Source organism: Microtus oregoni, unplaced genomic scaffold (assembly GCF_018167655.1).
Source record: "Microtus oregoni isolate MIOR12 unplaced genomic scaffold, Mior012 000012F_ref0000307, whole genome shotgun sequence".
In the NCBI taxonomy this organism is placed as follows: domain Eukaryota; kingdom Metazoa; phylum Chordata; class Mammalia; order Rodentia; family Cricetidae; genus Microtus; species Microtus oregoni.
This window is the reverse complement of record NW_024543071.1, coordinates 21,879,063-22,023,241: the sequence shown is the minus strand read 5'-3', so window position 1 is coordinate 22,023,241 and position 144,179 is coordinate 21,879,063. Positions and strand designations below refer to the sequence as shown.

The following is a 144,179-nucleotide window of genomic DNA, read 5'->3' as shown; positions in this document are numbered from 1 at the left end:
AATATTGGTAGATCCACGTGTGCCTCTCTCTCTCTCTCCGTGCGGTGCTCGCTGGACCTATTGGATTTTGGACCTCCCACTCTTGTAACATGAGTTTTCCCTTTTCAACTATTAAAAAATTATAACTGTTGTTCTTGAGCTGGTCTGGTTATTTATCGTGCTGACCTAATTTTTCAGCAGAGATCAATTGTGTTCCAGAATAGGTTTTCCCTGGGGCAGCTGAGACTCTTGGCATGGGACCCTCCCTTTCAACCCTCCTCCAAGATCCTCATGCTCCCAATTTACTCAGGTGATCTTGTCTTTTTCCACCCCCCATATAGATTTTATCTATGTATGTCTCTCTTAGGGTCCTCATTGTTGTCTAGGTTCTCTGGGATTGTGATTTGTGGGGTGGTTTTCTTGGCTTAATGTTTAAAAACCATTTATGAGTGAGTACATGTGATAATTGTCTTGCTGTGTCTGGGTTGCCTCACTCAAAGTGATATTTTCTAGCTCCATCCATTTTCTTGCAAAAATCAAGAGGTCCTTATTTTTTTTTGCTGTGTAGTACTCCATTTTATAAATGTACCACGTTTTCCTTATCCATTCTTGCTCTATTTTAAATTACATTTTTATTTTCAGTTATCAAAAGTCTATGGTCCTGTGTTCACTCTGTACTTGGGCAGAAAGCCTGCTGTGGTATTGTATGGATATGAAGCTGTGAAAGAAGCCTTGATTGATAATGGTGAGGAGTTTGCTGGAAGAGGAAGCATTCCAGTGTTTGATAAGATTAATAAAGGTCTTGGTAAGTGTCCATGTGCCTACGTGTGTACATTGTCCGTGCCCCTATGTGTCCATGTTTATATGTTGGGCTGGGCCCATAGGGAATTTGAGGGTGAAACTTGTTCAGATCCAACTGGGCTTTCTGTGTGGCAGTCACCCATCAGACCTCCGTCCTTACTTGGGATCTCCCTCCTCACTTCTGCTCTTTCTTTTAGGCATTGTTTTCAGTAATGGGAGGAATTGGAAAGCGATGAGGCGCTTCTCACTCATGGCTCTAAGGAACTTTGGAATGGGGAAGAGGAGCATTGAGGATCGTGTTCAAGAGGAAGCTCGCTGTCTTGTGGAGGAATTAAGGAAAACCAATGGTGAGGTTTACTCATCATAGGCTTCTGTCTCATTGTTATGCCCTTGAGAAGTTTTGAGGGTGGCCAGAACTTTCATTCTGTGTTCTGGCTCTGTCTTCATATGGAAAGTATGGTTTGTAGTAGAAAAAAAGTAGGACAGCTTTTATATCTGTGATTTTTGTTTTATGGAAGGATTCTGTGTATTTAATCTAGATCTTTTCCAACTGTTTTGCTTTCAAAAACCAAAATAACTATATGAATTTAGGTTTTGAACTTATTTTCTGATGTTTTAAGGAACAATAATTTCCCTCAACATAAATATTAAGTCTACTAAAAAACATATGTGAATATGGTGACAATCAGTGCATCATATTTGTATAGAACCAAAAGGTATAATTGTCTTTATTTGGACTATTTTTTATAACTGAAATATCTCAGGTCCATGCAAAAAATTTTTGGTGGATGTTACTATGTAACACATTTCTTTACCTGACTATATCTTAATAAAGATTTACCAGTTCATTCTCTTCTAAAAGCATAGCATAATTTATAGAAAACAGAATAAATTACACCCCACCTCTTCGCAGATGCCCCGCCTTCCATTCCCATGAATGTTGTACCATGTTGTTCAGAGGCTTTACAAACACACTTGGGCCTAACCAGAAGTCCTGCATTACTGAATATTTAAAAAGTCCCTTTTCCCCCTTCCAAAACAGCAGACCTCTGCAGTGACAGGTCAGTCAATAAAGGGATGAGATGGAAAGTGAGTTTACTCAATTTCATGAATTGGATAGATTTCCAGATCAGTGAAATAATATTAAGTATGAAAATGATGTGCAGATGCAATGCATATTTTTATGCCTACCAGGCCATCTGTTGGTAAAACTTGCTCAAATTTTCTAAGTTCTTTTACCTGTTAAGACATACAGTGTTTTACACACATATATTTCAGTGACATTTTACAATTGTTCCCATCTCTTCAGGCTCACCCTGTGACCCCACCTTCATCCTGGGCTGTGCTCCCTGCAATGTCATCTGCTCCATTGTTTTCCAGAATCGTTTTGATTATAAAGACAAGGATTTTCTTAACTTAATGAACAACTTAAATAAAAATGTAGAGATTCTGAGTACTCCTTGGATTCAGGTGAGCTCATTTCTTTCTTTAAAAACAAAACAAAACAAAAAACCAATAATCCCTTCTTAGAGATATGTCCTCCCTGAAATTGCAAACATTCTCTAGGAAAATGAAGACTTAATTGTGGGCTGTTCGACTCTGTTCATTAAACCTCAAATCACTTTCTCCATAAACCATTAGTTCAATGCTAAGAAGATACTGATATAATTCACTGGACCATCTGTTTCATCTTTAAAATTTCTTAGCAGCAAGGCTTATTATCCTTTCAATGCTTTAGAGATTTTGTCATCAAAACACTTAGGAGAAATATCATAATTTGCAACAAGAGAATATTTTCTTCCAGTAGGGACAGTGTATGGAATCATTGAAACTGCCAGGGCTCCTGGAGTATGGCAGTGTTTATTAAATAGTAAGCAGCTGACATCCTAAGTACCAATATATCTGTCACAGGAGTGACAACGTGTTTGAGTGGTGTCTTGATCCCATCAAATTTTTCCCTGTGCTGAGCTGAGCTGAGCTGAGCTAGCTAATAGGTCTAAATGATCCTGAAGAAATCATCCAGCTGGTCTGCACAGGTTCATAGTTATACTTCAAGAATTCATAAGACTCCCACTGCTAAAATTCTTATTCTGTGTCTGAGGGTGACTGATGGAAATTAAGTAACAAAGATGATGTCCATGCTTTCAATCAGGATATCCCAAGTCCCTTCATCTCTGTTACAGTCTAGAAAACGTAAATCACATCAATTCATGCTATTTTGTATTGAAGGTTTAGTGAAGAGGTTGTGTGGAAAAAGAATGAGCTGATGTCACTCATTGTGTGAGAGTTTACACAGTGGTTATCACATGTGAGCTGGTTTATGTGCTCTTCTATCGGCATCTCTATAAGCAATGACAATTTCTATATACAACATAAAAATCACTCATCAAGATGGATAACCTATTTTATTTATTCTTATATTTCTTTTTTCAGACCAAGGTCCACTATAATGGACACATAGCTAAATCCTAGGTTTTAAACTTTTTTCATTTTCTTTTGTAGATTTGCAATAATTTTCCTGCTATAATTGACTATCTACCAGGAAGACACAGAGAGTTACTTGAAAATTTTACTTTTTTAAAACATTATTTTTTGGCAAAAATGATAGAGCACCAAGAATCACTGGACATTAACAATCCTCGGGACTTTATTGATTGTTTTCTGATCAAAATGGAGCAGGTAAAATGACAATAAAACTTCAATTCAGTTGTTTGATTGCCTGAGCATTGTTCCATGGATAGTCTCTGCTTTACAGGGATATTTGAATGGTTCAGACCAGTAATGTTTGACAAACACTTCATTAGCATATTATGTACATGAATTTGCAGTAAGTATACCAGTGTAAAGTTAAATAATTTGAATTTATTGACCTAATTTTTTAGATAAAAACGATCTAGCTGAATAGTCGTAAAATGCTATATGTCTAAGGAATGTAAACCTTTCCAAACTGTTGGCAAGAGACTGATTGTTTGTTCCTGGCTACCCAGATCAAGAAATAATCACTCAGAAACTATATTATTTGCAATTTTGTTTGAACAATAGCTTAAGAGTATTCCTGGCTTATTCTTATATCTTAAATTAACCCATTTCTATTAATCTGTGTATTGTCACATGGCTGTGGCTTACTGACAAGATTCTGCTGCATCTCTCCTTGGTGGCAGCTACATGACTTCTCACTGACTCTGCCTATTTCCTTCCAGCATTCAGTTTAGTTTTCCTGCCTAGCTCTATTCTGCTAAGTCACTGGCTGAAATTGATTTATTCATTAACCAATAGGAGTAACAAAAACATATACAGAAGGACTTCCCACACCATTCCTCCTTTTCTGTTTAAATAAAAAGGAAGGTTTTAACTATTTATTTATTTATTTATTTATTATGCATACAATATTCTGTCTCTGTGTATGTCTGCTGGCCAGAAGAGGGCACCAGACCTCATTACAGATGGTTGTGAGCCACCATGTGGTTGCCGGGAATTGAACTCAGGACCTCTGGAAGAGCAGGCAATGCTCTTAACCACTGAGCCATCTCTCCAGCCCCGGAAGGTTTTAACTTTAACATAGTAAAATTGCATATAACAATACAGGTATTGAGCAAGAATTACAGTTACAACATTTATATCTACTTTATCTTTTATCATAACTAAGGAAAAGTATAATTAAAACTATCTTTTCTTCAACTCCATCAATGACTCCAGAAGGATGCAATATTCCTAAGTTAACATGAAGTGCATTGTAAGCAACTTCCAAAACTCTAGAATTGATAGAGACATCTTGCTGCCTGGACAGTCACCTAAAGTTCTTCTGTGTCATTGGAGCATCCAGTCTTCAGCCTACAGGCCCATAGTATCTTGCAGACTTTTCCATGAAGCAGGACACTTCAAAGACAGTTCCATCTATGTTGGAAATTTGTCAGTCACTTTCTTCTGTGCCCTGAAGAATGTCTGGCAGACTCTTTCTTGAAGCAAGAACCCTGAAGGTCTGTATCACCTTCTTTAGGCAGCTTCAGCAGTCATTTTTTTGTGGCTCCTGCAAGTCTAGTCAAACAGTTCAGGCAAGAGCAGTTTCTTGCCCAAATGGTTAACAAACTCCATGAGGAACCTCTTTGATGCCCATCATCCTCTTGAAGTAGATTGATACTGCCAGGATCAGATGTGTCTCATTGTCACGAAAAAATCCTAAGTTCTTAAAACATCTTAAATACCATATTCTGAAGGTCTCTGAAAGATTTGGAGAATACCTTTCTAACTGGAATAGATTTCTATATATCTAGAAAACTTAACTAATATGACTACACACTTGAATATTATGGATGACTATATATTAACCTATATTTCTTAAATATACATTACACTTTTAAATGTGTGGCACAAACACAATACCTTAATCAAGAGCAAATATATATATATATATATATAACAAAATTGACCTTAAATTTGATTCAATAGACCAAAATTCATACTAATGCAAAGTAGTCATCTCTATAGCATATCCCCCTTTAAATGTAAACTAATATTTATAAACAATCATTTAGGGAATTTGGGCATAGTTCTCTCTAAACTGCTTCCTGATTTTTGCTGGGTGAAGTTATTTTTGGGGGTGTTCATGGTGACCTTTTAGCAGGTCTTGGTCCATCAAACCACATTAGTCTAGAAGAAGTCCATAGGTCCTCATCTTCTGTGGAAACCAAAGCAGAACCTCTTTTCCAAAGCAACAAAACCTTAGAACCAAATTCTGAAGTCAAGATACCTTTAAAGTATATATGTTGGTTTAGCTTAGCAGCCCATAAGATAAAATGTCTCCCTGTACTTAGCTCATTCACAGTCAAAAAATTGAAAGAAAGCCCAATAATATACATAATCCAGACTCCCTGTGCATATTACATTCTTACATGGCTTATTTTTTCTTTACCCCTTTAATCTATTACTGTCTGTACTCTGTCTTTAAAGACTTTGTTTTTTTATGTTAGAGGTCTTTTTAAAAAAATTTGAATCTGTTTTTATTGTGTATCTGTAGTCATTTTATAACCAGAGGTCCCCTCTCCCCCATATTTGAAGGCTAAATGTTCATGGCTAGGGCCAACATAGCCCTGCCTTTTTGCTCTGCCCAGTCCAACATAGCAGAAGCATGTTCACAGCTTCTGACAGCCTTGTACATTGTCTTATTTTTAGGCACACAGCCATTCTATTTTTACATTAAGCAAGTTGTAGCACTCTGCTCACAGACCCCATTTAAATGCTCCTATTTGGACCTCCTGAAAGAGTTAGAGCCATTTCTGCTGGTGAACCAGGAAGCCTCCTTAAAGGAGTTTTTGCAGTGTTTGCTGTTACTGCAGAGTCAGAAAGGCTTCTCTTAAAAGAATTATGCCTCTGCTTGCTTCTAGCAAACAAAGCCCACCCAAGAAAATACTGCTACCAAAAAGCTGTGCTTAACTCTGTTCTTTTGTGTGTAAAATTTCTTTTTAAGATTTTTCAGGTTTTACGTGAATATTGTTGACCATGTTGGTGTGCCAACTTTTTTGCCTGAGGCTGCTTGTTTGTTCCCAGCTGCCCAGACCATGAAATAATCACTCAGAAACTATTTTATTTGTGATACTGTTTGGCCAATAGCTTAAGCATCTTTCTGGCTAAATCATATCTTAAATTAATCCATTTCTATTAATTGTGCATTGCCACATGGCTGTGTCTTACCAGCAAGGTTCCAGTGCATCTGATCCCAGTGGTGGCTACGTGGTTTCTCACTGACTCTGCCTTCTTTTTCCCAGCATTCATTTTAGTTTTCCCACCTAGCTCTATTCTGCTAATTTACTAGCTGAAACAGATTTATTCATTAACCAATAAAAGCAACACATATACAGAAGAACTTCCCACACCACACAACTGCTAGAAAAAATGTTAATATGAAATAGAGATGAATATTGTCTTTGCAGACAATGCATGGAAACTCAGAAAAGGAGCTCAAGCTAGTTAGATTGTCTATAGTCTCTGCAGATTGAACTAAATCTTAAAATATTAGCAATGGACAGGTGAGGGAATTTTACATAAATTATAAAGTGTATGTTGTGCTTGAGAAGGGAATGATTAATGCCACGGATGAAAGTTAAATGAAAATTTAAGTTAACTGAGTGAAACTTCAAGTGGATTGATATGGACATGTAATTAAAGATTGATATCTATCAGGTACCTATATGAATGAATGCTAATTTTGTCATGGCTCCATTTGTTGTAAAGCCACTATTTCCAATGAATATTATTGGCACTCATCATAAACATAAGGTGTTTGTTTGGTTGCTTTGTGAGCTCTCTATTTTACTTCACTGAACTCTACCCTTATTCTTGCTGTGTCCTGGATTTACTCTCCTTATCTAAGCAGTAAACCTCCCTCATGAGAGTCAGGGATCATCCATCTTTCTTTGCCATGTTTACAATTGAGGCTTTCATCTTTGTGACTATCCCTAATATAACATACTATCTGTCTTTTCTCCTCCCTTTTTATGTGTGCTTTGAGTAAAACATTAAAAAAGAAAATGAGGCATCAATTCTTTTGTTTCTGTCTCTTTGGGAAGATGATACACTATATGGTTCACATGGCTGAGGAGTCTCATGAAAATAATTTTTCCAGATAAGACACTGGGTATAGGGGGTAAATATGGGTCAGGGGGTTTACATCTCTTTTGAACACATGTTAGTTTCTTCTCCCACTGCATTCCCCAGGCTCTGCCAGGTTAAGTTCAGCATATGTAAGGCATTTTTATTCCATCTAGTAAACACATCGACAAATTATTTGATGGCTAACACTGTAAAATCATTCCTAGGAAAAGAACAATCCAAAGACAGAGTTTACCTGTGAAAACTTGATCTTCTCAGCAGGTGACCTGTTTGCTGCTGGGACTGAGACAACAAGTACAACACTGAGGTACTCTCTGCTGCTCCTGCTCAAGTACCCAGAAGTCACAGGTGAGGACACAGGTGGGAAGCAAGGAATTCAGAAAGGAATTGGAAGAAAATCCTGGAGTCCTGGGAATTGTTTGTCTCAAGGAAGCCTCAGAATTTAACTGTGTGTGCCACTCCAATCTGCTACATTGATCAGGAGGACTGAAGTGAGGTTTCTCAGCTCATAGCAGAGCTCCTGCTTCATAGAAGTGAAGGTGGAAGGCAGGAAAAAAGATCAGTAAAGTATTTTTCCAGAGCCTAGATTTTATGGGAAGTGATTGTGTCCACACCAATTTTTTTTAAAATGCAAATTACTTTAAACTGGAAAAATCCATATTGAATAGAAGATATATTCTTGAGGATGTTTTTCCTTATTATGACAATTCTTTTGTTGGAATAGAAACTCTCCTTACAGAAGAATAAATATCAATTCTGGAATTTAATGAGACATCATCCTGGAAACTATTCTAAAGCTTAGGTCCATTTAGGCAGAATTTCTAAAGGTATTTAATTTATCATTCTATAAATAAGTTTCCATAAAATGCTATTTAAGTTATGGCAGACTATTGGGGTAGTGTCTTATAATTTTATCTTAAATTAAAAATATTCTATGTATATGAATGTTTTGCCTGCATTTATGTGTGTGTACCATGTGCAGGCCTGGTGCCCACAGATATCAGAAGAGGGCATCAAATACATAGAATCGAAATTTATACATGGTTATTATTTACTGTATGAATGCTGGTAGTTGAATACAAGTCCTCCAGACATAAAAAGTAATGGGCTATAGAAATCAAGAGACCACATGGGGAAGAATGAGATTGTTAGGGTGGTTGGTTAGCATCATACCTAGAAAACATCCAGTTCAGAATGGACCAATGGAATGAAGGTGTGAGGAGAGAACCAAGAACAAAAGGGAAATAAGAGGCTGATATCCTGAGACTTCTCCCTAGCTGAATATGTATTGGCAAGACTTTGAAACAACTACTTGAATATTTCAAAATAATCCCTAAAATGAATAAAAATGTAAGTAGGTAAAGAGAAATAGATTTAAGTTCAGGATAGCATCAACAATGACAATAGTCATTTCTTTCTTACCAGGGAACAAATTTTATGTAGTCACAAAGATTTCACCAATGGATACTGCAAAGCTCCCCTGTGAGGACTGAACTGAGAAAGGTGTTTATATTTAATAAATCTAGAGAATATGAAACTATTTTTCCACATGGATAAGAATTTCATTTATCCAGTGATGGATAAGAAAGAATAATAACAATATTTATTTGTTATTTATTAACAATTATTAACAATTTGTTAACAATAACAAATAACATATTTGTTAGAGGACATCGCTTGTTCATCCCAGCCAGCAAGAACCAAAAATCACACAGAAATTGTCTTAATTAAATCACTGCTTGGAACATTATCTCTAACTTCTTATTGGCTAACTTTTACATCTTAATTTAACCTATTTCTATTAATCCATGTATCGCCACATGAGAGTGACTTACCAGGTAAAATTCCCAGCATCTGTCTCTAGCGGCTCAATGGCACCTCTCTGACTCTGCCTTCTTCCTCCCAGAATTCAGTTCTGTCTTTCCCGCCTACCTAAGTTTTGCCCTATCAACAGGCCAAGGCAGTTTTTTTATTCATTAATGGTAATCACAGCACACCGAGGGGACTCCCACATCACATATAGATATAAACATAAATTTTAGGAGCGATTGTTAGTACATGGCCATATTTGGGAAGTAAGAAAATATTATATACCTTTGGAAACTACATACAAACATGCACACAATGCCAGTATAATTTATTCTTAAATATACTTCATTGTTTTGGTACTGATAATATTTGATCAATAGTTTTCTTCTAAGAGTTGATTTTCATGGCTTGCTGTTCTGTTTATTATTTGAAATGAATAGTGTTGATTTTAAGTATGATAATTATTACATAAGGCCTATGTATTGTGCCTTCTAAAATATTTGATAGTATTTCTATCATAGCAACCATCACTACATTAGCATATGTTATGCTTTCATGCTGTCACCAGGCATATTCATCTTGCTACAGGCAACCCTGACTTGTGTTCAATTTGCCACTTTCTTACTTGTTATTTTTAACTGTGTTGAACTAGCCAAAGTCCAGAAAGAGATTGACCATGTGATTGGTAGACACAGAAGCCCCAGCATGCAGGACAGGAGTCACATGCCTTACACTGATGCTGTGTTGCATGAGATTCAGAGATACATTGATCTCCTTCCTACCAGTCTGCCCCATGCAGTGACCTGTGACATTAAGTTCAGAAACTATCTCATTCCCAAGGTAAGTTTCCTTTGTCTACATTGTACCTTAATGGTCTTGCTCTTAAATGAGTGAGTGAAATTAAATCATAAACACAAGATATTGGAGCTTGAAATTTCAGATTATCAGTGTTGAAGAGGAAGTTAGGAAACCTTTCAGGGAGATTAAGCCAACCAAGCCACAAGTTGTATATTCACAAGCAACCTGTACTAGAATTCTTAAAAATTTATAGCATGATTGGTCCCAATTTGCTGCCCCCACCAGATAAGAGAAATACAAACACTTTAAATCTTGGAGCTGGATGAACTTTTTGCTATTTTCATTAAGAGCCAATAAAATTATGAAACAAGTCTTAGTTTGTAGAGCTGTAGGTCTTCCAAATTTACTCTCCATTTAAAGTTGCTCTTGACTGTTTACACTTTGAAATAAAACTTAAAGTTCAGATTTCCAGTCTTTGAAAAGACTCTCCTAGGGTTTTATCAGGATGTTAAGAAGTATATAGGCAAATTTAGAGAATTTATATATTGATCCATTAAATCTTTAAATTCATGTAATTAGGTTCTCAGTTTCAGGGTTAGTTTGCATGTCACGTTCTCTAGTAGTTTGTTTCCAGGTATAACTTTGGAAGAAAAAAATGGACAAAGAATATTCTCTAGGACTCACTCATATATTATAAGGCAGGTGGGCATGCGTTAACTATGTTGTTAGTGGATATGCCTGCTTCTTCTGCCTTAAGATGATATTCAGATCTTTACATTGTAGAAGTTCTGCTCTTTTTGTAATCAATAAAATTTATGGCATGACCTTATGAATATCCTGCTTTGTGAGTCATCTGATTAGTTTCTCAGTTTCAATATTTATCCTCAAGTAAACTGATGACCCTGGCTGAAATTCTTACAAAATCAGAAAATTTCTAATTTTATTATCCCTTCAATTTTTTTTCAAGCAGTCCTAAATATAATCAACATCTCACCCATATCTTAAATTTAAGACTAATAAACTTCATGTCATGGAATAATTGAATAATGTTTTTGGCAATGCTATTCCAGAAGACATTGTTAATTTTATCAGAAATGTACATACGACATTCCTATGAGCAGATACATCTGGTGTTACATGTAAAAATTTAAATTTTCAAGCCACATTCCACACAGGCATGACGCAGTAGCAACAGTGATAAAGTAGAGCAGTAGGTGGTGATAGACACCAGTGCTAATCTTGTTGATAAATGTATATTCCAGTACTTAGCCCTTCAAAATCTATTGGAGAACATTCCTTAAGATCACTGCCATTGGATCCCAATGCATCCCTGTTGTTGCATGATCTGTCTGTACAGATATGCCTCTGCTCTTGTTTAGACATGATTTCCTCTGAAGCGTTGACTATGCCATGCCTATTGTTACTTTTACCTCAGCAACATTTTTGTAACTTGACTTGTCTATGGCTCTTGTTTACAGGGAACCACTGTTATCGCATCAGTGACATCTGTGCTACATGATGACAAAGAATTCCCCAACCCAGAGAGATTTGATCCTGATCACTTTTTAGATGAGAATGGCAAGTTTAAGAAAAGTGACTACTTCGTTCCTTTCTCAACAGGTAATCAAATTATTTCCTAGTCTTTTGGATCTTACAGTCCACTCCTTTCTTCCTCAATGTTCCCTGAGCCTTAGCTGCAACGGTTGTGCTGTAGATGTATCTACTGGAGCTAGGCACCCAATGATAGATTGTTCTCTACATTTTGATCAGTTGTGATTTTCTATAATGTTCTCTCTTTTATGCAAACAGTTTCTTTGATGAACACGAGAGCTATACTTGTCTGTGGATATAAAGATAAGTAGTATTTAAATACATGGTCAATGGATGAAATATTACACTCAGTACACATCAAAGATTCTTTTCTAAGCAACTGTCTCTGGTGGCCATAGCCTATCCAGTTATAGCTGTGGACTGCCTATGGGGACTCTCTGATGATGTCAGGTTTTCCAACCCCAAGAGTAGCTTATTGTCTACAATTTAGAATGATTGTCAAGATGTCTGCTGGCTTTAGTACTCTTAGTATTTGCTGAGAGATATATAAAGGTTTTATTTAAAGCTTCGCAGCTGAGAAGGAACCTGATTATCTGCTTATTTAAGCTATTTCTTTTTCTATAGGATAGAGCTTTCTGCCTGTGCTGTGACACTTTTTCTTTTTCCCCTATAAATGGGAGTATTTTCCATTATCCTGATGTTTGGTTCCAAAGCAGTGTTATTCTGTCTCTTGTGATGTATTCTCCATATCCTCCGGAGTACACCAGCTCTACTTTTGTGTTCCATTAAATCCCAGAGTTCACCATCGCCACTCACCTCTATGTGTAGTTAAATGAGCGTTTCTTTGTTTTAATCCTGTGAATGGGAAGTCTAGTATTCTTTACTGCTTTTCCACCCTCTGAAGCTTTGCATCCAAGTATTTTAATACTTTGTTTCCTAATATCAGACATGGATAAAAAATATGTTCATCTTTTCTCCATTTATCTATTTATCTATCTATCCATCCATGCATCCATCTACCCAGTCTATTAAAGAGTGACACAAATTCTCTTTCATTATAATTGCATTATAAGTGCATGTCTCAACAAAACACAAGTAGTTAATTATATTCTGTTTTTTATTTTATTTATTTTTTTATTTTTAGGAAAACGGATTTGTGTGGGAGAAGGTCTGGCCCGAATGGAGTTATTTTTATTCCTGACCACCATTTTACAGAACTTTAATCTGAAATCTCCAGTTGACCTGAAAGACCTTGATACCAATCCAGTCAACAATGGATTTGTTTCTGTGCCATCCGAGTTTCAGATCTGCTTCACTCCCATCTGAATGTATTTTCCCCTAGAGGTCCTTCTTCCTGGGCACAGTTGACCACTTCCGTCAGTCATAGCTCTCTGAACTCCCACCTCACACTTCCTCAGCTCTTCAAGGTCCAGGGAATGTCCATCTACTTGTGGCAATTTTCAGGGTTGTGGACAAACACATTAACAATTTCCTATGCTGTGTAATGATTTATTGAATTCAGAAATGCTAATTATTATCTAGTGCTGAATTAGTAAATATCATTACTGTAAAACTGAGAAATGTGACAGTTGAACATCACCTAGCCCTGTGTGTTTTAAATAAAAGCATTATAATTCTGGTCTATTTTCAAAGTTTCCTTTCTTTTTTCTTTTTGATATGTTATCATGTATTCCAGGCTATCTCTAAACTCATTGTACAGTTGAACATAACTTAAAATCTTCCCGTCCCACCACCTGAGTTCTGGGATTCCATGCATACACCTGCAGAACCTGATGCATTGTTAGTTTTGTGTTCCTATGGCAAGTAGTCATAAATTAACATCCCAAGATGTTTTTGTTTCTTCACCATATGCAAAGAAAGTAAGAGTGAATGATAGAAAGGCTCTTTAGCTAAGCCTCACTAATAACAACCTCAAGTTTGGATCTGAATGAGAAAAAAGTGATGCTGTAAAAGGAAATATGAAAGGATTAGATGTAGCAGGCTTCCATGTTATGTGTTAGGACTTCTATTCCTGAGTTGGTGTTACTGTGAACACAAACACTTGCCATTCTAGATTATGATTCTTACCTAGAACCAAATATGAATCCCTGCTTTCACGCTGGAAATTCTGCTCTCTATGTATTATCCTTTTCTCCCAAACAAGATCACAGTTCTTGGAAAGTCTCGTCAATTTGCTTTCTACATCATTATCATAGGACCAAACTAGGGCCTCTGAATGTGGGTGACAGTTATATGGCTGGGGTAGACAGTGGAGCCACTGTCAGTGAGACCAGGATTTATCTCTACTGCTTGTTCTGGTTTTTTGGATCTCACTCTCCCTGGAAGAATACCTTCTTCTTCTTCTACCCCTATTATTCTTATGTTTGGTCTTTTCATGGTTTCCCAGATTTCCTAGATGTTTTGTGCAAAGAATTTGTTGGATTAATGTTTTCTTTGGCCGATGAATCTATTTTCTCTATAGTACCTTCAACAACTCAGATTCTCTCTTCTATTTCTTGTATTTTGTTGGTTACGCTTACCTCTGCTGCTCCTGCTCATTTACCGAGATTTTCCATATCCAGAATTCCTTCAGTTTGTGTTTTCTTTCTTGCCTCTATTTCAGTCTCCAGGTCTTGAACTGTGTGCTTTACCTGTTTGATTTTTTTCTTGGTTTTCTTGTTTTTCTTTGAGAAATTTATTGATCACTTCCAATTTTTTTTGTTGGTCTTTTCTTATTTCTTTATGTGAAATTTTCATTTCCTCTTTAAAGGTTTCCACTATTTTCATAAAGTTATGCTTAAAATCGTTTCCTTCTTCTTCTGGATTGGGATGATCAAGTCTTCCTGATATATAACTGCTACTGGGGTCTGGAATTACCGTGTTGCTTTTTAGGTTGTTGAATGAATTCTTGCATTGGCGCCTACCCATCTCTTCCTCCAATTGGTGCCGGCAGTGTCTTTGCCCATTGGTCCAATCCTTGCAGTGGATGTTTGTCTCTTTGGGAACTGCTCTTGCTCTGCTCTGTACTGTCACTGTCTCTGTCTCAGGGAATCACTGACTTCTCTGTTCGTCTGCTCTCTTGGTTCACTCTCTTGGTCTACTCAGTGTAGTCATAGCGTATGATTCAGGGTTCTTCACTTGGTCCTCTCTATGTACTTGCAACCTATGCTTCAGGGTTCCTCTCCTGATCTGCTTTCTTGGTCCTCTATCTGTAGTTGGATCTTGTGCTTCAGACCTCCTCTGAGGTAGAAGAGGGATGGAAACGTTTGGGGTCAGAGTGAGACATGTACCTTGCAGGCTCCAGTTGATGGGGTGGGGATGTTGAAACAGCCTACTTGTAGGAAGTTTGCCTGCTGATTGGCTAGAGAAGCTGAGGCAGGTAGGGGATGGGCCCAGGATTTTACCCCAGTATGGAGGGCCTACAGAGTGGAATGTACCTTGGGTGGGTGGTCACTAATTTCTTGGTTCTTTCTGTAAATTTGAAGCCCATGTTTCAGAGTTCCTCTGAGATTGCGGAGATAGGAAGGTTTGGAGACAGAGTAGGGTTTGTAGCTTACAAGGTCCAATCGATGATATGGGGGTGTTGTATCAGCCTACCTGCAGGAAGATTGCCTGTTTGTTGGCTGGAGAAGCTGAGGCAGATGGGATTAGGGGCCAGTGGCTTTCCCCTGATAAGGAGGCCCTAGAAAGTAGTGTGTCCCGCTGGGTGGGTGGTTACTCACCTCTTGGTCCTCTCTGAATTTGAAGCCTGTGTTTCAGAGCTTCTGAGGTTGCAGGGGATAGGAGGACTTGGGGGCAGAGTGGGACTTTTAGTTTACAGGGTCCAGTCAATGGGATGGGAGTTTTGGTTCAGCCTACCTGTAGGAAGCTTGCCTGCTGACTGGCAAGAGAAGCTGAGGCAGATGGGAGAAGGGCCGGAAGTTTTGCCCTGGTATAGAGGGCCTAGAGAGTGTGGTGTCCTGTCAGGTGGGTGGTCACTCACCTCTTGTTCTTCTCTGTGAGCATTCAGCCTGTATTTCACAGTTCCTCTAAGGTTGCAGGGGATGGGGAGTGGGAGGATGTGGGGGCAGAGTAGTGCTTGTAGCTTACAAGGTCCAATTGATGGGTTGGGGGTGTTGGATCAACTTACTTGCAGGAAACTTGCCTGCTGCGTGGCTAGAGAAGTTGAGGCAGGTGGGGGAGGGCCCTGGGGATTTTGTTCCTGTATGGAGGGCCGAGAAGGTGGGGTGTCCTGCTTGGTGGGTGTTCACTCACCTCTTGGTCCTCCTCTTTAAAACTTATTTTATTGTAGTATTGAGTAAGAAGATTCAGTGTTTTATTTAGTATAACATTTCTATTTATTTGCAGGTCATATAAATATTAATTTTTTGTAATATTATAAGCTCTCAAGGGGTCATTAACCTTAGAATCCATAATTTTGTATAACTTTCCAACTTTTTTATTATGAAATAGCTTCATTTTTTATTTTCTAATAAAAATGCAGTTACATATAGGAAAAGCTTTTCACCCAAATTCTTGGAACCCAACCCATGACAATTAAGCCATAATCTAGAGTAGCTTATTCAGTATAAATGACAACAATGGAGTCAATATTTTACTTTAATCACTATGTTGGAACACGGTCCACTTGGAGGAGAGATTAAGTCTTGTCCTTGGTTGGTCTGTTTTGTATCAGAGACTCAAGGGTGGAATAGCAGGATTTATTATATAAGCTTTCTGTTGTCAGTAAACAGAGAAGGCAGTGATGACTCTAGGTGTGCTTCTGGGGCTTGTTGGGATCCAACAAGCAGCTTCTTACTACAAATTGGCACGCGTGGTAGCTAAATCCACTTAAAACCTTAGAAAGGATTTCTAGACACTAAGAAACAAACTTTAGCCACATTTATTTTCCTGAATGGGCTTTGCTTGCTGGCAGCATGCCGTGGCTCCTTTAATAGATGTTTTCCTGATTCAGCAGTTTTGGCGTGCTGCCAGCGGGAACTCAAACTCTTTCTTGGGAGGTCAGGCTATGGAACATGTAAATGGGGTTTCTGAATAGAGTGCTACAACTTGCTTAATAGCGATATAGACTGGCCGTGTGCTGAAAAATGGGGCTGTGAGCATGTCTCTCAGAGGCAGCAAACAGCTCTATTATGCTGAACTAGGCAGGGCAAGCAGGCAGTGCCATATTTTCCTTAGCAATGGTGTCACTTAAGTTCATAAGGGTTTAGCATTTTAAGAAGCACTTCTGGTCATAAAATGATTACAGATATGCAATAAAGACAAATTCAGATGAAAAAGACCTCTAAATGAGACACAGTGTGTTTAAAACATGTATGTAGGCTTGGGAGAGAGAAAAAAAGAGTATAGAGAGTTATAAAAAGAAGTAAATGGTTTATAAAAAATATAAAACCAAGTCTTTAAAGAGACAGTGTACAGACAGTCTTATATTAAAGGAGTTAAAAAGTAATAGACTAATAAAAATAAGCCATGTAAAGATGGTCTGTACACAGAGAATCTGGATTATGTATATTATTGAGTTTTCTTTCATTTTTTTGACTGTGAAGAAACTAAGTGCAGAGAGACATTTCATTGTATGGGCTCCTAAGCTAAACGAGCATATATATATTTTAAAGGTATCTTGATATCAAAATTTGGGTCTAAGGATATGTTGCTTTGGAAAAGAGGTTCTTCTTTTGTTTCCACAGAAGATGAGAACCTGTGGATTGCTTATAGACTAATATGGTTTGATGGACCAAAACCCTCTGAAAGGTTGCTGTGAATATCCCTCAAAAAATTACTTCACCCAATGAACAGCAGGAAAAAGTTTAGAGAGAACTACTCCCATATTCCCAAATATTGTTTATAAATGTTTGTTTACATTTAAAGGGGGATATGCTATAGAGATTTGCTTGGGTATGGATTTTGGTTTATTGATACAATTGATAATAAATTTAAGGTCAATTTTGTTATCCTGTATATATATCCTGTATATATATATATATATATATATATATATATATATATATATATTTCTGCTCTTGATTAAGGTATTGTGTTTGTGTAGCTCATTTAAAAATGTAATGTATAGTTAAAATTTAGGTTAATAGATACTTATCTATAATAGTCAAGCTTATAGTCATGTTAGCTAGGTTTTCTAGATAAATAGAAATATATTTTAGTTAGATAGGAATTATTCAAATTTTGCAGAGACCTTCATAATCTCACATTTAAAACTTAGGACATTTTATGACAAGACACATCTGGTCCTGGCAGCACCAATCTACTTCCAGAGAAAAACTGGATGTCCCAATGGAACAGAAGAACTTTGGGAGACAGTCCAGGTGGCAAGATGTTGCTGTCATTTCTAGAGATTTGGAAGTTTCTTACAATGCAGTCACTGTTTAATTAGGAAACATTATATTCTTCTGGAGTCTTTGATGGAGTTGAAGAGTAGTTTTCTCGGTTATGATAAAAGATAAAATAGATATAAATATTGTAACTATAATTCTTGCTTGATAACTGTTTTGTTATATGCAATTTTACTATGCTAAAGTTAAAACTTTCCTTTTTATTTAAAAAAAAAAGGGGAGGTAATGTGGTATTTCTCCTTGTGTGCTGTGATTACCATTAATGAATAAAGAAAACTGACTTGGCCTGATAGGGTATAACAAAGCTAGGTGGGGAAAACTAAACTGAATTTTGAGAGAAAGAAAGGCAGAGCCAGTGAGAAGCCATGTAGCCCTGTAGGAGTCAGTCAGAACTTTGGCCGGTAGGCCATAGCCATGTGACAATACATAGATTACTAGAAATGTGTTAAATTAGGATATAAGAGTTAGCCAATAAGGAGCTAGAGCTAATGGACCAAGTAGTGTTTTTTTTTTTTTTATTGAGAAAAGGAGAAAGAAAAAAAAACAAGTTTCCACCTCCTCCCAGCCTCCCATATCCCTCCCCTTACTCCCACCCTTCTCCCCCTCCCCCCACTCCTCTCCCCCTCCCTCTCCAGTCCAAAGAGCAGTCAGGGTTCCCTGCCATGTGGTAAGTCCTAGGTCCTCCCCCCTCCGTCCATATCTAGGAAGGTGAACATCCAAACTGGCTAGGCTCCCACAAAGCCAGCACATTAAGTAGGATCAAAACCCCGTGCCATTGTCCTTGGCGTCTTGTCAGCCCTCATTGTTCACCATGTTCAGAGAGTCCAGTTTTAAATAATATCATTTCTGTGTGATTATTTTGTGTCTGAGCTGCCAGGTGACCTGGAAACAAACATGCTGCCTCCTTACAACATGTTCTCTCCTGTCTGTTTCTCCTTTCACTATGAAGGCAGAGCTCTCAGAGAAGACAGCTTCCTCCTGGCCCCACTCCTCTCCTAATAATTGGAAATATTCTTCAGGTTGATCTTAAGAACATCAGCAAAACACTGAAGAATGTAAGTACATGTTTTGTTTTCTGAGTAGCATTCAAAGGGAAGTAAATGGACCATTGTTTAAGTGAAATATATGACTGTGCATGTTCTATGTGATACACAATTGTAAATCTGTCACCTAAGCTTGATGTCCCAGCTGCATTTTCATCACATCATTGTCAGAATCATAGAATGAGATAATGTCATCTGGTCAGATAAACATTAGAGTTTGTTTCCTAGAATAAAAATCACAGTGTGGCAAAAACTATAAATGTTTTATCCTGCCTTAAAAGTTTGGGCTGCTGGCTGAAGGTAAAACAAAGGAAGTAAATAGAAAGAGATTTTCTTCATGTATCTTAGCTATGCATTGTATATAGAGCTGGAAAGCAAATAGAACTTCTGTGAAAAATGTAACCTCTTTTTAGTGTCCAGGAAAGTTAAGGGAAATAAAAAATGATAGGAATAAGTAGCCATCCAGGGTCCAATAGTTGCTATTAGAATTTTTTTAAGTCTAAAAACAATCCAATTTCTGAAGATAAAAATGTGGCATGATACCAGAACTTGATTCTGGAAAATAATACATCTTCTAGAGAGTTTTTTTTGTAATGCTTATAGACAGCAAAGCAGACTGTGTGATGAACCCATTTTAACATTGCGTGAAAATACAGAATATTTTAGCTAATGCTGAAGGTCCTGATTTATAACCTCTAGGAAGAGAAATCATGGGTTATTCTGAAGTAGTCATGGGCATTAGGTTTAAAGCGAGCATCAGTATATTAGAAATTAATTTTTTGAACAAATACTTTTGTAGTATGATAGAGCATCTCTTGGGTATATTCTCAAGAATGGTATTGCTGGATCCTGGGGTAGGTTGATCCTGAATTTCCCAAGAAACTGCCACACTGATTTCCAGAGTGGTTACACAAATTTGTATTCCCACCAGCAATGGATGAGTGTTCCCCTTACTCCACATCCTCTCCAGCAAAGGCTATCATTGGTGTTTTTGATTTTAGCCATTCTGACAGGTGTAAGATGGTATCTCAAAGTTGTTTTGATTTGCATTTCCCTGATCACTAAGGAGGTTGAGCATGACCTTAAGTGTCTTTTGGCCATTTGAAGTTCTTCTGTTGAGAATTCTCTGTTCAGTTCAGTGCCCCATTTTTTAATTGGGTTAATTAGCATTTTAAAGTCCAGTTTCTTGAGTTCTTTATATATTTTGGAGATCAGACCTTTGTCTGATGCAGGGTTGGTGAAGATCATCTCCCATTCAGTAGGATGCCTTTTTGTCTTAATGACAGTGTTCTTTGCATTACAGAAGCTTCTCAGTTTTAGGTGGTCCCATTTATTCATTATTGTTCCATCCAAAACTCTCAAAAACCTCCTACCCCATCCCTCTCATACCCAAGAGGGTCTTCTAACTACTTCTACCTACCTTTTTTATACTGATGATAGCTCCTTTCTGTCAGATGGTCACACCAGACTGTCTCCTCCATTATCAGTAAAGACAATAATTGTGCTGACGTGCCTCTCAATCCACCCTTTCACCCTACTTTCATGACTCAACCTACTTTTATCATTCATTCCACTTCTGTCCAGGCAAGCCTACTGTGTAACCAAGATAGCAACATATCTAAGCTTTTATCAGCACAGGACAGTCTTCTAACCCCCGCTCTGCATATTCATCTTCACCTTCTGCTGCTTCTTTCCTCACAAACTTCCACCCCCACAAATGTCATCCTTTTTTTTCTGCCCAAATGATTGCCAAACATCCACCACCAATTCATTCCCCTAAATCTTATATTCTCAATTACAAGACACAGCTACTTCCAAACCATCTCCTCTCCAACATACATATACTCTCGTATCCAAGCCCTCACTTGGGTCAAGGTCATCCACAAACTCTCTCCTAAACCTTATTGATATCTCTTTCAATGACTCCTACTACTTTCTTTGTCCTCTCTTTAGAACTCTCTATTAGCCACAGTCCCCTTTAAGGCTGATACCCTAGTTGCCATTTCCCACCCTTACAACTGAGTGTCCACTTGTCAATTCAAGTTCTCCTTTGAGATCTAAAGCCAAATTCTCTCAACCTTTCCACACCAACCCCCAAAACCTATTACAGATCATCCTTCTCATCATTTTCTAAGGACATCACAAAAAATCCATGTTACTAGAATATTTCAGTTTCAGAACCTATGTGAATGCCTCAAGAAAGATTATTTTGATATAACAAAAGTCTGTCAAATTATTTTCTCCCAACACAACCAGACCCTGCTTATAGAAACAACAATTATTCACCAATTAGCCTTATATAGCCAGTCTAATTTTACTTGGTTCTTCTCAAGAACTCTCCACAGACTCCAGATAAGAACTCCCGTCAAGCAATAGCCTAAGTTTTCCTGCCTTTGATTGTTCCTATGAGTGGGATCTCTTCCCAATTCCCCAGTCTTTGGACTCTTTTTCCCAACTACCGGAACATAAGCCTAACCTTTCCCTCATCTTGGGACTCCTCTTTTTGACTCCCAGGACTACAAACTAAAAGTTTCAAGTATACCTCTAAAAGAAAAAAAAATCTTTTCTGAACTGCTTAATTTTACTTCTGTCTCTAGATAATCTTTTCCAAAATGATTTCAAATCAGCTACAGATTATGTCAACTCCATCAACTCCAGTGCCAGCCCAGCTGTTTCCTCAGAATCTACATCTTGTTCCAAACTCACAGACTATAATTCAGAGTAAGAAGCTGATATTCTTTAAAAGTTTAGAGCTCAGTGGGTAAGTCCTGGAGACCATCTACTCTACCTATGGTGGAATTTTGCAGGTCTTATGCTGAGTTCATTAGTGTGCTAACCATACCATGTCCAGAAGACTACCATCCACACCCCTCCTCTTCATTCTCTAGAACTTACATTCAAACTTTCATGATGCTCCTTCAGCCTTGGGGAAGGCATTGACATCGATGTTTTTTTAAGGCTAAGTACTCTTTTCTACATTGACTGATGCTGCCTGCAAAATGAAGCTGCTTGGACCAAGGCTGAGAATCTCCTCTTCCTGAGGATGCAGCCATTGGTTGGATCCCAAGTTCTAGAGGAAGGCCTCAAAACCATGAACATATGGACAGCATTAATTGGATTTAGTGGATCATTGTAGTAATAGGAGCAGTGGGGCTGCATCCCCAGCACCCTGGCCGCCTGGCTAGCTTATGCCCCGAAATAACAACACACAAACTGTATTCTTTTAAACACTGCCTGGCCCATTAGTTTCAGCCTCTTAACCCATTTCTATTAATCTATGTAGCACCATGAGGTGCGCTTACTGGGAAGATTCTAGCCTACGTCCATCCTGGGTCGGAGCTTCATCACGTGTGCCTCAGAGAGCAGAGCTATCGCGTCTGCCAGGGAGAGGGGAGCATGGCGTCTCTGTCTGAGGTGTCTTACCTCACTTCCTCTTCCTCCCAGCATTCTGTACTGTTTACTCCACCCACTATGTTCTAAGCTATGAGGCCAAGCAGTTTGTTTATTACTTAACCAATGAAATCAACAGATTGATATATGACACTCCCACATCAGATTATGTACATTAAAAAAGTCCTTAAAAAAAATCCTTGCACTTATATGGATGATTTCTAATGGGGTTCAGTTAAAGATGCCAGGTTAAACTAAAGAAGGACCGAAAATCTGAGGGTAAAGAAGTCTACTCACAACGGGAGTCATCTGTCCATGTTTCTTTATTCTTTTGTCAATCCTTATTCTTTCTGTTCTCTCTTATTCTACATTGTTCTTAGTTCTATCCATTAAAAACATTCCCGGTCATATATATGCTTAAAACCAGTAATTCCTGAGCCCTAGCATGTTCCAAAGCTAGAATTCTTTTGTCCCATACAAAATCAGGTAAAGATTTCCACACAACTCACAGTTCGTACAAGTCTGGTGAACTCTTTAATGGAGAAAGTTAGTTAAGAAAGGAATTAAATCATCAGGTAATTCTGGAGGAGAAGGTTATAATATATATGCTATACTACATTTTTAGGTGGTTAGTAAAGGGCTAAAATGTTTATTTTCAGTACAATTATGAATAGGGCATGGATTGTATTTTAAATCAGCAAGCAGATTCTTTTCCCCCAGCATGCATAGAGGCTACAAGGTAACTAAGCAACATTCAGTGAGAAGCTGATGGCTTTGATATGATTAGCACATACACCAGATGCTGCAGTTGATTTAGGTCTGGATTAGGTTTTCTGCTCTAGGAGAAGAAGAGACCCAAGTCTCTAAATTTTCAGTTTTGGGTTATGCTGTTATCAACTGTTCTGATCATGTTTGTTGTGGGTCTTTCTCTCAGTTGAATTTAATTATTTCTTCTGCTGTCTTTGAGAGTCCTGAACTGAAATCATCAGTAAACTGAGGAGAACATAAGGAGTTATGAATCTTTTAAGAGAAGTTAAACCAGAGCATCAGCTTGGGCAGGTAGTAATTCTATGTCCTTATATATCTGTGAATGTCTTAAGTGGGATACTCTATGCCTGGACACTAATTACTGACATAATTCTTGTTGATAATGATATTTGCAGGAAAGCAGATCTCTGTGCTTACCTAAGAGAGAGGAATGGAGGCCTGGCAGTGGAAAACTGTTTTCATGAAACAGTTCCCAAATATGTAACAGAAAACGAGTTCAGCTACAGTAAAACAAAACCTACAGCAAAGGACAATTACTTTATTCACAAAGCAATAGTCCCAAAAGCCTCGCTTTTTGCTTTCATATTTATCAAATCCCTTGGTTCTGATAAGTCAATTGTGAAAAGATGACTGAAGATTACATTATAATGTATAATGTTGCAGCTTGTAAGAGATTTACTCAGGAGGATATGATGGCATTGGGGATGAGGAAAGAAGGCTAATACTATGGTATTTCATTGTATATATATATATATATATATATATATATATATATATATATTCAAATAAAAGTTCAAGGAAGAATTTCTTGCTATGCAAGTCATAGGGCAAATCTTTGTTTTTCTCTGTTGTGCATAAAACTTTAATTAAAATACAGATGCAATCAAATTCTTAATGACATTCATGTTTATCAATACATGCTATAAATATTACCTAATTAATATTTATATTCAAAGACAGTGTGATAAAATATATTTTTTTCATAATCAATAAATATTACCGAATCACATAAAAGTGATTAACTTGCCAGAAGGAAGATTGGAAGACTGAAATGATCCCATTTTTGACTCAGATCTACCATGAGAAGTCTATGTGCCATCAATCAGAAGACCGGATCTTTGAGGTTTTATTCATTAACCCTAAAAAGGACACAGTTGAAGACAGACACTAAAAAGAAATCCCATACTAGCTGAGAATTGAGTATAATAAAGGGTTATTTATTTAGGCCTAGACTCACAGATCACAGTCTTCTGCTTGAGTGGGAAACTGCAACCAAATCCAGCAGCTGGAAGAGATACCAGACACGTGCTTTACATTGTCATTTATAGTATAAGAGGCCATGCCCATGTAGGCAGGTAACTTAAAGACTACTGGCTATAGGAATTCCTACAGCACCTCCGCCTTTTGTTTAAATAAGAAAGTCTAAGCCTAATACAAAATTACATACAATAAGAACAAATATCAGGCTCTTGGCGCCAGGAGAGACAGCATTGGGGTGAGTTTCTGGCCCCGCGGCGACAGCCTTGGAAGGGGAGCTCAGAGGTTCCTTGGCCCCCTATCCTTCTTGGGCTCTCTGCAGGGCCTCCACTCCCTGCATACCTCCTCTTTCTTCCTAGCCCACCCAGCTCCCATCCAGAACCCTCCCCACCTCGGCCCCACTGTCCTCTTGCTGCAAATAACATCACCCAGCCCAGCCTGTTTGGACACTGGGTCCGAATCCTCGGGGCACTCAAGAGGGCGGGACTCCCTTTGTTTCTATCAACTGCCTGCACCAAGTAGGGTAGGCGCTTTGTTTGCGACCTGCCCACCAGCATGGAGGCCTGATCTCTCGGCGCCAGGAGAGACAGCATTGGGGTGAGTTTCTGGCCCCGCGGCGACAGTCTCGGAAGAGGAGCTCAGAGGTTCCTTGGCCCCCTATCCTTCTTGGGCTCTCTGCAGGGCCTCCACACTCTGCATACCTCCTCTTTCTTCCTAGCCCACCCAGCTCCCATCCAGAACCCTCCCCACTTCGGCCCCACTGTCCTCTTTCTGCAAATAACATCACCCAGTGCAGCCTGTCTGGGCACTGGGTCCGAATCCTCGGGGCACTCAAGTGGGCGGGACTCCCTTTGTTTTTATTGCCTGCCTGCACCAAGCAGGGTAGGCGCTTTGTTTGCGACCTGCCCACCAGCATGGAGGCCTGATCTCTCTGAGCCAGGAGAGACAGCGTTGGGGGTAGGCACTTTGTTTGCAAGCTGCCCAACCAGCAAGGAGACCTGATCTCTTGGCGCCAGGAGAGCCAACGTTGGGGAGAGCCAGCGTTGGGTAGGCAAGGAGACCTGATCTGATAAAAGAAGATTCATAAGGGAGCATTTGGAAGAAGAGATGGGCAGACACCAAGGCAAGAATTTGCCGAACAAGCTGAAAAGCAACATGAAGCCACCAGAAACCAGCGACCTCACAACGAGAGGACATGAACACCTTAATCAAGAAGAAGTAGAAAAGATTGACTTCATGAAAGTGATTGATGCCCTTAAACAGCATGTAAAAAACGCCCTTATAGAAATGGATGAGAAATATAACAGAAAGTTTGAAGAATTGAATAAATCAGTGAATGATACCCTAGAAACCCAAGGAAAAACAATCAAACAGATAATGGAAACAGTTCAAGACTTGAAAACTGAACTGGAGGCAAAGAAGAAAACACAAACAGAGGGCCGGCTGGACATGGAAAATTTAAGTAAACAAACAGAGTCTACAGAAACAAGCATAACCAACAGAATACAAGAGTTAGAAGAAAGAATCTCAGATTCTGAAGATACCATAGAGAAAATAAATACACTGATCAAAGAAAACAGCAAGTCCAACAAACTCTCATCACAAAATATTCAGGAAATATGGGACACAAAAAAAAAGACCAAACCTAAGAATAATAGGAGTAGAAGAAGGAGAAGAAGTGCAGCTCAATGGTCCAGAAAATATATTTAATAAAATTATAGAAGAAAACTTTCCCAACCTAAAGAAAGATATGCCTATGAAGGTGCAAGAAGCATACAGAACACCGAATAGGCTGGATCAAAAAAAAACATCTCCTCACCATATAATTATCAAAACACAAAGCATACAGAATAAGGAAAGAATATTAAGAGCTGCAAAGGAAAAAGGCCAAATTACTGATAAAGGTAAACCTATCAGACTTACACCTGACTTCTCCATGGAAACCATGAAAGCCAGAAGGTCCTGGATAGACGTACTGCAGAAACTAAGACACCATGGATGCAGGCCAGATTACTATACCCAGCCAAGCTTTCATTCAGTATAAATGGAGAAAATAAAATTTTCCACGATAAAAACAAATTTAAACAATACGCAGCCACAAATCCAGCCTTACAGAAAGTAATAGAAGGAAAATCACTAACCAAGGAGTCTAACAATGACCACAATAACTCAGACGTCTAGAGACCCTTCCCAAACACAAATCAAAGAAGGGAAACACATAAACTCTACTACTAAAAAAATGACCGGCATTAACAACCACTGGTCATTAATATCACTTAATGTCAATGGACTTAACTCACCTATTAAAAGGCACAGGCTAAGAGATTGGATAAGAAAACAGGATTCAACATTCTGCTGTTTACAAGAAACACACCTCAACCACAAAGACAGGCACCTACTCAGAGTAAAGGGCTGGGAAAAGGCTTATCAAGCAAATGGACCTAAGAAACAAGCAGGTGTGGCCATACTAATCTCTAACAAAGTAGACTTCAAACTTAAATCAATCAGAAGAGATGGAGAGGGGCATTTTATACTCATAACAGGAACAGTTCATTAGGATGAAGTCTCAATCCTGAACATCTATGCCCCTAATATAAAAGCACCCACGTACATAAAAGAAACATTGCTAAAACTCAAGCCAGCCATCAAACCTCTCACACTAATAGGAGGAGACTTCAACACTCCTCTCTCACCAATGAACAGGTCAATCAGACAGAAACCTAACAGAGAAATAAGAGAATTAATGGAGGTAATGAATAAAATGGACTTAACAGACATCTATAGAACTTTCCACCCAAATAGGAAAGAATATACCTTCTTCTCTGCTGCTCATAAAACCTTCTCAAAAATCGACCACATAGTCGGTAACAAAGCAAACATCCACAGTTACAAAAAAATATTAGTAACCACCTGTGTCTTATCAGATCACCATGGATTAAAGTTAGAATTCAACAACAATGCTACCCCCAGAAAGCCTACAAACTCATGGAAACTGAACAGTCAACTACTGAACCATACCTGGATTAAGGAAGAAATAAAGAAAGAAATTAAAGTCTTCCTGGAATTCAATGAAAATAAAGAAACAACATACTTAAACTTACGGGACACTATGAAAGCAATCCGAAGAGGAAAGTTCATAGCACTAAGTGCCCACTTAAAGAAAACAGAGAAAGCTCACATTGGAGACTTAACAGCCCACCTGAAAGCTCTAGAAAAAAAAGAAGCAGACTCACCTAGGAGGAGTCGAAGACTGGAAATAATCAAACTGAGGGCTGAAATCAACAAAATAGAAACACAGAAAACAATCCAAAGAATCAATGAAACAAAAAGCTGGTTCCTGGAGAAAATCAACAAAATTGGTTAACATCTATCCAAAGTAATCAAACGACAGAGAGAGAATATGCAAATTAATAAGATCAGAAATGAAAAGGGGAACATAACCACAGACACAGAGGAAATTCAGAGAATCATTAGATCTTACTACAAAAGCCTATATGCCACAAAACTGGAATATGTAAAGGAAATGGACACTTTTTTAGATAAATACCATATACCAAAGTTAAACCAGGACCAGGTGAACAATCTAAACAGACCGGTTAGTCGCGAATAATTAGAAGAGGTTATCAGGATCTTTCGGCGCCAGGAGACCCAGCATTGGGGTGAGTTTCTGGCCCACGGCGCCAGCCTGGGACGGGGAGCTCGGGGGTTTCTTGGCCCCCTGTCCTGCTTGGGCTCTCTGCAGGGCCTCTACTCCCCGGGTGCTGCCTCTTTCTTCCTGGCCCACCCAGCTTCCGTCCAGAGCCCTCCCCACTTCGCCCCCACTACCCTCTTTTGGCGCGTGGCATCGCCCAGCGCAGCCTATCTGGGCGCTGGGTCCGAGTACCCGGGGCTCCCGGGCGGGCAGCAGTTCCTTTGTTTCTGTGGCCTGCCTGCACCAAGCGGGGTAGGCGCTTTGTCTGCGAGCTGCCCAACCAGCACGGAGGCCTGATCTTTCGGCGCCAGGAGACCCAGCATTGGGGTGAGTTTCTGGCCCACGGCGCCAGCCTGGGACGGGGAGCTCGGGGGTTTCTTGGCCCCCTGTCCTGCTTGGGCTCTCTGCAGGGCCTCTACTCCCCGGGTGCTGCCTCTTTCTTCCTGGCCCACCCAGCTTCCGTCCAGAGCCCTCCCCACTTCACCCCCACTACCCTCTTTTGGCGCGTGGCATCGCCCAGCGCAGCCTATCTGGGCGCTGGGTCCGAGTACCCGGGGCTCCCGGGCGGGCAGCAGTTCCTTTGTTTCTGTGGCCTGCCTGCACCAAGCGGGGTAGGCGCTTTGTCTGCGAGCTGCCCAACCAGCACGGAGGCCTGATCTTTCGGCGCCAGGAGACCCAGCATTGGGGTGAGTTTCTGGCCCACGGCGCCAGCCTGGGACGGGGAGCTCGGGGGTTTCTTGGCCCCCTGTCCTGCTTGGGCTCTCTGCAGGGCCTCTACTCCCCGGGTGCTGCCTCTTTCTTCCTGGCCCACCCAGCTTCCGTCCAGAGCCCTCCCCACTTCGCCCCCACTACCCTCTTTTGGCGCGTGGCATCGCCCAGCGCAGCCTATCTGGGCGCTGGGTCCGAGTACCCGGGGCTCCCGGGCGGGCAGCAGTTCCTTTGTTTCTGTGGCCTGCCTGCACCAAGCGGGGTAGGCGCTTTGTCTGCGAGCTGCCCAACCAGCACGGAGGCCTGATCTTTCGGCGCCAGGAGACCCAGCATTGGGGTGAGTTTCTGGCCCACGGCGCCAGCCTGGGACGGGGAGCTCGGGGGTTTCTTGGCCCCCTGTCCTGCTTGGGCTCTCTGCAGGGCCTCTACTCCCCGGGTGCTGCCTCTTTCTTCCTGGCCCACCCAGCTTCCGTCCAGAGCCCTCCCCACTTCACCCCCACTACCCTCTTTTGGCGCGTGGCATCGCCCAGCGCAGCCTATCTGGGCGCTGGGTCCGAGTACCCGGGGCTCCCGGGCGGGCAGCAGTTCCTTTGTTTCTGTGGCCTGCCTGCACCAAGCGGGGTAGGCGCTTTGTCTGCGAGCTGCCCAACCAGCACGGAGGCCTGATCTTTCGGCGCCAGGAGACCCAGCATTGGGGAGACGCAGCATTGGGAGAGCCAACATTGGGGAGAGACAGCGTTTGGTAGGCAAGGAGACCTAATCCGGTAAAAGAAGATCCATAGGGAGCATTTGGAAGAAGAGATGGGCCGACGTCAAGGCAAGAATTCGCCCAACAAGCTGAAAAGCAACATGAAGCTACCAGAAACAAGCGACCCCACAACGGGAGGACAAGAACCCCTTAATCAAGAGGAAGGAGAAAAGATTGACTTCATGAAAGTGATTGACACCCTTAAACAGCATGTAAAAAACGCCCTTATAGAAATGGATGAGAAATATAACAGAAAGTTTGAAGAATTGAATAAATCAGTGAATGATACCCTAGAAAACCAAGGAAAAACAATCAAACAGATAATGGAAACAGTTCAAGACCTGAAAACTGAAATGGAGGCAAAGAAGAAAACACAAACAGAGGGCCGTCTGGACATGGAAAATCTAGGTAAACGAATAGAGACTACAGAAACAAGCATAACCAGCAGAATACAAGAGATAGAAGAAAGACTCTCGGATTCTGAAGATACCATAGAGAAAATAAACACACTGATCAAAGAAAACAGCAAGTCCAACAAACTCTCATCACAAAACATTCAGGAAATATGGGACACAATAAAAAGACCAAACCTAAGAATAATAGGAGTAGAAGAAGGAGAAGAAGGGCAGCTCAATGGTCCAGAAAATCTATTTAATAAAATTATAGAAGAAAACTTTCCCAATCTAAGGAAAGATTTTCCTATGAAGGTGCAAGAAGCATACAGAACACCGAATAGGCTGGATCAAAAAAAAACATCCCCTCGCCATATAATTATCAAAACACAAAGCATACAGAATAAGGAAAGAATATTAAGAGCTGCAAAGGAAAAAGGCCAAATTACTTATAAAGGTAAACCTATCAGACTTACACCTGACTTCTCCATGGAAACCATGAAAGCCAGAAGGTCCTGGATAGATGTAATGCAGAAACTGAGAGACCATGGGTGCAAGCCCAGATTACTATACCCAGCCAAGCTTTCATTCACTATAAATGGAGAAAATAAAATTTTCCAGGATAAAAACAAATTTAAACAATACGCAGCCACAAATCCAGCCTTACAGAAAGTAATTGAAGGAAAATCACTAACCAAGGAGTCCAACAATGACCACAATAACTCAGACATCTAGAGACCCTTCACCAACACTTAACAAAGAAGGGAAACACACAAACTCTACGACTAAAAAAAAATGACCGGAGTTAACAACCACTGGTCATTAATATCACTTAATGTCAATGGACTCAACTCACCTATAAAAAGGCACAGGCTAAGAGATTGGATAAGAAAACAGGATCCAACATTCTGCTGTTTACAAGAAACACACCTCAACCACAAAGACAGGCACCTACTCAGAGTAAAGGGCTGGGAAAAGGCCTATCAAGCAAATGGACCTAAGAAACAGGCAGGTGTGGCCATACTAATCTCTAACAAAGTTGACTTTAAACTTAAATCAATCAGAAGAGATGGAGAGGGGCATTTTATACTCATAACAGGAACAGTTCATCAGGATGAAGTCTCAATCCTGAACATCTATGCCCCTAATATAAAAGCACCCACGTACATAAAAGAAACATTGCTAAAATTCAAGGCAGCCATCAAACCGCACACACTAATAGTAGGAGACTTCAACACTCCTCTCTCACCAATGGACAGGTCAATCAGACAGGAACCTAACAGAGAAATAAGAGAATTAGTGGAGGTAATGAATCAAATGGACTTAACAGACATCTATAGAACATTCCATCCAAATAGGAAAGAATATACCTTCTTCTCTGCAGCTCATGGAACCTTCTCGAAAATCGACCACATAGTCGGTAACAAAGCAAACATCCACAGTTACAAAAAAATATTAGTAACCACCTGTGTCTTATCAGATCACCATGGATTAAAGTTAGAATTCAACAATAATGCTACCCCCAGAAAGCCTACAAAGTCATGGAAACTGAACAGTCAACTATTGAACCATAGCTGGATTAAGGAAGAAATAAAGAAAGAAATTAAAGTCTTCCTGGAATTCAATGAAAATAAAGAAACAACATACTCAAACTTATGGGACACTATGAAAGCAGTCCTAAGAGGAAAGTTCATAGCACTAAGTGCCCACTTAAAGAAAACAGAGAAAGCTCACATTGGAGACTTAACAGCCCACCTGAAAGCTCTAGAAAAAAAAGAAGCAGACTCACCTAGGAGGAGTAGAAGACTGGAAATAATCAAAATGAGGGCTGAAATCAACAAAATAGAAACACAGAAAATAATACAAAAAAATCAATGAAACAAAAAGCTGGTTCCTGGAGAAAATCAACAAGATTGACAAACCACTATCCAAGCTAATCAAACGGCAGAGAGAGAATTTGCAAATTAATATGATCAGAAATGAAAAGGGGGACATAACCACAGACACAGAGGAAATTCAGAGAATCATTAGATCTTACTACAAAAGCCTATATGCCACAAAATTGGAAAATGTAAAGGAAATGGATACTTTTTTAGATAAATATCATATACCAAAGTTAAATCAGGACCTGGTGAACAATCTAAATAGACCTGTTAGTCGCGAAGAATTAGAAGAGGTTATCAAAAACCTCCCTACCAAAAAAAGCCCAGGACCAGATGGTTTCAATGCGGAATTCTACCAGATCTTCCAAGAAGATCTAATACCTATACTCCTTAATGTATTCCACAAGATAGAAACAGAAGGGTCATTACCAAACTCCTTTTATGAAGCCACAATTACTCTGATACCAAAACCACTCAAAGACTCAACCAGGAAAGAGAACTACAGGCCAATCTCACTCATGAATATCGACGCAAAAATCCTCAACAAAATACTGGCAAATCGAATCCAAGAACACATCCGAAAAATTATCCATTATGATCAAGTAGGCTTCATTCCTGAGATGCAGGGCTGGTTCAACATACGAAAATCTATCAATGTAATCCAGCATATAAATAAAATGAAAGAAAAAAACCATATGATCATTTCATTAGATGCTGAAAAAGCATTTGACAAAATTCAACATCCATTTATGTTAAAAGTCTTGGAGAGATTAGGGATATAAGGGTCATACCTAAATATAATAAAAGCTATATACAGCAAGCCGACAGCTAACATCAAATTAAACGGAGAGAAACTCAAAGCCATCCCACTTAACTCAGGAACACGACAAGGCTGTCCACTCTCCCCATACCTCTTCAATATAGTGCTTGAAGTTCTAGCAATAGCAATAAGACAACATAATGGAATCAAGGGGATTCGAATTGGAAAGGAAGAAGTTAAACTTTCGTTATTTGCAGATGATATGATAGTGTACATAAGCGACCCCAAAAACTCCACCAAAGAACTCCTACAGCTGATAAACAGCTTTAGTAATGTGGCAGGATACAAGATCAACTCCAAAAAATCAGTCGCCCTCTTATACACAAAGGATATGGAAGCAGAGAGGGAAATCAGAGAAGCTTCACCATTCACAATAGCCAAAAACAGCATAAAATATCTTGGGGTACATCTAACCAAGGAAGTGAAAGATCTATTTGACAAGAACTTTAAGGCATTGAAGAAAGAAATTGAAGAGGATACCAAAAAATGGATGGACCTCCCTTGCTCTTGGATTGGTAGGATCAACATAGTAAAAATGGCAATTCTACCAAAGGCTATTTATAGATTCAATGCAATCCCCATCAAGATCCCATCAAAATTCTTCACAGATCTGGAGAGGACAATAATCAACTTTATATGGAAAAACAAAAAACCCAGGATAGCCAAAACAATCCTATACAATAAAGGATCTTCTGGAGGCATTACCATCCCTGACTTCAAACTCTATTACAGAGCTACAGTAATGAAAACAGTGTGGTACTGGCATAAAAACAGAGAAGTCGACCAATGGAATCGTATAGAAGACCCGGATTTTATCCCACAAACCTATGAACACCTGATTTTCGATAAAGGAGCTAAAAGTATAAAATGGAAGAAAGAAAGCATCTTCAACAAATGGTGCTGGCACAACTGGATGTCATCTTGTAGAAGAATGAAAATAGACCCTTATCTATCACCGTGCACAAAACTCAAGTCCAAATGGATTAAAGACCTCAATATCAGCCCGAACACACTGAACCTGATAGAAGAGAAAGTGGGAAGTACCCTACAGGAGCTGGGCACAGGAGATCGCTTCCTATGTATAACCCCAGAAGCACAGACATTAAGGGCAACATTGAATAATTGGGACCTACTTAAACTGAGAAGCTTCTGTAAAGCAAAGGACATAGTCAATAAGACACAAAGGCAACCTACTGATTGGGAGAAGATCTTCACCAACCCCACAACAGACAAAGGTCTGATCTCCAAAATATATAAGGAACTCAAGAAACTAGACTTTAAAATGCTAATTAACCCAATTAAAAAATGGGGCACTGAACTGAACAGAGAATTCTCAGCAGAGGAAGTTCAAATGGCCAAAAGACACTTAAAGTCGTGCTCAACTTCCTTAGCAATCAGGGAAATGCAAATCAAAACAACTTTGAGATATCATCTTACACCTGTCAGAATGGCTAAAGTCAAAAACACCAAGGATAACCTTTGCTGGAGAGGCTGTGGAGGAACGGGTTCCCTCATCCATTGCTGGTGGGAATGCCATCTTGTGCAACCACTGTGGAAGTCAGTGTTTCGGTTTCTCAGGAAATTCGGGATCAACTTACCCCTGGACCCAGCAATACCACTCCTGGGAATATACCCAAGAGATGCTCTATCATATGACAAAAGCATTTGTTCAACTATGTTCATAGCTGTATTATTTGTAATAGCCAGAACCTGGAAACAACCTAGATGCCCTTCAATGGAAGAATGGATGAAGAAAGTATGGAATATATACACGCTAGAGTACTACGCTGCGGTAAAAAACAATGACTTCTCGAATTTTGCAGGCAAATGGATGGAAATAGAAAACACTATCCTGAGTGAGGTGTCCCAGACCCAAAAAGATGAACATGGGATGTACTCGCTCATAATTGGTTTCTAGCCATAAATTAGCGCCACGGAGTCTACAATAGGTGAACCTAAAGAAGCTAAGTAAGAAGGTGAACCCAAGGAAAAACATATAGTTATCCTCTTGGCTAAGGGAAGTAGACCCAATTGCCGGGGAGAAAATTAGGATCTTGGGGGTGGGGTGGGATGGGGGTAAGGGGAGATGGGGAGAGAAAAGGTAGAAGGGAAGGAGGGGGGATTTGGGGAATCAGGAGAATTGGGATAAAGGAAAGGTGGATAGGGGAGCACGGAACCACAATTCTTAGTTAAGGGAACCACTTTAGGGTGAGCAAGAGATTTGACCCTAGAGGGGCTCCCAAGTGCCCAACATGAGGTTCCCAGTTAGTTCCTTGGGTAGCTGAGGATTGGGAACCTGAAATGACCCTATCCGAGAGCAATACTGACGAATATCTTGCATATCATCATAGAACCTTCATCTGGTGATGGATGGAGACAGAGACAGACCCACACTGGAGCACTGGACTGAGCTCCCAAGGTCCCAATGAGGAGCAGAAGGAGGGAGAACATGAGCAAAGAAGTCGGGACCACGAGGCGTGCACCCACCCACTGAGACAGTGGAGCTGATCTACTGGGAGCTCACCAAGGCCAGCTGGACTGTGACCGAAAAAGCATGGGATAAAACCGGACTCTCTGAACATGGCGAACAATGAGGGCTGATGAGACGCCAAGGACAATGGCACGGGGTTTTGATCCTACTTAATGTGCTGGCTTTGTGGAAGCCTAGCCAGTTTGGATGTTCACCTTCCTAGATATGGACGGAGGGTGGAGGACCTAGGACTTACCACAGGGCAGGGAACCCGGACTGCTCTGTGGACTGGAGAGGGAGGGGGAGAGGAGTGGGGGGAGGGGTAGAAGGGTGGGAGGAGGGGGAGAAGGGTGGGAGGAGGGGGAGGGAAATGGGAGGCTGGGAGGAGGTGGAAACTTGTTTTTTGTTTATGTTTTTTTTTCTTCTTTTCTTAATAAAAAAAATTATTTAAAAAAAAATAAATAAAAATGCTTTCATGAAAAAAAAAAACAAAAACAAAAAAAAAAAAAAAAAAAGAAGAGGTTATCAAAAACCTCCCTACCAAAAAAAGCCCAGGACCAGATGGTTTCAATGCAGAATTCTACCAGAACTTCCAAGAAGACCTAATACCGATACTCCTTAATGTATTTCACAATATAGAAACAGAAGAGTCATTGCCAAGTTCCTTTTATGAAGCTACAGTCACTCTGATACCAAAACCACACAAAGACTCAACCAAGAAAGAGAATTACAGGCCAATCTCACTCATGAACATCGACGCAAAAATCCTCAACAAAATACTGGCAAACTGTATCCAAGAACACATTAGAAAAATTATCCATTATGATCAAGTAGGCTTCATCCCAGGGATGCAGGGCTGGTTCAACATACGAAAATCTATCAATGTAATCCAGCATATAAATAAAATGAAAGAAAAAAAACATATGATCATTTCATTAGATGCTGAAAAAGCATTTGACAAAATTCAACATCCCTTTATGATAAAAGTCTTGGAGAGATTAGGGATACAAGGGTCATACCTAAATATAATAAAAGCTATATACAGCAAGCCGACAGCTAACATCAAATTAAATGGAGAGAAACTTAAAGTCATCCCACTAAACTCAGGAACACGACAAGGCTGTACACTCTCGCCATACCTCTTCAATATAGTGCTTGAAGTTCTAGCAATAGCAATAAGACAACATAAGGGGATCAACGGGATGCGAATTGGAAAGGAAGAAGTTAAACTTTAGTTATTTGCAGATGATATGATAGTGTACATAAGCGACCCCCAAAACTCCACCAAAGAACTTTTACAGCTGATAAACACCTTTAGTAATGTGGCAACATACAAGATCAACTCCAAAAAATCAGTTGCCCTCTTATACACAAAAGATATGGAAGCAGAGAGGGAAATCAGAGAAGCATCACCTTTCATGATAGCCACAAACAGCATAAAATATCTTGGGGTAACTCTAACCAAGGAAGTGAAAGATCTATTTGACAAGAACTTTAAGGCATTGAAGAAAGAAACTGAGGAGTATACCAGAAAATGGAAGGACCTCCCTTGCTCTTGGATTGGGCAGATCAACATAGTAAAAATGGCAATTCTACCAAAGGCAATTTATAGATTCAATGCAATCCCCATCAGGGTCCCATCAAAATTCTTCACAGATCTTGAGAGGACAATAATCAACTTTATATGGAAAAACAAAAAACCCAGAATAGCCAAAACATTCCTATACAATAAAGGATAGTCTGGAGGCATTACCATCCCTGACTTCAAACTCTATTACAGAGGTACAGTGATGAAAACAGTGTGGTACTGGCATAAAAACAGAGAAGTCGACCAATCGAATCGTGTAGAAGATCCGAATTTTAACCTACAAACCTATGAACACCTCATTTTTGAAAAAGGAGCCAAAAGTATACAATGAAAGAAAGAAAGCATCTTTAACAAATGGTGCTGGCATAACTGGATGTCAACCTGTAGAAGAATGAAAATAGACCCATATCTATCACCATGCACAAAACTCAAGTCCAAATGGATTAAAGACCTCACTATCAGTCAGAACACATTGAACCTGATAGAAGAGAAAGTGGGAAGTACCCTACAGGAGATGGGCACAGGAGATCGCTTCCTATGTGTAACCCCAACAGCACAGATATTAAGGGCAACATTGAATAAATGGGACCTACTAAAACTGAGAAGCTTCTGTAAAGCAACGGACACTGTCACCAAGACAAAAGGGGAACCTACTGACTGGGAGAAGGTCTTCACCAACCCCGCAACAGACAAAGGTCTGATCTCCAAAATATATAGAGAACTCAGGAAACTAGACTTTAAAATGCTAATTAACCCAATTAAAAATTGGGGCACTGAACTGAACAGAGAATTCTCAGCAGAGGAAGTTCAAATGGCCAAAAGACACCTAAGGTCATGCTCAACCTCCTTAGCGATCAGGGAAATGCAAATCAAAACAACTTTGAGATATCATCTTACACCTGTCAGAATGGCTAAAATCAAAACCTCCAATGATAGCCTTTGCTGGAGAGGCTGTGGAGGAACGGGTACCCTCATCCATTGCTGGTGGGAATGCAATCTTGTGCAACCACTTTGGAAATCAGTGTTTCGGTTTCTCAGGAAATTCGGGATCAACCTACCCCTGGACCCAGCAATACCACTCTTGGGAATATACCCAAGAGATGCCCGATCATAGGACAAGAGCCTTTGTTCAACTATGTTCATAGCAGTATTATTTGTAATAGCCAGAATCTGGAAACAACCTAGATGCCCTTCAAAGGAAGAATGGATGAAGAAAGTATGGAATATATACACACTAGAGTACTACGCTGCGGTAAAAAACAGTGACTTCTCAAAATTTGCTTGAAAATGGATGGAAATAGAAAACACTATCCTGAGTGAGGTAACCCAGACCCAAAAAGATGAATATGGGATGTACTCACTCATAATTGGTTTCTAGCCATAAACAAGGGTCACGGAGTCTACAATTGGTGATCCCAAAGAAGCTAAGTAAGAAGGTGAACCAAAGGAAAAACATATAGTTGTCCTCTTGGCTATGGGAAGTAGACAAAATGGCCGGGGAGAAAATTGAGATCTTGGGGGTGGGGTGGGATGGTGGTAAGGGGAGATGGGGAGAGTTAAGGGAGAAGGGGAGAATGGGGGGAACTTGGGGAAAAAGGAGGATTGGGATAAAGGAAGGTTGGATAGGGGAGCACGGAAGCACAATTCTTAGTTGAGGGAGCCACCTTAGGGTTGGAAAGAGACTTGAACATAGAGTGGCTCCCAGGTGCCCAAGCCAAGGTCCCCAGTTAGTTCCTTGGGCAGCTGAGGATAGGGAACCTGAAATGACCCTATCCTAGAGCAATACTGACGAATGTCTTGCATATAATCATAGAACCTTCATCTGGTGATGGATGGAGATAGAGACAGAGACCCACACTGGAGCACAGGACTGAACTCCCAAGGTCCCAATGAGGAGCAGAAGGAGGGAGAACATGAGCAAAGAAGTCGGGACCACCAGGTTGCACCCGCCCACTGAGACAGTGGAGCTGATCTATTGGGAGCTCACCAAGGCCAGCTGGACTGTGACTGAAAAAGCATGGGATAAAACTGGACTCTCTGAGCATGGCGAACAATGAGGGCTGATGAGAAGCCAAGGACAATGGCACGGGGTTTTGAACCTACGTAATGTGCTGGCTTTGTGGTAGCCTAGCCAGTTTGGATGTTCACCTTCCTAGAAATGAATGGAGAGGGGAGGACCTAGGACTTACCACAGGGCAGGGAACCCTGACTGCTCTTTGGACTGGAGAGGGATGGGGAGAGGAGTGGGGGGAGGGGGAGAAGGGTGGGAGGAGGGGGAGAAGGGTGGGAGGAAGGGGAGGGAAATGGGAGGCTGGGAGGAGGTGGAAACTTGTTTTTTTTTCTCCTTTTCTCAATAAAAAATGGAAAAATAACAAATATCAGGTATAAAAGTTAGATTTACAACCAGCATAAACAATATCAAGCAAGAAACATGTGATAAATGTTTCAATAATTATCCTATCCTAAGGAGTTAAGTCTTGTATTATAAATAACTTGACCAAGTCATGAGAAGAAAGTAACTGCAACTATCTAGTCTTCAACCATATTGAATACCCGATAAGGGAAATAAAATTACTTGAGTAAGCAGAAAGTGAGTCAAGCAACTTCCAAAATGTACAACAAATGACAGAGACAACTGGTTACCTAGACAATTCAATTACCCAAAGTCTCATTTACAATGTTGGAGTAAGCAACTTTGGCTAAGGCCTAGAGTAACTGACAGACCATTTTCAGAGGCAGGAAATTTTTCAAAAATCTCTTACCCTGTCTTTTGTCTTGTATCCTGCTTATCCTGTCCAGACATTGTGTATACTGATACATTATTGAAGGTGTTTATACATTGTAGAAGTTCCTTGGTAGAATTTTTGGGGTCACTTATGTAAACTATCATATCATTAGCTAATAGTGAGAGTTTGACTTCTTTTTTAATTTGTATCCCCTTGATCACTTTTTGTTGTTTTATTGCTCTAGGTATACCCTCAAGTATTTTCTTGAATAGATATGGAGAGAGTGGACAACTTTGTCTTGTTCCTGATTTCGGTGGAGTCGCTTTGAGTTTCTCTCCATTTAGTTTGATGTTGACTTTTGTCTTGTTGTATATTATTTTTATTGTGTTTAGGTATGTTCTTGTATCCCTGCTCTCTCCAAGATGGAAGATATTGAAGGGATGGTGTATTTTGTCAAAGGCTTTTTCAGTGTCTAATAAGATATCATGTGTCTAATAAGTGTCTAATAAGATAAGATTTTCAGTTTGTTTATATGGTGGATTACACTGACAGATTTTCATATGTTGAACCATCCCTGCATCTCTGGGATAAAGCCAACTTGATCATGGTGAATTATTTTTCTGATGTGTTCTTAGATTCGGTTTGCCCATATTTTATTGAAATCTTTTGCATCAATGTTTATGAGTGAGACTGGACTGTAATTCTCTTTTTTAATAATGTCTTCATGTGGTTTTGGTATCAGGGTAATTGTAGACTCGTAAAAAGAGTTTGACAATATTCCTTCTGTTTATCTTGTGTAGAACAACTTAAAAAGTATTTATTTTCTTCTTTGCAAATATTGAAGAATACTGCACGAAACTATCTGGTCTTGTACTTTTTTTTGATTGGGAGACTTTTGATGACTGTTTCTATTTCTTTAGCAGTATAGGTCTATTTAATTTGCTCATTTGGTATTGATTTAATTTTGGTAAGTGATATTTGTATATAAAATTGTCCAGCCGGGCGATGGTGGCACACACCTTTAATCCCAGCACTCGGGAGGCAGAGGCAGGCGGATCTCTGTGAGTTCGAGACCAGCCTGGTCTACAGAGCTAGTTCCAGGACAGGCTCCAAAGCCACAGAGAAACCCTGTCTCGAAAAACCAAAAAAAAAAAAAATTGTCCATTTCCTTTATGTTTTCCAATTTTTGGGGGTATAGGCTTTTGAAATATGACATAATGATTCTTTGGATTTACTCTATGTCTGTTTTTATGTCCCCCTTTCATTTCTTATTTTGTTAATTTGGATATTCTTTCCCTGTCTTTGGGTTAGTTTGGATAAGTGTTGTCTATTTTGTTGATTTTCTCAAGGCACCAACTCTTTGTCTTATTGATTCTTTGTATTTTTTTTGTATCTATTTTGTTGATTTTAGTTCTCTATTTGATTATTTCCTGGTGTCCTGTCTCCCTGGGTGACTTTTCTTCTTTTTGTTCTAGAGTTTTAGGTGTTCTGTCAACTCACAAATGCAGGATTTTTTTCAGATTCTCTATGCAGGCATTTAGTGCTATGAACTTTCATTTAAACATGCTTTCACTGTGTTCCGTAAGTTTGGGTATGTTGTGTGGCTATTTTCTTTGAATTTTAGAAAGTCTTTAATTTCTTCCTTTATTTCTTCCTTGACCCATCAAGCATTGTTCAATTTCTATGTGGTTTTGGCCTTTCTGAAATTAGTGTTGCTGTTGAATTCCATTTTTATTTTAATTTTTTATTAATTTTTTTGTTGAAAAGATTTCCGACTCTTTCCCTTCCCCCCTCCTTTTCCCCTCCTCTTCCCCTCTCCCTACTCCTCTCCCCCTCCCCCCACTCCATTCCCCCTCTCTCTTGAGTCTGAAGAGCAGTACAGATTCCCTGCCCTGTGGGAAGTCCAAATTCCCCCCCCCCCCCCCCCCCCATCCAGGTCCAGGAAGGTGAGCATCCAAACAGGCTAGATTCCCACAATGCCAGTTCATACAGTAGGATCGAAACCTATAGCCATACTGATGAATATCTTATTTTTTTTTTATGGTGAAAAAGTGTATATTTAGAATTAGCCGGGTGGGCTCAGTTTAGATGATTCCAATCTTGTTGGCAACATCCAGAGCATCATAATCAGGAGCCAACCGAACATACGCCTTCTTCTCTCTGTCGGGCCTTATGAGGGTGTTGACTTTGGCCACATCGATGTCATAGAGTTTCTTCACAGCCTGTTTGATCTGGTGCTTGTTGGCCTTAACGTCCACAATGAACACAAGTGTGTTGTTGCCTTCTATCTTCTTCATGGCTGACTCGGTGGTCAGGGGGAATTTGATGATGGCATAGTGGTCAAGCTTGTTCCTCCTGGGCGTGCTCTTCCGGGGTATTTAGGCTGCCTTCATAGCCGCAGGGTAGTGGGCGATGTGCGGATCTTCTTTTTGTGGCTGTGGACGCCTTTCAGCACTGCCTTCTTGGCTTTCAAGGCCTTCACTTTAGCTTCGGCTTTGGGAGGGGCAGGAGCTTCCTTCTTCCCTTTCGGTGCCATCTTGACGAAAAGCTACTGATGAATATCTTGCATATCACCTTAGAACCTTCATCTGGCGATGGATGGAGATAGAGACAGAGACCCACACTGGAGCACCGGACTGAGCTCCCAAGGTCCAAATGAGGAGCAGAAGGAGGGAGAACATGAGCAAGGAAGTCAGGACCACGAGGGGTGCACCCACCCACTGAGACAGTGGGGCTGATCTATTGGGAGCTCACCAAGGCCAGCTGGACTGGGACTGAATTCTAATTTTAAATCATGATTATCCAATAAGATACATGAATTTATTCTATCTTCTTTGTATATGTTAAGGTTTACTTTGTTACCTATAATGTGGTCAATTTTTGAGATAGTTTCGTGAATTTCTGAGCAGAAGGTATATTCTTTTAAGTTTGCATGGAATGCTCTATAATTTTCTATTAAGTTCATTTGAGTCATAACTTCTGTTAGTTCCCTTATTTCGCTGTTAATTTTCTGTTTAACACACCTGTCTAGTGGTCAGAGTGGGGTGTTGAAATCTCCCACTATTAGTGTGTCGAATTTAATGTGTGATTTAAGCTTTAGAAGTGTTTCTTTTGTATATGAGGGTGCCCTTGTATTTGGGGCATTGATGTTCAACACTGAGATTTACTCTTTATGGTTTTTTCTTTGCCTTATATGAAATATTCTTCTTTGTCTCTTTTGATTGATTATAGTTTGAAGTCTATTTTGTTAGCTATTAGGATGGCTATATCAGCTTGTTTCTTAGGTCCATTTGATTAGAAAAAATTTCCCCAACCCTTTACTCTGAGGCGATATCTATCTTTGAGGTTGAGGTTTGTTTCTGGTATGCAGCAGAAGGATGAATTATGTTTTTGTATCCAATCTGTTAGCCTATGTCTTTTTATAGGTGAGTTGAGTCCACTTATATTAATGGATATTAATGACCAGTGATCGCTAGTTCCTGTTATTTTAGTTTTGGTTAGTGGTGATGTATTGTGAGTGTTTTTCCCTTCTTTGGGAATGGCTGCTGTAAGATCATCTATTGTTTGTGTTTTTGTGGGTGTAGCCAACTTCCTTGGGTTGGAGTTTTCCTTCTAGTACTTTGTGTAGGGCTGGAGTTGTGGCTTGGTATTGGTTAAAGCTGTCATTGGTTCTGTCATGTTATATCTTTTTTCCCCCCTGTCTATGGTGATTTAAAGTTTTGCTGGGGAGACTAGTCTGGGCTGGCATCTGTGGTCACTTAATGCTTGTATAACACTTAACTAGGATCTCCTGACTTTCATTGTTTCCATTGAGAAATCAGTTGTAATTCTGATAGGTTTTGCCTTTACATGTTACTTGGGCTTTTTTCTTTGCTGCTCTTAATATTCTTTCATTATTCTGTATGTTTAGTGTTTTGATTATTATGTGTCTAGAGGACTTTTTTGATCCAGTCTCTTTGGTGTTCTCTAAGCTTCTTGTATCCATCCATATATGCATATCTTTCTTTAGGTCAGGAAACTTTTCTTCTATGATTATATTAAATGTATTTTCTGTGCTTTCGATTTGAACATCTTTTCCTTCTTTTATTCCTATTATTCTTAGGTTTGGTCTTTTCATGGTGTCCCACATTTCCTAGATATTTGGTGTTAAGCTTTTGCTAGATTTAATGTTTTCTTTGACCAATTAATTTATTTCTTCTATTGTATCTTCAGTGCTTGAGATTCTGTCTTCCATGTCTTATATTCTGCTGTTTGTGCTTGCATTTGTGCTTCCAGGTAGTTTTCCCATAATTTTGATTTCTATAATTTCCTCAGTTTGTGTTTTCTTTATTGTCTCTCTTTCAGTTTTCCAGTCTTGAATAATTTCTTTCATCTGTTCGCTTTTTTTGTGGTTTTCTTTAAGGGATTTGATAATTTCTTCCAATTTTTTTGTTTGTCTTTTCATTCATTTCTTTTAGGCAATATTTTGTTTCTTCTTTAAGGGCCTTAAACATTCTATTAAAGCTACTTTTGTAATAATTTTCTTCTGCTTCATCTATATTGGGTTGTTTAAGTCTTGCTGTTGTAGGGCCATTAGTTTTATTGGTGTTGTGTTGCTCTTTGTGGTGTTGAGTGTGTTTTTACCTTGCCTCAAGCCTGCTCTGGTGGAATTCACTGGCTCAGGTCTACTCTCTTGGAGGTTACTGGCTAGAGCCTGCTCTGGCACAGGTTGCTGACTTGTGCCTACTCCCCCAGAAATCACTAATTGTGCTGGGTCCTGTAAAAAGCTCTGGCTTGGGCTTGGTCCCTCAGCAGGGGCTCCCTTGCACGTGCTTCTGTGGAGGTCACTTCCTTGGGCCTGCTCCAGTGGAGATCACTGGATCAAGCCTGCTCTTGTGAAGGTCACTGGCTCAAACATGCTCTGGTGGAGGTTGCTGGCTCAGGCCTGTTCCCACAGTTGTCTCTGGCTTTGGCCTGTTTCTGTGGTGGTCCCTTTCTTGTACCCAGTCCTATAGAGATCTCCAGTTGGGGCCTGCTCCCTTGGTGGTCACTCCCTTGTACTTTTATCTCCAAACTCTTCTGCAAACTTTTAGCAGACCAGTTCCAAAGCTCTATAATTTCATAGTTAGGTGTATCCAAATGGTCTCACTTTTATATATGAATTTTCTGTATTGGTAACTTTCCTAGTTGATGCGATCAAGTTTCTGACAGGAAGCAATTTGTGGGTGGAAGAATTTAGTTTGCCTTATTGTATGAGGTGTTACAGTTAACTATGTAGGGGAGAGGAAGTGAAAAAAGTGGCTTCTGACAGTAGTAGTGTTTAACTGGGAGACATCTATGTTTCATATTTTGTTGCAGAGAGCAATAAGAGGTGGATTCAGGCTGTAAAACCTCATCACCCCAAAAGTACTCTGAAGAAATTACCCTCTCCCTTGGACAAAGTTCTGTCTCCTAAAGAATCCATATTCTGTCAAAATCATGCCTCCAAGTGTTCAAGCACATGAATCAAAGGGATTCATTTCATATTTGGAGTACAACACTTATATTGTATTGCACCCAATTGTTCTGCTTACAAGTTTATTTTCTTAAAGACAAAATAACTTGAGTAAATTGGGTTCATGGCGTCCATGGGAGAGGGTTGAAGTGGAGGGGAAGAGAAAGAAACGGTAGCAGAGAAAAATGTATAGCTCAACAAAATCAATAAAAAGTAGAAAGAAAAAGTTTACTTTTAAATTTTATTTTATTTTTGAAATGGCAGAATGAAAATATCTTTATAATATTTTGAAGTTGACCATTTCCCATGTTGTCATCAATAAGTTATTTAGATTCAGTCTTTCTTAGTTATGGAGAACAAGATTTGTTTTTCTTTTCTGCCAGTGATAATATCCCACTGTAAATATCCTTGAAGTCAAATTGGATGCTTCTATTTAATGTGAAATTTCTGACTTTTAGGAAGAGTAGAGGAAGTACAATAAGGTAATTCCTACTGTGTGATAAACGTTTTGTTTGATGGAATTATTTTGAGCTGTAAGCAATGGCGAATAACAGTGGTTATCAGTTCGGATTTTTAATACACTTGACATGTAGGAGCTGTGTTAGAATGACAGGTTTCCTGACAGTTCTGTGCCACATTTAAAATAAAAAATGTTCATCCATTCTTCCATTGAAGGACATCTAGGTTGTTTCCAGGTTCTGGCTATTACAAATAATACTGCTATGAACATAGTTGAAGAAATGTTTTTGTCATATGATAGGGCATCTCTTGGGTATATTCCCAAGAGTGATATTGCTGGGTCTAGGGGTAGGTTGATCCCGAATTTCCTGAGATACCGAAACACTGATTTTCAAAGTGGTTGCACAAGATTGCATTCCCACCAGCAATGGATGAGGGTACCCGTTCCTCCACAGCCTCTCCAGCAAAGGCTATCATTGGTGTTTTTGATTTTAGCCATTCTGACAGGTTTAAGATGATATCTCAAAGTTGTTTTGATTTGCATTTCCCTGATTGCTAAGGAGGTTGAGCATGACCTTAGGTGTCTTTTGGCTATTTGAACTTCTTCTGTTGAGAATTCTCTGTTCAGTTCAGTGCCCCATTTTTTAATTGGGTTAATTAGCAGTTTAAGAAAGTGTGGAATATATATACACATTAGAGTACTACTACGCTGCGGTAAAAAACAATGACTTCTCGAATTTTGCATGCAAATGGATGGAAATAGAAAACACTATCCTGAGTGAGGTAACCCAGACCCAAAAAGATGAACATGGGATGTACTCACTCATAATTGGTTTCTAGCCATAAATAAGGGTCACGGAGTCTACAATTGGCGAACCTAAAGAAGATAAATAAGAAGGTGAACCAAAGGAAAAACATATAGTTATCCTCTTGGCTATGGGAAGTAGACAAAATTGCCGGGGAGAAAATTGGGATCTTGGGGGTGGGGTGGGATGGGGGTAAGGGGAGATGGGGAGAGAAAAGTGAGAAGGGGAGGAAGGGGGGATCTTGGGGGAAAAGGAGGATTGGGATAAAGGAAGGTTGGATAGGGGAGCACGGAAGCACAATTCTTAGTTAAGGGAGCCACCTTAGGGTTGGCAAGAGACTTGAACCTAGAGTGGTTCCCAGGAGCCCAAGGCGATGTCCCCAGTTAGTTCCTTGGGCAGCTGAGGATAGGGAACCTGAAATGACCCTAACATATAGCAATACTGACGAATATCTTGCATATCACCATAGAACCTTCATCTGGTGATGGATGGAGATAGAGACAGAGACCCACACTGGAGCACTGGACTGAGCTCCCAAGGTCCCAATGAGGAGCGGAAGGAGGGAGAAGATAAGCAAGGAAGTCAGGACCACGAGGGGTGCACCCACCCACTGAGACAGTGGGGCTGATCTATTGGGAGCTCACCAAGGCCAGCTGGACTGTGACTGAAAAAGCATGGGATAAAGCCGGACTCTTTGAACATGGCGGACAATGAGGGCTGATGAGACGCCAAGGACAATGGCATAGGTTTTTTTTTTCCTTTGTATTTTTATTTTTTTTATTTTATTTTTTTTTCGTGGAATATGTTTTTTTAATTTATTTATTTATTAAGGATTTCTGCCTCCTCTCTGCCACTGCCTCCCATTTCCCTCCCCCTCCCCCGATCAAGTCCCCCTCCCTCATCTGCTCAAAGAGCAATCAGGGTTCCCTGACCTGTGGGAAGCCCAAGGACCGCCCACCTCTATCCAGGTCTCCCAAGGTGAGCATCCAAACTGCCTAGGCTCCGCCAAAGCCAGTACGTGCATTAGGTTCAAAAACCCACTGCGATTGTTCTTGAGTTCCCATTCTTCCTCATTGTCCGCTATGTTCAGCTAGTTCAAATTTATCCCATGCTTTTTCAGACCCAGGCCAGCTGGCCTTGGTGAGTTTTGATCCTACTTCATGTTCTGGCTTTGTGGGAGCCTACCCAGTTTGGATGTTCACCTTCCTAGACATGGACGGAAGGGGGAGGACCTTGGACTTTCCACAGGGCAGGGAACCCTGACTGCTCTTTGGACTGGAGAGGGAGGGGGAGAGGAGTGGGGGGAGGGAAAGAAGGGTGGGAGGAGGGGGAGGGAAATGGGAGGCTGAAACTTTTTTTCCTTTTCTCAATAAAAAAATAAATAAATAAATAAATTTATAAAAAAATAGAAAATGTTATCATCAATTTTTCTATCTTAAAATTTATTTATGGTAAAAATTATGCCCATCAGTTTAATTAAAAATGATGTATTATCATTAACAGTATAGGTTATATGTGATAGATTATGTTTGTGACTTTGAAAAATTAGTATATTATTTGAAAACTTATTTTATTTTAGTATTGAGGAAGAATATTCAGTGTTTTTATAATATAACATTTCTATTTATTTGCAGGTTATATAAAATATTAAATTTCTAAAATATAAGTTCTCAAGGGGTCATTAACTTGAGAATCCATAATTTTGTACAACTTTCAAATTTTTTTTTATCATGATAAACTTAGTTTATTCTTGGTATACAAAGGAGTTCAACATATCAACATATATAAATCAATAATTACAATATATCTCATAAATGGATTCACTGGTAGAAATCAGATGGTCATCTCAAGATATGCAACGAATTAAGACTCTTGTATTACTCCACAAAAATCCCAAGATTTATTCATGGTATAAATCCTAAAAATCTAGGAATTGAGGGAATACATAAAAATACAATAAATGTTATACATGACAAATATATCAAGGGAGGAAATACTCAAATGTTTTTACTAAAATTACAAGACATCTACTCTTCACATTTTTATCAAATATAATGCTGCTCTCTATGACGCCTTCATGCCTTCAAAACTAACACCATGTGGGAATCTCTCATACATTATGAACTTTAGATACCAGTTTGTGATGCAGCTTTGACTGCCTATGGGCACTAAAGAAATGCTTCCCATAAGATTTTGCCTCAGCACTGCTGGTTTCTTGATGGTCATGGCTGAGTTTTCAGTACCAACTAATCTGCGTCAATTGCCCTAGTAATGGAAGACATTGGCTTCAGTTGTTCTGGTCTCCTGATGATCATGGCTGAATCTTCAGATCTTGATGACTAGAACCTACAGATTCTTACTTCAGTTTGTGACAAAAAAACAGTCTCTATAGAGTTCTTGGATGCTCTCAAACTTTTCTTTGAAAGGCCACAAGGCAGGGCTTCACTCTCAAGTCATTCTCAGAGTTATCATTAAGTTCCTACAAGAGCTTTTAGAGCTCCAACTTTTCCAGCCTCAAACCTTGAAAATTCTTCACCTTTCTCTTACAAAAATTTCCAAGGTATAAAAGCCCATCACAGCAATGGTCCCATGCTTTGGTACCTATTTCTGTCCTATTTTGTTTCTACTGATGTAATAAAGAACATAATCATAAGTAACTTACAGGGAAAAGATTTATTTACCTTACATATCCAGGTCACAGATCATAGTGCACCATTAAGGTAAATCAAGGCAGAAACTTAAGCAGACTGGGACCTGTATGCAGAAACTGACACAGAAACTGTAGAGGAACACTTCTTATTGACTTTCTACAAATTACTTCCTCACCTTGCTTTCTTATACAATTCATGACCAGCTGCCCAGGAGTGGCACCAACCACAGTGGCCTGGGCCCTCCCACATCAAAGATTAATCAAGAAAATGAGCCACTGTCCAGCCTGCAGGTCATTTTCTCAGCTGAAGTTCCCTCTTTCTCATTTGACCCAAGCTTATGCTTATTTAATAAACAAACCAAAAAACCAAAATCAAAATCAAAACAAAAATCTAACTCGTACACTGACATTTTTGGAAAGATTCTATTTTGAATTTTCTATTATTAAAATTCTGTGTTTGTGTGCACATACATGGGTGTGTAGACGTGGATATCTGCTCACTGAGGTGAATGTTTCTACTGATTATATGAAATGAACAAAGGATATTGAAAGTTAGCAGCCATCGGGGTTATTTTGAAATTGTCTTTTAAGATATTTATTTTAATGAGTATTTCACTGCATAGGTTAGCAACAGATATATTACATTGTTTTCTGGTTGGCACTGAAGCAAAGTTTCCATTCAAGCATTGAATAACCCATTAAAATATATTAAAAACTTAAATATCTATAAAACACTTTTAGTTATAGAGAGTAGAGTGATATACATATACATTTGTGCTATTGATTTTATTTCTCCATAATTATTATATAACTGAGGGCTGATGAGATGCAAAGGACAATGGCACGGGGTTTTGATCCTGCTTAATGTGCTGGCTTGGTGGGAGCCTAGCCAGTTTGGATGTTCACCTTCCTAGATATGGACGGAGGGGGGAGGACCTAGGACTTACCACAGGGCAGAAAACCCTGACTGCTCTTTGGACTGGAGAGGGAGGGGGAAAGGAGTGGGAGGAGGGGGAGAAGGGTGGGAGGAGAGGGAGAAGGGTGGGAGGAGGGGGAGGGAAATGGGAGGCTGGGAGGAAGTGGAAACTTGTTTTTTTTTTTTTCTCCTTTTCTCAATAGAAAAAAAAAAAAGCTGTTTACCCAAGGACTTTCCTGCTGCTAATGAGTGGTTTGCTCGATTGATCTTTCTGCCATGGTGTTTTATCTGATATGTTAAAGACCTTATTTCAGCAGCTTGTGCTCCCAGGGTTAGCGTAATGCAAATTTGAAGCTAAGACATCCTTTAGAAATCCGTTGTTTTCCCTTATTCTTTGGCTAATAGAATATGAATTATGCTTTTTAGTGAATTCTATGTGTCCATTGTCATTCAACAAACCTAAGCATTAAGAATTAAAGATAAAAAAATGTAGTCAAATTTTTTTTATCATGAAATAGCTTAAGTTTTTCAATTGCAGCTACATATAAGGAAAGCTTTTCCCCCAAGTTCTTGGATCCCAGCCCATGACAATTTAGCCACAATCTACAAGATCTGCTTTGGTATAAATGACAGCAACGGAGTCAATATTTTACTTTAATTACTATGTTGGAACAAGGTCCACTTGGAGGAGAGATTAAGTCTTGTCCCTGGTTGGTCTGTTTTGTATGAGAGATTCATGGGTGGAATAGCAGGCTTCATTACATAAGCTTTGTGTTGTAAGCACACACTCATGTCAGCAAGCAGAGAAGGCAATGATGACTCTAGGTGTGCTTCTGGGGCTTGTTCTCTCCTGTCTGTTTCTCCTTTCACTATGGAGGCAGAGCTCTGAGAGAAGAAAGCTTCCTCCTGGCCCCACTCCTCTCCCGATCATCGGAAATATTCTTCAGGTAGACCTTAAGGACATCAGCAAATCATTGAAGAATGTAAGTACATGTTTTGTTTTCTGAGTAGCATTTCAAGGGAAGGAAATGTCCCATTGTTTAAGTGAAGTATATGACTGTGCATGTTCTATGTGGTACACAATTGTAAATTTGTCACCTAAGCTTGATGTTCCAGCTGCGTTTTCATCACATCATTGTCAGAGTCATAGAATGAGGAAATGTGATACGCTGGCCAAACATTAGTGGGTGCCTAGTAGAATAGAAATCACAGCGTGGCAAAAGTCGTAAATATTTTTTCCTTCCTTAAAACTTTTGGCTGCTGGCTGAAGGAGAAACAAAGGAAGCAATTAGACAGAGATTTCCTTCACATATCTTAGCCATGCATTGCACGTAGAACTGGAAAACAAATAAAACTTTTGCAAAGAATTTAACTTCTGTTTTGTCTCCAGGAAATTATGGATCTGAACTACATAAAAAAGTGATAGGAACTGGTAGTCATCCAGGGCCAAGTATTTACTATTAGAATTCTTTTGAGTCTGAAAACACTGTTTTTTTTTTTTTGAAAACAAAAATGTGGCATGATGTCAGAACTTGTTTCTGAGAAATGCTACACCTTCTAGAGGTCTTTTCCTTGTAATGCACGCAGATGGCAATGTAACCTGTGTGATGAACACATATTCACCTCACTTTAAAATACAGAATATTATAGCTAAGGCTGGAGGTCCTGATTTAGATCCTCTATAAAGAGAACTTTTAGATTATGTTGAGGCAGTCACCTGGGCATTAGTTTCAAGGTGAGCAAAAGCAGATAATAAATTAAGTGTTATTAATTAATTTTTTAATGCTCAAATATGAAATACAGAATAGACAAGTGTTTGAATTTGTGACTTCTACAATTTGATATTTGGGACATTGTTGTAAGGAAGGCTGCTTGTTTGTTTTACAGCTGTCTAGCAGCTCAGTACCAAAATAATAACACAGAAACCATATTCTTTGCAATACTGTTTGGCCAATAGCTTAAGCACATATCTTGCTAACTCTTATATCCTAAACTAACCCATATCCATTAATCTGTGTATGACCATAAGGTTGTGGCTTACCAGGTAAAGTTCCAGCATCTGTCTCTGGCAGGGCTACATGGCTTCTCTCTAACTCCACTTTTTTCTTCCCAGCATTCCAGTTCAGTTTTCCCCACCCATCTCTGTTCCACCCAATCAGGCCAAGTCAGTTTTCTTTATTCATCAATGGTACTCACAACATACAGCAGGGGAATTCTGCATCACTTTACTTTTTCTGTTTAAATAAAAAAGGAAGGTCTTAAATTTAGCATAGTAAAATTACATATAACAAATCAGGTATCAAGTAAAAATTATAGTTACAATATTTATATCTACTTCATCTTTTATCATAACTAAGGAAAACTATAATTATAATTATACATTCTTCAATCCATCAAAGACTCCAGAAGGATATAATATTACCTAAGTGAACATGAAGTGCATTGTAAGCAACTTTCAAAACTCTAGAATTGACAGAGACATCTCATTGCCTGGACAGTCACCCAAAATTCTTTTGTATTGTTGGGACACCCATCTTCAGCCTACCGGCCCATAATATCTAGCAGACTTTTCCACAAAGCAGGAAATTTCAAAGACAGTTCTGCCTATATTAGCACTTCTCAGTCACTTTCTTCTATGTCCTGCAGAATGTCTGGCAGACTCTTACATGAAGCAGGAACCCTGAAGGACTGTCTCACTTTTATGCAAATTCAGCAGTCATTTCTCTGTTGGTTCTGCATATCCAGTTTATACATTAAGTAGTACAGGCAAGAACAGTTTCTTGCCCAAATGTCTAGCAAACTCTATAAGGAGCCTCTGAGCCCGTAGAGATGGGCTCTTGAAATAGATTCATGCTGCCAGAAGTATATGTGTCTCATTGTCATGAAAAGTTCTTAAAACAGTTTAGATGTCATATTTTGAAGGTCTCTGAAAGATTTGAAGAATACTTATCTAACTGAAATATATATCTATATATTTGGAAAACCTAAGTAACATAACTACACGTTTGACCCAAATTTTGAAGATAAGATACCTTTAAGGTATATATGTTGGTCACTTAGCTACCTCATAATCAAAAAATTAAAAGAAAACACAATAATATACACAATCCAGACTCTCTGTGTGTTTTCTATCTTTATGTGGCTTATTTTTCTTTACACTTTTAATCTATTGCTGTCTGTACCCTGTCTCTTTGAAGACTTTACATTTTATTTTTAAAACCATTTTCTTCTTTTTATAACTATCTACATTCTTTTTCTTTTCTCTTCCAAGCCTATATACATTTATCCAACACTGTGGCCCATTTTGAGGCGTTTTTTTTTTTTTTTAAATCTGAATCTGTCTTTATTGTGTATCTGTAGTTATTTTCTACTCAGGAGCTCTTCTTAAAATGCTAAGCGCTTCTTAAAAACCTAAGCTGCAGCATTGCTAGGGCAAATATGGCAGTGCCTGTTTGCTCCATCCAGTCGGTCATGGTGGAAGTCTATTATTTGCCTCTGAGACTACTGAGTGGGAGCTACACTCACCACCTCAGTTCTGATAACCAGTTGGCCCATGCTGCCACCAAGTAACATGCAGCATGCTGCCCACAAACCCCATTTAAATACTTGGTCTTCTGAAAGAGCCAGAGTTTGTGCTCACAGGACAGCCCAGGAAGCCGGTATTTCAAAACCATGTGGCTGTTTTTCTTCTATTGCTGAATTAGGAAAACCTCTCTTAAGGGAGCTACATCATGCCACCAGTCAAAAAAATGCTGCTAAGTTTTGTTTTTCTGTGTCTAGAATTCCTTTACAAACCCTTTCATGTTTTAAGTAGATTTCAGTTGTCTACATTGGTGCTAATTTGTAGTAGGAGGTTACCTGTTGGTTCCCGTAATTAACCCATTTTTATTAATCTGTGTATTGCCACAATGCTGTGGCTTACCAGGTAAGGTTCTGGCATCTTCCTCCTTTGTCTATTACATGGCATCTCTCTGACTACACTCTCTATAGCTGTTCTGACTTTCTACCTGGCTTTATTCTGCCCTGCCATTGGCAGAGCAGCCTATTTATTAACTAATGATAATAAAACATATTCACAGGATACAGAGGGGAACCTCACATCAAATATATAGATTTAGTAGTTAACTGAAACCTGTTTATCAATTGGGTGGGCAATTAAAGAACATTCATAAATATAAATTATTACTATTTTCCCAATATTTACCTATAATATTCAAATATTAAACCAATGTGTGGTAGAAACTATAAAATTATCATGATAATATCGGTAATAATTGAGTAAATTGCTGAATGCTGATGGTACATGTCTTTAATTCCAGCACCTGGGAGGCAGAGGCAGGCAGATATCTGAGTTTGAGACCATACTGGTCTACAAAGTGAGTTCCTGGAGAGCCAGAGCTACACAGGAAAACCCTGTCTTGGAAAACAAAATCAAAATAATTGAGCATACTGTAGAGAGAAACACTGAAAGCTTTCCCTTCATTTCTTCCTCCCTCCATCCCTCCATTCTTCCCTCTTCCCTCTCTGTCATCTGAAGAAGAGTTCACATTCAATTTTTTCCTTGTGAATTAAATTGTTTCCTATTTACAAAGAACATCATAATATTTGTATTCCTATTAAAGGCAAATATGGACTTACTTTCAACAAGATACCTAACTACTAATCATATAGAATTATTAAAAAAAACCTTATTCCTCTCTTATACAATACATCTTGAACACAGTCCCCCCCCCTTTACTTCTCACACTTCTTCCCCACTGTAGCTCTTCCCCATATCCACTTCCTTTTCATTTGTCTTCAGAAAACAGAAGGTCTCCTGGAGACAACCAAAGATGCCAAAACAAGATATAATAAGACAAGGCAAAAGCCCTAATATGCAGGCCTCACAAGTAAATCTAGTAGCAGGTAAAGAGTCCCAAGAACAGTCAAAAGAGTCAGGTACACACCTGCTACCACTGTTATAATTGCCAAAACATTACCAAGCTAACAGTTATACACAGAAGACCTGGAACAGATTCATGCAGGCCATATGCTGTAGCAAACATTTCTCTATATTGCCAGACCCCAAATCATGAAACAGAGACTTATTATTAATTACAATAGCTCAATTGTAGCTTAGGCTTTTTTTTTTTAGCTTGCTCTTGTAACTTGAATTAACCCATCTCTATTAATCTACGTGCTGCTGCATGGCTTGTAGCTTTTACCTCTACTTCTGAATATCCTGTTTCTTCTTTGTCTAGCTGGTGACTCCTTTCTTCTTCCCAGAGCTCTCTCTGTCTTGAAGTCTCACCCATACCTCCTGATTAGCTATTGACCATGTAGTCTTTCTTTTTTTTTTCCTTATGAAATGAAGAATTGTATTGTCAAGGTCTGTATAGAATTGTATTGGGATTTTGATGGAATTGCATTATATCTGTAGATTGCTTTTGTTAGGACGGCAGTTTTTACTGTTAATATTACTGATCCATGAGCATGGGACATCTTTTGTCTTCTGATATCTTCTTCAATTTCTTTCTTCAAAGACATGGTAGTTTTATCATACAAATTCTCCAGTTGCTTGGTTGAAGGTTCAGCAAGATATTTTATATTATTTGAGGTTATTGTGAAAGGTGTTGTTTCCCTGAATTTTTCTCAGCTTTTTTCCTCATCATTTGTATATAGGAGGATCACTGATACTTTTGAGTTAATATTGTATCCAGTCACTTTGCTGAAGGTGTTTTTTAGCTCTAGGTTTTCCCTAGTGGAATTCTTTTTTTTTTTTTTAATATTTATTTATTTATTTATTTATTGTGTATACAATATTCTGTCTGTATGCCTGAAGGCCAGAAGAGGGTGCCAGACCTCTTTACAGATGGTTGTGAGCCACCATGTGGTTGCTGGGAATTGAACTCAGGACCTTTGGAAGAGCAGGCAATGCTCTTAACCACAGCGATCTCTCCAGCTCCCCCTAGTGGAATTCTTAAAGTAATGTATGTATGCTATTATATCATCTGTAAATAATGGTATTTTGACATATTCCTTTCCAGTTTATATCCCCTTGATGTCCTTTAGTTGTCTTATTGCTTTAGCTAGAACTCAAATACTTTACTGAATAGATATGGAGAGAGTGTGCAGTCTTATCTTGTTCCTGATATTGGTAAAATTGCTTTGAGATTCTCTCCATTTAATTTGATGTTGGATACAGGCTTGCTGTAAAGTGTCTTTATTATGCTAAAGTATGGTCTTTATATCCATAACCTCTCCAGTGGTTTTTTTTTTTTTTTTTATCTTGAGGAGGTGTTGGATTTAGTAAAGGCTTTTTTATTGCAATCTATAGAATCATGTGTTTTTTCTTTAAGTTTTATTCATATGGTAGAGATTATATTGACAGATTTTTGTATGTTTAACCATCCTTGCTTCTCTGGGATGAAACCTACTTGGTCATGATGAATGATCTTTTTGATCTATTCTTGGATTCAGTTTACCAGTAATTTATTGAGTATTTTTAATTTGTGTGGATAAGGGAAATTGGTTTGTAATTCTCTCTTTTTTTTGTTGAGTTTATTTGTTTTGGGCACCAGGGTAACTATGACCTCATAAAATGAATTTGGCAATATGCTTTTTGTTTCTACATTGTATAGAATAATTTGAGGAATGTTGGTGTTAACTCTTATGTAAAAGTCTGGTAGAATTCTGCACTGAAACCAGGTGTTGTCTGTGGATAAGTTAGGCTGTGAGCTATAGCAAAGAGGAAGGGAGAGAAGGATAAGGTAGGATGGTCTGTGGGATCCACAGGAGGCATGGATGAGGGAAAATGAACAGCAGCTGATATGCTGTTTCAGTGCTAAGGGCAACTATAAGAACAGAGAAGTCGACCAATGGAATCGAATAGAAGACCCTGACATTAACCCACAAACCTATGAACACCTGATTTTCGATAAAGGAGCTAAAAGTATACAATGGAAAAAAGAGAGCATCTTCAACAAATTGTGCTGGCAAAACTGGATGTCAACCTGTAGAAGAATGAAAATAGATCCATATCTATCACCATGCACAAAACTCAAGTCCAAATGGATTAAAGACCTCAATATCAGTACGAACATACTGAACCTGATAGAAGAGAAAGTGGGAAGTACTCTACAACACATGGGCACAGGAGACCACTTCTTACGTACAACCCCAGCAGCACAGACATTAAGGACTTCATTGAATAAATGGGACCTCCTGAGACTGAGAAGCTTCTGTAAAGCAAAGGACACTGTCACTAAGACACAAAGGCAACCCACTAACTGGGAGAAGATCTTCACCAACCCTGCAACTGACAAAGGTCTGATCTCCAAAATATATAAAGATCTCAAGAAACTAGACCGTAAAAGGCTAACCAACCCAATTATAAAATGGGGCATTGAGCTGAACAGAGAATTCTCAACAGAAGAAGTTCAAATGGCCAAAAGACACTTAAGGTCATGCTCAACCTCCTTAGGGATCAGGGAAATGCAAATCAAGACAACTTTAAGATACCATCTTACACCTGTCAGAATGGCTAAAATAAAAAACACCAATGATAGCCTTTGTTGGAGAGGTTGTGGAGAAAGGGGTACACTCATCCATTGCTGGTGGGAATGCAAACTTGTGCAACCACTTTGGAAAGCAGTATGGCGGTTTCTCAGGAAATTCGGGATCAACTTACCCCTGGACCCAGCAATACCACTCTTGGGAATATACCCAAGAGAGGCCTTATCATACAACAAAAGTATATGCTCTACGATGTTCATAGCAGTATTGTTTGTGATAGCCAGAACTTGGAAACAACCTAGATGCCCTTCAATGGAAGAATGGATGAAGAAAGTATGGAATATATACATGTTAGAGTATTACTCAGCAGTAAGAAACAAGGACTTCTTGAATTTTGCATACAAATGGATGGAAATAGAAAACACTCTCCTGAGTGAGGTAACCCAGACCCAAAAAGAGGAACATGGGATGTACTCACTCATATTTGGTTTCTAGCCATAAACCAAGGACATTGAGCCTATAATTAGTGATCCTAGAGAAGCTAAATAAGGAGAACCCAAAGAAAAACATATAGGCATCCTCCTGAATATTAACCTTCAGCAAGCGATGAAAGGAGACAGAGACAGAAACCCTCATTGGAGCACAGGACTGAAATCTCAAGGTCCAAATCAGGAGCAGAAGGAGAGAGAGCACGAGCAAGGAACTCAGGACCACGAGGGGTGCACCCACACACTGAGACAATGGGGATGTTCTACTGGGAACTCACCAAGACCAGCTGGCCTGGGTCTGGAGAAGCCTGGGATAAAACCGGACTCTCTGAACATAGCGGACAATGAGGACTACTGAGAACTCAAGAACAATGGCAATGGGTTTTTGATCCTACTGCACGCACTGGCTTTGTGGGAGCCTAGGCAGTTTGGATGCTCAACTTACTAGACCTGGATGGAGGTGGGGGTTCCTTGGACTTTCCACAGGACAGGGAACCCTGATTGCTTTTCGGGCTGGGGGGGGGACTTAATTGGGGGAGGGAGAGGGAATTGGGAGGCGGTGGCGGGGAAGAGACAGAAATCTTTAATAAATAACTAAATTAAAAAAAAAGAGAAAAAAGAGAAAATCTTTAAATAACAAGGAAAAAAAAAAGAACTGTTTCTGGAATTGCAGAAAGAGTGAGGAAGGTCTGTGTGCAGCCTCCAGGTAGCCTTTTGGTAGTCAAACACTAACATCTTTTTGCTCCATTTTTAATTAGTTTTTTATTTTCCAGTTTTCAAAAGTCTATGGTTCCGTGTTCACTCTATACTTGGGCAGGAAGCCTACTGTGGTGTTGCATGGATATAAAGCTTTAAAAGAAGCCTTCATTGATCATGGAGATGAGTTTGCTGGAAGAGGAAACTTTCCAATGGCTGAAAAGATTGGTAAAGGTCATGGTAAGTGCCCATGTGCCTACAAGTTCATGCATCTATCTCTCCATACACCTATGTGTTCATGCATGTATGTTGGGCTGTGGTCACAGGGAATTTGAGAATGGAATGTAATCTTAAAAACTTGTTCAGACCCAGCTTAGCTTTCTGTTTGGCAGCCACCCATCAGCCCCACTTCCTTATTTGGGAATCTTCCTACTCATATCTGTTTTTCCTTTTAGGCATAGTTTTTAGTAGTGGGAGAACCTGGAAGGAGATGAGGCGCTTCTCACTAATGACTCTACGGAACTTTGGAATGGGGAAGAGGAGCATTGAGGACCGTGTTCAAGAGGAAGCTCGCTGTCTTGTGGAGGAACTGAGGAAATCCAATGGTGAGGGTTACTCATCATAGACTTCTGTCTTGTTTTTATGTCTTTGAGTAGTTTTGAGGGTGGCTAGAGCTTTCATTCTGTGTTCTGGCTCTGTTTTCATATGGAAAGTGTGACTTGCAGTAAAAAATTTAGGAGAGCTTTTATATCTGTGATTTTTGTTTTATGAAGGGATTCTGCCAGTTGTAGAGGATCTAAGTCATCATTTTCTTTAGATATTTTTCACCTGTTTTGTTTTTAAAATCCAAAATGTCTATATAAATTTTTGGTTTTGAACTTACTTTCTGATGTTTTAAGGAAGAATAATTTTCCTCAGCATAAACATTAATTTCAGTAGCAAATACTTGGTATGTGAATATGCATCACAGTTGTATAGAGCAGAAACATAGTGGTAAAATTGTTCTTAACTGGACTATGTAGTATAGCTGACACATGTCATGCCCAGGCATAAAGTTCTGGTGGATATTGCTTTGTAACACATTTTTTTTTTTACGTGACAATATCTTAATAAAGGCCTATTGGTTCATTCTCTTCTAAAACCATAGCATAATTTGTACAAGACAGAATGTACTATTTCTAATATTTTATGGTTTTGATTCATAGTTTTGAACAAATATATCATTGCATGATTCTGTAAAATTAATGTTCAGTTTTCAGTAATGTATGCAGCTAGGCTCCACTATTGGTTCCATCTTCATTTATTCATCTCATCTCCCTCTGTTTGCTGTATTTACAGTTATATGTTTATGAAAATAATTGTATTTTTTTTGTTCTCAAGATTACAATTGCTTGACATACTTGTCACAATGAAACATGACCTGGTTTTTAAATGCTATCTTTTAAATTAAGTGAAAGGAAAAAAGAGTGATATTTCTTTTCTGAGTCACATACACCCACACTCACATATACTCTTAGCCGCTTACCCATATCCATGAGTGTAATACATTTTAAAAATAAACTTCTCACTCCTTTGACATAATAAGATATGTATTGAAATAGCACTTTCATGAATGCTATAGTGTTTAAAAGCATATGGCATTCAAACAACTAACTCAATTTATTATTGTCAAATGTTCTATTACTTATCTGAGGTACTTTTGATTCAAGATATTTTTCTTTTAGGGTCTATGAGTTTGAGTTTTGTAAGTGCTTTATATAAAAGTGTAACCATTTGAATTTGATTATGGAGACATCCACAAAGAATACACAAATGTTAAAATGTAAGGAATTTAGGGGATGATGAACAATGTTAGTTATTTCACCTGCTGCTGTAATAAAATACCTGATTAAAGCAACTGAAGAAATGAAGAAATTATTTGGGCTTATAGTTTTAGTTTTAGTCTATTGTGATGGAATTGTGTCTTGGTCACCCCATAAGTTTGGTGAAAGCAGAGATAAGAATTCTCCTAATTGGCCAGGTTCCTTCCATTTATGCAGCCTAGCACCAAAGACTAAGGAATGGTGACCTCCTCATATAGGATCGATCTTCCCAGCTCCCTAGCATGTCCAGAAGCCACTATGCCTGGTGATGCTAAATCCTGTCAAGTTGGCAATCAGTATTAATCATTACAGACATTTATTTCCTATGAAAGGGAGAAAATCAGAGGGATTTTAGACATTGAAGTGAGAATTAAAAACCATCTTTTTCTACTTTTGTTTTCTTTCTTTTGAGGGCATATTTCAAGCAAAGGTTCTCATCTTAACTTTACCACAAGAAATCCATTTTATGTTTAATGTTTATTAATACAAATTTCAGTTCATATAACATAGATGTGTTTCTTTTACATATTAGCTTTCTGAATATATGAAGTCAACACGTTCTCTCTATTTATTTATTATACTCTACTTGCTAAGGACACGAGCCTTTAATCCTATATATAAATTTTCCTAAGTTCCTATCATTCTTTCCCTTTCTTCTTTTTTGGGCGCAGATGCTTTTCCCCCTTTACTTTTGTTTGTTCTTCAAGAAGTGTGTACAGTGCATTTTGATCATATTCACACTCCACCTCTTCCCAGATCCCCCTGCCTTTCATTCCCATGCATCTTTGTATCATGTTATCCAGAGGCATCACAAAGAGACTTGGATCTCCCCAAAAGTCTTGAATTGCTGAGGGTTTAAAAAGTCTCTTTTCCAAACCTCTGTGGAGATAGGCTAGTCAATAAAGGGGTGAAATAAAGACAGTATACTCAATGTCATGATTTGGATAGATGGTCAGATCAATGAAACCATATAAAATATAAACGGTTCGAGGCCAGCCTGGTCTACAAGAGCTAGTTCCAGGACAGGAACCAAAAGCTACGGAGAAACCCTGTCTCGAAAAATCAAAAAAAAAATATAAAAATGATGTACAGATGTAATGCATATTGTTATGTCTACCAGCCATCTGTGGGTAAGACTTGTCATAAGTTCTTTTACCTATTAGGTGATAGAGTGTTTTACACACATTTATTTCAGTGGCATTGATGTTTGATTTCCTTCTGTATGCTGTGAATGTTTTATTATCATTCCTTAATAAAGAAACTGCCTCAGCCTATGGCAGGGAGGAATAAAACCGGGTGGGAAATCCGAACATATATGTGTATACATATATGGAGAGAGAGAGAGAGAGAGAGAGAGAGAGAGAGAGAGAGGTGGAGTCAGAGAGACGCCATGTACCTGCCAAAAAAAAAAGATAAAAGATGCCAAAACTTACTGGTAGGCACAGCCTCATGGTGATTCATAGATTAGCACAAACATGGGTTAATTTAACATATAAGAGCTACATAGAAATATGCCTGAGTCATCAGCTAAGCAGTGTTGTAATTAATATTGTTACTGTGTGATTATTTGGGTCTGGGTGACTGGGAAACAAAAGTTAATCTCCGCTTATGTGACATTTTGCAATTTTTCCCAACTCTTCAGGTTCACCCTGTGACCCTACCTTCATCCTGGCCTGTGCTCCTTGCAATGTCATCTGTTCCATTATTTTCCAGAATCGTTTTGATTATAAAGATCAGGAATTTCTCAACTTCATGAATGTCCTAAATGAAAATATAGAGATTCTAAGTTCCCCTTGGATGCAGGTGAGCTCAAGCTTCTTTCTTTAAAAATAAAACAAAACAAAAACCAATAAAACCCCCAAACCTCTTCTAGATATATGTTTTTTGAAATTCCAAATATATTTTTAGACAAATGAAAGCCTAACTGTAGGTTGTTTCATTAAATCTCAAATCACTTTCTCTAAAAATCAATGCTCAGAAGATCCCGACATAACTCAGTGTACATCTGTTTTAGTTTTGAAATCTGTTAGCAACAAGGCTTATGTTTCATTTAATACTTTAGAGATCTTGTCAAAAACACTTTGGAGGAATTTCATAGTGAGAATATTTTCTTCAAGTTGGGACAGTGTATGGAATCATTGATACTGCCAGTACCCCTGAAGTATGGCAGTGTTTATTAAATATTAAATAGTAAGCAGCTGACATCCTAAGTAGCAATATGTCTGCATAGGAATGATAAAATGTTTAAATGGTGTTTGGATCCCATCACATTTATTCCTGTGTTGAACTGTGTTAATAATTTGTCTAAACAATTTTGAAGAAATCATCCGCTGGTCTGCGCAGGTTCACAATTATACTTAAAAAATTCTTAAGACTCTCACTGCTAAAATTCTTATTCTGTGTCTGAGAGTGACTGATGGAAATTAAGTAGCAAGTATGACATCAATGCATCTATTCAGGATATCCCAAGTTCCTTTATCTCTGTTGCAGTCTAAAAAATGTAAATCACATCAATTCATGGTGTTTTGTATTCAAGGTTGTAGTGAAGAAGTTGTGGAGAAAATGAAGGAGCTGGTGTAACATTTATGTATGGAATAAAGATTGTGTGAGATTTTGTGCAGTGGTTATCATGTGTGAGCTGTTTCATTACGCTCTTCTATCAACATCTTCACAAGCAAAGAGAATTTTTGCATGCACCATAAAAATACTTCATCTAAATGGATAATATATTTTATTTATTTTGTATTGATACTTTCTGGCCAAGGTCCACTATAAGGCACACTTATATACATCTCATGTTTTAAACTTTCATCATTTTCTTTTGTAGATTTGCAACAATTTTCCTGCTATTATTGATTATCTACCAGGAAGACACAGACAATTATTTAAAAATTTCACTTTTACAAAACATTATTTTTCATCAAAAATAACAGAGCACCAAGAATCACTGGATATTAACAATCCTCGGGACTTTATTGATTGCTTTCTGATCAAAATGGAGCAGGTAAAATGATAACAGACCTTCAATTTAGTTATTTGTTTGCTTGAGTATATTTTGTTCCATGAATAAAATATTCATGTTTTACAGTGATATTCAAATGGTAAAGGCCAGTAATGTTTGACAAGCACTTTGTGTTCATAACATATAAATGAATTAGTTGTATGTATCCCAGATAGCATAAAGTTAAGTAATTTGAATATATTGAGCCCAAGTTTTAGACCAAAATAATCTTATAATGCAATAGGCCCATGGAATCAAAACATTTCTAAACCTCTCAGAAAAAAATGTCATGACATAATAGAAAAATGAAAGTTGTCTTTGCAGACAATGTATGAAAACTTAAAAAAAGCAGCTCAAGCTAGCCAGACTTTCTACAGCATCTGCATATTGAACTAAAGTTTAAAATATTAGCTATGGACAGCTGAGTGAATTTCAGATGAATTATTAATTGTAGCATGTGGTGTGAGAAGGGAATGATTAGTGCAGAAGAGTAAAGGTGACTTAACTGAGTATAACTTCAAGTGGATTCACGTGGACGTGAAATTAAAGATTGATGTGTATTAGGTACCTATATGAATAAATGCTCCTTCTGTCATGGCTCCATTTGTTGTAAAGCCACTATTCTCATTGAACACTATTGGAACTTATCTTAAAAGTAAGGTGTTTGTTTGTTTGCTTTGTGATCTCTCTACTCTGTTCCACTGAACCGTACCCTTATGCTAGTTGTGTCCTGGATTTAGTATTCTTATTCAAGCAGTATACTTCTCCCATGAGACTCAGGGACTTCCCATCTTTCTTTACTACATTTACAATTGGGAGGTTCATCTTTGGGAATATCCCTAACACAATGTACTATTTGACTTTTCTCCTCCTTTTCTTTTTATGTGTATTTGATGTGGGAGTCCCCTTTGTGTTCTGTGATTACCACTAATGAATGAAGAAAGTGCTTTGGCCTATTGATAGGGCAGAACTTAGGTAGGCGGGGAGGACTAGACTGAATGCTGGGAGAAAGAAGGGTGGAGTCAGAGAGATGCCATGGAGCCGCCCCCAGAGTCAGACATGCCGAAGAAACTTAAGCTGGTTAGCCATTGTCACTTGGTGATACAGAGATTACTAGAAATGTGTTAATTTAATATGTAAGAGTTAGCCTATAAAAATTTATAGCTAATGGGCCAAGCAGTGATTTAGTTAATAATAGTTAGAAACTATTTCTGTGTGGTATTTTGGGTTCTGGGCAGCCAGGATAAACAAGCCGCTCCATTCAACATGTATTTTGAGTAAGACATCAAAAAATGAAACGAGGCTTTAATTCTTTCATTTTTGTCTCTTTGGGAAGATGGTACACTGTATGGTTCACATGATTGAAGAGTCTCATGAAAAAAATTTTCCAGACAAGACAGTGGGTGTAGGAGGTAAAGATGGGTCAGTGGGTTTACATATTTCTTGAACACATGTCAGTTTCTTCTTCTATGGCACGCTGTAAGGTCTGTCATGTTAAACTCAGCATATGCAAGTCATTTTATTCACTCTGTACATTGACAAAATTTTGCTGGCTAACACTGTAAAATCATTCCTAGGAAAAGAACAACCCAAAGACAGAGTTTACCCACGAAAACTTGTTCTTCTCAGCAGCTGACCTGTTTTCTGCTGGGACTGAGACAACAAGTACAACACTGAGGTACTCTCTGCTGCTCCTGCTCAAGCACCCAGAAGTCACAGGTAAGGACACAGGTGGGAAGCAAGAAATTCAGAAAGGAACTGGAAGAAACACATGGAGTCCTGTGTTTTGTTTTTCTCAGGGAAGCCTCAGAAATTAACTGTGTGTGCCATTGCAATCTGCTACATATATCAAGAGGACTGAAGTAAGGTGTCTCAGCTCTTAGCAGAGCTCATATTTCATAAAAGTGAGGTTGGAAGGCAGGAAGAAAGACCAATAAAATATTGTTCCAGAGCCTGAGGACATTTTCTTTTTACTTATTCTGACAATTCTTTTGTTGGAATAGAAACTCTCCTCACAGAAGAAGATATACCAATTCTAGATTTTTTAATGAGACATAATCCTGGAAATTATTCTAAAAGTTTAGGTCCATTAAAAAGGCTTTGCCATTTTGCCAGAATTTCTAAAGGGATTTCATTTATTATTCTAGAAGTAAGTTTTCATAAAAATATACAGCATAGCACAGATTATTGGGGGAGTATCCTATAATTGTATCTTTTTTTATTTCTTTTTTTTAAATTTATTTATTTATTATGGATTAAAGACCTATAATTGTATCTTAAATTAAAAAATATTCTACGTATGTGAATGTTTTTTTGTTTTGAAAAATGCCTTTATTTGTTTTCAATCAAATCCAAATCCAGCTATATCTACGATTATTGAGATATCATTCTTTTTTTCAACTTTATACATTTTTAAGAAAATTTTGCTCATTTTACATTTCAACCACAGTTCCTCCTCCTCTTCCTCCTCCCTCTTCTCCCACAACTCCCCCCAAATCACTCCTCATCCACTCCTCAGAAAGGGTATGGCCTGGCATAGTCAGGTGAGACAGGACCAAGACCCTCCCCACTGCATCAAGGCTAAGCAAGATATCCCACCATCTGGATAGATGGATAGATCCTGGTCCCGCTGCCAGGGGTCCCACAAACCGTTCAGGCTACACAAGTGTCTCCCACATGCAGAGGACCTAACTGACTTTGGATCAGTTGTCTGTGGATTTCCCAGCCACGCTCTTGATCCCTCTTGTTCATGTAACACCTCATCTCTCTCGTCTTTTTTTTTTTTTTAAACAGTTTCTTTTTCGTTTCAAATCTGTATAAGTGATTGTGCTGGTCTTGAAGCAGAAATGAAAACACTTGATGGTTTCTGGCCTTGGAATTTTTCTTTCTGAGAATGTCTCTGAATAACTTCTATCAAGAGTCAGAGAGAGAGAGAGAGAGAGAGAGAGAGAGAGAGAGAGAGATGCTTTATCTGTGCAGTTGATCACAAGCATGCGTACTACAGTTTCATCAGACAGAATGGATGCCAATTGTGGCAGCACAGGTTTAAAATCCCACTTTGGGGAGGCAGAAACATGAAGAACCCTGTGGACTTGCTAGTCAGCTAGCCTGGCCTAACTGGTGCACTGCAGACCAAAATGACTGTCTCAAAGAAGGCAAACAATATTCCTGTGGCTGATTTTACTATGGAATTCACATTCATGCACATCTGCACACACATGAAAATGCACACACACCCACAGCTGCAAACTCTTAAACATGAACATACACATATACATATGCACACATACATGCATACCCACTCATAAGAAATAAGCTCCTACTATTTATTTGTCTAACAAAGTTTCTTTGGCTCATGGCAATTGCATGAGATGTCCCCTTTAAAATTTCCTCCACCTGTACCCTGTTTTTTTCAGAATAGCATAAAAGGGAAGAAATAGATTTCTTATGGTGATTCTTTGGTTCGTAACACAACCTTTTCATAGTTAAGTGGTGTGTGTGTGTGTGAGCACGCGCGCGCGAGTGTGCACTCTGTTTTTTTTTAAATTTTTTATTGAGAAAAAGAGAAAAAAAAAGTTTCCGCCTCCTCCCAGCCTCCCATTTCCCTCCCCCTTCCTCCCACCCTTCTCCCCCTCCCCCACTCCTTTTCCCTTCCCTCTCCAGTCCAAAGAGCAGTCAGGGTTCCTTGCACTGTGGAAAATCCAAGGTCCTCCCCCCTCTGTCCATATCTAGGAAGGTGAACATCCAAACTGACTAGGCTCCCACAAAGCCAGAACATGAAGCAGGATCAAAACCCCAGGCCATTGTCCTTGGCTTCTCATCAGCCCTCATTGTTCACCATGTTCAGAGAGTCTGGTTTTATCCCATGATTTTTCAGTCACAGTCCAGCTGACCTTGGTGAGCTCCCAATAGATCAGTCCCACTGTCTCCGTGGGTGGGTGCACCCCTGGTGGTCCTGACTTCTGTGCTCATGTTCTCCCTCCTGCTCCTCATTGGGACCTTGGGAGCTCAGTCCGGTGCTCCAGTGTGGGTCTCTGTCTCTATCTCCATCCATCACCAGATGAAGGTTCTATGGTGATATGCAAGATATTCGTCAGTATTGCTATATGTTAGGGTCATTTCAGGTTCCCTATATCAGCTACCCAAGGAACTAACTGGGGACATTGCCTTGGGTCCCTGAGAGCCCCTCTAGGTCCAAGTCTCTTGCCAACCCTAAGGTGGCTCCCTTAACTAAGATTTGTGCTTTCCTGCTCCCCTATCCAACCTTCCTATATCCCAATCATCCTGTTTCCCCAAGTTCCCCCCATCTTCCCCTTCTCACTTTTCTCTCCCCATCTCCACTTACCCCTATCCACCCCAACCACAAGATCCCAATTTTTTTCCCAGGCAATTTTGTCTACTTCCCATAGCCAGGAGGATAACTATATGTTTTTCTTTGGGTTCACCTTCTTATTTAGCTTCTTTAGGATCACCAATTATAGACTCCGTGACCTTCATTTATGGCTAGAAACCACTTATGAGTGAGTACATACCATGTTCATCTTTTTGGGTCTGAGTTACCTCACTCAGGATAGTGTTTTCTATTTCCATCCATTTGCATGCAAAATTCGAGAAGTCATTGTTTTTTTTTTTTTTTTTTTTTTTTTTTACCTCAGCGTAGTACTCTAATGTGTATATATTCCACACTTTCTACATCCATTCTTCCATTGAAGGGCATCTAGGTTGTTTCCAGGTTCTGGCTATTACAAATAATACTGCTATGAACATAGTTGAACAAATGCTTTTGTCATATGATAGGGCATCTCTTGGGTATATTCCCAAGAGTGGTATTGCTGGGTCCAGGGGTAGGTTGATCCCGAATCCTGAGAAAGCGCCACACTGCTTTCCAAGGTGGTTGCACAAGTTTGCATTCCCACCAGCAATGGATGAGGGTACCCCTTCCTTCACAACCCCTCCATCAAAGGCTATCATTGGTGTTTTTGATTTTAGCCATTCTGACATGTGTAAGATGATATCTCAAAGTTGTTTTGATTTGTATTTTCCCTGATCCCTAAGGAGGTTGAGCATGACCTTAAGTGTCTTTTGGCCATTTGAACTTCTTCTGTTGAGAATCTCTGTTCAGTTCAGTGCCCCATTTTTTAATTGGGTTAATTAGCATTTTAAAGTCTAGTTTCCTGAGTTCTCTATAAATTTTGGAGATCAGACCTTTGTCTGTTGCAGGGTTGGTGAAGATCTCCTCCCAGTCAGTAGGTTGCCTTTTTATCTTAGTGACAGTGTCCTATGCTTTACAGAAGCTTCTCAGTTTTAGTAAGTCCCATTTATTCAATGTTTCCCTTAATGTCTGTGCTGCTGGAGTTATACAAGCAAGCGATCTCTGTGCCCATATGTTGTAGGGTACTTCCCACTTTCTCTTCTATCAGGTTCAGTGTGTTCAGACTGATATTGAGGTTTTTAATCCATTTGGACTTGAGTTTTGTGCATGGTGATAGATATGGGTCTATTTTCATTGTTCTACAGGTTGACATCCAGTTGTGCCAGCACCATTTGTTGAAGATGTTTTCTCTCTTCCATTGGAAACGTTTAGCTCCTTTATCAAAAATGAGGTGTTCATAGGTTTGTGGGTTAAAATCCGGGTCTCCTGTACAATTCCATTGGTCGACTTCTCTGTTTTTATGCAAATATCAAGCTGTTTTCATGACTGTAGCTCTGTAATAGAGTTTGAAGTCAGGGATGGTAATGCCTCTAGATGATCTTTATTGTATAGGATTGTCTTGGCTATCCTGGGTTTTTTGTTTTTCCATATAAAGTTGATATTGTCCTCTCAAGATCTGTGAAGAATTTTTGTGGACCTTGATGGGGATTACATTGAATCTATAAATTGCCTTTGGTAGAATTGCCATTTTTACTATGTTGATCCTCCCAATCCAAGAGCAGGGGAGGTCCTTCCATTTCCTGGTATCCTCTTCAATTTCTTTCTTCAATGCCTTAAAGTTCTTGTCAAATAGATCTTTCACTTCCTTGGTTAGAGTTACCCCAAGATATTTTATGCTGTTTGTGGCTATCGTGAAAGGTGAAGCTTCTCTGATTTCCCTCTCTGCTTCCATATCCTTTGTGTATAAGAGGGCGACTGATTTTTTGGAGTTGATCTTGTATCCTGCCACATTACTAAAGGTGTTTATCAGCTGTAGGAGTTCTTTGGTGGAGTTTTTGGGGTCGCTTATGTACACTATCATATCATCTGCAAATAATGAAAATTTAACTTCTTCCTTTCCAATTCAAATCTCCTTGATCCCCTTATGTTGTCTTATTGCTATTGCTAGAACTTCAAGCACTATATTTAAGAGGTATGGAGAGAGTGAACAGCCTTGTCGTGTTCCTGATTTTAGTGGGATGGCTTTGAGTTTCTCTCCGTTTAATTTGATGTTAGCTGTCAGCTTGCTGTAAATAGCTTTTATTACATTTAGCTATGACCCTTGTATCCCTAATCTCTCCAAGACTTTTATCATAAAGGGATGTTGAATTTTGTCAAATGCTTTTTCAGCACCTAATGAAATGATCATATGGTTTTTTTCTCTCAGTATTTATATGATGGATTACATTGATAGATTTTCGTATGGTGAACCAGCCCTGCATCTCTGGGATGAAGCCTACTTGATCATAATGGGTAATTTTTCTGATGTGTTCTTGGATTTGGTTTGCCAGTATTTTATTGAGGATTTTTGCGTTGATGTTCATGAGTGAGATTGGCCTGTAATTCTCTTTCTTGGTTTTGTCTTTGTGTGGTTTTGGTATCAGAGTAACTGTAGCTTCTTAAAAGGAATTTGGCAATGACTCTTCTGTTTCTATATTGTGATATACATTAAGGAGTATAGGTATCAGGTCTTTTTGGAAGTTCTGGTAGAATTCTGCATTGAAACCATCTGGTCCTGGGCTTTTTTTGGTAGGGAGGTTTTTGATAACAGCTTCTAATTCTTTGCGACTAACAGGTCTATTTAGATTGTTCACCTTTTCCTGGTTTAAGTTTGGTATATGGTATTTATCTAAAAAAGTGTCCATTTCTTTTGCATTTTCCAGTTTTGTGACACATAGGCTTTTGTAGTAAGATCTAATGATTCTCTGAATTTCCTCTGTGTCTGTGGTTATGTTCCCCTTTTCATTTCTGATCTTCTTAATTTGCATATTCTCTCTCTGCCGTTTGATTAGTTTGGATAGGGGTTCATCAATCTTGTTGATTTTCTCCATGAATCAGCTTTTTTGATTCTTTGGATTGTTTTCTGTGTTTCTATTTTGTTGATTTCAGCCCTCAGTTTGATTATTTCCAGTCTTCTACTCCTCCTAGGTGAGTCTGCTTCTTTTTTTTCTAGAGCTTTCAGGTGGGCTGTTAAGTCTCCAATGTGTGCTTTCTCTCTTTTCTTTAAGTGGGCATTTAGTGCTATGAACTTTCCTCTCAGGACTGCTTTCATAGTGTCCCATAAGTTTAAGTATGTTGTTTCTTTATTTTCATTGAATTCCAGGAAGACTTTAATTTCTTTCTTTATTTCTTCCTTAATCCAGGTATGGTTCAGTAGTTGACTTTTCAGTTTCCATGAGTTTGTAGGCTTTCTGGGGGTAGCATTGTTGTTGAATTCTAACTTTAATCCATGGTGATCTGATAAGACACAGGTGGTTACGAATATTTTTTTGTAACTGTGGAAGTTTGCTTTGTTACCGAGTATGTGGTCAATTTTCGAGAAGGTTCCATGAGTTGCAGAGAAGAAGGTATATTCTTTCCTATTTGGGTGGAATATTTTATAGATGTCTGTTAAGTCCATTTGATTCATTACCTCCATTAGTTCTCTAATTTCTCTGTTAGGTTTCTGTCTGATTGACCTGTCCATTGGTGAGAGAGGAGTGTTGAAGTCTCCTATTATTAGTGTGTGCGGTGTGATGGCTGGCTTGAGTTTTAGTAATGTTTCTTTTATGTACGTGGGTGCTTTTATATTAGGGGCATAGATATTCACGATTGAGACTTCATCCTGATGAATTGTTCCTGTTATGAGTATAAAATGTCCTTCTCCATCTCTTCTGATTGATTTGAGTTTGAAGTCAACTTTGTTAGAAATTAGTATGGCCACACCTGCTTGTTTCTTAGGTCCCTTTGCTTGATAAGCCTTTTCCCAGCCCTTTACTCTGAGTAGGTGCTTGTCTTTGTGGTTGAGGTGTGTTTCTTGTAAACAGCAGAATGTTGGATCCTGTTTTCGTATCCAATCTCTTAGCCTGTGCCTTTTTATAGGTGAGTTGAGCCCATTGACATTAAGTGATATTAATGACCAGTGGTTGTTAACTGCGGTCACTTTTTCAGTAGTAGCGTTTTTGTGTTTTCCCTTCTTTGAGTTGTGCTGGTGAAGGGTCTCTAGATGTCTATGTTATTGTGGTCATTGTTGGACTCCTTGGTTTGTGATTTTCCTTCTATTACTTTCTGTAAGGCTGGATTTGTGGCTACGTATTGTTTAAATTTGTTTTTATCCTGGAAAATTTTGTTTTCTCCATTTATAGTGAACGAAAGCTTGGCTTGGTATAGTAGTCTGGGCTTGCATGTGAGTGTTTTGACTGCATTTATGTTTGTGTACCATGTACATGCCCGGTGCTCACAGATATCACAGAGACCAGAAGAGTGCATTGAATACCTCGAATTGAGATTTAAGGTGGTTAGTAACAACCCTATCAATGCTGGGAATAAACCCAAGTCCTCCAGCCATAGAAGTATTGAGCTCTAGAAATCTGAAGAACTCAATGTGAAGAATGAAATGATTAGGGAGGCTGCTTAGCATAAAACCTAGAAAATATTCAGTTCAGAAAGGACCAATGGATGATGATGGTGTGAGGAGAGAACCAGGAACAAAAGGGAAATAAGTGGTTGATAGTCTGATACTTCTCCATATCTGGACATGTATTGGTAGGACTTTGAAACAACTACCTGAATATTTCAAAATAATTCCAAAAATGAAAAAAATATAAATTGATAAAGAGAAATAGATTTAAGTCCTAGATAGCATCAGCAATGACAATAGTCATTGTTTTTTTTTTTAACTAGGGCAGAGATTTTATGTAGTCACAAAGATAAAAACAATGGATACAACCAAAGTTTTCCTATGAGGATTGGATTGAGAAAGATATTTATATTTAATACATCTAGAGAATATGAAAATTTTTTCCACATGAAGAAGAATTTAATTTATCCAGTGATGGATAAGAAAGAAATAGTCATTACATATAGATATAAACATAAACTTCAAGAGAAATTGTTCATATGTGGCCATATTGGGGAAGTAAGATGGTACTACATACCTTTGGAAGCTACATACAAACATGCATACAAAACCATTATAATATATTCTTAAATGTACTGCATTGTTTTGGTACTAATAATGCTTTTAAATAGTTTTCTTCTGTAAGAGCTGATTTTCTTGACTTGCTGTTATTCTGTGTATTATTTGAAAACAATAATTAATGTTGATTTTAAGTATGCTAATTGAAACATAAGGGCTATGTATTGTAGTATATATGATAGTAGTATTTCTATCATAGCACCCATCACTACATTAGCATATGTTATGCTTTCATGCTGTTGCCAGGCATATCCTTCTTGATACAAGTAACCTGACTTGTGTTCAATTTGCCACTTTCTTACCTGTTATTTTTCACTGTGTTGAACCAGCCAAAGTCCAGAAAGAGATTGACCATGTGATTGGTAGACACAGAAGCCCCTGCATGGAGGACCGGAGTCACATGCCCTATACTGATGCTGTTTTGCATGAGGTTCAGAGATTTGTTGATCTCCTTCCCAACAACCTGCCTCATGCAGTGACCTGTGACATTAAGTTCAGAAACTATTTCATTCCTAAGGTAAGTTTCCTTTGTCTACTCTGTCCCTTAATGCTCTTGTTCTTAAATGAATGAGTGAAATTAAATCATAAGCCCAAGATGTTGTGTCTTGAAATTAAAGATTATCAATGTCAAAGAGAAAGTTATGAAATCCTTTAGGGAGATTAAATAAATCAAGCCAAACATGATATATTCACAAGTAGACTATACTCGAATTCTTAATAATTTATAGTGTGATTGATTCCAATTTGCTTCTCCAAGAAGATAAGAGAAATAGAAATAATTTAAATCTGGAAGCTGGATGGGCTTTATGCTATTTCCATTAAGAGCTAATAAAATTGTAGAACAAGTCTTGGTTTGTGGAACTGTAAGTCTTTCAAATTTACTCTCATTTTAAAGCCACTCTTGACTGTTTACTCTTTCAAATAAAATTTAAAGTTCAGATTGTAAGTTTTTGAAATTATTCTCCTAGGGTTTTATCAGGATGCTAAGAAGTATATAGTTACATTTAGAGAATTTATATATGGATCCATTAAATTTTTCAGTTTATATAATTATGTACTCAATTTCTGGATTGGTTTGTGTGTCATTGTTCTCTAGTACTTTATTTTTAGTTATAACTTTGGGAGAAATGATGGACAAAGAATAGCCTATAGGACTCATATATTGTAAGGCAGGTTGGCATACATTAACTATGTTTTTAGTGATATGTGCATATGCCCACTTCTTCTGCTTAAGATGATATTCAGATATCTACACTGTAGAAGTTCTGTTCTTTTTGCAATCAATAAAATATATGGTGTGGCCATTGACATGTTATGAATATCCTGATTAGAGAATCATCTGATTAGTTTCTCAGTTTCAATATTTATCCTCAAGTAAACTGATGACCCTGACTGGAATTCTTACAAAATCAGAAAATTTCTAATTTTGTCAATTTAATTTTTTAAGTACTCCTAAGTGTAATAAATGCCTTACTCATATTTTAAAATTAGGGTAAATGAACTGTGAGTCATGAAAATACTGAATGATATTTTATTTGTTTTTGGCCATGTTATTCTAGAAGACATTGTTAATTTTATGAGATATGTACACGCAACATTCTGATGAGCAGATACATCTGGTGTTATACGTAGAAACTTACATTTGAAACCACATCCCACATATGCATGTCGCAGTCACAGCAGTGGTAAAGTAGAGCAGAAGGTGGTGATAGACACCAGTGCTAATCTATGCCATGTCTATTGTTACTCTTACCTCTGTAACATTTATATAACTTGATTTGTCTATGGCTCTTGTTTACAGGGAACCACTGTCATAGCATCACTGACATCTGTGCTACATGATGACAAAGAATTCCCCAACCCAGAGAGGTTTGATCCTGGTCACTTTTTGGATGAGAATGGCAAGTTTAAGAAAAGTGACTACTTTGTTCCTTTCTCAACAGGTAATCAAATCATTTCCTGGTCTTTTGAATCTTACAGTCCACCCCACTCTTCCTCAATGTTCCCTGAGCCTTAGCTGCAACGGTTGTGCTGTAGATGTATCTACTGGAGCTAGGCACCCGGTGATAGATTGTTCTCTACATTTTGATCAGTTGTGGTTTTCTATGTTATTTCTTTGTTGCAAAGAGTTTCCTTGATGAATATAAGAGCTACACTTGTCTGTGAATATAAAGATAAGTAAGTTGATGATGTCACTTGTCCAGGAAAGTTGGGGGAGGTTTTCTAGTAATAGGCAATATTTCCTTCTTGTTGAGTAGGCTTTAAGACCAATTAGACAGCCATTGATTTGTGTGCCACTATTGCATTATGTGCAGTATTATGTGCACTATTACTATTCTTGATGTCCACACACTTTCTCTGAGATGAAACATTATATCTTCTGAGCTGTTTTAGTGGTACGTTATAGTGTTGACCCACCCTATCCAAATCCACAGAGTTGGATCACAATGTGGTTGTATTGTGTGTCTAGATATATCACTGCGCTCCTATTTAAGTCTTTCTAGACAATAAATAACTAGACCTCTATGAGTAAGGCAGCTAGATTCATGAAAACTCACTCCTTGATACCGGTTTTTTTGTACACATTACTTTTCTTGTTCTTGTGAACAAATACTTGGCAAGAAGCAACTTAAGGGTTTATTTTGGGTTAAAGGTCGATAGAGTATAGTTTATTATGAAGGAGGAGACATGGAAGTAGGTGCCTTGGTGGTGGCTAGAGAGAGCAGCTGAGACCCTGCACATCCTCACATCTTGGTTGAACATGAAACAGTCAGCAGGTTGGAAGTGGGGGAGACTATAAACCTACACGATCCACCTTCAGTGACTGACTTTCTCTTCTGCAACCCTACCTACTAAAATTTTTACAATGTCAAAAAAAGTCATTGTCAACTGAGAACCATGTATTTAAATATATGGCCAATGAAGAACTTTTCATAATCAGTACACATCAAAGATTTTTTTCTAAGCAACTGTCTCTGGTGGCCACTGCTTACCCAGTTATAGCTGTGGACTACCCATGGGGACTCTGTGATGATGTCAGGTTTTCCAACCCCAAGAGTAGTCTAATCTCTACAATTTAGGATGATTCTCATGATGGCTGCTGGCTTTAGTACTCTGAATATTTGCTGAGAAATAAATAAAGGTTTTCTTTAAAGCTTCTCAGCTAGTAAGGATCCTCATTATCTGCTTTTTAAGCTATTTCCTTTTCTATAGGATGGAGCCTTCTGTCTGTGCTGTGACACTTTTTCATTTTTCTCTTTCAGTAGGCACTTCTTCCTTTATCCTGGTGTTTGGTTCCAAAGCAGTGGTATTCTCTCTCTTCTGCTGCATTCTCCATATTCTCTGGAGTACACTAACACAACTTTTGTGCTCTGTTAAATCCCAGGGCTCACCATGGCCTCTCACCTCCATGTGCGGTTAAATCACTGTTCCTTTGTTTTTATACTGTGGATGGGAAGTCTAGTACTCAATATTGCTATTCCACCCTCTGAAACTTTTGTATCCAAGTATTTTTAATACTGTATTTCCTAATATTAGACAAGTAGAAAAAATGTGTCCATCTTTTTTCCATTTAATCTACTATCCATTCATCCAGTCAGTCTATGATATAAATTCTCTTTCATTATAGTTGCAAACATAGTGCATGTTTCAGCCAAACACAAGGAGTTAATTATATTCTCTTTTTACATTTTTATTTCTAGGAAAACGAATTTGTGTGGGAGAAGGCCTAGCCAGAATGGAGTTATTTTTATTCCTGACCACCATTTTACAAAGCTTTAACCTGAGGTCTCCAATTGATCCAAATGACCTTGATGTCACTCCAGTCAACAATGGATTTGTTTCTTTGCCACCCGAGTTCCAGATCTGCTTCATTCCCATCTAAATGTATTTCCCTCTGAAACCCCTTCTTCCTGGTCACAGTTGACTTCTTCTGTTAGGCATGCCTCTCTCACCTTCCACCTCACATTGCCTCATCTCCTCAAGGTCCAGCAAATGCCCATCTTTTACTTGGGGCAATTTTCAGTCACTGCACAAACACATCTACATATCCCTGTGCTGTTCAATGATTTACTGACTTCAGAATTGCTGATTGTTATCTAATGATATTATTATTACTGTAATAATAAAACTGAGAAATGTGGCACTTCAATATCACCTAGCCCTCTGTGTTTTAAATAAAATCATTATAATTCTGGTCTATTTTTAAAGTTTCTTTATTTATTTCTTTTTTTTGATATGATCTCATATAGTCCAGGCTGACTCTAAACTCACTGTACAGCTGAATATAACTTAAAATCTTTCTGTCTCACTTCCTAAGTTCTGGGATTCCGTGTATATGTCTGCATAACCTGATCCATTGTCATTTTTTGTTTATATGGCAAGAAGTAGTAAATTAGTGTCCTAAGATGCTTTTGTTTCTTTGTCATAATATTTGCAAAGAAAGTAAAAGTGAGTGTTAGAAAGGCTCTTTAGCTGAGCCTCACTAATAATGACTTCAAGTTTGGATCTGAATGGGAAAATATTGTTGCAAGAGGAAATACAGTAAGGACTAGACATAGGGAGGATTCCACATTAAGTGTTGTAATTCCTGTCCCTGAATTGGTGTTACTCTGAACATAAACTCTTGTCATTCCAGCTCATGATTATTACCTAGAACCAAATATGAATTCATGCTTTTACACAGGAAATCCTGTGCTCTATGTATTATCCTTCTCTCCCAAACAACACCAAAGTTCTTAAAAAGTCTCATCAGTTTATTTTCTTAATTTCCACACATTGTATGATGTCAATTTGTTGTTATTATTGTGAAATCATTGACCTTATTTGATCACTGGAAAATACAAAAATGCATATCTAGTTATCACTAAATTCTTGTCAACATTTTCCTTTCTTTCAATCTGACATCAGATTTTAAAGTTTATTTCTAAGAGGTAACTACTTGCCATTCCCTTTATTATAGCTGTACAGACAGTGCTTGTTGGAGTCAAACATAAGGATTTAATTAAACCCATTTGTAGGAGGAGGGTCAGCTTTTTTGTCCCAGAGGCCTGGAACCAACTAAATCACACAGAAACCATATTATTTAAATCACTGCCTGACCAATTAGCTCGTTTCTTATTGGCTAACTCTCATATTAATTTAACCCATTTCACTGAGTGGTGGTGGTGCATGCCTTTAATCCCAGCACTCGGGAGGCAGAGGCAGGCAGATTTCTGTGAGTTCGAGGCCAGCCTGGTCTACAAGAGCTAGATCTGGGACAGGCACCAAAGCTACAGAGAAACCTTGTCTCAAAAAAAAAAAAAAAAAAAAAAAAAAGAAAAAGAAAAAGAAAAAAGAAAAGAAAAAAATTTAGCCCATTTCTATTAATCTGTAAATGCAACATGGCAGTGGTTTACCGGCAAAGATTTGGCATGTCTGACTCTGGCGGCAGCTCCATGGCATCTCTCTGACTTTGCCTTACTTTCTCCCAGCATTCAGTACAACCCTCCTTGCCTACCTAAGTTCTGCCCTATCAACAGGCCAAGGCAGTTTCTTGGTAATCTCAGCACACAGGGGGACACAGAGCAACTGAGGATAGGGAACCTGAAATGATCCTATCCTGTAGCCATACTGATGAATATCTTGCATATCACCATAGAACCTTCATCTGGCGATGGATGGAGATAGAGACAGAGACCCACACTGGAGCACCGGACTAAGCTCCCAAGGTCCCAATGAGGAGCAGAAGGAGGGAGAACATGAGCAAAGAAGTCAGGACCACAAGGGGTGCACCCACCCACGGAGACAGTGGGGCTGATCCTTTGGGCGCTCACCAAGGCCAGCTGGACTGTGACTGAAAAAGCATGGGATAAAACCAGACTCTCTGAATATGGTGGACAATGAGTGCTGATGAGAAGCCAAGGACAATTGCACTGGGTTTTGATCCTACTTCATTTTCTGGCTTTGTGGGAGCCTAGCCAGTTTGGATGTTCATCTTCCTAGACCAGGATGGAGGGGGGAGGACTTTGGACTTACAACGGGGCAGGGAACCCTGACTGCTCTTCAGACTGGAGAGGGAGGGGGAGAGGAGTGGGGGGGAGGAGGAGAGGAGTGGGAGGCTGGGAGGAGGCGGAAATTTTTTTTCAATAAAAAAATTTAAAAATTAAAAAAAAAGAAGCAGAAGCAGAAGTTGATAGACAGAGGAAGGAGAGACAAAATGCATACATATATGAGAGGGGGATGATAGAGAGGCATAAAGGTAATAGATGAATGAGAATTAATTTATTAAAGCAATTGCTACACACGATCTTATAACTGATAATTTCCTATGTAATCTGACTGCAACACAAATACTCAGGAAAACAGGTTGCAAGTCTGAATGCAGGTTTAAAGGCCTGAGAATAGTGGTGTAAAGTGTTCTTAGGAAACTAGGAAAATACATAAACGTAAAAATATTAGTACGTTGACCCACTTTAACCAAAAGTCACATTTTGTAGCACAACAATCTGTATTATAGATCAAATAACATTGTGAATGTGTGCTTGTGCACTAATGTAAATCTGCAGTAGAACCCAAGGTAGGAATTAACAATTCCAGACAAACTGACTAATCTAAGATTAAGTTAGAGAAGGGATAATCAGTAATGACACTTCTCATTAGATTACTTGTAATGCAGTGGGAAGGGAATAATTCATCTAGAAATTACAGAAATTTGATTCCTCCTGGGACTATTATTTTTTGGGGAAGGGAAGTGATGCATATAGAACTCATGGTTAACAATAGAGAAAAAAAAAACGCATGCTCAATTCTAACCTAAGAACATCAAGGCAAAAGTGTGTTTAAACATTTATCTTTTATTGACACTATCTGCAAAGCAAGGCATGACCTGACCCTGCAATTGCACCCCTCCCTGTGACTTATCCTCTAACTGGAGCTACTCTTGGACACTGGTTATTTGTTTTAAATACAAATACTTCCAGTGAGTCTAAGTGATGTTCAGCCAAAGAGCATTGTATCACCTTCCTCTTCATACTCTGTATTTCTTGTATGTATGTGGTTATGTGAATGTGAGCATAATCAAGTGCCTATATGTAAGAGAATGTCTATACATGTACACATACATATGTGGATGTCAGAAATGAACCTTGTATGTTGTTTCTCGGGAGCTGACAAGTTTGTTTTCAGAGACAGGGCATAACACTTGGGAACAAGGCTCACTAATTAGGCTGGATTGGATGTCTAGCAAGCTCCCAGGATCTCTTGTTCTGTTTACCCAGTGTTGGTACAACAAGAACACACCACCATGTCTTCAGGATTAATGGGCAAGCACTCACTCTTACATTCTCTATGCTTCATGATATGTGGACCAACATGATGTGTAGGATACTCTTATTTTATTTTGCTTCTTACCTAAACTGTCTAAAAGCAGGTGCACAAATCAAACTTATTTATTACTGAAAACATACAGAAGAAAATGACCATGGATTCTCTTATTACATGATTTGCAGTAAAGTTCTATTTTAATTAAAGACCAAATACACATTAGCAAAAGGAATAATAACACAGTTGTAGAGAACAGAATATAACAATGTATTTCTACTGTGATTCAACAAGTTGCAAAATAGTTAACAGGTGTTTCCTGGGTACAGAATGGGAATACATGAGAGGAGGGAAGGACATCTTGTCCAAGATGGGGAAGGAGGTGAATAATGATCTAGAGGAGAATTACAGAAAACAATGCAGCTTGGGCTAGGCAATCTTCTCATTTTTAGATAGGAATAAAGCAGAGCTGGTATTGGGGTGGCACAGAGGCAAATCCATTGAGCACCGGGGTTGTGTCAATATCCTCAGTATTAACCAGCGATTTCAGCTTAAAGTTCTGTAAAATGGTGGTGATGAATAGAAACAGCTCCATTCGTGCCAGGCCCTCTCCTGCACAAATCCGTTTTCCTAGGGGGAATGAAATCAAAGATTACTATGCTCATTTGTAAATTTGAGAATCGCTGCATTTGCAACTGAGACAATGAATGGAGGGTAAATTTTAGGTGGATGGATAGACGTTTGGCTGCATGAAAGAACAATTAATTTGGCAAATAGAAAAATGTGGAACATAATTGTTTCTCAGATAACCTATACTATTAAGAAATACATTGTTCAAAAATACTTTTTAACTAGTTATAGTTATTCACATCTATAATCAGGCTGCCTAGGAGACTGAGGAGGAATTTTGTGTTAACACAAATAACTCTCTGATCTCTTCATGAAATTCTATTAATGATAAGTGATTTCTTCTTATGATTCTCCACAACCCATGAATTTTGAGGCAACTAGGGAATCATTTATTAGAATGGTGTTCCATTTTTTGCACTAAGATATCAAGTTGGAAAGATAAATGTACTGATATCCCCCAATAACCTAGAGATCTGGGAGTCTTTCTCATTGGCCTACTTTAACTGAAATTTAAGAAGCATTATTCATTTGTGTGTTTACCAAGTGCATTTGGGATGTTTCAGTAATTTTTGGTATTGCGGAGACTTGTAATTACATAGTTGAGTATGGAGGTGAGTAACACAGCAAAGAAGACCTGAATGTAAATTATGACGTCTCCATTTTCACGGTGAGTAAAGTGTAAATGGCCTTTGCTTTCTTTGGTATTTCTGTGATGTAGCTAAAGGAAGAATACAAACACACTGTACTCCAGCTTTCTGAGTTTTGAGCAGTGGATTAACAATTAAAGCCTCACTTTCATAACCTGACAAAGAAGAAATCTCTTTATCATGACACACATAAATACGAAAGTCATACTCCTGATCTTTGGCCAGTAAGGAGCCACTAGATAAGTCGCTACAGATCCTCGTGTCCCTGCATCCATGGAAATGAATTTCTATTACCTGTTGAAAATGGCACGAAGTAGTCACTTTTCTTAAAGTTTCCATTTTTATCTAGAAAGTGGCCAGGGTCAAATATCTCTGGGTTAATGAATTCCTTGCTGTCATTCAGCACTGATGTCAGTGATGTTATTACCGTTGTTCCCTGTAACAACACACAGAAACAAATAAAGTTAAAAGAAATCATAGAGCTAAGACAAATCAGGAAAATATCTGGGTTCACCTTCTGCTCCATAGTTGGGATGAAGTACAAAGAACAGTGGGACATTTCAACAGGCAGAACAGTAAGCAGCAGGGAGGAAGTCAGTCACAGTGTTGTAGCTGATGTGACTTCAATGATGTTCACATGAGTACTTGGACTAAAATTTCTGAGTCTCTTCTCCCTTTCCTTTAGATTGAACTCATGCTTCTCTGAACACCGACTGCTCTACTTCATCACATATGTCTACATACCCTTCATGTGAATCAGGTTATAAGTAGAAAAATTCATTGAGTGTTTTGAACAGAATAGGAGACCATTCATTAAGTACAAAAAGGACGATTTAGAAAGACAAACGGCACTCCTTTTCTCTCATAGAATCTATATTTGTATTTATATTATAAGAAAGAAAATGCAGTGCTATGTGCAGAAGTATATGTGTTCAGTGTTATATATAATCTGTCTATGTGAATGTACAAACATAAATATAGAAATGCATACATATATATGCATAAATATATATGTGTGTGTGTCAGAAATGCAAGATGAGGATTATTTGGGAGAAAAAAAAGAGGAATGGAATGGGGAGAAGAGGGAGACAATAAAATAAAACAATGTATGATGGAGGTAAGATGATCTGGTGACAGCTAAAGCAATAAAACTTCTGAAGACACAGAAATTGCTGGGAGCTGGTGCAGGCAAGTTCTCTTTAACTAGGACAAAAACAAACCTCATATCATTTTACACTTTCTAGAAATGTGGTCTACAATCTTTTTCAAGGCTGCCAACACATATGAGAAAGCAGTTTATCTAAATATGTCTAAAAATTTAAAACTAAAAAGACCATTATTGATATATGTAAATTATGTGAAAATTAAGTTCTAATATCAATAGGCATTGAACATTGATATGAATGATATTCATAATCATTTGTTTACATGTTGCCTGTGACTGCTTCTCTGCTACAAGAGAGTTTCTGAAGGGGCAGCACAATCTTCTTGGCCTAGAAAGGCTAAAATCTGCCAGAATATGGCAAAGATCATTGGTTCCTTCTTATCCTATTTGTTTTGATGAGATCAGTGGCTCTATTCTCATCTATGAAATCATTTATCCTGTTTCTCAGAATGAAGAATCAACTTGGTTGTTTCATAAAGTAGAACAATAGAATATTCTACTTGACTACATCACAAAGAAACCTGTCGTGTCATGAACCTGAAGGAGAGGGATGATGGAGTATAAGTTTAGCTGATACAACACTCACCTCAAACTAGGCTTTAAACCCAAGAAAGATATGAGTAAATGTGCCATTCCTATTTTGACCTTTGTTATACTTATTAGTTAGTTAGCTCTAAGTATATAAACATAACTAAGTTCTGTATATTAACCATAGACATCAACAATCTTACCTTGAGAATGTCCCTTAGCCAAACAGATACACTAACCCATATACTAAGTCTGTTATGATACAGAAAACCTACTGTCAATTAGAGAAGTAAGTTCTATTATCAGCACATGATGTTAGTAACTGGAACCTTACCAAAATCGTTTTGCCCCACTCCACCCTCCCCGCAAAAGAGAAGAATCCCAGGAGGACCAATGTCATACTTTCTGAAAGAAATTACTACTATAAAAATTCTACATTTTTCATCTGCAATTTGTGATGTCTTCAAAATAGCAATAATTGGCCACAGAAATGAAATAAGTACAAACATAATGACATCAGGAATCAATTTAAACTCCTTTTTAAGCCAAAAGCTTGGTTTTAATGTAAAAATTCTATCAAATTTGAGGAAGAAAAACTATGAAGAGAATGGAATATGAGCTACTTTACTGTGGAGCCAATTATGTTTGAGTATGGCCCAGGGACACTGATTTTCACTTTGAGATGAATTTTATTCACAAAAGTCTGTACATTATTTTCAAAATTGTTCTTTATGCTCATTTTATGGTTCTATGTATTGTATACTTTTGATCACCGACTGTATATGGTATAAACACATATTTATAATGGATTTCTCCACTACACATTGCTTATGACTTCTAGTTTAAGAAAATTCTCTTCATAGTTTTTCTTCCTCAAATTTGTTATTGGAAGTAAACAAGATTGCCGGGCAAAAATTGGGAACTTGGGGGTGGGGTGTGATGGGGGCAAGGGGAGATGGGGAAACAAAAGTGAGAAGGGGAGGATGGGGAGAGCTTGGGGGAATGGGATGGAGGAAGGGTGGATATGGGAGCAGGGAAGTACATATCTTAATTAAGGGAGCCATTTTAGGGTTGGCAAGAGTCTTGACTCTAGAGGGGTTCCCAGGTGTCTATAGAGATGTCCCCAGCTAGTTCCTTGGGCAGCTGAAGAGAGGGAGCCTGGAATGGCCTTATCCTATAGCCATACTGATGAATATCTTGCATATTACCATAGAACCTTCATCTGGCGTTGGATGGAGATAGAGACAGAGACCCACACTGGAGCACTGGACTGAGCTTCCAAGGTCCCAATGAGGAGAAGAAGGAGGGAGAACATGAGCAAGGAAGTCAGGACCGCGAGGGGTGCGCCCATCCACTGAGACTGTGGTGCTGATCTATTGGGAGCTCACCAAGGCCAGCTGGACTGGGACTGAAAAAGCATGGGATCAAACCGGACTCTCTGAACGTGGCGGACAATGAGGACTGATGAGAAGCCAAGGACAATGGCACTGGGTTTTGATCCTACTGCATGTACTAGCTTTGTGGGAGCCTAGGCTGTTTGGATGCTCACCTTCCTAGACCAGGATGAAGGGGGGAGGACCTTGGACTTTCCACAGGGCAGGGAAGCCTGACAGCTCTTTGGACTGAAGAGGGAGGGGGAATGGAGTGGGGAAAGAGGGGAGTGGGGGGAGGAGGAGGCGGCGGAAATTTTTTAATAAAAAAATAAAAAAAGTCAGAAAGGACTTTTGGAAAATTGACAGAATGTGGACCTTCAAACAGAGATGCCTAAACTTTGCGGAACAGTATTCGGAAGAGAGCAAATGTGGAAGTGTCATTACCAGTTCTAGCTGCACCTGCGGTAGAGCTGCCCCTCTCACCGTGAGGCAGTATAAGCCATCAGCAGCACCAGATAACTCAGAGGACTGTAACAACACTGTGAACCTGTGAGCATCAAGAGCACAGAGGTGCAGCAGAGAAGAGACAAGCTCACCTTGGGGATGATGTAGTTCCTGAATTTAATGTCGCAGGTCACTGCATGGGGCAGGTTGATGGGGATGAGGTTGATGAATCTCTGGACCTCATGAATCACGGCATCTGTATAGGGCATGTGGCTCCTGTCCTGCATGCAGGGGCTGCGGTTTCTGCCAACCACACGGTGAATCTCTTCCTGGACTTTAGCTATATGGTCAGAGTGACAAAAGGGAAAACAGGAGAAAAATAACATTTTTGGCACAATGTCAGGCCATATACAGCACTATGTGAATATTCCAAAATAAGTGTAAATGTGCGTTTTTCATTCATAGATAAATGTATTTAAACATATATTTATACAGAAATGCTGTGTTGTGGATTTATATCACTATCCTCTACAGATATTAGGATAGATCAGGATATATTTATTACTTAGTAGCTGTAACAATAAATAAACTGTAAGTAATTAAAAATATCATAAAACAATATAATTTTTGGAAGTCTTTTATGTCTGAATATGTCTTATTATATATCTCAAATACTTTTTTTGTTCAGGAGTGCCTCTTAAAATGTTAAGCACCATTATTAGGACTAATGCTGTTTTGCCTTTTGTCTCTGCCCAGTCCAGCATGTCAGAGATCCATTCATTGCCTCTGAGAGCCATTCTTTCAACCCCAGATCTTGGGTCAGGTTGCAGTAGGTCTGTGATGCTATTAAGCAAGTTGTATCACTCTGTTCACAAACCCCATTTAAATGCTCCATATCAGGGCCTCCTGAAAGAGTCAGAGTTTCTGCTGGCAGCATGACCCAGGAAGCCGCCATTTCAAAACTGCCTTTTATTTTTCTTTTACAACCACTGAATCAGGAAGACTCTCTTAAAGAAGCTGTGGCATGCTGCCAGCAAGCAGAGCCAATCCGGAAAAAAATGCAGGTAAACTTTGATTTTAGTGTCTAGAATTCCTTTGCATGCCCTCTCAGTTTTTATGTGGATTTAACTAGCACATATTGGAGTTTGAATTTGTTGTAGGAGGCTGTTAGTTTGTTCCCTGAAATAATTGCACAGCTGCTCAACTCCAAAATAATCACACAGAAATTGTATTAATTAAATCACTACTTGGCCTATTAGCTCTAGCTTCTTATTGGTTAGCACTTACATCTTACCTTAACCCATTTCATTCATCTGTGTATTACCACATGGCTGTGGCTTACCGGCAATTTTCTGTCCATTGTGGTGGGGCTACACGGCATGTCCCTGACTCTACCTTCTTCCTTCCAGTATTCAGTTAAGTCTTCTCTGCCTAGCTCTATTCTACCCTGTCACAGGGACAAAACAGCTTCTTTATTCATTAACCAATAAAGTCACATATATACAGAAGAATTTCCCACACCACACAAGGACAATTATTTATATTCACTTAAACTTGGACATTACTCTTAAATCAATAATAACCAAGCTACAACCTGTAGAACCACTGAGGTTAGGTATGGAACTATGAAGGACAGAAAGACCTTGTTAGGAAGAGAGATAGAATAAATGTTTATGGATGTACTGGGTGTGGTGCTCAAATCAAGGTCTTAAGTGGTGAAGAGACGGGGCATGTATGTTGAAATACAGGTAGAGACATGTAAACTTCAGCATCATTTGAGGGAATGTATGGAATCTTAATACAGCAGGAACTTCATATATCTATACATATATATATATATATATATATATATATATATATATATGAAACATATACAAAGGTGATCTAATGAAATAGCCAAATAATATGAAGGTAAGGTAGAGTCCCAACTAAACAACACTTTTCACCAAATGAAACTTCTAACACCAGCATTAGGTTACATCTAATTGAGTTTTGATCAAAGGAGTTCCCAGAAAATCTCCAAACAACCCAGGCTATTGTCAAGACATAGGTTGCTCTCCAAAACTGACAGCAAGGTCTCATTGTACAAAACTCTGGGACATTGAGAAGTCAAGTCAATGTTTACAAGGAAACTTCACCCATATATTCCAGGATCTTTGGTAGAGGAATATGCTCTGCTTACTGTCAAAAGAGAAACAAACACCAACCCAGCCACAAAGTCTTTAGTCAACAATGGTGTCTTGCCTCCTACATATGCGAGGGCAATAGTGGCACAAAACCAACCAAGAACTTATATGACTTATGACTCACTCCATGATATCACACCCATTCCTCAAACTGCGTGGGTGGCCACAATGGGAGACTGAAACCTATAGTAAAACCAAATACTTCTGTATTAAAACAAAAATCATAAACAACAAAACATAAAACAAAAATTATAGCAATAAAATGAATCCTGATGACATTCTGCTCTACTCATTGATCAGCATCTTGCTCAGTCATTTTAGAGAATATTGATCTTGCAGCAGAGAGCAAGAAGTTCAGAGACCCTCAACCAGGCATTATGCACAGAGTGAAAGATCTCAGAATACTTATCCTAAATGGAATGTCTCCATTAAACTCCTCCCCTCAGTGCTCAGAGTACACTGTGGAACAGGAGGCAGAAAGAGCACAAAAATCAGAGGGGATGGAGGGTATTAACAATAAAAGGCTCTCTAAAATCAAAATAATCAAAGGACATATGCACTCGTGGAGACCAAGGCAGCATGAATAGAGCTTGTACAGGTATGTATAGGTCCTTTGCAATAAATTATGGCTTCCAGTTTATTGTTATTGTGGAATTCTTTGCATGCAAAAGAAATGGCTTCTCTTTCCTATGCCTTCTCTTGAGTTCTTTCCCTTTCTTTTGTCTAATTTTAAAGTATTATTTTTGTTTGTCATATTATATCTATTACATTCAATTATTTTATATATTATTCTTTAGAAGGCTGCTTGTTTTCTAATGAGAAGCAGAAAAAAAGGTATATGGGTGTGAAAGAAGGTGGAAATTTCAGGAAGGAGTAGAGGGAGAAGAAACCACAATCATGATATATTATGTGAAAAAAATCCATTTTCACTAAAAGGGAAAAACAGCAGATTGAATTATAATACTTTGTAATAACAATATTCTTTGTTAGATTAATTAAAATTACATAAATATTATTTATTAGCATAGAAGAATGATTATTTTGAATTTTAGCAGCCTTCTTATATCTGATTATATTTTACTTGTTTGTAATTTTCCTTTTTTGAGTTATAATTTTATTGGAAATTTTAGCAGATACTTTGAAATGCTGGGAATATATTCTCAATTAACAGAGCACTACACTGCAGTTGTTTCCCTTTCATTCCCTCTTTATGTTCACACCTACAGCACTCATATGGGAAATGTTGAATTGGGAGCTTCCCAGGGGTGGTACCCAACAGCTTCTATGATACTCTTACCCTCTGACAAGTGCTATTCAGATTCCTGGATCTTATGACTTCCTGTTACTTTACTTCAGATAATAGGATAAAATATTATCCCTCAAATTTTATGTAGAAATGAAAAATTGAACAAAACTAATGGTTGACCTAGAGGTTTCTTCTGCCTTTTATTTTATAAACACAAAATAAGCCAGATGATTTTGAGAATTCTGGTTTAGTCTCAATGGGAAAAGTTTATGTGTGACTCAGGTATTTCCCTGAAGGGTTCCATGCTTCTGTTCAGTCCTGAAAACACCATGAGTCTGTGTCTTGGATTGGTGTTTTCAATCCATAGTGGTAAACACATGGAAAATATTGTCTATTATATTGATGAAATAAGGAGTGTTGATTTATTCCTTTTGTCTGGATGAGTGATGCCACTGCTCACATTCATGGAACAAGGCAGAGAAAGGGCTCTAAGATCTAGAATTTGGGGACTCAAATGCTGTCAGCTTCCACTTTCATCCCTATGTATTGCTCAGTCCTTTGTCATTCATCAATGTATCAGGTAAAGGGCTTCTTAGACTCAGTTTCTTTTAAGAATTTTATTTTCCTGGAGGGGTGTAACATGCTGAATGGGAATAGGAAGGGAACTTCAACAAGTCCAGCATCCTATATTCAACTTTGTTCTCTTCTTAAGCTGCTATTGCTTTGGAACCAGAATCTTTACATGTCCGTAGATATATATCCACAGCTTGTGTGTCTTACTTCATGTATGTTCATCTAACATTTATGTTTCAAGATCATCTTTCCTGTTTTATATTTTTCTATTCCCTCATAGTAATGTTTTAGTAATTTAGTGAAGCATTCTTAGCTGCTTGTTGTTATCTCTTCCTATCCTAAAAAATATGATTCATGTTTGGGCTTTTATCATGTATTGGGCACAGAAGGGAGGGTGTGTTTTGTATGTGTTGGACTACTGGATCTGTTTTAAACTGCAATGCGAAAGAAAACATTATTGGTACAGTTGAAAAGATTATTGTTCAACAAAAGTTTAAGAAAATAGATTTCTTAACTGACAAAATTTCTTAATCTACATTTTCTTCATCGATCAAAAATCTTACTAGAGAATCTAAATATTTTGAAATCTTCTCAGAATGCACATTATCCCAGCCAGACTCAGTAAAGTCTAGGTTTCAGTGAGATGAATTTTCTTTTCTCCTTCCCAAAGTTTGATTCATAAGAATGAAAGAAGAAATCTAGAAGATTTTAGCTGACCTAAAAACATGACTTAAGAATAAAAGGACATGTATCTGAAGGACAATGTATGCTGGTCATGCCTATTTCAGATTTACCTCCAGAAATCTCACACACTGACTAGAATTTGATTGTTTGTCTTACAGTCTGTTTCTCTTCGTCATGCTGTTTACTACAGTCAGTGAATGGCATAGACGGTGAAGGACTGAGACTTCTCTAAGAAAAACAACACACAGACACTAGCAGAGTCTTTCTACCATCTTATAAGAACACTGTGGTCACCACCTGTGTCCTCACCTGTGACATCAGGGTGCTTCAGCAGGAGCAGTAAAGCGTATCTCAGTGTTGTGCTTGTTGTTTCTGTCCCAGCACCAAATAGATCAAATACAGTCGTTGCCAGATTTTCAAGTGTAAATTCCGATTGTTCATTGTGGCTTGCCTATGAATAATTTGATGCAATGATCTGATAAATTCTTTATCACAACATCTAATTACAATGACTTTATAGTTTCAAATTTACTGGAAGTGTAAAATTTAAATAAAACTCTGTAACATTCATTCCAAATGGTTATTCTAACTGTATAGAAGTTTACTGAGTCGTATAGATTTTGGGTCTAGTTAATGGCATAATGTTTTATTTATGAGCAAGTTTTTTAATAATAGGACTTCAACAAAAATCTTTATTTTATTTTATTGCCAACAAAGATACTTAAATGTAGAGTAGAGAAGAAATTAACAAATAATTTCAAAGTCTGTGGCACAAGTTTTCATAAATTTCTATTTCACCCTAAATTCCTGACTAGCCTAACTCTTGCAATGATGTGATTGTCTGCACTTAAACGTATACGGTTTTGTACACTCATGCCTTAAAAACATAAAGGAAACATTTTATTCATTATGTATTCTGTCCTCTCCAAACTTTAAGAGGAATAATGTGAGATAGGTCTAATTTGGGGATATATACAGGTTTATACATAAAATTGAAGTCCTGTGTTCTCAATATGGTAAAGAACAGTGGAATACATTTGATTCTATCGCTGAGCATTCTCTATTAAACTAAATAGGTCTGTAATAAGATTTTTTGTCCTTGAATTAAATAAACCTATTCAATCTTAATGCATTAATTACTAAATTTTCTCTTATTTTGAAAAGTAACATATCCTTGCATGTGTATCCCACAATTCTTATCTATCCACCCATCAATCCGTTGATGACTTCTGGATTGATTATCTCAGCTATTTTGAGAAACACAGCAGGAAACAAACACAAATGTACAAGTGCCTTTTCCTATGCTGATATTCTTTGGATATAAGCGCAGATTGGGTCTAAGAGCCACCATGTTACATGAGACCCATATGTGTCACTGCTATGTGTCTAAGAATTGGTGGACAAAACTATTACTCTAATAGACTATTGGGAATAGTGCTAAAATGATTCCTAATGACTTACTAATATATTCATAGAACATAGATTTCTTACTTTTGATCAGAAAAACTTCTCCTTTCAGGAGACAGCAATTAATACAGAGATACCCAATGGTTCAATGTACACAGAATAAAGCATTGTGTCTTGATTACCCCTAAGTCCTGACCCATTCCCACAGTTGTTAAATCCAAAAAAAAAATCACACAGAGGTCTGCATTAATCATAAAGTGATTGGCCCATTAGCTCAGGATTCTTATTAACTCTTTTAACTTACATTATTAGCCCATTATTCTTATCTGTGTTGGCCATATGGGTCGGTACCTTTTTCAGTGGCATAGTCACATCTTGCTTCTGTGTCTAAACAGGACTGCAGAGGGAGCTTCCCTCTTCCCAGAATTTCCCTGTTCTCGTTGACCTGCCTCTGCTTTGTCTTACTATCTTTTCTATAGTTCCTGCCTGGCCACGGGTCATTTAAAATATAATTGACAGAATATAGACAATTGTCCCGCACCAAGAACATACTCCTCCCCAGAAGGATTAAGGATCTTTGTGGAAGAGGGGGCAGAAATGTAGGATTCATTTGTGATCAATAACATCAAGGAATCTGTGTTTTCTGGACATAAAAGGACAGGTGAACATGAGAACTCACAATGACTGTGATAGCCTGCCCAAAACTGTGTAGGCTCCATCAGATAAAAATACAACAAAGTATGGGGAGAAATATGACCCCCCAATTCTAGATGATTAGTTCATGGGAAGGGGTAGTAAATTTCCTACAATAATGTGCCCCCCCCCCAGTAGTTTGATTACATGCCAGGCCTGAGGCTAGGTGAACAACAGACATTGGACTCAATGCTGAAAAGGGGAAAAAAGAAATCACAAAGTTTGGTGAGAAGAGTTAAGAGGATAAAGAGGAGGGTAACCAAAGTTGAGGATTATGTTAAAATTACATCTCGTGAAATTCTCAAAGAATTAAAAAAATATTGCAAAAAATAAAAACAAAAATGTATCAAACATAGAATGATTATTTACTAATCTTATTGCAGAGCTACAGTAATGAGTGTAATGAAGTATTGACACACAAATCAATATCAATACCAATAGAGCTTTGATAGCAAGGAGTTAACCTAAACACCTACAGCCAATGTTTTAAACTGAGTTCCAAGACTGCTCCATCTAAAGGAAGAGACTGTTTCAGATGATGACAGAACAACAGAATACCTACATGAAAGAAGGATGCTAGAAGTGTAAAGAAACATGGACAAGGATAAGCCTCATTCTTTATGATTTGTACTCATAGATTACAGATCAAAACATCAAAACCTAGATAAACAAGACTTCACCCATAACAGAATGTTAATGCATCCAAGACATAACTAAGAATATGCAAATGACAACCTACAGGATGGAAATATGTTTCTATGCCATTTATGTGGAAAGGTTTCTACCTATATAAATACATAATTGTATAGCTCCATGCAGCAAGCAGTCCAATGGGCAAAAATTTTAGAATTAAAATTCTCTGAAGACATGAAAAGGCAAAACAGCACATTAAAAGATGTCCATTCTCACTGTTTAAGGAGATACAAATCAAATCAGTCCTGAGGTACCACTTCATACTATAATTGTTAATAATTAAATTTCAAAATGACAACTTCGCCAGCTATTTGGAAAATAGTGGACCATATAGATATGAAATATGGTATTAATGTAACTTTTTAAGCAGCTTCTCAAAAAAGAAAACAATAAAGATATTATTATTTGACTCAGAAACCCCAGTCCTGGAGATATAGTCAGAGGAAGTGATGCCAATATATGTTCATATATATAGCTTAGAGAAGCCTCAGGCTGAAATAAAACAAATATCCATCAGTTAGGAATGAGTGCATTGTGCTATTAATGCATGAAAATGAAGTTTGCTGCAAAAAAGTAGGAAGTAGTGAAACAAGGTGAACTTAGATGAATGTCCAAGATTTCATTCAAATGGAAGAAAACAGAAATTAGATGCCACATATACTGAGCCAGTTTAGATGATCCATTGATCGTAGGCAAGTCTGGACATACAGAAACCACACTAACAACTGCTAAACATGGTGTGAACGGAAAGGACTGACCAGTAGTGGTGTAGTGTGTTTTATCATGGTAAGAAATTGCTTTCCAACTAAAAGGAGCTGGAAGTTGCAGTACTTTGTAACCACATATGGTACCAACATAATGTAAGTGATATGTGGCTAGGATCCTGAGATACCACTTTACACTCAGTGGACTAATTCTGTGAGCTATATTTTACAAACTAGCCAGGCAGTGGTGGTGCATGTTTTTAATCTCAGCACTTGGGAAGCAGAGACAGGCAGATCTCAGTGAGCTTGATGTTAGCCTGGCCTACAAATCAAGTTCGAGGACAGCCAGGACTGTTACACAGAGAAACCCTGTCTCTAAAAGTCAGACAAAATGCAAAAACTAGAAAAAATAGTCTGGTCTAGAAAACCCAGCAAGAACGGGTCACTCAGATGCCAGGTTACTAAGTATTACTACACATAAGACCAGTGGAATAGAATCAATGCCCACACCAAACCCAATAATCTAGAGTCAAGTGTTTTTTCTGAGTTCCAAAAAAATTCAATGGAAAATTATCTTTTAAATAAACTACACAATGTCAATGCAGTTCATGCTGTCAGGATACCCAATAGATACCAATTCTCAACCCCTTTGGTGAAAATTAAATTGAACTTGTACTCAAAGTCTCATTTTTCCATACACCTTCTCTTTCCACCACATACCTCTCTATACATCACTCAGTCCTTCTGAAACTAACTCCTCTATCTATCCTTTTAACGTAAAAATTTGGCCAGATCTATTTTAACTCACTAGCCATGCAGGAATTCTAGCCACACAATACGCACATTTATGGTGAAACTATTCACACTGCCATGATAGTTGGCTATTTTCACTTGATTAGAATTTTTCCCACATTACCTGCCCTTTGTATGACTGTTCTCCCCTACAGTTTTTAAAGAACAGAGCCAATGTGTTCTAGTTAACAAATTCCCTTTATATTATCAGTATCCATATGGTGCATCCCAACACATAATAAATACTAAAACAGTTTTTCAAATGATAATGACTTAAACCATCTCTGACAAACATTTCAGGATTCAAAAAACCACAACACACTCAGACAATAAATAAATTTATATTAATATTTTACCTGCTTTAGTTTAATCAGGTAATAATCAATGAAGTCCCGAGGGTTTGCAACATTCAAAGATTCCTGATGCTCTTTTATTCTTTCCAAAAGGTAACTTATAATATATTCAGAAATTTTTGATACTGTATGATGACTTCCTGGACAATAGTCAATTAGTGAAGGGAAATTATTGCAGACCTACAAAATCAGAGAAATTTTTTGTTGAGCTATATTATTTTACTTTTAGTCATGTATGTGATGTGTATATGTTATGTATGCATGCGTACATGTGTGTGGCATGTGTGTGTGGGTACACTGGAGGCCAAAAATATCAGATCACCTGAAGCTAGTGGTGTTGGACCATCTAAAATGGATGCTCAGAATTGGACTTAGGTCCTTTAGAAGATAAACACACACTCTTAACCACTAAACCATCTCTCCAGTCCTTGACAAAGAACTTTTTAAATAAGGAAACATATCCACAATATATAGCAAGACCAACATGGATTTGTAGATTCAGAAATGAATGAAAAATAAGTTCAGCACAAGGAAGAGTTGTTTTATTTCATACATATAGCAATTCTTTGTGATAACAGAGAGACCTGGAGTGGGAGGGTATTCCTGTCTGAATGATGAAAGATAATGATCAAATTTCAACATGTATGAATCCTTTTTTAACATAAAGACTATTTGTGAGAACTGACTGATGGTTTATACCGTTTATTCTCTGCAAGTCTCAAGTATGAAATTATGTAAATAATTGTCGTTTACACTTTTTAGATGATGGCTGTAGTGAAGAGTTATGCAACTTGATTTATAGAAAAAAAGTAGCACATGCATATTTAACTCTTATAAACTAGACCATGACATGGAATAAATAATCAGAAGTGGGTGGGGCTCCAAGAGACTTTGAAAGCAAAAGTGTGACATAGCCTTTAGGGGTTTCTCTATGCTCACAGGTATTCTTTTTTTAACTTGCTATTTATTTATTTATTTGTGTCCCTCACCCCATACATCTCAAACCCATCTACTTCCATAACCCCACATATCCACCTTCAGTCCTTAAACTCCCCCCAAAATAAAACAGAATAAAATTTAAGAGTAAAAAGAAAAAGTTTTATCATGGAAGCTGTATTGTGACAAAGTGAGTCAGGCAGTACACCCTTTTACCCATATAACATTGCTTGGCAAGTGTTCACTGCACAGAGTCATTGACTGTCTCGGGGTCTCTGCTTTCTCCTACACTATCAATACTGGGCCCTTACTTTGTAGATATCCTGCCGCTGCCCTGCCCTGTGACGATCTTGCAGCCTCAATCTGTAGGACCAGCTCCTCCATATTCTCCAACAGATTACAGTTGGGATGGATGTTGAGGTGCATCAACTCAAACTCATGACCCTAGATCCGAGCCTAGGTAGTTGCATTGTTGGCCAGTTCCCCATCTCTCTCCCTATCCTCATGACTAGGATGAACTCCCTGGCATTGCTCTGGTTAGTTCAGCCTTTATAAAGGAAGAGCTGCTTTCATACCTTCTGAGTTGGCTCTCCTACACTTACACTATCACAGCAGGATCCACTCTGTTACGCAGGCTAGTTGCAGGGGCAATCTCCCAAGTGCTGCAGCTAATAAGGGGCAGAGGCAACTCTCCTAATATTATGACCTCAGGATCAGCGCTGCAACTTGCCACAGGCAACAAAGGAGGGGAGGTAATCCTTCCTCCACACATACTTTCATAAGACAGATGAGGGGAGAAGCCAAATCTCACATACTCACATTATCTAGGTTGGTACACCTGCAGCCCTGCACCCCAGTCAATAGGGGCAATAGAGTCGGCTCTGTTGTACTACCTGTGGAGATGCAGGACCAGCTTTCGAAGGTGCTGAGGTTGGTAAGGAGGAGTGTCAGGTTTCTTGCACACAACAGGTGGCGGTGGCAAGGGGAGGAGGACATCTTTCCCTAGGCCTTACCACCCACCACACAGCAGATTAGTGGGTGTGGCCAGCTATTCCACTCTCACAACCTCAGGGCCAGCTCACCTGTGCTGCTCACAACAGGGTCCACTCTACTGTGCTGCCCAGGCAAGAATCACAGCCTGCTTCAATGAGTGCTGCAGGTGGTAACAGGAAGGGTCAGCTCACTCATCTGCCTGAAGCAGTGAGGGTATAATGATAAAGGGGACATCTCTCCTCCAACCATACCACCCCCTGACAGATGAGTAGTGAAGACAGCTCCCTCACACTCAGACCTTCGGGGATGATTCGCCCATACCCCTGTAAACAATGTCGACTCTACTGTGCTGCCCAAACAATGTACTGGCTCCACTCTCTTGAACTCTGAAGGTAGTGGGGGCAAAGACAACTCTCCCAATCTTGTGACCTCCTAGACAGCTCTCGCCTCTGCCAGAGGCAGATGGCAGCGTATCTCCCCTACCCATTGTACCATAGGGAAGATGAGGCACAGTCAGGGTAAAATTGCCAAGCTCAGCTTCTTAGACCTGGCTCACCCACACTCCTATCAACAGGACCTGATCCACTGTGCTGCCAGGAGGAGGTGCAGGACCCATTTTCTTCCTAGTGTTTCAGACAGTGAGTGACAGAATCAACCCTGTACAGCCCTTTCCTCTTTGCCTTAGGTGGTTTCAGGAGCTATGGACATCAACACAGATCAAGGCTGTAGCATGTTCATGTACCCAGACATGAATCTTGGTGGCAGCCAAGTCCCAGACATCACCATAGCCCTGGTTAGCAACCAAGTCACCCACTTCAGCCCACTCCTCACTGTTTCCCCTATTCAGGTGTGCCTCTCTCTCCAGAAAACATGAACTGTTTTTCTGTCTCTCCCATACCACACCATACATTTGCTCACCTTAGTAGTGCCTGACTGCCTGGTGTCTTGATTTACTGGGCAGTCTGGAATACAGCCATTCTTGTGGAGAGTTCAGGAGATGCCAGTTCAGTCTAGGATAACTCTGGTAAGATGTATGTGGGCCACACTCCTCTTCACATTTCAACCTGTCTATTTGTCAACAACTAAGGCAAATGTGTCCAGCAGACACATGAAACCACTGGAAATAGTGTTTCCTGTCAGATTTCATTGTCATTAATATTCTTTCTCCTTTTATGGAATGTTCTTTCTAAACTAAAATATTCCTGCCTAGTAATATGATAAGGATGTGTTTAATAGTCAAAAAGATAAGAATTATGCATAGAAGAATGTCCTGTGAACAACTGGCCACACTTCCAGATATGAATGCAATATACAAAAACTTCTCTAGATATCAAGTGGAAAACCAAGGGGTACGAAACTAGCAGCCTTGAACCAATCTGGAAACTGCCATTTAGTTTTGCTATTTGTATAACAAAGGATATAGACCGGCCTTCCTGATATTCTGTCCATAATCTGTTATTCAAAACTATGTTGTCAGGCCACCTCAATTCTCAGTACATATTGAATTTGATTTTTGATAATGAAAGACCAAAAATATGATTTTAGGAGGAAAAGATCTTGACTTCACCTGCATCCAGGGGGTGCTCAGAATCCTGACATTCTCATTTACTTTTTCCTTCAAGTTAAGAAAATCCTGATCTTTATAATCAAAACGATTCTGGAAAACAGTGGAGCAGATCACATTACATGGAGCACAGCTCAAGATGAACGTGGGGTCACACGATAAACCTGAACAAACAATTAAAAAAATACCATTAAAATGGACAAAGAGATTGTTTTGGTTTTGTGAACATGTAAGGAGTCTTTAGAAGTTGTAAACCATACCTATCTACAATTTTTTTAACAGCTAAGCGTTCATTATATGTAGAATCAATGTATCACTTTAATCTTAAATTTGAGGTGGCCTCATCCTCAGTAGCTAAAGAAAAACAGACCATATCTGATATAGCAATGTTTACACTTTAAACTATCTGGTACTTGCAAGAAAACAAAAGATTTTGTAAACCTAAAATTTCTAGTGTTCAGAACAGAACTGCTTCTTACTACAATGTCTAGTTTCCATATACCACTCAGATGAATGTAGAAGAGTGTACACCTGAAATATCTGCAGCCACAGTGAGGAAACCAAAGAAGCAAGTATTGATCCTAGGAAGGAGGAACCCCACTGCAGGTGAGTTCTGGTATTAGAAGAAAAAATGTGTGGAGAATTTTTCCTTGTTACTTGAGAATAATGTGTAATTTCAAGAACAGCAACTTTCATGTGGATTTGTTTGCATTACTAAATAAAATGAAAACTTTCTTATTACAGTTAAATTCCAAGAGGGGAGACAACAAGAGAACAGTGATAGAGACTTCCCTTTTCTCATTTCATCATTTAAAAAAAGGAATCTTATCCAGAAAAAGTAAACACAACATTTGAAAAGTAAACACAAAGTATAACAAGGTCAGTGCTAGACAGAGAGCTCTGCTTTTAAAGTACTTTCTGTTGTTTTAGGGGACCAAAGTTCAGTTCTGAGGAGCCTCCCCGTGGCTCATAACTTATTGCAACCCCAGTTCCAGAGGAATATAATACAATTTTCTTATTTCTTTGGCACCAGGTACACAAGTGGTGCACACATGTATATGCAGGCAAACATTTATACACATAATAAACCAATCTTTTTAATTAAAATAAAGAGTCCCAGGGAAGGATACAATAGAAAAAAATGGGAATGGGGTGGCCAGAAAGGTGATGGTAGGAAGATTTGTTCGAAACACATGTTACCCTCCTGTGAAATATGAAGCCCACAATATATACAGTATTAGTAACAATAATGTTTATTTTTTAAAAGAAGTAAACAGTGATTATGCTCAATCAAACTCTACACAACATATTTGAGAAACAGTGCAGTTTATAGATTTATAAACATCTCTCAAAATCACCATTATTAGATTACTATGCAATATAATGCTTACAATTTGTGTAACATACATACACATATGATATTACAGGTCAAAAATCATAATAAAATTTCTTTTTTAGACTTATTTTCATTTGTGTGCATGAATTTACAGGTGTGTGTGTGTGTGTGTGTGTGTGTGTGTGTGTGATATCTGTGGAGGCTAGGAGAGCATGTCAGATCTCATGGAGCTTCCTGACACCTGCACTTGGAACCCATTACTGATTCTTCAAAGGAGCATTCTCTCTCAAGTGATAAAGCATCTCTCCAGCTCTCAGGTCAGTTTCTTCTGATCGCTTTTCTATAGTAAAATGACTTTGAACATATCATAAATAGACTTTACATCCAAGCAGATCCAAAATTTAAATCTCACATAAGGATCACATAAAAAACAGTGTTCTGGATAAATTATTAAACATTTGAATAACATGAAGCTCCTTAATATTACTGTACATATACCAGGGTATAAAAACATGATTATATTATATGCTATCAGGAAATGATTTATTTAAGTCAAAAACAGTGAAGGATGAAAGAACTTTTCTTATGTGTAAACATGCTGTTCACAGATTAAATTTGATTTTTAATCTTTCCTTTCATTTTATTTGGGGGAAAAAAACTTGAAGTCCTTAGAAATGAAATAATTAATGCAATTTTTCATATCAAGAACTTCTTAGGTCTTCCTAGACCTGGATAGAGCCTTCGACTTCCCACAGTACAGGGCACCCTGACTTCTCTTAGGTGTAACGGCGTAAACGAATGCAGACAGATTGTAACAATATATATTTATAGTTTAATGTCGAAATAGACTTACAGAACCACCGTTCCAGTGGAGACCAGGAAAGCAGAAGCGACAGCTTGGAGCACGCTCGCCAAATTTATAGGCAGACATTAGCCTGAGGCGAACACGCCCCCTAAGGGGCGGGACTTATCCCTACATCTCCCCTTTTTGTCTAAATGAGACAGAACTAAACCAAATACAACTACATACAATAACAACAAATAATAAATATAACAAACAATATTGAGAACAAAAACTTTGCTAAACATTCTATCTCAAGGAGTCCAAATAATGTAAAGAGTAACTGCAATTATATAATCTTCAACTCAGTCAAAGAACTGAGAAGGAGATAAACACTACTCAACAAACGAGATATATCCAAAATGTGCAACAATTGACAGAGACAACTGACTACCTGGGCAATCACCCAAAGTCTCGTTTGCAGTGTTGAGTCAACCAATTTTGGCTAAGGCCTAACATAACTGACATACCATTATTAAAGGCAAGGAACTTTTCAAAACTATCTTACCCTGTCTTGGCAGGATATGACAGTCCTGTTTTATCCATTGATGCACGCTCTGTATCTGTGTCAGTGGTTGAGGTATGGGCATTTCTTTGCCCAAAGGCCAGTTCTGCCAAATAGAAAGGCTCCAGGTGGAGTGTCTTTGGTGCTCAACATTCTCTCGGGAATAAAGCGGTGTTGCCAGGAGCAATTGTGTCTCACTATCACGAAACTCTGAGTTAGTTTAACGGCCATTTTCTACAGCTCTTTGAAGAGGTTGAAGGTTATCTATCTATACTGAGTATAATCTCTATATATCTAAAGAACCTGATTAGTCTGATTATAAGTGACAAACTTAGATGACTATTTATCTATATAATTCCCAATATCTATCTAACTTAAAGACTAAGACAATAAACAACTGTGTAACAAATGAGGATAATGACCTCCAAATATAAACACCGTACAAATATACATTGCAATATGGCAAATATATATCAATACACAAACATTATATAAGTATCTTAATCAGAGGTAGAAATGTACATTGCAATATGGTAAATATATAAAATATATATATCAATACAATATATGTCAATACATAAAAATGTTTTAAACAGACATAGAAACATGCATGCATACAATAGTCAATATAATTTAACTTTGTTTCAATATATAAGAATTGATACCAATATATTTGTCTAAAAGCAGTAACTCACAATTATAAAACTATTATCCCATCTTTCCCTCTTTTTTTTTTTTTCAAAATGATCCCTGAGCTTATAAAATTCCTCCCCCAACTTCCCAACCCCTAAATGATGTCCCTAAACCCAGGGGTAAACTTTACTGGGAGAGGGGATGTCGTCCTCTAGAATTACTTCCAGCTGTCATGGGGGCGACGTTCTTTCTGGGGGATCCTGTGAAAGTAAAATGATGGTTAAATTTCAAGATCAATGTCTTTTAAAATTGCAAATAGTCTCTGAGTATTTTGTGGAGGTCTGGCCAGAATGTTGTACAAGATGTGCACCATTTCAGCTAACCAAGTTGGGATCGTCTTGTGCAGCTGGTATCCAAAACAGGTCTTGTAGTAGCACTATCAGTATCATGACGTCATATCAACCAGGTAGTGTTGTTGTTGTGGGGCCCCATCTTCTTCCTGGAAACTTCAAATGTCACTTCAGGAAAAACTCATTGTTCATTGTGAAAAACTAATACATTAATCATATAGACATACATATATATATATATTCAATGAAAGGAATGATAGATATATTCAATGAAAAGTATGATAGATATGGAGAAAAGCAAAGATGTTTTCTAAACTCATATTTCTTTCTGTCCCATATTATGGCTCTTGACATGAGACAGAAACTCCAGAAACTCTGGGTTTTTCTCTTACTAACAGGCTTGGAATTGGAGACAGACTGAGCCAGAGTCCAAATTCAAAACCAGCTCTATATATTTATAAAGAAATGTTTAATAAGACATATATATATATACATATATATATATAAATTAATACTTACTAAATGTGTCCATCCATCAGTAATTAAATATTCAGGGTCCCTTAATTTCTTTGAAGATGAATATTTTCCTGTGGAGATAAGAAAAGAACCCTGCCTCCAACCTATCTGTATTTCTTTTTTTTTTCACTATCTATTTATTTTTTATTTTTTTTTAATTTATTTATTTATTAAGGATTTCTGCCTCGTCCCCACAACCGCTTCCCATTTCCCTCCCCCTCCCCCGATCAAGTCCCCCCCCCATCTGCTCGAAGAGCAATCAGGGTTCCCTGACCTGTGGGAAGCCCAAGGACTGCCCACCTCTATCCAGGTCTCGTAAGGTGAGCATTCAAACTGCCTAGGCTCCCACAAAGCCAGTACGTGCAGTAGGATCAAAAACCCACTGCAATTGTTCTTGAATTCTCAGTATTCCTCATTGTCCGCTATGTTCAGCTAGTCCGGATTTATCCCATGCTTTTTCAGACCTAGGCCAGCTGGCCTTGGTGAGATCCCAATAGAACATCCCCATTGTCTTAGTGTGTGGGTGCACCCCTCGTGGTCCTGAGTTCCTTGCTCGTGCTCCGTCTCCTTCTGCTCCTGATTTGGACCTTGAGATTTCTGTCCGGTGCTCCCGTGTGGGTCTCTGTCTCTGTCTCCTTTCATCGCCTGATGAAGGTTAATATTCCTGAGGATGCCTATGTGTTTGTCTTTGGATTCACCTTATTTAGCTTCTCTAGGAACATGAATTATAGGCTCAATGTCCTTTATTTATGGCTAGAAACCAAATATGAGTGAGTACATCCCATGTTCCTCTTTTTGGGTCTGGCTTACCTCACTCAGGATAGTGTTTTCTATTTCCATCCATTTGTATGCAAAATTCAAGAAGTCCTTGTTTTTTACTGCTGAGTAATACTCTAATATGTATATATTCCATACTTTCTTCATCCATTCTTCCGTTGAAGGGCATCTAGGTTGTTTCCAGGTTCTGGCTATTACAAACAATGCTGCCATGAACATAGTTGAGCATATACTTTTGTTGTATGATAGGGCCTCTCTTGGGTATATTCCCAAGAGTGGTATTGCTGGATCCAGGGGTAGGTTGATCCCGAATTTCCTGAGAAACCGAAACACTGCTTTCCAGAGTGGTTGCACAAGTTTGCATTCCCACCAGCAATGGGTGAGTGTACCCCTTTCTCCACAACCTCTCCAGCAAAGGCTAACATTGGTGTTTTTTATTTTAGCCATTCTGACAGGTGTAAGGTGGTATCTTAAAGTTGTCTTGATTTGCATTTCCCTGATCGCTAAGGAAGTTGAGCATGACCTTAAGTGTCTTTTGGCCATTTGAACTTCTTCTGTTGAGAATTCTCTGTTCAGATCAGTGCCCCATTTTATAATTGGGTTGATTAGCCTTTTACGGTCTAGTTTCTTGAGTTCTTTATATATTTTGGAGATCAAACCTTTGTCAGTTGCAGGGTTGGTGAAGATTTTCTCCCAGTCAGTGGGTTGTCTTTTTGTCTTAGTGACAGTGTCCTTTGCTTTACAGAAGCTTCTCAGCCTCAGGAAGTCCCATTTATTCAATGATGCCCTTAGTGTCTGTGCTGCTGGGGTTCTACGTAGGAAGTGGTCTCCTGTGCCCATGTGCTGTAGAGTACTTCCCACTTTCTCTTCTCTCAGGTTCAGTGTGTTCAGACTGATATTGAGGTCTTTAATCCATTTGGATTTGAGTTTTGTGCATGGTGATAGATATGGATCTATTTTCATTCTTCTACAGATTGACATCCAGTTTTGCCAGCACCATTTGTTGAAGATGCTCTCTTTTTTCCATTGTATACTTTTAGCTCCTTTATCGAAGATCAGGTGTTCATAGGTTTGTGGTTTAATGTCAGGGTCTTCTATACAATTCCATTGGTCGACTTCTCTGTTTTTATGCCTATACCAAGCTGTTTTCAATACTGTAGCTCTGTAATAGAGTTTGAAGTCAGGGATGGTAATGCCTCCAGACAATCCTTTATTGTATAAGATTGTTTTGGCTATCCTGGGTTTTTTGTTTTTCCATATAAAGTTGATTATTGTCTTCTCCAGATCTGTGAAGAATTTTGATGGGATTTTGATGGGGATTGCATTGAATCTATAGATTGCTTTTGGTAGAATTGCCATTTTTACTATGTTGGTCCTCCCAATCCAAGAGCAAGGGAGGTCTTTCCATTTTCTGGTGTCTTCTTCAATTTCTTTCTTCAAAGACTTATAGTTCTTGTCAAGTAGATCTTTCACTTCCTTGGTCAGGGTTAGCCCAAGGTATTTTATGCTATTTGTGGCTATCGTGAATGGTGATGCTTCTCTGATTTCCCTCTCTGCTTCCTTATCCTTGGTGTATAGGAAGGCAACTGATTTTTTGGAGTTGATCTTGTATTCTGCCACGTTACTAAAGCTGTTTATCAGCTGTAGGAGTTCTTTGGTAGAATTTTTGGGGTCGCTTATGTACACTATCATATCATCTGCAAATAACGAAAGCTTAACTTCTTCCTTTCCAATACGAATCCCCTTGATCTCCTTATGTTGTCTTATTGCTATTGCTAGAATTTCAAGCACTATATTGAAGAGGTATGGAGAGAGTGGACATCCTTGTCGTGTTCCTGATTTTAGTGGGATGGCTTTGAGTTTTTCTCCGTTTAATTTAATGTTAGCTGTTGGCTTGCTGTAAATAGCTTTTATTATATTTAGGTAGGACCCATGTATCCCTATTCTCTCCAAGACCTTTATCATAAAGGGGTGTTGAATTTTGTCGAATGCTTTTTCAGCATCTAGTGAAATGATCATATGGTTTTTTTCTTTCAGTTTATTTATATGGTGGATTACATTGATAGATTTGCGTATGTTGAACCAGCCCTGCATCTCTGGGATGAAGCCTACTTGATCATAATGGATAATTTTTCTTATGTGTTCTTGGATTCGGTTTGCCAGTATTTTATTGAAAATTTTTGCGTCGATGTTCATGAGTGAGATCGATCTGTAATTCTCTTTCTTGGTTGGGTCTTTTTGTGGTTTTGGTATCAGGGTAACTGTAGCTTCATAAAAGGAATTTGGCAATGACTCTTCTGATTCTATATTGTGAAATACATTAAGGAGTATAGGTATTAGTTCTTCTTGGAAGTTCTGGTAGAATTCTGCATTGAAACCATCTGGTCCTGGGCTTTTTTTCGAAGGGAGATTTTTGATAACCATTTCTAATTCTTCGCGAGAAACCGGTCTATTTAGATCATTCACCTGGTCTTGGTTTAGCTTTGGTATATGATACTTATTTAAAAAAATGTCCATTTCTTTTGTATTTTCCAGTTTTGTGGCATACAGGCTTTTGTAGTAAGATCTAATGATTCTCTGAATTTCCTCTGTGTCTGTGGTTATGTCCCCCTTTTCATTTCTGATCTTATTTATTTGCGTGTTCTCTCTCTGTCGTTTAATTAGTTTGGATAGGGGTTTGTCGATCTTGTTGATTTTCTCCAAGAACCAGCTTTTTGTTTCATTGATTCTTTGGACTGTTTTCTGGGTTTCTATTTTGTTGATTTCAGCCCTCAGTTTTATTATTTCCAGTCTTCTACTTCTCCTGGGCACGTCTGCTTCTTTTTTTTCTAGAGCTTTCAGGTGTGTTTTTAAGTCCCCAATGTATGCATTCTCCGTTTTCTTTAAGTGGGCACTTAGTGCTATGAACTTTCCTCTTAGCACTGCTTTCATTGTGTCCCATAGGTTTGAGTATGTTGTCCCTTTATTTTCATTAAATTCAAGGAAGACTTTAATTTCTTTCTTGATTTCTTCCTTGACCCAGGTGTGGTTCAGTAGTTGACTGTTCAGTTTCCATGAGTTTGTCGGTTTTTTGGGGGCAGCGTGGTTGTTGCCTTCTAACTTTAATCCGTGATGATCTGATAAGACACAGGTGGACACTGATATATTTTTGTATCTGTGGAGGTTTCCTTTGTTTCCGAGTATGTGGTCAATTTTTGAGAAGGTTCCATGAGCTGCAGAGAAGAAGGTATATTCTTTCCTATTTGGGTGGAATGTTATATAGATGTCTGTTAAGTCCATTTGCTTCATTACCTCCAATAATTCTCTTACCTATCTGTATTTCTTACCATCAGTATGCTCGCCATCCTTATGAAAGAATTGTTATTTATCTTTTCCAAGTGGCTTCTCTTCTTCAAACTGAACCTTTATTAATTTTGACAGTATCCACAATTTTTCCTCACCTGTGGAGATAAGAGCAAAACCCCTTCCCCAACGTAGCACATCTCCTGGCTTCCATTGTGAGGTCAGCACATCCTTGAAATAAACTGGTTGATGTAGTTCAGTAGACTTTTCCATTATCCAATGTCTTTCTGCAGCTGTTGATCCCTTCTCATTAGCGTTGAGAAAATTCAAGGTTAACAAAGCATTATGTAACCTATTTCTGGGGGTGTTTTCCACCCCTTTCTGGTTGTTCAACATATCCTTTATAGTTCGATTTGATCTTTCTACGACTGCTTGACCTGTAGGATTGTATGGTATACCTGTAACATGCTTGATATTGTAATAATCAAAAAACCGTTTCATTTTCCTAGAAACATAAGCAGGACCATTATCCGTCTTTATTTGTGTAGGTATACCCATGATAGCCATGACTTCTAATAAATGGGTGATTACTGAATCAGCTTTTTCTGAACTTAAAGCAGTTGCCCACTGAAAGCCTGAATAAGTGTCAATGGTGTGATGAACATATTCTAATTTGCCAAATTCTGCAAAGTGGAACACATCCATCTGCCAGATTTCATTCCTTTGGGTGCCCTTTGGATTAGCCCCTGCAGGCAGTGGCATTTGGTTATAGAAAGAGCAAGTAGGGCATTTCTTTACAATCTCCTTAGCTTGTTGCCATGTAATTGAAAACTCTTTCTTCAAACCTTTGCTATTAACATGATGTTTTTTATGAAATTCAGAGGCTTGTAGCACCACTACCAATCAATAATTGATCAATTTCTGCATTACCTTGTGCTAGAGGACCTGGCAGACCCATATGGGATCGGATGTGTGTTATGTACATAGGGCAAAGCCTGTTCCTGATCAAATCTTGAACCTGGAGAAACAATGAGGTTAATTCTGTATCATCAGGTATAAATTCAGCAGTTTCAATATGTAAAATAACTCTTTCTGCGTATTGTGAATCAGTGACTATATTAATAGGTTCTTTAAAATCCCTTAGCACCATAAGAATGGCATATAATTCCGCCTTCTGGACAGATTTTTTTTTTTTTTTTTTGGTTTTCGAGACAAGGTTTCTCTGTGGCTTTGGAGCCTGACCTGGAACTAGCTCTGTAGACCAGGCTGGTCTCGAACTCACAGAGATCCACCTGCCTCTGCCTCCTGAGTACTGGGATTAAAGGCATGCGCCACCAACGCCCGGCCTGGACAGAATTATAAGGACTTTGTTCCACCTTACCCAAGTCTTCTGATTTGTAACCTGCCTTCCCTGATTTATTGGCATCAGTATAGAATGTACGGGCTCCAGTTATTGGAGCATCACGGACAATTCGAGGAAGAATCCAAGAAGTTCTCTTTATGAAGTTAAGCCTCTTGCTTTTTGGATAGTTGTTATTAATGTCTCCCAAAAAATTAGCACAAGCTCTTTGCCATGGTTCATTATCTTCCCATAATTTCTTTAGTTCATCAGCAGTGAAAGGCACTATAATTTCTGCTGGGTCTATGCCTGCTAGTTGACAAAGTCTCAGCTTGCCTTTTATAATTAACTCAGAGACTTTTTCCACATAAGTTTTCAGTTTCTTACTTGGTTTATGTGGTAAAAAGATCCATTCCAAAATAATATCATCTCTCTGCATTAAAATTCCTGTAGGAGAAATTTTTGATGGTAGTATGACGAGAATAAAATCGAGCTCTGGATTCACCCTGTCCACATGTGTCTGTTGTAATTTTTCCTCAATCATTGTCAGTTCCTTTTCTGCTTCAGCTGTTAATTCTCTGGGACTGTTTAAATCTTTATCACCATCCAAGGTTTTGTTCAAATGAATTATTAGATCAGGTGTTATTCCAATAGCTGGTCGTAGACTGGAAATGTCTCCTAACAGTCTTTGAAAGTCATTAAGAGTCCGTAGGCGATCTCTCCTAATTTGTGTTTTTTGTGTCTTAATTTTTTGCAAACCTATTTTATACCTAAATAATTAACAGAATCTCCCTTCGGAATCTTTTCAGGAGCGATTTGCAATCCCCATTTAGGTAAAAGTATCTTTATTTCTTCAATCAGTCTGTTCAAGGTATCCATGTTTGAATCGGATAACAAAATGTCGTCCATGTAATGGTATACTATAGATTTGGGAAATTTCTTGCGTATTATTTGCAATGGTTGGTTCACAAAATATTGGCACAGGGAGGGGCTATTTAACATACCCTGGGGGAGAACGGTCCAGTGGTACCTCCTCGAAGGTTGAGAATTGTTATAAGTAGGCACTGTGAAGGCAAATTTTTCTCTATCTTCTTTTTGCAAATGTATAGTGAAAAAACAATCCTTTAAATCAATAACTATGAGAGGCCATCCTTTTGGTAATAAAGAGGGCAAAGGAATTCCAGATTGCAGAGGGCCCATAGGTTGAATAACCTTGTTGATGGCCCTGAGATCTGTCACCATTCTCCATTTACCTGATTTTTTCTTAACCACAAATACAGGAGAATTCCAAGGGCTGGTAGATTCTTCTATATGTCCAGCATCTAATTGTTCTTGTACCAGCTGTTCTAAAGCCTGTAACTTTTCCTCAGCTAAAGGCCATTGCTTTGTCCATATTGGTTTCTCAGTCAACCATTTTAGAGGCAAGGCTGTTGGTATCTCTGAAGGGACATCAATTGCTTGTTCTTGTACAGCCCGAATGGCCGGTTTTCTCCGTTTGTAATATCTTTTAATATTATTCTCAGAAATATAGGCTCTAGAAGTAGCAGGAATGTTAATTTCAGTATTCCATTGCTGTAATAGGTCACGACCCCATAAATTCATTGCAATATTGGCTACATATGGCTTTAATTTTCCTATTTGTCCCTCTGGCCCTATACATTCAACCCATCTCGTGCTCTGCCTTACTCGAGATAGGGTTCCAATTCCCAGGAGCTGGACATTTACATTCTGAAGAGGCCAATACGGATGCCAAGATTCTGGGGTAATGATACTTACATCAGCACCTGTGTCCAGCAGGCCAGTAATAAAAATGCCATTTACACACACTCTCAGTTTAGGTCTTTGATCATTTATAGAAGTTTGCCAAAACACACGTAACTTATCTTTCTGATCATTATTGCTTGTAACAGTTGGCATGGGGCTTCCTAATTGTCCTGATGAGGAACATTCTCTGCAGAAACTGGAAATGACTGAACCATGTTTGCCATGGGGGCCTGTGAGGCCCCCCCTCTCACGTTTCCTGACTGTATCAGGTTGTCTTGTCTATCTCTTGTAGACCTGCATTCATTCGTCCAATGTCTGCCCTTTCCACATCTTCTACATAAACCTGAAGGCTGAGTCCTCCTATTTCTGTTATTTCTAGAAGATGCATTATTATTATTATTTCTGAAAGATGCATTATTATTATTATTATTATTATTATTATTATTATTTCTGAAAATCCGTTGTCTACAATTCCTTTTCATATGACCCATTTTGCCACAATTAAAACATTTGGTATTCTGGTGTCTCCTTTTACCATTGGAAATTGCTTCTTCTACCCATGCTTCAGTGCCATAATCAAATGTATCAACATTGAGTGTATGCAAGACCAATTCTTCCAAAGGCGCTGATCTGAGCTTTAAAGGCCCCAAAATCCTTTTGCATTCCACATTTGCATTTTCATAAGCCAAAGACTCAATCATTATACGTCTTGCAGCCTTAGTTAATCTTTGTAAAAAGTCACTAAAGGGTTCTCTCTGACCCTGTTTAACTCTGACAAATGATTCCATTCTCTGTCCTGGGTCTTGTACCCTGTCCCAAACCCTTAAGGCTGCTGTAGTACACATGGAGAGTGTGTTTTCATCCAAATTAGCTTGTTCCTGAGGGTCGGAAAAGAGCCCTTCACCTAGAATTTTATCTAGGGAAATGTCAATTCCCTTTGCTTTTTCCTGCTATTCTAAGAGTCTAGCCTCTTGCCTGAATAAGCATTGCCATTTCAATTGTGGTCCACTCTCAAGTACTGCAGAGCTCAGCTGGAGCCAGTTTGAGGGGGTTGCTCTGCTTGTCGTGGCCCAAGATCTTAGCATCTCTTTAACAAAAGAGGCTTGCATCCCAAAAGTCATGACAGCCTGTTTAATTTCCTTGAGGTCATTCATACGGACAGGCTCCCATGTATCCTCCTTGATGACCCTAGGGTTTCTGGAACCAATCACCTTCTCTGTTGTTATTACTGGAAAGGCAGGTAGAGGTGTAGGTAGAGCTTTGTGGAAATTGTCCCAGAGAGATTTACCCACAGATGTAGTTAAAATTTGCCTTTCTACCCTTTGCTCTTCTTCATCAGAATTTAGAAATTCCTCAATCTTTTCAATTCTATTCACCATTGCCTTCTGCAATGTCTGAATCTCCTGTCCAGAATTATGTTCCAAAGCCTTCATTGAGGATTCTAATGTATGAAGTTTGTCCGTTAGAGATAACATCTCATCTTTGGACATAATTTTTATGGCATAAACCGTGCCTTCTTGTATTGACAATCTTTCCGTCAATCTGTCATAAGCTTTAGACAAAATCCGATTGTCACATTCAGCAGTTTTGATTCTCTCAGTTAATGTTTCATTTCCTACAGAAAGGGACTGAATCTTATGGTCGAGATCAGCTGTTCCCTCTTCCATTGTAATGAATTTCTCCTTAACATCAGCCTGGAGAACTTCAAACTGACTCTTGAGAAGATTGTTATCAGTCCGGAGAACTTCAAACTGACTCTTGAGAAGATTGTTATCAGTCTGGAGAACTTCAAACTGATTCTTGAGAAGATTGTTATCAGCCTGGAGAACTTCATACTGATTCTTGAGAAGATTGTTATCATTCTCAATTGTTTTTAAGCGTTCAATCTCTGCCTTAAGAATCCTGGATTCATCTCATAAAGACTTTATCATATTTCTATTATCAAACCATTTGGTGCCAATGAAAACTACGAATCCCAGAAGGATCCATAGATCTGGGGTGATAGACACCTCTTGCAAAATCTCCCACATGGTACAATTAAAAAAACTGTTAAATTCTTGAACAGTAATGTGTTCAGACATTTTATTTATAAAAGAAAAATTTTTTACCTGCAATGATCGGTTCCTGCCAGTGGTGGTTTCTGTGTTTTTGGAGCCTGTCCTAGAACTAGCTCTTGTAGACCAGGCTGGCCTCGAACTCACAGAGATCCGCCTGTCTCTGCCTCCCAAGTGCTGGGATTAAAGGCGTGCACTACCACGGCCTGGCAGGCCTCAAACTCACAGAGATCTGCCTGCCCTTGCCTCCCAAGTGCTGGTATCAAAAGCGTGTGCCACCACTGCCCTGCCAAGTCACTTTGTATCAGACCAAATCTGACGCTGTGGCAGCTTTTGTTGCAAAACCGCAGGTACTTGAGCTTCTGCTAATTCAGGCAGTGGGGTTCCGCTGCAAAACTTAGCCAAGGCAGGCAGAATGGGCCTGTGTGCCGAGTATGTCTCGGACTCGGCACTGGGGCTGGAGTCACGAACTGAAAAACAGCACCCGGGAGGGTGCTGCGTTAGCTAGTGGGCTACCCGCTTGAGTCGGGGGCAAAATAGCCCGACGTTGGACGCCAAAATGTAACGGCGTAAACGAATGCAGACAGAATATATACAATCTATATATATATTGTTACAATATATATATATATATATATATATATATATATATATATATATATATATAGTTTAATGTCAAAATAGACTTACAGAACCACTGTTCCAGCAGAGACCAGGAAAGCAGAAGCGACAGCTCGGAGCACGCTCGCCAAATGTATAGGCAGACATTAGCCCGAGGCGAACACGCCCCCTAAGGGGCAGGACTTATCCCTACACTTAGGACTAGAGAGGGTTTGGGAGAGGGGTCGTGGGAGGGAAATGGGGGGAGGGAAGGAGATGGAAATTTTTAATAAACAAATAAATAAAAAGTAAAACAAAAAAAGAACTTCTTAGGTAAGTAGCATTTATAGCAGTAGCAAAAGAAAGTGATTCATTTTCTACAAAAGAATTTTGACCTTGGGCAGGAATGACTGGCAGGATAAAAGACAGAGTCAACAGGTTAGCAAAAGTAGTTCATGTTTAGTTAAAGACTTAATTTAATTAATAAATAATTTTCTTGTTTTCTCTTTGTGCATCTTGCATATTTGTGCTGTCATATGTGTTTTGATAGAATGTAATTCAAAACAGATGTGCCATGTAAGAAGAAATAATGAAGTTGTTTACATTTATTGGTTTACATATGTTTAACCATTCCTAGAGCTTGGGAATAAATCCAATTAGATTACAGTGGATAATCATTTTGATGCAATATGAATTTGGTTATAAATACTTTATTGAAAAAATTGCTCTTCATGTTCATCAGAAATGTTAGCCTATAATCTTTCTTTCTTTCTTTACTTTTTTCTTCCTTGTTCCTTTACTTTTTTCTTTCTTTCTTTGTTCCTTCATTTTTTCCTTTCTTTTATGCTTTGTCTAGTTTTGATATCATGAATATACCAACATTGTACAAAGATTTTTGGAAGTGTTTCATCATTTTCTATTTTACAAAATAATTTGAGAAGTACAGATGATGGCTTTTTAAACAGATTATTAACAGATGAATCTGTTAGTATTAATCAACTACAACTAATATATATATATATATATATATATATATATATATATATATACAAGACTCATGTAAGTTTAAGCCAGACCATATCACAGTATGAAGAGGGTAGGTGGGTACAAAGTCCCATCAGTAGTTAAGAACCTACTGGCACTTCTTAGCTCTCAAGAGAAGGTAAGTCATTTTTCTTTAAACGTGTAACTTCTCATAAGTCAAACATAATTCAGAAGAAAGCCACACATACAGGATATTGCTCATACACCATCATAGAAGTTTCTGTTTACAGTAGATGATGACAAATACAGAGGCTACAAAAGATAAAGGTGCTGAGAATAGGCTAAATTCAGTTCAACCCTAAATATAAATTATGTACTTTACCGATTCCTCAGAAGACTTAGGGATGACTGAAAAAGAAGAGACAGAAAGATCTTAAGAACCAGAGGTGGTAGATATCTATTAGGAAATGGTGTCCTCTGGGTGCAGCAGGGCAGAGCACGATAGAACTCACAGAAAATGTGACAGGATGTACAAGACCTGTGCAAACCAATGCCAGAAAAGATCCTTTCATGGACACAGAATTTGGGCATGTTGTCCTACCAATAACGGAGGAGTTATTGACAATTACTACCTTCTGGAAGAGGAAGGGCCAATTTCCTCCAAGAGCCCCTAATAAATCGATCATGTTTTGGTGGAAGGTCACACATAGAAGAATTTTTGACAAGCACAATTGTTTTTTAAGGAAAATTACAAAAAAAAAGTGTTTGGAAGAAAAGATGGGTATGTATGAGAAGAATTAGAGGGAGAAGGATGAATGTGATGAAAATTGAGGCATCTGTGTAGGGCTAGTGAGGGGATAGACCGTAGAAAAGGCTATACTACCTAGTCTGCTTGACTGCCATAATTCTTAATTGTATTCAGAATCATAACCCTATATGAATAGGTAAACGTAGTTACCGCCCATTATTAAAGAGATCTCTTTTTACAGTAAATGGAGATCATCACCGAAAGCCACAATTGGACATAATGCAGACACCAACAGATTTTGGCGCTCCCAGCATTAACTGAAACAAATACATCATAACTGCCACATCTATGACTAAGGGAACATCACAGCAGAAAAGGCAGAAAGATTATAAGAACTAAAATCAGCCCCAAAACCATATATATGATAACCAACAACAAAGATTACTCAAGAGGTTGTTTATATATGTGTGTATACAAACACAAAAAACACACAGAGAGACATGTGTGTGTGTGTGTGTGTATAACAATAATCAAACAAAAAGAGGCTATCAACTTGACAGTGGAGAAGGCATTAGAAGAAGGCAAGGGAGGGCATCTGAAAAATGATAGAATAAGAAAACAGGAGGAATTATGTAATTCTATTTTATTTAAAACATATTTTCAAACACGTACCAAATTCTGAAAGCACTAATAAAGTTTTTCTTACAAAAATCTTATAGGCCAAGCACAAATCATGTTAGGTGATTATTAAATAGACAACACCAAACAGAATAGGTAGAAAACTAGGGTGTGTCTCAGTAGAGATGGTGGATGATCATGATAAAAACACATTGTATAAAATTCTCAATGTAGTTAATAATTTTTAAACAAATGACAATACAATTTTAAGATCATGCTACAGCAGACAAAATAATTGATGAAAATTCTATTATACTAGGCTAAGAAAAGGAAAGTATAAATTGCATGTTACCCAGGACTGTAAACATTGGCCTAGAAGAATCCCTATACTGCTTAGTTAATTTCCTCAAAGCTCTGTAATCCAAGAAAATGAAAACAAATATCCTTTGATTGGGCTCTGCCACTATTATCAATAGCAGTTATTCCATGATGGAACGATCCACAAAGACAAAGTACACTTGTGCTCCTGGAAATTCAGCTAAAAAGAAAATTAGCATGAAACATATATTCATTGTTTCTGATTTAAAAACAAAGAAAATTTTAGAATAGGTGTGATCAACATCACACATACATACACACACACCTTGACTAAAATGCAAATGCAGAAATCTGCACTTACCATTGGTTTTCCTCAGTTCCTCCACAAGGCACTGTGCTTCCTCTTGAACACGGTTTTCAAGGTTCCTTTTGCCCATGCCCAAATTCCGCAGAGTTGTGAGAGTGAAGCGCCTTATCTCTTTCCATCTGTTTCCATTGCTAAAAATAATGCCTAAAGAAATAGAAAAACAGGGTCTCTCCCTACTGCTTGCACTGGCTTTCAGAAATATATTCTCTTTAGAGGGATACCGTGCTCAGCCTACATATAGTGGAGAGGGCCTTGGTCCTGCCTCGAAGCAATGTGCTAGACTTTGTTGACTCCCCATGTGAAGCCTTACACTGTCTGAGGAGTGGATGAGGGTGTGGTGGAGGGGAAGTTGAAGGGAGTGGGAGGAAGAGAGAAGTGAACTGGGGTTGGTATATACAATGAGAAAAGATGGATTTTTTGAAAAAATTAAAAATTCAGAAAAAATAAATGGTAAAGCACTAGAAAAATATTCTAGGAACAAATGAGAGATTTGATGGGTGGAAACCGCAGAGAGGTCCAACCTGTACCTAGGGGAAGAAGTTCCACCCCTCCTTTCGGTCTTCACTTTCAACAGAAACACTGCATCCCTCATATGAACATGTATAGTAACTTACCAAGACCTTTATTAATTCTTTCAGCCATTGGGAAGCTTCCTCTTCCAGCAAACTCTTCCCCATGATCAATCAGAGCCTCTTTCACTGCTTCATACCCATGCAACACCACAGTGGGTTTCATGCCAAAGTACAGAGTGAACACTGGGCCATAGACTTTTGAGAACTAAAAATTGAAAAGAAAAATGTAAATACTAGCAAAAAAGCCATTTTAATCTCCATGGAGTCAACCTCATTCACATTGATAATATCACTCACTGTATTTTAATATTTTTAGTCAGGCAAAGCTCAATTTCAAATGGTTGTGAAGCCTATTTATATCATATTAGGGTGTTATTGATCACCTTCAGAAAACCATATAATGGTTCAAGACTCAGGTAGTTCTCATACAAGGATTACAATGAATTTTCACACCAAAACATTCAGCAGGACGCTGACCACCAGAACTCCATACAGGAAATATACATGCCTACTGACTGCCCCCTCTGTCTCAGCACCTGCCCAACATACTCACCATCAACCCTCCCATCTTTCCCACCATGTCTCAGTCCCCAACTCAGGAACAAACACCCTCTTTGAACAGAGGCCATTCCACTCTGACCTACAGAAGTCCAGCCCACAGGTGTGGAGACACTTTCCTCAACCACTGGCAACTGTAGTCAGAAGATCAGAGAAGAAACAGAAACCGAATAACAAACACACATACTGCTAAACTCATATTACTATATTTATGAATTTAATGCTATACATCAGATATCTGGTTCCATATTTACAGGTTTAGAAAAAGAGCAGATGACAGTACCTAAAGGACCAAGAATAGTCAAGTCACTCCTAAGGAGTAAAAATGCTGTTTGAGATATAACAATAACTGATACCAAATTATATTATAGAGTTATGTGATAGAAACTGTCTGGTACTCACAAATAAAGGCAAGTGGTCCAGTCGAATAGACAAAATGATGCAGCAATAAAGCAGCAATGTAAAGGCCCACTTACTTTCAAAATACAAATCTGTAAGTCACTACAGTTGATTCCATTGAGGAACAAGATTTGGCATAATGCTACTACAAACACAGAGAGTGGGCACCACGGGAGCTGCACCATAGGCATGCAATATTTCCTGGAAAAAAATAGTTCCTTCTCTGGCTGGATATAAACATCACCAAATATGTTGAAATCTTGGCTTCTCTGTTGCATTTCTTGTGTTATTCCTTGTCCTTGGTATTTAGTTAAATTAGGAATCAGTTACTTTGTTAGAGTGGGACATCAAATAGATGTAATTAGAAAAAATGTTTTTCTAAAATTCTATAATTTCATTATTATTAATGACTTATTCAATAAATCATTACTCACTATTGGTCTTCATCCAAAAATAATGGAAAAGATGTGGTTTTTGTTTTGTTAAGATAGGAAATATTCACAAATTGTGCAATTTTGTGGAATTTTTTTTCTATAAAATGTGAATATGTAAATGTCCTTTCACCTGAAACCTCACTCATTACTGAATTCCTGATAATGGTCACCTATAAGTGTCATAAGGTACACAATACTTCGCAAGAGTTTTGACTTTGTAATTATTTATAACTATATTGCCTCTGATACTAGATTTTCATCTAAAGCAACTCTCAGTTTCTCTTCTTTGTCAAGGTGCTGGAGGAGCACAGAGAATACTTACATTGGTCAAGCACTGGCTGATGTCCTTCACATCTATTTGCAGGAAGTTGCCAAGAACTGGGAGAGGGATGGGGCCAGGAGGGAGCTTCGCTCTCTCAGAGCTCTGTCTCCAGAGTGAGAGGAGAAGCAGACAGCAGAGGCTGAGCACCAGGACCACAACTGCATCCATGGAGATCCTTCTGCCTGACACAGCTGTGCTCAGCCAGCATGGAGCTTTTATAACACTACCTGCTGAATCAATATGTCTTCTTTGGAACAGCACTGGCTGGTCAATCAGATAACCTTTAACCTCTCTCTTTCTCAAGTAGACTTTGTCCGTCTGATCGAAATAAAAATAAGATGGTCGTTACACTTTCCCCTCTTTACAGGGTATCCATTTGAATTTCTGGTTTAACAGAACAGATTAGTGTTCAAATAATGCTAATAAAATTAGAGTCTGTGCAGCCATGGGACAGACACACCTTACACCACTGACTACAGTTTGATGTTTCACACTTTTGGCTCTTTGCAGGAAGTCTGCCTACCAGCTCCTAAATAAATCATATGGTGGCTTATAGTTAGTTATAAATGTCCAGCTTTAGCTTGGCATGTTTCCTACCAGCTTTTCTTAACTTATATTATCCTGTTTACCTTTTGCCTCTGGACTTTCCCTGTTCTCTTACTTCTGTAAATCTTACTTTCACTCTGACCCCAAGGTAAGTGTTTGTAGCTGGACGGCTGCCCCCCCATGTCCTTCTCCATCTCTCACTCCTTCCTTTCTCCAAGATTTCTTCTTCTATATAATCTCTCTGCCTGACAACCCTGTCTATCCTTTCTCCTGTCTCAGATCTTGATTAAACTCTCAGGTTTTCTAAATAGATAAAGTATCACAGCTTCACAGAGTTAAACAAATGAAACATGAGCAAAAGTAACATATTATAACATCATATTACTAAACAACAGGTAGCTATTTATATCATAATACACCTGAACATTGTTTTGGTGGAAAGCAGACTCTCCTTAGGACTTCCCTCATCATTCAGGATCCAAAGCCAGGAAGCAAAATTTAACACAAATATCCTTTGAGGGGAAAAAAAAACAGTAGATGGTAACAGGCCTTATTGAAAATGCTGGAGAGTTATACCTTCATGGTTAACCACCCTGAAGTCAGGCAGAATCTTAAAGTCCTGATCACAGACTGGTGGCTGTAGAAAAGGTATGGGACAACCACAACCCCAAAAGACAGACCAACCTTCTTTGTTCACCTGGCTTATATGTAAATATTTGACAACAAACTTCTTTTAATAAAAATATTACAGACATTTCCTCTCTGGCTCACAACGCGTTCTTTGAGTAAACAACAAATAGTGGAGCCATTTACCATGGCAATGCAGAGGCAGGGACATGGTGTTTGGCATTTTCCCGGGCAGTGGCATTGAAAACATGCCAAATATGAATATTTTTTTTTTACACTACATGCAGCCCCATGGAGCACATGGAAGGAAGTTTGTGGTTTTTTTTTAGTCAGTGCTATGAATGTAGGCCATCATCTGTAGCCTTTGACAGTTATGCTATGAGGCCAGACCATCTTTTATAGCCCTAACAATCTGTAAAACTTTTCCCATGTAAAGCTGTTTCTCTCTGGACTTAGCTGACTAGTTAATTGTTACTTTTATCCACCATATAAATTTTAAGACTTAAACATAAAGATTGGTTGTTACTTTTGTCCACCATATAAATTTTACCACTTAAACATAAACAGTTAGGTAGCTGAGCCTTGAATTTTGAATCATAAACTGAGGTTATACATTACTGCAGTGTTAATTGTTAAGGAATTTAGTAGGGAATGGACACTCATCTCTGTTATCAACCAGGCTTCGTTAAAGAAACCAACATAGCAGTTTTAGGCCATGTTGTGTCTAAAAAACTTTGGTTCAACATACCAGACACCTACACATTTGTCTTTGAGTTTAATCTTTGATAAAGTCTATCTTGCAATACATTCACAGAGACATTCAGTCTAGTTTGAAATTGTTCTGAAGTTGTAAATCAGCTAAATATGTGTAACTTGTCTTAGACTAGGGAAACATTATTTTCTTATGTTAGTCTGAGTAAAGAAACTAAACAGTCTTTGAAGTGTCTTACAGTCCTCATGGAACAAAAGATCTAGTTATGAAGGATAGCCTAGTATATTTCTGTTCATCAGAGTTATACAGTATTATGGGACATCATCTTCCTTACTATCCACAGATACATGTGTGTGCATAATGTTGAGATATAATCATGAGATTACATATACAAATTACATAAAAATTCATGGAAATGGGGAGATTTCACAGATGTTTTTGCACAAGTGAATCTACTTGTGCAAAAGTAGTGATTTTATAGAAGTAGCCAATTTTCCAGAGACTATGGTCTTAAAATGCTTTCTTGGTTGGGGTTCTCTCCATTAGAGAATAATTTATCTGGGGAATTAATAACTGAATCACCAATTGGCATCTGTTGTATTTGCATTAGGGCCCACAAGAGCCCATGAGAGCAAAGCCTCCACCCTGTTTGTGTTTTCATCCCTGTGACTTGTCCTTACTCTGTTTATCTACAGGGTGCTGCTGCTTCTGACCACTACTTATCTGTTTCAAATTCAAATACAACCAGATACTCCAGTTTAAACTCAGTCAAAGATCTTTCTTACTCTCTTCCATTTCATATTCTCTTTGGTATTGGAGAAGAGGAAGGTAGGGCGTATATGATTAGGTGAATATATGAAAAAAAATCATATCCATGTAGAGGTAAACCTTGGATGCTATTTCTGAGTAATTGCTCATCTTATTTGGTGTGACAGTGTCAAAGATGCTAGTACCTGAGTCTTGGACTACTAAGTTCCTATGGATAACCAGTAAGTCCAAGGGATCCTCCTATCTCTGCCTTCTAATTACTGATATAACAAGTCTATGCCGCCATGCCTGGATTTTGATTGAATTTTCTCCACTCCCTCCTAACACGTTCATTCTTCTCATTCTATGCATTAGCATGAACTCTTGAGAATCAATGTTCTTCTGTTTCTAGTCTGAATTATGATGAAAGTTTAAGCAAAAGCATATCAACAAGAAGACCTTATTATTGAGAAAATTCAGAAGATAAATTGCTGTGAATTATCATAAGATAATATTTTCTTGGTTACAGTTAAACAAAAAGTAACTCAAGTTTAGATACACATGGGCACAAGAAATAATAGGGACTTGCAGATATATGTGTGCAGTGTCTGCAGAATCTGCAATAGAATCTGTGTGTTTCCAGAACCTTGATGATTTGGAAGATAAGAGAAAGTAGAAAGGATACAGGGTCCTTAGTGTGGAAAGAGATGTATAGTGGCCTGGAGGGGATTGCAGAAGACAACACATCAGGTATCGGGCAATATGATCTCTTTAGGGAGAAATGAAGCAGAACTGGTAAGGGGATGGTAGAGAAGAAAATCCATTTGTCAATCGGGTCATACTGCTATCCTTTGGGTTAACCAGAAATATCACCTTAAGGCTCTGCAAAACTGGTCAGGAATAGAAATGGCTCCTTGTGGGACAGGCCTTCCCCTACACACATCTGTTTTCCTGGCATAATAGAGAGAAACATCAAGGAAAGTGACTATTCCTTGTACATAACAAGTATTAGTCTGAGATGCAATGTACTGATACGAATACAAGAGAATAATAGTAAATACTGAGTTATTGGATGGGTGGTTAAATAAATGGATGAGAGAAGGGAAGCCTAGTTAGGCAAACAGATAAAAGAGACATTTTCCAGTTAATATATGGTTTCAAGGAATATGTCACTCAAAAATACTTCTCATCAAGATGTGTATGCTCGGGGTCTGCAGGGATGGCGGCCAGGCAGGGTGGGTGGCTGCGACCCGCTCTCGGGCTGCGCTTGCTGCTGGCGACTGCGTTTCAAGCGGTGTCCGCCCTCGGGGCTGAGTTGTCGTCAGAGGCATGCAGAGAGTTGGGTTTCTCCAGCAACCTGCTCTGCAGCTCTTGTGATCTTCTTGGACAGTTTAGCCTGCTTCAGCTGGACCCCACATGCAGAGGGTGCTGTCAGGAAGAAGCACAATTTGAAACCAAAAAGCTGAATGCCGGAGCTATCCTTGAAGTCTGTGGATGAAAATTGGGGAGGTTCCCTCAAGTCCAAGCTTTTGTCAGAAGTGATAAGCCTAAACTGTTCAGAGGTCTACAGATCAAGTACGTTCGTGGTTCAGACCCTGTCCTAAAGCTTTTGGACGACAACGGGAACATTGCTGAAGAACTAAGCATCCTCAAGTGGAACACGGACAGTGTGGAAGAGTTTCTCAGCGAGAAGTTGGAGCACATATAAACCTTGCTTGCTTGTTCTTTTCTTACTCATCAAATGAGCTATCACAGCACCTAGAAAATATTTTAGTTTTGCATGCTTACATTGATCAGTCTTTTTATGTACGCCATTAATCTTCTAATTAGAAGTTGAAGTAGCAACACAGCCCATGATATGTAAGGAGCTGGCAAGCTTAACAAAACCCTTTCTTAGAAATTTCTATTCTTCTGTATTAGTTGATATCACTAATGAAATGCTTTGTAAGAGGCTTCTGGTTAATTATGCAGATATGAGCTTGTACTAATTGGTCCAGTTTTGTAACAACAGAATCTTAAATAAGGGAGTTAATAAAGGAGATGCCTCCTCTGCTGTCCCTTCTGAAGGTGGCTGACAGAGAACTACAAAGCACGTGAGATGTGCTGAGCCTCAGCAGCGCGGCTGCTCCGCAGAGCACTCAGATCTTTTGTACTGCCCGGCTTTCCTTTTAGTAGAAGTGTTTGTGCCATATAAAATTTTTGTAGCCTAACTGTTGTGGAAGAGATTGAAGATCTACAGTAAGAATGTAATATTCATAAAGGTTTGCATTAATGAGGATTACACAGAAAACCTTTGTTAAGGATTTGTGTAGATCTGATAATTGGCAAATTTTTATGTTTTTAAATATTCTTACAAAAGAATTCCATACAAGAATGTTCACTTATATGACCAAAATATAAATAAAAACTTTCAAAAATGGTTGAATTTGAAAAAAAAAAGATGTGTATGCTCCCACCTGTACTTAAAATACCAGGGAGGATGTGGAATAGGGATTATGAATCTTATAAATATCACAAAATCAAGAAAGGGAACTCAGTATGCAGATAGCACACATACTGCACGTATGCGCTCAATATCTATTGCTCATACCCTGAATCAGGGGGTGGGGGACGCTGTGAGAACTGCTGGACATAATAGTATATCTACAATATCTCTATTATCCCAGGATGATCTGGAAATGGAAGATTCTGAACTTAGAAAGATCCTGTTCCAGTGGTTCATGCTCTTTTATAAAATGAGCTGAATTTTCCCTCAAAAATATTCTATGACCCTTTGAGGCAGCATACAAAGTCTTATATGAGAATATTGCACTGTTTTGTGCTCAAAATGTCACATATGAAAGAGTAAGATATGAAATTATCAACAACCCTCTGGCCTTGGAATGTGCAGTGATCTCGCATTGCATTGATCCAACTATATTAACATGAATTATTCACTTATTTCTTTCCCAAGTATTCTTCAGGCCCTTTGTTGTTCTCTTGTGGTTATGGATACGTGGATACATAGTTCAGCCTGGAGGTGAATGACACAGCAAAAAGTCATGAATGTAAATCATGAAGAAATCTCCATTTTTATGGTATATGAGTACAGTGTAAATGAACTTTGCTTTCTAGGATGGTATCTTTGGTATCTCTGTGATGTATCTAAAGGAAGAAAATAAGTGTCCAACAGTCTAGATTTTTTAATTTTGAATAATGATAGAACAACCAAATGCCCACTTTCATGGCCAGACAAGGAGGGTGCTCCTTATCAAGGACAGTTCATGGGCACTGCAAAACATGCTCTTGCTTATGCATAAACTGCAAATCTACCAACCCTTGTGGAGTCACTGTGTAGGTCACCACAGATCCTCGGGGCACTAGAACTATAATAATAAGTTTTTATTCTCTGTTGAGAAAGAAGGAGGCCTTTCACTTGTTTCTGTCTGCTTAGCCCTAAATTAATCACAGAGAAACTGTATTAATTAAATCACTGCTTGCCCCATTAAATCTAGCTTCTTAGTGGATAGCCCTAATATATTAATTTAACCCATCTCTTTAATATGTACAGCACCATGAGGTTGTGGCCTACCAGCAAAGTTTCAGGGCATCTGTCTCTGCAGGTGGCTCCATGACTTCTCTCTGATTCTGCCTCCTTTCTCACAGCATTTAGCTTAGTTTTCCCTGCCCAATTCTGTTCCCATATAGCTCTGCTATAGGCCCAAAGCAGTTTCTTTATTCATTAATGGTAATTAATGGTCATCAGAGCATACAAAGGAAATCCCACATCACCTCCCTTTTTCTGTTGAAATAAAAAAGGAACTCTTCTACTTTAACATAGTAAAATTACATACAACAAAACAGATATCAAGCAAGAATTACAGTTATAACATTTATATGTACTTCATCTTTTATCATGACTAAGGAAAACTATAACTATAAATTCTTCAAGTCAATCAAGACTCCAGAAGGAGCCAATATTACCTAAATTAACAGGAAGTGCGCTGTAAGCAACTTCTTTTTTTTTTTTTTTTTTTTTTGGATTTTCGAGACAGGGTTTCTTTGTAGCTTTTGGTTCCTGTCCTGGAACTAGCTCTTGTAGACCAGGCTGGCCTCGAACTCACAGAAATCCGCCTGCCTCTGCCTCCCGAGTGCTGGGATTAAAGGCGTGCGCCACCACCACCTGGCTTGTAAGCAACTTCTAAAAGTAGAATTGACAGAGACATCTCATTGACTGGACAGTCACCCAGAGTTCTTCTGTATCATTGGGGCATCCATCTTCAGTCTACAGGCTCACAGTATCCAGCAGACTTTTCCATGAGGAAGGAAATTTATTGGCAGTTTGTCAGTCATTTTCTTCTTTGCTCTGCAGAATATCCTACAGACAAGTTCATGAACCCCAAAGGATCATTTCACCTTTAGGCAAGTTCAGCAGTCATTTCTCTGTGGGTTCTGCATGTCCAGTTTATCAAGTGGTCCAAGCAAGAGCAGTTCTTGTCTGCTAATATCTATCCAATTCCATAAGGAGCCTCTTCGATGCCCATCTTCCTCTTGAAGTAACTGGTTCTGTGCTTGTAGGAGCAGATGTGTCTCATTGTCATGAAAAGTCCTAATTCTTAAAGATTTTAAATGCCATATTCTGTAGTCTTTGAAAGGTTTGAAGAATGCCTATCCATCTGAAATACATCTCTGTACATCTCGAAAACCTAACTAACACAAGTTTCACTAGTATAGATGACTACCTATTAACCTATATTTCTTAATTATACATTACATTTTTAAATGAGCTGCACAATCACAATACCTTAATCAAGAGTAGAAATACATATACCCAGTATAACAAAATTTTTCTTAAATTTCTATCAATAAACCAAGTTCCATACCTCTCTATAGCATATTCCCCCCTTAAATGTAAACAAACATTTATAAACAATCATTTAGGGAATTTTGGTGTGGTTCTTCTCCAAACTGCTTCTTGCTTTTTATTGGGTGAAGTAATTTTTTGAGGGGTGTTCAAGACAACCTTTCAGGGGTCTTGGTCCATTAAACCTCATTAGCCTAGAATGAATCCACAGGTTCTCATCCTCTGTGGAAACAGAAGAAGAACCTCTTTTCCAAAGCAACATATCTTTAAACTCAAATTCTGAAGTCAAGATAACTTTAAGTATATATGTTGGCTTAGCTTAACAGTTCCCAGAATCAAATGTCTCTCTGAGGTCAAAAAAAATCCAAAGAAAACAAAATAGTATACATAATCCAGACATTTTGTGTATATTTCATCTTTACATGGCTTATTCTTTCTTTACTCCTTTTAATCTATGGACTGTCTGTATTCTGTCTCTTTAAAGACTTTACTCTTTTTATAACTGTCTATATTCTTTTTCTTCCCTCTCAAAAAAAATACTTGGCACAATTCTCAAATTATTATACATTGAGGAAGTTTGAATACAAATCAACTTCTGTGACTTGGTTAAATTGTTTAAGCTTTGGGATGTTTGAAATCATGCTATAAAATAATGAGGTTGTACAGAATGAAATTGAGGACACAGTTATCCTAAAGATATTTGTATTTGTGGAAGGATATATATTATTCTAATTATAACATCAAACTACAAGCAAAATGGTTGATATGCAGAAACATCTTTATATTTGTTCTAAAGTGACTAAGCCAATATTCCTAAGCTTTCATAGCATGGGAAATTGTCTTGTAAGATCACTTTATATAATCATATATATCATTTATATGTGTAATTTATATATCATAAATCACATTACACGGATTATATGAATGTTCTTGAAATGCTCACACCCATATTTCTTCTGATTCCTTTTCCTTTTCTCTTTCTAAGCCAATATTATTCCCTCTAGGGATTTAAAATTGAGCCTTGGAGATTCAGTGCTTTGGCCAGACAGAAACCACTGATAGTAAAACCAGGGTTTGAGCTTTCATACTGCACTGTTTCCTTAACAAAGACATTCAGTTCTATTCCATCCACCAACCTCAGCTGTGTACTATGACTCAATATCAACCTTAGTCATTGGCATTCAAAGCAAACATGACTTTAGTTAATAAGTAATGCAAAAATTAAATTAAAAATAATTTTTAAAAACGAGTTTTGACATTCAGGTCAGAAAAGTTTGATTTTAATGATCTTTAGAATCTAGCTAATAATTAGATGATCTTTTTTGAAATGGAGGTCAGAAAAGTCTGGTTTTAATGATCTTTAAAATCTAGTTAATAATCAGATGGTCTTTATTTTGACATGGAAGTCAGAAAAGTTTGATATCAATAGTCTTTTGACCTTTAGTGACACAAAGTCTTATTACCCTGTCACCTTTAGCAAAGTAAGCAGAATTTGTTTTCTAATTCGTATTGACACAAATCCCCAAATAAACAAGAAAGAAACAATTACTGGACATAGGCTTGACTAGAAAACACAGGATTGTATGTTAAAACCTATGTTGAAAGTTGATAAGTCTTAACTGGGTGAGATGCTAATGGCTTCTATGTCCTGAGTACTAGCTGAGGGCAGAGCCTATGAAATAGAGACATATTTCTAAACTTATTGTTTTTCCCAATAAATTATTGTGGCTTACTGTTCAAATCTTGAGCTAGACATCAAAGTTAGAGATAACCGGTACACAAGAAGCATGGCCTTGGTCCTTCCCCAGTGCTGAGCTGGTCTCACAGGTGTTCTGAGCATTGGGTTCACAATAGGGTAGAACATCAGCACTGGTTTCCAACATGCTACCCACACGATCCCTTCCCTAACTGTAGGAAGCACAATACAGAATAATTGTCTTTAGAGGAAAAAATTGGAAGTGTGTGCCAGGCTGTAACATAAAAGATTATTGTTTTAGGCTATCAACCAGAGATGACTGCTAAGAAACGTGTTTGAGCTTATAGAAAGTCTTTATTAGCCAATTAGTGACTATACTGGGTGTTTGGGATCCCAGGGTAGCCCCAAACCTTTCTCAAGGAGCGCTTTTAAAGCACAAAAGCAATATTCTGGGTTGACATACTTCAGTTAACAAAAGCAGGAAGAAACATAACTACAGAAGCCAAAAAAACAAAGTTAATACATGTACAGACTTACTCAGAACTGGGCTTTTTGGTGGATTAGGTCTTTGTTTGCATTTTTGGAGGTGCTACTTTCTATGCGCTGAGTTTTATGACCTGAATGGTATTTCCATTATAAATTCAGCTGTGCTATGATCTGGGACCTATTAGAGTTGCTGCTGGTACCATCATATTTACTATGTCTATCACCATGCAACATCACACACTGTCTGACCATAGTTTGGTGACTACTGCAACCCAGAGAACAGACTACCTATTTTCAAAAAAATATTTTAAATTGGATGATGCTCATCCTTTTTGCTCATATTCTCCCATATCTGCTTTTTATTTCAAACACATCCAGCTTTGCGTCTTCCTTCACGTTGTTTGGTTTTTATAACCCTTACACTCCTATTATTGCTGTCTCTGTATGCTTGGGTGTGTGACAGTCAACTGTAGTGTGTTACACTTACCAGTGGCAACACCTTTAGAAAAAGCTATAGCTCTTTCAGAAGTTACCAATTACCAATAGCTTCTCAGCTAGGTATGTGGTTTCCTGCCAATTGTCCACACCGTGTTGAGATTTTGACTGGCTTGAACTTGTGCAGGTCTAATTATGTTATTACTTGTAGTTGTTTTTTGTTTCACTCTAACCCCATGTTGCACACCAATATGTTGTTGTTATTACTGTTTTTTACACTTTTCTCTTTATCCTTTTAGGGGGCCCACCACAGTTTCCAAATCATGACACAGAGTTATTCTTTCTTATAAATGCCTAGCCTTACCTTGGCTTAATTTTAGACAGTCTTTCTTAACTTAAATATGCCATTTACCTTTTGTCTCTGGCCTTTTCCCTCTTCTTACTTATGAATATCTTGCTTTCACTCTGTGGCTGCCTGGGGAGCTGGGTGGCTTGGTGACCAACCCCAAGCATCCTCACTCCTTGTTCTCTCTTGCTCCTCCTTCTCTTCCCATATTTCTCCATCTACTTATTCTCTCTGCCTGTCAGTCCTTACTATTGGCCATTCAACTCTTTATTAGACCATCAGGTATTTTAGGCAGGGAAAGAATAATATCTTCATGGAGTTAAACAAATGAAACATAAAAGAATGCAACACATCTTTGCCATATAAAAACAAATATTCCACAGTGTAAGCAAATGTTACACATCTCAAATTAATGTCCCAAAATAATTACCTCTGCTCTGAGTTTCTATGTGTGAGTCAGTACAACATTGTTTCACTGTGATAGTCTACTATCCCTGGCTCTTACACTATTTCTGCTCAGTCTTGCTCAATGATCTATGAGTCTTGGCAGATGTGTGTGTGTGTGTGTGTGTGTGTGTGTGATATAGGTGTCTAATTTATAAATTAACAACCCACAGTCACTCTCTCTATTTTTAACAGTTATGGTTCTCTGTATTTACTGAAATCCACTGTTTCAAAAAGTGTTATCTATAATGAGGGTTGAGAGATTCACTAAACTGTGGTATAATGCTTATTTGTTAAGAATTAGCTTAATTCTATTTCCCATTAGCAGAGTAATAGTAGTTGTCATCTATTAGGGCCAATGAATATTTCACAGGTTCTTGGTAATAATAGCTGTACTGTGAAAAAGGCCTAAAATCCAATGGCAGAGCAGATATTTACATAATGTCTGTACCACTGTTGAATCACTAGGCATACCTTGCCAAGTAGTCTTTATTACAGCTCACAGCATACACAGGTGAAAAAGTCTAGTGATTACCTTCTCCTCTTGTAGCATGGATACCACCATCAGCAATGGAGATGAAGTTTCTAGATCAATATTACATTGATTTCTCCATGTTTCATAGCTTATATATGTGCTGTCTTTAGATCTTCAATGTTAGTCATACCTTACAGGATTCCCATCTTGCTATACTATTTCCACATTAGCAATAATTTTTTCTCTCTCTAGTTCGTGATCCTCTACCTCTTTAAGTATCCCAGTTCATTCTGAAAAATACATGACCTGTGTATAAGACAAAACAGCTTTAGGTCCCCCTCTAGTGGTGATATAGAAACACTCCATTGCAGAGTTTGTCTTGAGACAAACTTAAACACAAAGTGCCATGTGCTGTGAGATAATAATGTTAGACACATAGAGGAAGAACTAATCAAAACCACAATGAGGTATGTTAACTCTTTATAGTAATATTCCCTATTATAGAAAGGACAACGTGTAGTAGGAGGCCTCTTCTTCACTCCCAGCTGTGCAGACCATAAAATAATCACACAGAAACTATATTATTTAAAATCACTGCTTGGCCAATTAAATATATTTCTTAAGTGTATTTCTAGCTAGCTCTTAAATCTTTGGTTAACCCACTTCTATTATTTTATGTTATATCACACCTATCAGCAAGGTTTTACTTGGTGGCTTGCATCTTTCCCTCTGGCAGCTACATGGCATCACTCAACAACAGGGTCTGCTCTACTGTGTTGCCAAGGCAAGGTACAGGGCCTGTTACAATGAGTACTGCAGCTGGCTAGGGACAGGGTCAACTGTCCCATTCTTATGGCCTCAGGGCCAATTTTTCTACTGGTGCCAGTTATAGAAGTGTTGGAGGAGGACATCTTTCCCTTGCCCCCAACACCACACTGCAGACTAAGAAATAGTATTAGCTTTCCTCCATCACACACTCAGGGCTAGTTCATACACTCTCCTGTCTACAGGGCCAGCTCTACTCTGATGCCCAGATGAGACACAGGACCCATTCTCCCATGTGCTGCATCTGGTAGAGTATTGGTTCCGGTCTCCCCATTGCTGCTGGTGGCAAGAAATGAGTGGAGGAGGGCATCTTTTCCTCACCTACGTCACCACATGGCAAATGAGAAGGGTGCAGTCTGCTCTCCCATTCTCACACCCTCATAGCCAACTCTCCCATTCCCCTATCAACAGTTCTATTGTCCCGCTCAGGTGAGGTGCAGGACCCCCTCTCCTGAGTGTTTCAGCTGGTGAGGGGCAGGACCAGGTCTTCCTAGTGGTACGACCAGTGAGGGATGTGTCCAACTCTGTACAGCCCTACCCTTTCAGCTTTCTGTGGTGTCAGGAGCCACAGAGATCAACACAGACCATGAATACATTAGGGCAATGAACCGAGACAGGGGTCCTGGCAGTAGCCCAGGCCCAGATATCACTATGCTCTGTGGTGCAGTTAAGCCTCCCATCAGAGACAGGGAAAGCCATGCCTGGCCTAAATGTGTGTCTCCTTGTTTTACTCAATCCATCATATAAACTGATTTCTTATATCAAAATTTATGGCATCCACGAATATTTATAATTTTTGTATTTTTATGATCATGATGTGTGAAGTCCTTCTGTATATGTGTTGCTTTTATTGGTTAATGAATAAGGAAGCTGTCTTAGGCCTGCAAATGGCCCAAGAGTAAAGATAGGCAGGGAAAACTAAACTCAGTCCTGAAAGAAAGAAGGAGGAGTCAGGGAGATGCCATTTAGCCACCAGAGGGGAAAGATGTAAGCTGCCAGCTAAAATCTTGGTGGTATCCCAAGAACCTCGAGGTAAAATATAAAATAATAGAAATGGGTTAATTTAAAAGATAAGAGTGAGTTTGAAAGATGAATAAGTTAATAGGCCAAACAGTGTTGTAATTAATACAGTTTTTGTGTGATTAATTTCAGGAATCTGGGCAGCTGAGAACAAACCAGCAACCTCTTAATACATGATCACTTAAAAAAAACTCAAAGGGGCTGGAGAGATGGCTCAGTGGTTAAGAGCTTTGCATGCTCTTCCAAAGGTCATGAGTTCAATTCCCAGCAACCACATGGTGGCTCACAACCATCTGAAATGAGGTTTGATGCCCTCTTCTGGCCTGCAGACACAAACACAGACAGAATATTGTATACATAATAAGTAAATAAATATTAAAAAATAAATAAATAAAATAAACTCAAAGCTCTTAAGGTGAAAAAAAGTTTGGCTTAAAATTCTGTATTAAGGTTTATGCTGAGGTTAAAGCCAATAAACCTCTCAGGATTCAGAAGGATCACTATAGCAGGTGAAAACTATCTAAGATATCTGAGGATAAATTTAAAAAATATATTTTATTTTCACTGGTGTGAGAAGTCCTACTGTATATGTGTTGCTTTTATTTGTTAATGAATAAAGATGGCACCTTGGCCTGTGATAGGGCAGAATAGAGCTAGACTGGGGAAAACTAAACTGAATGCTGGGCAAAAGAAGGAGGAGTCAAAGAGAAGTCATGTAGCCTTTGCCAGAGACAGGCACGCTGTAATCTTGCTGGTAAGCCACTGCCCCATGGCAATACACAGATAAATAGAAATGGGTTAATCAAAGATATAAGAGCTAGCTATCAATACGCTTAAGTGATTGGTCAAGCAGTGATTTAAATAATATAGTTTCTGTGTGATTATTTTAGATCTGGAAAGCTGGGAACGAATAAGCAGCCTCCTACTACAGCTCACATAAGTCTCTATCATATCTCACTGATTCTTCCTGTTAGTTCCCTAATTCGCTGTTCTTTACTTTTCTCTCACCATTCCTCTTCATTGTTCCACGTTGTTCTACCCATCCCAAGAGGTTTTTAGGATATATACCCACACACACAGTTAATAAGCATGCATCTCATAGAATCACAAAAACCAGATGAATCCAGCAAGGAGGTGCCTTATGTCTCAGAAGGGACATGGCTGTGTAGCTCCCCAACAGACACTCAGAGGGTTGAATAAGGATAGGATTTTAAATTTAAATTATTTCAAAATTCTAAAAAGAAGTTTTTGTGCACTAGCTACATTTCTTAACTATAACCCATTAAGATAGAATTTAGTGATTAATTAATTAATAAAACTGCAGCAATGCTTTTACACTTTCTGAGCACTTCTACTTCCATCCCCACTGGCTGGGAACACAGTGTTGGTAGCCATAGTAACCCACAAGCCTTGGCAGAAGATGAAAGTAATTGATTTGCATTAGCATCTAGCTAGCTGAGTTTAAAGTGAATTTCTTTGGAGACTTTGATTCCAACTCTAGCTGGGTGCCTGCCAGCACACAAGTGAGGAGGAATTTCTTTCTCTGGGGTTGGTTTAGTGACTCAAGCCTTTGTCCTGTATCTCTAAGGGTAAACACATAAGCAGTTAGTTTTCTGGGCTATGATCTTATGTTAAATAAAACCAAGATGAAGAGTAAACACAGAATATTAACAGTTTATTATGTTTGAGCTAAAGGCCAGTAGATTACACCTTCCTGAGCCTGCTGCTAGAGAATTCAAGGCCAACCAGACCCGTTTCTCAGGAAGAGTAGACATACTGTCTCTCGGCTCAGTGCCTTCTACTTGGGGCTCCTTTCTTATCAATGAATACTGTCAATAAGGATAGTTGTGAGGGACTAACTTTATGTAGATTTGACCATGAAAACTAAAGGTTTGGCTGAGTGAATAGTTGCACACCAGGGATTTATGGTGTGGGCAAAGTTATACAGTTGCCCATACAGGAAAAGTTAGGTTTAAAGAATGGTTTATACACTGCTGGGGAGCCAGTTTTTTCTGGAGACAGCAAACAAAGAGAGCAAGTACTCTTTTTTTTTTTTTTGTGGCAATTAACTTTTTATATAACATGCACTGGGTGGGCCCTGGATTCTGTGGTGGCACATGCCTGCAATCCCGGAACTTGGGAGGCAGGAGCAAAGCAGGAAGCTTAAGAGTTCAAGGTTATCCTTAAATATAGGGAATAGGAGACCACCCTGGGATACCTGAGACCTTTTTCTTTTTTTTTTCTTTTTTTTTCTGCCACCACTTTTTATTTTATTTTTTTTTCTTTTCTTTTTTTCTTTTCTAAAGATTTCTGTCTCTTCCCAGCCACCGCCTCCCATTTCCCTCCCCCTCCCCTAATTAAGTCCCCCCCCCCCGCAGCCCTAAAAGTGATCAGGGTTCCCTGTCCTGTGGGAAGTCCAAGGAACCCCCACCTCCATCCAGGTCTAGTAAGTTGAGCATCCAAACTGCCTAGGCTCCCACAAAGCCAGTACGTGCAGTAGGATCAGAAACCCAGTGCCATTGTTCTTGAGTTCTCAGTAGTCCTCATTGTCCGTTATGTTCAGAGAGTCCGATTTTATCCCAGGCTTTTCCAGACCCAGGCCAGCTGGTCTTGGTGAGTTCCCAGTAGAACATCCCCATTGTCTCAGTGTGTTGGTGCACCCCTCATGGTCCTGAGTTCCTTGCTCGTGCTCTCTCTCCTTCTGCTCCTGATTTGGACCTTGAGAATTCAGTCCTGTGCTCCAATGTGGGTCTCTGTCTCTGTCTCCTTTCATCGCTTGCTGAAGGTTAATATTCAGGAGGATGCCTATATGTTTTTCTTTGGGTTCTCCTTATTTAGCTTCTCTAGGATCACTAATTATAGGCTCAATGTTTTGGTTTATGGCTAGAAACCAAATATGAGTGAGTACATCCCATGTTCCTCTTTTTGTGTCTGGCTTACCTCACTCAGGATAGTGTTTTCTATTTCCATCCATTTGTATGCAAAATTCAAGAAGTCCTTGTTTCTTACTGCTGAATAATACTCTAATATGTATATATTCCATACTTTCTTCATCCATTCTTCCATTGAAGGGCATCTAGGTTGTTTCCAGGTTCTGGCTATGACAAACAATGCTGCTATGAACATAGTAGAGCATATACTTTTGTTGTATGATAAGGCCTCTCTTGGGTATATTCCCAAGAGTGGTATTGCGGGGTCCAGGGGTAAGTTGATCCCAAATTTCCTGAGAAACCGCCACACTGCTTTCCAAAGTGGTTGCACAAGTTTGCATTCCCACCAGCAATGGATGAGTGTACCCCTTTCTCCACAACCTCTCCAACAAAGGCTATCATTGGTGTTTTTGATTTTCGCCATTCTGACAGGTGTAAGATGGTATCTTAAAGTTGTCTTGATATGCATTTCCCTGATCGCTAAGGAAGTTGAGCATGACCTTAAGTGTCTTTTGGCCATTTGAAGTTCTTCTGTTGAGAATTCTCTGTTCAGCTCAATGCCCCATTTTATAATTGGGTTGGTTAGCCTTTTACAGTCTAGTTTCTTGAGTTCTTTATATATTTTGGAGATCAGACCTTTGTCAGTTGCGGGGTTGGTGAAGTTCTTCTCCCAGTTAGTGGGTTGCCTTTGTGTCTTAGCGACAGTGTCCTTTGCTTTACAGAAGCTTCTCAGTCTCAGGAGGTCCCATTTATTCAATGAGGTCCTTAATGTCTGTTCTGCTGGGGTTGTATGTAAGAAGTGGTCTCCTGTGCCCATGTGTTGTAGAGTACTTCCCACTTTCTCTTCTATCAGGTTTAGTGTGTTCAGACTGATATTGAGGTCTTTAATCCATTTGGACTTGAGTTTTGTGCATGGTGATATGGATCTATTTTCATTCTTCTACAGGTTGACATCCAGTTTTGCCAGCACAATTTGTTGAAGATGCTCTCTTTTTTCCATATTATACTTTTAGCTACTTTATCAAAAATCAGGTGTTCATAGGTTTGTGGGTTAATGTCAGGGTCTTCTATTCGATTCCATTGGTCGACTTCTCTGTTTTTATGCCAATACCAAGCTGTTTTCAATACTGTAGCTCTGTAATAGAGTTTGAAGTCAGGGATGGTAATGCCTCCAGACGCTCCTTTGTTGTATAAGATTGTTTTGGCTATCCTGGGTTTTTTGTTTTTCCATATAAAGTTGATTATTGTCTTCTCCAGATCTGTGAAGAATTTTGATGGGATCTTGATGGGGATTGCATTGAATCTATAGATTGCTTTTGGTAGAATTGCCATTTTTACTATGTTGATCCTCCCAATCCAGGAGCAAGGAAGATCTTTCCATTTTCTGGTGTCCTCTTCAATTTCTTTCTTCAAAGACTTAAAGTTCTTGTCAAATAGATCTTTCACATCCTTGGTCAGAGTTACCCCAAGATATTTTATGCTATTCGTGGCTATCGTGAAAGGTGATGCTTCTCTAATTTCCCTCTCTGTTTCCTTATCCTTAGTGTATAGGAAGGCCACTGATTTTTTGGAGTTGATCTTGTATCCTGCCACATTACTAAAGGTGTTTATCAGCTGTAGGAGTTCTTTGGTAGAGTTTTTGGGGTCGCTTATGTATACTATCATATCATCTGCAAATAACGAGAGCTTAACTTCTTCTCTCCGATACGAATCCCCTTGATCCCTTTATGTTGTCTTATTGCTATTGCTAGAACTTCAAGCACTATATTGAAGAGGTATGGAGAGAGTGGACATCCTTGTCGTGTTCCTGATTTTAGTGGGATGGCTTTGAGTTTTTCTCCATTTAATTTAATGTTAGCTGACGGCTTGCTGTAAATAGCTTTTATTATATTTAGGTATGACCCTTGTATCCCTAATCTCTCCAAGACTTTTATCATAAAGGGGTGTTGAATTTTGTCAAATGCTTTTTCAGCATCTAATGAAATGATCATATGGTTTTTTTCTTTCAGTTGATTTATAAGCACACAAACTCTACTACTAAAAAAGTGACCAGAGTTAACAACCACTGGTCATTAATATCACTTAATGTCAATGGGCTCAACTCACCTATAAAAAGGCACAGGCTAAGAGATTGGATATGAAAACAGGATCCAACATTCTGCTGTTCACAAGTAACACACCTTAACCACAAAGACAGGCATCTACTCAGAGTAAAGGGTTGGGAAAAGGTCTTTCAAGCAAATGGTTCTAAGAAAAAAGCAGGTGTGGCCATATTAATTTCTAACAAAACTGACTTCAAACTAAAATCAATCAGAAGAGATCCAGATGGACACTTTATACTCATAACAGGAACGATTTGTCAGGATGATGTCTCAATCCTGAATATTTATGCCCCTAATATAAAAGCACCCATGTATGTAAAAGAAATATTACTAAAACTCAAGGCAGATATCAAACCACACACACTAGTAGTAGGAGACTTCAATACACCTCTCTCAGCAATGGACAGGTCAATCAGACAGAAACCTAATAGAGAAGTAAGAGAACTACTGGAGGTAATGAAGCAAATGGACTTAACAGACATCTATAGAACATTCCACCCAAATAGGAAAGAATATACCTTCTTCTCTGCAGCCCATGGAACCTTCTCGAAAATTGACCACATACTCGGAAACAAAGGAAACCTCCACAGATACAAAAAAATATCAGTGTCCACCTGCGTCTTATCAGATCACCACGGATTAAAGTTAGAATTCAACAACAATCCTACCTCCAGAAAGCCGACAAACTCATGGAAACTGAACAGTCAACTACTGAACCACACCTGGGTTAAGGAAGAAATCAAGAAGGAAATTAAAGTCTTCCTGGAATTCAATGAAAATAGAGCAAGTACTCTTTATATAAGAAATTTGGCGTTTGCTTTTTTTTTTTTTTTTTTTTTTTTACTGGCCCTACACAATTTGAGTGCTTAATGACATATCAGATGGCTTTTAGATGAATGCTTGGATGGCAGTACACATAGACAGACAAAAAGGCAAACGTGGCAAATTTCTTATTACCTTCTTATACATACAACAGCGAAGAGCAGTAGAATTACCAGCCTCACATTAACAATTTATTAATTATTCTCATATTAAAAATATTGTTTTAAAATGTCAAGCTTGTATGTTATTCTAGAAATATTGATACATTTCTTATGTTCTCTATTTCCAGCTCAAGTTTCCATAATCTTTTCTTCCTTTTTTAGCATGCTATGTCCTGAGTTTTTCTAAGAATATTTTTAATTATTCTGCAATAGACTATGAAGGTTGGGGAATATCATGCTATTCCTTTTTGACTAATATACATCATTTAATGAAACACTAAAAAACAGGTTAAATATCCTTACCACCTTTTACTTTTTGTAAGTTCCTTATACAATAAAATCATCTCTCACTAGTTATCTGCTATATCATGTTCATATTTTTACTGAAGCTCAAATCATCTGGAAGAAACAATTTTTTCTGTTTACTTTCTGTCATGTAGAAATATGAGTTCCTAAAGAGAGATATTAGCCCTTTTTATCAGGGTCTCTACAGTGATATAATGTGATATGAAGCAAATACTCAAAATCACAAAACAGAGGAAGGTGGCTCTAATACCAGACATTCAGCCAACACATTGTGTATTGGAGATCTGACATACAAGAATGGGTAAAGAGACAGATATTGCCTGCACCACTCTGACTAAGGGGTGAGTAGGTGGCCTCCCAGCTGGACAGCCCAGTCCCTAGGCACTAAGAAATGGGCTCACTGCATCCCCATCCCCCACCCATCACAACACCACTAGCCAGTCATCAGGCAAGGCTCCTCTAGACAGGCTGCTCCACCATACCCACATCAGACCCTGTAATCTACAAGTCCCACTCCATCTGCAAACCTCAGAGGTTTACTGAGACAGACATTGCCTGCACTGATCAAACCAATTGGTGGGCATAACTGGAGGTTTCTCTCCTGCCTTCTAGTTCCCAAATAATCGTTCTGCGGCTTAACATTAATTAGAAACTGTTTGCCCTATTAGCTCAGGGTTCTCATTATGTAGCTCTTACAACTTCATTTTACCATGAAGTTCATGATTTGTTGCTTTACATCATGTTTCTTCAGCAGTTGCTAATGTCTCACTGACTCTCCCTTCTTCCTTTCTGTAGCTGTTAGGATTTCCTACTATATTCTATAGTTTACCCTCCCATAGGCCAAAGCAGCTTCTTTATTAACCAATAGTAATAAAACCTATTCACACCATACAGAAGGGCCTCACACATCAGGTGATTGGCTGACCTCCCAGATGGACAGCCCAGTCTCTAATACTGAAGGCCCAGAGCACAACTCCTGCCCCTCCTCCAACCATCTCAGTCCCACCAGAAAGTAAGCAAGGAAGGATCCCCGAGAAGGCTTCTCCTCCACCAACTACCATTTGAACCTGCAAACTCCAGGCACCACTCTGCTTCCAAACCCAACCATCCACTGTGGCATCAGCAGCTTTGGAAGAGATGGAAGAGATGGGTAGACACCAGAGCAAGAATATAGAACACAAGAGACAGAAGACAGAATCACAGGCATTGAAGATTCAATAGAGAAAATAGATTCACTGATCAAATAAAACATTAAAGTCAACAAAGTCATAACAAAAACTGTCCAGGAATTCTGGGACACTATGAAAAGGTCAAACATAAGAATTATAGGGTCAGAAGAAGGACAAAAACTCCAGCTCAGTCTCACAGAAAATGTATTCAACAAAATCATAGAAGAAAATGTTCCCCAATCTAAAGAGGGAATTGACTATGATGGTACAAGAAGCTTACAGAACACCAAATAGACTGGACCAAAAAGAAGTCCCCTCATTACATAATAACCAAAACACTAAATATATTGAATAAAGAAAGAATATTAAGAGACTCAAAGGGAAAATTCCAAATAATGTATAATGGCATGTAGCAATATTTTGTTTATTTTTTAATATATAAAGCTTGCCTGAAGATCAGAGTGCAGAGCTAAGTCACTAGAGGCTAGGGAATGGTGGCATGTATGTTTTATCCAAAGACTTGGGATACAGAAGCAGAGGGAGGTCTGTAACTTCAAGGCTACACTGTGCTACACAAGACTGAATCTATATGAAAGTGAAAGAGATCACACAAAGGTGATCCCAACCTTTAATCCCAGCACTTGGGAGGTAGAAACAGGAGTCATAAGGCTAGATGGAAAAAGGAATATAAGGTGGAAGCAGACAGGAGCTATGTGCAGTCTGAGGCTTAGTAGAGACTGTTTCAGTCTGAGATTCAGTGGATGCAGTCTGAGGACAGGATTGCCCCATTTGACTGGGCATTGGTAGAGGTAAAAGAACTCTAGTGACTGGCATCTCTGCTTCACTGTTCTTTCTCATTAACCCTTATTCCTATCTTTGGGATTTTATTATTAAGACCAACTAGAACTGGTGCTACATCTGATGCCCAACTTTTGGGGTACAAAGTCACAAAAAAGCCATTTGCCTGTGGCTTTGCAACCACTGGCAAAGCTGGAGCCACACGTGGTCAAAGGCAGCACCCTACCAGCTAGGTTTTCCTTTCTTCTCTCCCTTCTCAGGCTGCTGCTAAACTAGGAAGCTGCTTTAAAACATAGCCAATTTGACAAAGCAACCATCATCCTCACATCATCATCATCATCATCATTGGACCATTTGGAGAGAAAATTGGGAATTCTAAAGAGGATTTACTTAAAAGAGAGTTTTTTAAATAAAAAATGGGGCCCTGCCGTCTTTGGGCACATAAGCCCTGCCGTCTTTGGGCACATAACAGCACCAAGCTCAGCCTTTCTGGGCACTGGGAACGAATCAGGAGGGCAGCCAGGCAAGCAGGAATTCCTTTGTTTCAATAGCCCGCCTGCAGCAAGCAAGGTAGGCGCTTTGTTTATGAGCTACCCAACCAGCATGGAGATCTGATCTGGGCACCAGGAGAACCATCTCTGGGGTGAGTGAGTTTCTGACTGCGGCAGCAGCCCAGGACAAGGAAGTACTTCCTGCAGGGCCTATACTACTGCATACTGCCTCTCTCTTCCTATCTCACCCAGCATGCATCCAGAACCTTCCCCACTTCTGCCTCCCTGCATCTTTGGGCAAATAACATCACCCAGCTCAGCCGGTCTGGATGCTGGGATCGAATCTGGAGGGCAGCCGGGCAGGAGGGAATTCTTTTGTTTCAATAGCCTGCCTTCAGCAAGCAAGGTAGGCGTGTTGTTTATGAGCTACCCAACCAGCACGGAGATCTGATCTCGGCACCAGGAGAGCCATCACTGGGGTGCCTAAAGAGCCGTCACGAGAGTGCCATCACTGGGAATGTACATCAGTGGGCAAGGAGACCTGATCCTGTAAAAGAAGATCCTTAGGGGAGCATTCAGAGGAAGAGATGGGCAGGCGCCAATGCAAGAATTCACCCAATATTCTGGAGAACAACATGAAACCACCAGAACCCAGCGACCTCACAACAGGAGGACATGAACACCTTAATCAAGAAGAAGTAGAAAAATGGAAAGTGATTGACGTCCTTAAACAGCATGTAAAAAATGCCCTTATAGAAATGGATGAGAAGTATAACAGAAAGTTTGAAGAATGGAATAAAGCAGTGAATGATATCCTAGGAAACCAAGGAAAACAATCAAACAGATAATGGAAACAGTTCAAGACTTGAAAACTGAATTGGAGACAAGGAGGAAAACACAAACAGAGGGCATGCTGGACATGGAAAATCTAGGTAAACGCATAGAGACTACATAAACAAGAATAACCAGCAGAATACAAGAGATCGAAGAAAGAATCTCAGATTCTGAAGATAACATAGAGAAAATAAACGCACTGATCAAAGATAACAGCAAGTCCAACAAACTCTCATCACAAAACATTCAGGAAATATGGGACACAATAAAAAGACCAAACCTAAGAATAATAGGAGTAGAAGAAGGAGAAGAAGTGCAGCTGAAGGTCCAGAAAATATATTTAATAAAATTATAGAAGAAAACTTTTCCAACCTAAAGAAAGATATTCCTTTGAAGGTTCAAGAAGCATACAGAACACCGAATAGACTGGACCAAAAAAAAAAAAAACCATCTCTCTCACCATATAATAATCAAAACACAAAACATACAGAAAAAAGAAAGAATATTAAGAGCTGCAAAGGAAAAAGGTCAAATCACTTATAAAGGTAAACCTATCAGACTTACACCTGACTTCTCTATGGAAAACATGAAAGCCAGAAGGTCATAGATAGATGTAATGCAGAAACTAAGAGATCATGGATACAAGCCCAGAATACTATACCAAGCCAAGCTTTAGATCACTAAAAATGGAGAAAACAAATTTTCCAGGATAAAAACAAATTTAAACAATATGTAGCCACAAATCCAGACTTACAGAAATTAATAGAAGGAAAATCACAATCCAAGGAGTCCAACAATGACCACGATAACTCAAACATCTAGAGACCCTTCACCAACACAAATCAAAGAAGGGAAACAAACAAACTCTACTACTAAAAAAGTGACCAGAGTTAACAACCACTGGTCATTAATATCACTTAATGTCAATGGGCTCAACTCTCCTATAAAAAGGCACAGGCTAAGAGATTGGATAAGAAAACAGGATTCAACATTCTGCTGTTTACAAGAAACACACCTCAACCACAAAGACAGGCACCTACTCAGAATAAAGGGCTGGGAAAATGTTTATCAAGCAAATGGACCTAAGAAACAAGCAAGTGTGGCCATACTAATTGCTAACAAAGTTGACTTCAAACTTAAATCAATCAGAAGAGATGGAGAGGGGCATTTTATACTCATAACAAGAACAATTCATTAGGATGAAGTTGCAGTCCTGAATATCTATGCCCATAATAAAAAACACCCACGTACGTAAAAGAAGCATTACTAAAACTCAAGGCTGCCATCAAACGGCACACACTAATAGTAGGAGACTTCAACACTCCTCTCTCACCAATGGACAGGTCAATCAGACAGAAACCTAACAGAGAAATTAGAGAATTAATGGAGGTAATGAATCAAATGGACTTAACAGACATCTATAGAACATTCCACCCAAATAGGAAGGAATATACCTTCTTCTCTGCAACTCATGGAACCTTCTCGAAAATTGACCACGTACTGGGTAACAAAGCAAACTTCCACAGTTACCAAAAAATTCATAACCTCCTGTGTCTTATCAGATCACCATGGATTAAAGTTAGAATTCAACAACAATGCTACCCCCAGAAAATCTACAAAGTCATGGAAACTGAACAGTCAACTATTGAACCACACCTGGATCAAGGAAGAAATAAAGAAAGGGATTAATGTCTTCCTTGAATTCAATGAAAATAAAGAAACAACATACTCAAACTTATGGGACACTATGAAAGCAGTCCTAAGAGGAAAGTTCATGGCACTAAGTGCCCACTAAAGGGAAAAGGAGAAAGCACACATTGGAGACTTAATAGCCCACCTGAAAGCTCTAGAAAAAAAAGAAGCAGACTCACCTAGGAGGAGTAGAAGACTGGAAATAATCAAACTGAGGGCAGAAATCAACAAAATAGAAACAAAGAAAACAATCCAAAGAATCAATGAAACAAAAAGCTGGTTCTTGGAGAAAATCAACAAGATTGATAAACCCCTATCCAAACTAATCAAACGGCAGAGAGAGAATAAGCAAATTAATAAGATCAGAAATGAAAAGGGGGACATAACCACAGACACAGAGGAAATTCAGAGAATCATTAGATCTTACTACAAAAGCCTGTATGTCACAAAACTGGAAAATGCAAAAGAAATGGACACTTTTTTAGATAAATACCATACACCAAATTTAAACCAGGAACAGGTGAACAATCTAAATAGACCTGTTAGTCGCAAAGAATTAGAAGCTGTTATCAAAAACCTCCCTACCAAAAAAAGCCCAGGACCAGATGGTTTCAATGCAGAATTCTACCAGAAATTCCAAGACGACCTAATACCTATACTCCTTAATGTATTTCACAATATAGAAACAGAAGAGTCATTGCCAAATTCCTTTTATGAAGCTACAGTTACTCTGATACCAAAACCACACAAAGATTCAACCAAGAAAGAGAATTATATGCCAATCTCACCCATGAACATCAACGCAAAAATCCTCAATAAAATACTGGCAAAACAAATCCAAGAATACATTAGAAAAATTACCCATTATGATCAAGTAGGCTTCATCCCAGAGATGCAGGGCTGGTTCAACATACGAAAATCTATCAATGTAATCCATCATATAAATAAACTGAGAGAAAAAAACCATATGATCATTTCATTAGATGCTGAAAAGGCATTTGACAAAATTCAACATCCCTTTATGATAAAAGTCTTGGAGAGATTAGGGATACAAGGGTCATACCTAAATATAATAAAAGCTATTTACAGCAAGCTGACAACTAACATCAAATTAAACGGAGAGAAACTCAAAGCCATCCCACTAAAATCAGGAACACGACAAGGCTGTCCACTCTCTCCATACCTATTCAATATAGTGCTTGAAGTTTTAGCAATAGCAATAAGACAACATAAGGGGATCAAGGGGATTTGAATTGGAAAGGAAGAAGTTAAACTTTCATTATTTGCAGATGATATGATAGTGTACATAAGTGACCCCAAAAACTCCACCAAAGAACTCCTACAGCTGATAAACAGCTTTAGTAATGTGGCAGGATACAAGATCAACTCCAAAAAATCAGTTTCCCTCCTATACACAAAGGATATGGAAGCAGAGAGGGAAATCAGAGAAGCATCACTTTTTAAGATAGCCACAAACAGCATAAAATATCTTGGGGTAACTCTAACCAAGGAAGTGAAAGATCTATTTGACAAGAACTTTAAGGCATTGAAGAAAGAAATTGAAGAGGATACCAAAAAATGGATGGACCTCCGTTGCTCTTGGATTGGGAGGATCAACATAGTAAAAATGGCAATTCTACCATAGGCAATTTATATTCAATGCAATCCCCATCAAGGTCCCATCAAAATTCCTCACAGTTCTTGAGAGGACAATGATCAACTTTATATGAGAAAACAAAAAACCCAGGATAGCCAAAACAATCCTATACAATAAAGGAACTTCTGGAGGCATTACCAACCTTGATTTCAAACTCTATTACAGAGCTAAAGTAATGGAAACAGTGTGGTGTTGGCATAAAAACAGAAAAGTGGACCAATGGAATTGTATAGAAGACCCGGATTTTAACCCACAAACCTATGAACACCTCATTTTTGATAAAGGAGCTAAAAGCATACAATGGAAGAAAGAAAGCATCTTTGCCAAAGGCTGCTGGCACAACTGGATGTCAACCTGTAGAAGAATGAAAATAGACCCATATCTATCACCATGCACAAAACTCAAGTCCAAATGGATTAAAGACCTCAATATCAATCTGAACACACTGAACCTGATAGAAGAGAAAGTGGGAAGTACACTACAACATATGGGCACAGGAGATCGCTTCCTAGGTATAACCCCAGCAGCACAGACATTAAGGGAAACATTGAATAAATGGAACCTCCTGAAACTGAGAAGCTTCTGTAAAGCAAATGACACTGTCACTAAGACAAAAAGGCAACCCACTGACTGGGAGAAGATCTTCACCAACCCCGCAACAGACAAAGGTCTGATCTCCAAAATATATAAAGAACTCAAGAAACTAGACTTTAAAATGCTAATTAACTCAATTAAAAAATGGGGCACTGAACTGAACAGAGAATTCTCAACAGAAGAAGTTCAAATGGCCAAAAGACACTTAAGATCATGCTCTACCTCCTTAGCAATCAGGGAAATGCAAATCAAAACAACGTTGAGATATCATCTTACACCTGTCAGAATGGCTAAAATCAAAAACACCAATGATAGCCTTTGCTGGAGAGGTTGTGGAGGAAGGGGTACCCTCATCCATTGCTGGTGGGAATGCAAACTTGTGCAACCACTTTGGAAAGCAGTGTTTCGGTTTCTCAGGAAATTCGGGATCAACCTACCCCTTGACCCAGCAATACCACTCTTGGTAATATACACGAGAGATACCCTATCATATGACAAAAGCATTTGTTCAACTATGTTCATAGCAGCATTATTTGTTATAACCAGAACCTGGAAACAACTTAGATGCCCTTCAATAGAAGAATGGATGAAGAAAGTGTGGGA

At 38.7% G+C, this 144,179-nt stretch overlaps 3 protein-coding genes and 1 pseudogene across 5 annotated transcripts in view; 3 read left to right on the top strand and 1 right to left on the bottom strand.

Moving 5' to 3' along the window:
• The window catches only part of LOC121453915 (cytochrome P450 2C19-like), a 21,911-nt gene extending 8,728 nt beyond the window's left edge, over window positions 1-13,183 (top strand). The window contains exons 2-9 of the mRNA XM_041660955.1: window positions 622-784; window positions 978-1,127; window positions 2,090-2,250; window positions 3,283-3,459; window positions 7,593-7,734; window positions 9,848-10,035; window positions 11,472-11,613; window positions 12,689-13,183. Of these exons, the coding sequence (XP_041516889.1) occupies window positions 622-784; window positions 978-1,127; window positions 2,090-2,250; window positions 3,283-3,459; window positions 7,593-7,734; window positions 9,848-10,035; window positions 11,472-11,613; window positions 12,689-12,870 (1,305 nt within the window). The 3' untranslated portion in view covers window positions 12,871-13,183. The remainder of the gene's footprint in view (window positions 1-621; window positions 785-977; window positions 1,128-2,089; window positions 2,251-3,282; window positions 3,460-7,592; window positions 7,735-9,847; window positions 10,036-11,471; window positions 11,614-12,688) is intronic.
• A 37,314-nt stretch (window positions 13,184-50,497) lies between these two features.
• Window positions 50,498-76,786, top strand: LOC121453916 (cytochrome P450 2C42-like). Of its 3 annotated transcripts, none has more exons than XM_041660956.1 (9): window positions 50,498-50,665; window positions 58,438-58,600; window positions 58,816-58,965; window positions 61,865-62,025; window positions 63,050-63,226; window positions 64,801-64,942; window positions 72,921-73,108; window positions 74,393-74,534; window positions 76,293-76,786. In XM_041660956.1, exons 1-9 carry the CDS (start codon window positions 50,498-50,500, stop codon window positions 76,472-76,474), a joined length of 1,473 nt encoding a protein of 490 aa, XP_041516890.1. In that variant the 3' UTR covers window positions 76,475-76,786. The 3 variants fall into 3 exon arrangements, with proteins under 3 accessions (XP_041516890.1, XP_041516891.1, XP_041516892.1); XM_041660958.1 differs by having other exon boundaries at window positions 50,532-50,665; window positions 58,482-58,600; XM_041660957.1 differs by lacking the exon at window positions 63,050-63,226.
• A 3,282-nt stretch (window positions 76,787-80,068) lies between these two features.
• Window positions 80,069-117,033, bottom strand: LOC121453973 (cytochrome P450 2C25-like). The gene is made up of 9 exons (XM_041661107.1): window positions 116,819-117,033; window positions 115,148-115,310; window positions 114,528-114,677; window positions 97,505-97,665; window positions 94,012-94,188; window positions 89,676-89,817; window positions 84,830-85,017; window positions 81,462-81,603; window positions 80,069-80,520 (listed from the first exon to the last, which is right to left on the bottom strand). The coding sequence occupies exons 1-9, from the start codon at window positions 116,984-116,986 to the stop codon at window positions 80,339-80,341; spliced, it is 1,473 nt and encodes a 490-aa protein (XP_041517041.1). The 5' UTR covers window positions 116,987-117,033; the 3' UTR covers window positions 80,069-80,338.
• Window positions 117,034-120,669: 3,636 nt separating this feature from the next.
• On the top strand, window positions 120,670-121,159 carry LOC121454587 (annotated as a pseudogene).
• The last annotated feature ends 23,020 nt before the right edge of the window (window positions 121,160-144,179 follow it).

Bases quoted from the DNA above. Each gene is read 5' to 3' on its own strand.
- LOC121453916 (XM_041660956.1), top strand. From the start codon at position 50,498: ATGACTCTAGGTGTGCTTCTGGGGCTTGTTCTCTCCTGTCTGTTTCTC. The intron at 58,966-61,864 runs GTGAGGGTTACT...CCAACTCTTCAG, and splicing joins GGAACTGAGGAAATCCAATG to GTTCACCCTGTGACCCTACC. The intron at 73,109-74,392 runs GTAAGTTTCCTT...TCTTGTTTACAG, and splicing joins GAAACTATTTCATTCCTAAG to GGAACCACTGTCATAGCATC.
- LOC121453973 (XM_041661107.1), bottom strand. From the start codon at position 116,986: ATGGATGCAGTTGTGGTCCTGGTGCTCAGCCTCTGCTGTCTGCTTCTC. The intron at 115,311-116,818 runs GTAAGTATTCTC...TTCAATTTTTAG, and splicing joins TCAGCCAGTGCTTGACCAAT to TTCTCAAAAGTCTATGGCCC. The intron at 80,521-81,461 runs GTAATAGAAATT...CATTCCCCCTAG, and splicing joins CTTCGTGCCATTTTCAACAG to GAAAACGGATTTGTGCAGGA.